This window comes from Cnephaeus nilssonii, assembly GCF_951640355.1.
Source record: "Cnephaeus nilssonii genome assembly, chromosome: 2".
NCBI lineage: Eukaryota > Metazoa > Chordata > Mammalia > Chiroptera > Vespertilionidae > Cnephaeus > Cnephaeus nilssonii.
The window spans coordinates 9244733-9381881 of NC_137073.1; the positions used below are offsets into that span (position 1 = coordinate 9244733).

Sequence of the window (137149 nt, forward strand, 5' to 3'; positions counted from 1 at the left end):
AGCACCGAGTGCCAGTACCCACCTCCCTGGCGGGAGCTTCACATCCTGCTCGGCCAGTTCCCACTCCCGTGGCCTTAGACACCCCTCACCGCCTCCCCGGACCTCAGTCTCCTCCTCTGCTGAGCAGGGAAGCGCGCGGAAGGTCGTGGTTCAAGGCTTGAGGTCCGAGCTGGACCGCCTGGACTTGAGTCAAGGTTCCTCAACTCCGCGTCTCTGTGACCAGGACAACTACTGAAGCCATCCCTCCAGTTTGCTCATCTATAACGCAAGAGAATGGTTGCCCTTTGCTGATGTAATTGTTGTGAAGATTAAATGGGTTAATACGTGCAAACCACTTGGAAGAGTGTCTCGCACATAGTATGCCCTCAATACGTGTGAGCTACCATTACTAATGAAGTACTTTATAAACTGCCTTAGGGGCCGTCAAATAAGAGAACAGCCCTAAGCAGGACCACCCGTGTTTTGTTTGTCCTGCACACATTTGTACACGTTTGAATTCATCAATATTTAAAGTTAAGGGATTTCACATAAAACTGTGATACCTGACAGCTCCTGAAAAATGGGGCAATGTGGCAACAATAGACCACACTTGAGAGCTTCGTAGAAACTCTACCCTTTTGAAATGAAACGTGTGCTTTCCTGGTGTGTAAAGAAATAAAAACTGAGGATTGTCAATAGAAAACACTTGGGACCCTGACATTTCAGGGTCAAAGAACAAAGAAGGAGGTAGAGAAGAAAGGGAGTCAAGATTGAGTGGTATCAGAGGCAAATAGGTAAGAGAAAGTTTTGAGAAGCAGGGTGTGGTCAGAATTGTCAGTGATCTGGAGAAATCAAGAAAGATAGGCCTGCCAGGCTGGTGTGCTCAGTGGTTGACCCCTGAACCAAGAGGTCACCTGTTCAATTCCTGGTCAGGGCACATGCCCGGGTTGCAGGCTCAATCCCCAGTAGGGGGAGTGCGGGAGGCAGCCTATCGATATTTCTCTCATTGATGTTTCTATTTCTTTATCTCTCTCTAAAATCAATAAAGACATTTTTTAAATAATAAATAAAAGGTAGGCTATGCTGATCTAGAAGTTAATGGTCAATAAGAGCCCATAGAGAGGTGAGGAAGCTAATGTCAGCCTCCAAGAGGAGTGCTGATTGCTGTTAGGAAGGATGGTGTTGGAAGAGGAGACTCGGGATCAGAGTGAGTAATCAATAGATAAACACAGGGGAGACAGGATGGGGTCAAGGGTATATGGAGACAAGGATTACTCTTACCCTAGAGAAGAGGGGAGACACTTCTGAAACAGGAGAAAGGGAAGTAGAAAAGGCTAAATGAAGGCTCACCCTAATGTTTTCTGTTTTCTCCATAAAGCAGCAAACGATCATTCGACTGAATAAAGGAGCTTAGGAGATTTGAAGGGGATCAAAAAGGTTGAAACAGATTCCGAAGGAAATACAAAAGTGAGGTTCCAGCGAAGGTTGAAGCCATAAACGTGTAGAGAGGACAGTTGCTCACCTGATTTCCCCCACAATCTCCCATCCCCATGCCAGGGGCCTCCGAGCAGAAGCTCAGTGTGGATTCCACCTGGGATGGATCTCTGTTGGGCTTATGCAGTTGTCTCTAGAAGGCAAAGCAACTGGACAGCATTGTGGAAGGGTCCTTGAAGTGATCCACCATGGAATGGGCAGGCAGAGATCGGAAGGCGGAAGTGCGGAGAAATTTTCGTGCAGGGTCACAGCTAGAGGTCTCAGAGAGGTAGGTTGGGTTCAGAAGGAAGAAGTAGTGAGTGAAGATTGGAACTGGCGATGAGGGAGTGACCCACCACAGGGCAACTATCCAACCTCAGCATGACTCCACCCTCAGAAGACACCTCATTCAGAGAGATTCTATTAGGATCTTTGCTATGCCAGACATTGGACTGTCCACTACAAGGCAACTCTGACAGTTCAAATGTTTCAGAAAGTTGGCCCTACAAGGTACAAAAGCTATGTGAACATCCATTTTTTGTACATAGAGAGGTGGCCGAGGCCTTGGCTAGAGAGGAAGCTTAGGGCCAAATCACAGGCTAAGGGGCTCCGTCTTTCGCCTGAAGACCATTGAGGCTGAGAGAGGAAGTGGTGACATCTGGTTTGTATTTCAGAAAAAGAACATTGGCATATCTGTCTTTTCAAACATATTTGGAACATTTACAGAAATTGACTGTGTACTGGCCACAAAGGAAGCCTCAGTGAATTCCGAAGAATCTATAGATCACATTCACGAACCACAATGAAATAAAATTTAAAATCAACAAGCCTTGGCTGGTGTGGCTCAGTTAGTTGAGAAACATCCTGTGCACCAAAAGGCTTTGGGTTTGATTCCCAGGCAGGGCAACATGCCCAGTCATCCATGTTTCTCTCTCTCCCTCTCCCTTCCTCTCTCTAAAATCAGTAAAACATATATATTTTTTTAAAAATTCAACAACAAAAAGATATCCAAAAAGAAACCCATACAATTCGTAAAATATAACGTTAATAATGGCAGTTACTTCAGAGGAAGGACCAGGAGGACAGGATGGTTTGTTTATCTTATACATCTATGACTTATCAATAATAAAATTTATAAGCATATGTTCTAGTTTTATTATATTTTATACTTTTTTATGTTGACAGGTTTTATAATACATTTTAAAAAGAAAAAGAACATACATTTGGAAACAAAATCACATATTTTTTAAAAAATCAATATGGAAATTACAAAATAGTAGTGAATGACAAAAGTCTTACATAATCAAACCTGTGGAATCCAACTAAAACAATAATTAGAGGGGGATTTATAACCTTCAGTGTACTTACTAAAAACAAGAAAACAAAATTTAATTTGTATCTATTTAAAAAGTAGAAAAATATATAAACACAGAGAAAATGGAAGGAAGGAAATAAAAGTAAAAAGAAATGAGTAAAACAAGAAGCAAAAGAAAATAAAGTTGCTTATGGAAACCGTATACTCACGTTTTTATTTATGTCTTACATTTTCAGTTGGATCTGGTGGAGGTGATGGGTATGTGCTGGTGAAGCAGAGAGGGACAATGATTCCCCTCAACTTATCTCTCACCAGAGAGGGATGGTGACAGGCCCCAAAGGTCATCTTTAAAACGGTCCCTGTGTAAAGCCCGGGGGAGACTTGGACACCGGCCGGGGAAACATGCACACGGTGGAAGCAGTGCGGACCATTCAGCCTTCAGCACAGAGCACTCGGTGCGGCGGCGCACTCTCTAAGAGCCTGGACGTGAATGTTGTCTGACCTGGTGATCCCACTTCTGGGAACTGCCCGCGGAAATAACCAGAGATGCTCACAAAGGTGAATGTGCAGAGAAGTGCCTCATAGCCTTGGTTCTTCCAGGGGGAATGGCAACAGCTCACATGTCTCCAAATACAAAGGAAAATGGTCGAAATAAGTGAAAATCTTACGCAGCCTGAAAATCATGTTTTCAAAGAATACTTGAGGTCAGAAGAAAAAAACAAACCATAATGCGGTATATTTTAAGAGAGAGAGAAAACTAGAAGACTATATACTAAAATACTATTGGTGAATATTCCTGATTGGATGGATTATAGGTAAACTTTTTCTTGTCACTTTTTTATGTGTTTCAACTGTCTCCAGGAGCATGTTTTATAATCACAAGAAATACTATTTTTCAAAATAAATGGACTCTATGTGATCACAAAGATTTTAGATATAATGAAATCGATACTATATAAAATTGGAATATACTTAAAGCCACATTTATCCAGCATCATCAGAGAATTGTTATACATTAGTGAATTTTCTATATAACTAGATTACCCTTTTAAGCACAAACATTTTTTAAAATTCTATTCCCTATATTAATAATCCTAAAATATATACTTATCTCTATCTATGACATGATGGGCACAGCAATGTCTTTGAGGACAATTTCTACATCTCAGGCTTTTTGCCTTCACCCCAAGACTATCCCTGTTCCTCTGACACCTCTGTGTTTTCTTTATTAATTTTGTGACTTTTTCATTTTTTATATTATAGAGTCAGCTTTTCATAGTATTTTCCTGTCCTTCCCTCGATGTCAAGTATCAGCAGTCCTAATCTCTTCTTATAATTATCTTCTTTCAACAACCCCTGGCCTGAGCAAATAAATAGCCAGTCTTATTGTAAAATGGGAAAAATAAATAAATAAAGCTAAATACCAGTAAAATGCACACGTTTTAGTGTGTGAAATTGGTTACACCTTTTTCACTTCTCAGGCTTCTGTTTTGCCTGCTTCTGTGTTCTCAACTCGTTTCTAAAGAGACAGTGAAGTTCCCGGAGAAGTGATTTCAAGATAAGAGACAAGGTTATGGTGATATCCTAACAGACTTAAAGAAAACTGATCAAAGGTTGAATTCAGGGCAACTTCATCAAAATCCCAAATTCAGTGTGGTCCCAGGTGGGCCTGTCAGGAGCTCTTGAATCGCAGAGGTGATTCTTATCACACACAGAGCATCCACAGCTTGCTCCTCCAAGGTGCGCCGTGGACCAGCAGCAGCAGAGTCTGAGGTCCCGCCCTGACCTCTTGCAGCAGAGTCTGCATTTTAACAAGATCCCCAGTGAATCACATGCACGTGGTCTAACACACCTAAATTTATTCACATATCCGATGTCCCATGCCCTTCAAGTTTATTCCAACTAAAACATTGTGCCAGGCTGGTGTGGCTCAGTGGTTGAGTGTCAACCCATAAACCAAGAGGTCGCTGGTTCAATCACCAGTAGGGTGCGTGCAGGAGGCAGCTGATTGATGTTTCTCATTGTTGTTTCTCTTTCTCCCCCTTCCTCTTGCTCTAAAAATCAATAAAAATGTATATTTAAAAAACCCTATATAATAAAAGGGTAATATGCAAATCAACCAAACTGTGGAACGACCGGTCGCTATGATGCGAACTGACCACCAGGGGGCAGACACTCAATGCTGGAGCTGCCCCCTGGTGGTCAATGCACTCCCACAGGGGGAGCACTGCTCAGCCAGAAGCCAGGCTCACGGCTGGCAAGCCGTCAGTCGGACATCCCTCGAGGGCTCCTGGACTTCAAGAGGGCACAGGCCGGGCTGAGGGAACTCCCCCCATCTCCCCCCCACCCGCCCCGAGTGCACGAATCTCATGCACCGGGCCTCTAGTGTGTGTATATATATATATATATATATCCTACATAATAAAATGGTAATATGTAAATTACCATCACTCCGCTACGCCCACGATTGGGCCAGCAGGAGGCACAGGGGGCGGGACTCAGGGTGGCCGGGGTAGCTGATTGGGCCAGCAGGACGCTGAGCTCGCGGCGCCAGTGGCGCCGGGAGCTCAGCGTCTGTGTCATGGCTGCGCCGGAGGCTTTCGGAAGGCCTGGTGCACCAGCGGACAGACAGACAGCCGGCTCCCCCGCGATCAAAAGCCAAAGCGGGGGAGCTGTCTGTCTGTCTGCGCCGGCTCAAGGCCTTTCGAAAGCCTCCGCCGCGCCGGAGGCTTTCGGAAGGCCTGGGGCACCAGCGGACAGACAGCCAGCTGGTGCACCAGGTGCATGATTAAATCATGCACCGGGCCTCTAGTATATATATATATATATATATATATATATATTTCCACTAAACTTTGGTTTCCCAATTCATTTTCAAGTGAGCACTAATTAAAAGAGATCCTAAGAGAAGCCAAGATGGCGGCGGAGGTGAACGGCTGATCTGCTGCCTCGCATGGCAGTTTTGGAAAAACAACTAAAAGATGGACTGGTGAGCGCGGCGACTCCTGCTCGCGTCTCCCCAGACCGGGCGGCGGCTCCTCTCAGCCAGCACCGCAGCCGGGGCCATGAGCTCGTGGGCGCCGCGGCAGCTGCTGTGGCGGCGGCCGCGGACTCGGCACAGCGGCTCTCGGTGAAGGAAGAGACCATCTTTCTGCGAGACGGGCCCACCCGCGTCACCGACCTGGCCCAGCTCCCCACTGAGATCCTCGGGGCCCCGGAGACCGCCAACACCGACTTAGAGGATTCTTAAGACTTCCTGTCTTACACTCAAGTCCTCTAGCCATTTTGAGAGAGGAGAACTAAGAAGGCAGCGAAGTCAAACAAAGGAACTTCGCGCACAGCAATTTCAAAGTTAAACAAAGGAACTTCGCCGCGCACAGAGCGTCTGCCACCCAGAACCACAGGAGAGCTGGCTGAATGGTGGATTTACAGCTAAGAGAGAAGAGGAAAGAGCGAACTCTGGAGAAGCTGAGGTGCGGAGGCGCGTGGGTCGGGGGAAGGGACTTGTGGCTTTTGTTCCAACCCTAGGGAAGATTAGCTCCCCAGACGCCTGCGGGAAGAGGCTGGACTCTCGGCCTTCCTGTCGGAGAGTGGGAGTGACTTCCTTGTGGAGGTGCGCCCAGCAATCAGTGTTTGCTGCGCTGGAGTGCGGAATGAGGGGGCTTGGAAACGTGGAAAACAGAAAAAGCAGACTTGCAGCCAGAGCGGTTCGCCTCGCCATGGCCTGGTGGCGCCCTGAGGCCCCGCCCCGCCCTGAGACCCGCCCCGCCCTGGGACCCGCCCCGCTCGTTTTGCAGACCCGCCCCGCACGTCTTGCAGGCACACCTGGGCTCCAAGCAACGGCTTTTGCATGTGGGTGGCCTGCCCTATGGCAGCTTGACCAGATAAACTGCGGTTCTAGTCGGACTGCTCTAGGGACGCTCAGACAGGAGGAGGAAACTGCAGTTTTTGCCGTAAGTCCTGCTGAGTGGTCTCAGGTAGTAGCTGACCTACACACCATTGGAGACCCAGAAACGAGGGCATCTAGTGGTCGGTGTGAGATGACACCAGATTTCAACCACTCGCATAAAGGACACATTCCAGAGGCAGAATCAATGAGCGCCAAAGCCTTGCTGCACCAAGACCCGGCCCATAAATCTGTCTCCTACACAGCAACTCTTCCTTTATAGACACAGAGGATCTGCACGGCCAATTGGCCTGGAGGACAATTCCTCCCAGCGACACCAACAACAATCAAGACTTAACTATACAAAGGAAGAACAAGATGGAGGCATAGGGCAGAAGCCTGATTGCTGCCCACCACAACAATTTTGAGTCTATGACGGGAGAGCGGAGCAGACACCATCCAGAACCACCGGAGGGCTGACTGAGCAGACGCTCTACAACTAGAATAAAAGAGAGGGGTACTCGGGATGATGCTGATGCCGGCGACCCAAAGATCACACTTTAAGAACTACGGCTCAGACGACACAGTGGCGGCCTGGAACGTGCTCGGCGCAGTTCCCCCAGCGGTCTCCGGCTGAGGGGAAGGCCCCACTCGCTGCCGAGCACGGACAGACGAGCCCCTGGGAGTCATGGGGTGGGAGACTCCGCGCTTGCTGACCTCCGAGTCCTTCAAGAATCTCAACGCCCCGGAAGCGGCCAGGTGCGCACGCTCGGTGACTGGCCACCGCTGCAGACCCAAGGGCCGACGCAGCCACCCCGGACCAGCCCGCTGCCGCGCACCGGGCACACCGGAGCTTCGCCGAGCCCGCCACCCAACGAGTTCTGCGGCGGCTGCCCTGGAGCTCTGAGAAAATGGCCGAAGGAATTACTGAGATGGAATTGACCAACAGGAAATGGGATCAAGAAGACGAAACCCCGCTGGGTCCTGGATCCGGGTGAAGCCGCGTGCCCCTGGGTCTGGGTGAGGCTGGGAACTGGGTCAGGGTGAGGCTGGGCCCCGGGTCCGGGTGAGGCCACGTGCCCCTGGGTCCGGGCGAGGCCATGCGCCCCTGGGTCCGGGTGAGGCTGAATCCTGGGTCTGGGCGAGGCCGTGCGCCTCTGGGTCCGGGTGAGGCTGAATCCTGGGTCTGGGCGAGGCCGTGCGCCCCTGGATCCGGGTGAGCCCTGGGCCCCGGGTCTGGGCGAGGCCGCGGGCCCCTGGAGCCGGGTGAGCCCGGACCGGGTGAGCCCTGGGCCCCGGGTCCGGGCGAGGCCGCGGGCCCCCGGAGCCGGGTGAGCCCTGGGCCCCGGGTCCGGGCGAGGCCGCGGGCCCCCGGAGCCGGGTGAGCCCTGGGCCCCGGGTCCGGGCGAGGCCGCGGGCCCCCGGAGCCGGGTGAGCCCTGGGCCCCGGGTCCGGGCGAGGCCGCGGGCCCCCGGATCCGGGTGAGCCTGGCCCCGGGTCCAGGTGAGGCCGTGGGCCCCTGGATCCGGGTGAAGCAGTGCCCCTGGGTCCAGCCGAGACCAAACCAGAGGGAGTCGGACCTGCATTACCACCATTTGTCCACCATCCAGAGCTGAGGGGTCAGTGCCGACATGTACTCATAGGGAACCGGTGGACATTGATATTGGGTCTCAAAAGAACTGTTGGTCCAGAAAGAAACTCACTACAGACTGATTCATTTGCCTGTCAGCATAACTATTATTGCTCGTCGCACATTCAATTCTTATAAGTATATCTATAGTGACACATGATTTCGCTCATCTAGGGGAAATGATGAACAACATAGACGGATGAACAAGAACAGAACCAGAAACAAGGAGGCATCGATCGGACTATCGGGCCTCAGAGGGAGGATAGGGGAGGGTGGGGGGAGGGGGGAGAGATCAACCAAAGGTCTTGTGTGCATGCATATGAGCCTAACCAATGCTTAAGTTCAACAGAGGGTTGGGGCATCCAAGGGGAGGGGTGTGGGATGGGAATGGGGGGATGAGGACAAATATGTGACACCTTAATCAATAAAGAAATTAAAAAAAAAAAAACAATACATCACATCACACAAAAAAAGAGATCCTAAAATATGATTACACCTCTGTTTTTATCATGACAGTGGCATATATATTTTTTCAATCACATTATGTCATAACTTCAAAAACTTTATTAAATGCCAAAGAGTAAAATACTTCTGAAACCTCTCTCTCTCTCTCTTTCATTGGGAGCAGGTTGTAAACCATTTTCATTTATAGGTGTTTCTTTTTTCTTTTTTTTTTAAATCTTCACCGAAGATATTTTGGGGTCAGGGATCGAACCTGCATCCCGGGTACATGCCCTGATCAGGACTCTAGCCCACAACCTTCTAGTGCACTGGAAGACGCTTCAACCCATTGGGCCACACTGGCCAGTAGTATAGGTGTTACTTTTATTTATGTATTTTTTACTTTGTATAGACATAATTTATTTAAGCAAAAAATTACCAACTTTTTAAGTAAAGAGGGACAAGCTTACTTTAATACCATTATGTCAAGATACGCTTATTTTTCTATATAGAATTATTATAGGTTTTTCTTTTAAAGTGGAGGATCTGGTCCAGCAGAGTCCTGAGGCACTTTTTTACTGATGTAAAAATTATTAATTTCTTCAGGAACAATAGACAAATACTTCCAAATTGCTGCTTCTCCTTTTGTCTACAATCCGATGTTAAACATCAGGATTGGGAGTGGGGTGGGACCGGAAGATGAAAAACTAAGCAGCCTGCATGTAGCGCCTGTCAGGAGTTAAGAGCTCACTGAATTTTGCTGTTGTTCTGATGTTTCCAAGGTATTTTACTCTTTGGCATTTAATAAAGTTTTTGAAGTTATGACATCATAATATGATTGAAAATATATGCCACTATCATCATAAAACCATATTTTATGATGGTTCAATCATATTTTAGGATCCCTTTTAATTAATGCTCTCTTGAAAATGGATTTAGAAACTAAGGTTGAACAGAAAGTATCTAGTTGATTCATCAAATTTTTCACTTTCGTTCCATTTTTGCATTCATTCAACAAATAATTATCAAGAGCATTATACGTGTATGCTAGTGTGATAGGATGCAAAGTTGCTCTCAGCTGAGAAGGAAAAATAAGACAGATGCACATTAGTAAGTGTATGAAGAAGAAATTGCTAAGGGCTAAGAGTTTATCAGTTAAGCAATTTTAGGTGCAAGAAACGTGACTCAGGTAACTTGAGCAAAAACAAAAAAAGCATATTGGAAGGGTATTGGGTATGTGTTATTCAGGATAGGCCAGGTTATGGTGCTGTAACAAACATCCTCCAAATGGTTATTTCTAGGTCATACTACATATCACATGTGGGTCTGCAGGGGCTCCACTCTGCACTCACTCAGGGACTCAGCCTACAGAGCATCCGCGCTCTTGCAGCTGCATCACCTACAACACTGAAACACAACGCCTCCTCGATGACCATGCAGGGGTCTCTAGGGATGGAGGTTTGCATGGGGGCTTTTTTACTGCCTCAGCCTGAAACTGGCATGTGTCATTTCTACTCTAATGTCATCCATCAGAGCTAGTTACAAGGTCTGCCCTCACTGCAGGTGGCTGAGAAATAAATGTTTGGGGACACATGGAATAATTGGTGAGCTTGCTGTCTCTGCTCCAGGGGGGCTCAGAGACTCAAAGGAAAAGCTGAAGAATCAACTCCTGCCCTGGACAGGGATCAGAGCAGCTGGGAGACCTGGCCTGCAGGAGCTCGGTCAGGCTGTCCTCCATGAGGATCTGCCCTGGAGGGAGAGAGCAGCTGATTGGCCTGGTCAGGGGTAAGTGGACAACTTGATTGACAGTTCCACCACAAAGGGGGAGGGATCATGTATCCAAACAAAGCTGGTGTGCTGCTACAGGTGGGCAAAAATACATACTTGCTCCAGAGCTGGTCAATATACCCAAGTGCTCAGAGCTGACGCAATCGAGAAGGTCTTATAGAAGAGGTGGCATTCAAGAAGAGTCTTGACAGATGGGATATGTGTGGTGAGAAGGAGAGCTAATCTAAGCTGAGGGGGCAATAGAAGCAAGGCGTGCATGCAGAAGAGCAGCCATCATGGACTTTAACTAGAAGTAATTTTTAGTTACTTTCTCACCCCAGCTTACCCTGCCTGCCTGTGCTCCACATGGCGTCAGCTCAGGGGAACAGTGGGGAGGGCTGGCTGGTGTAGCCCCAGCTCCCTCAGAGTCTGCGCCTTGCTCTTCTGTGCTGGCTGGGCCTCTCCTGTGGTCGGGCGGCACTTCCTCACCGCTCGGTGGTCTCGGCGCAGTTGGTGGCTCATCGGGTGGCTTGGGGCTGCTGAGGGGCAGAAGCAGAGTGTCCTGGGTCCCTGTGGCCCACGTGGCACAGCTTCGTGCCCTTTGCATCCGGGGAGTTAAACTGCTTCACAGGCCCAGGGCGGACGCGGGGGAGGGGCTGCACAGGATTGTGAACCGGGAGATGGTTCATGCGGGGCCATCCTTGGACCAGCTGCCATGGAGGACATACCTGCCCTTGGCCTTCCCACCCCCAGGCTCCTTGTGAGGAAGGTGGGGAGAAGTGGGTAAAGCTGGAGGAAAAGGGAATGGAGAGCTGGTGGTCCAGGCCTTACATGCCAGCCTGGAGAGTAAACGTCTAAAGCATAAGTGCTTCATGGGCGTTGATGACGGCACTGGTGGGAGGAGTGAGCGGAGGTCTTCCTCTCCGTGGGCCTCTCTCCGGGTTTCCCCTGCGTGTCTTATCGGCCAGACTGAGTCACCTCGCCACCCCGTGCTGCAAAGGAGCCGGGACAGTGGGGATCTGCTAGGGGGGTTAGGATCGCTGTCACTGGCTTCGCCAATCACGAGTCAGTCTCCGGGCAGGGCCCCTGCAGCTGGATGGAGTGGAGGGAAGAAGGGAGCAATGGGGCTGGGTAGGCTCTGCACAGCGGCTGCCACCGGCAACAGAAAGCGGGGAAGGAGGTCCCCGTAGTTTGGGCGAGAGGGAGTTAGGGCCTGGACCAGGGCAGAAGCAGTGGGAGAGGGAAATAGGCCAGATGCCAAGAGGAATGCAGAGGTGGAGCGGACAGACCACGGCGGCTCCTGGCTGTCTACGTGAGAGAGACAGAGACAGAGAGGGAAGTCAAAGATGATGGCATCGTTTCCAACTTGCCTAACTGGAGGCGACGCCTGCACTGCGGCTGAGCACGCAGAGGGGAGCAGGGCTGGAGAAGGGTGGTGACTTCGGTCGCAGGCCTTTGGGGTGTGAGGGGTCAGAGGGGTAGCGGGGGACATGCCTGCACGGTGTGGGCGCCAAACACTGGACATGGGAGCCCGGGCAGGGCCCGATGTAGGGGCGGGCATCAGCGCGGCGCTGCAGTCAAAGCCACGCCGTCGCCGAGGCCTCTGCTCACACGTGGTCCCTGGCACGCGCATCTCCAAGGGCTCCTACAGGTGCCTCCCGGGCGGGGGGACCGGGCGCAGTGGATCGGGGGAATGTCGCTGACTATGTACACACACACACGCTGAAGCTTTGCCTGTGGACGTGCACCCAGTGAGGCAAAGGGAGTTTCTGAAGGAGCTGAACAGGGCGGACGTGGGGAAGGATTCCACTTAGAGAACAGGATGAAAAGTCAGAGAACATGATGGGAGAGTCGGTCCCGAGTCCCGTGAGTCAGCGCAGGGGAACGTTCCGTGAAGAAGGAGCGGCTGCTGCGCCGGAGGAGAGGCGAGGACCGGAGCAGAGGCCTGTGCGCTCAGGGCCGCCGCCGTTGCTGACCCCGGACAGCGCGCGAGGTGGAGGTGAAATACGGTCAGAGTCACGGAAGCGTGGTGACACCAGCAGAGAGCACCGGCTCAGAAAGCATCGGGCACAGAGAGGACATTGTTGGCTACAGGTGGCCAATCATATTCCTAAAATTATCCCACCACTCACCACTTTTTAGCTGGTTTTTGACTTGCCGTAGGACCAGCACACCTAGAAGCATGAGTGTAAGTATTACACGAGCCTGTACGAGGTACACACCAGTCATCCCTGCACATCCTGCGTGGCCAGCGCACCGGTAGTTGTTGTGGTAAAACTGTGCTGTGCCTGTACCTTTCCCAGAACACTTTTCTAGCCACAAAATTAACCAGAAACAAGAGAAGCACAGCCTCCTCCCCCTTTTCTCAGCAACAGAAAGGCAGAGTCCCCAACAGAAGAGAATGAATAACGGACCAAAACTAAGTTAGAAACACCGGCGAAGCAAGGCCAGATGGCAGGCAGTGGTTTCTTTGCCAGCCAGCAGCGGACTGAACTCAAGGTTGCAGTTTAGATTGCGATGCCCATGTTCAGTGAACAAGGGATAAGACTGAGCAGAAACAAAGCTCCGGGTTTTGGACTCTTCCCTTCCTGTGCACTCACTTTTGCCACGTGTCCGCCCACTTTCCCACGGGCAGACTGCACCGCTGCCCGAGCCAGCACACGTGCAGGTGGACAAGAAGCATTACCCAGCTGTGACCGCAGCTGGCAGCCAGCTCTTTCCCTAATGTGAGTCTGGAGGGGGCGGGGGCTGGAGACCAGGGGCACTCATCGAAAGCCCGCTCACCTGGGCCGCCGTGTTCAGGGTCTCCATCCTGGCACTGCCACTTTCTCTCAAGAGTTGCCAAGTATCACTTTCTATGGTAACGTATTCAATGAACTCTATTTCAGCTGCTGATGCTCACCCAGCGACAAGTAGCCTTTACAATAAGGACATTTCAGATGTAACTGAACAGAGTGTTCTCAGGTAGAAGGTCCCAGGGTGGGGGCAGCAACTCAGCAATGCTGTAAAGGCCCCACGCCGTCCCTCTCTCTGCTCTGACAGCTTCCGCATGTCGGCTTCTAGCCTTAGCTCTGCCCTCATGGCCAAGCAGTGGCTGCCGTAGCTCCAGGCATCGCCGCTCTCCACGACTATGTCCAAAGTCTATTTCTACCTCTCTGTCTTTTGATTAGAGAGGTCATCTTTCCCAGAAGACTTTGCATGCCTCCATCCAAGTACTGTGGCCCAGACTGGGTCACATGCTCATGCTCCAAGCAAGGACGGGAAGGAGAGCACGTGGCACTGTCAGTCTCTATAGTGGAAAAAAGGAGTTGGGACGACTGTTGGGTAGGCAACCAACATCCACTGCAAGTAGCAATCCTATCTAATAAAGACGGAATATGCAAATTGACCGTCACATCATCACAAAGGCGCCAGCACCCATAGCCACAAGATGGCGGTGCCCAGTCCCCTCAGCCCCGCCGAAGTCCCCCAGTCCTTTTAGCCCGAACTGATTACTATGGCAAGTGGACCGAGAAGGTTTTCAGCAAGTGTGAGAAGCAAGCCTTGGCAGGATCAAGGGAGAGCTGGCGGGCTCAGGGCTGCTGCTGCCTGGAGAGGCCCTCGGAGTTCGGTTCTGAAACCGCAGGGACCCGCTCCAGCACGGGCTGGGGAGGAAGCAGCGCTGCCGCCCGCCCAGCGCCAGGTCCCTGGTTAAGGAAGCGGGTCCAAGTCGCAGCCACAGGGCCTGGCGGGGCTGGCTCACCCCGGACCATCGTGGCTGAGCTCTGGCGGGGACGGTGAGTGCCTCCTGGATCACTGCCTGCCCCCGGGCCTCCTGTGGACACAGATGGAGTGGGCGCAGGTTGAACATTTTAATGAAAATGGGACGCCTGCGCCCCATGCCGCTGCCCCCAGTCCCCAGCGAGGAGAGGGCAGCAGGATTGGGGGCGCAGCTTCGGGACCCCGTTAGGAGGCACTGGGGCTCGGGAGGGGCTGGGAGCAGAGGTCCCGAGGTGCCTCCAGTCACTGTCACCCACCCAGCGCTGGGCCGTGGACCCTCACTCCGGAGCTCAGCCATAGGAGGTGCCGCCCCGGGGTGTTTTTCCTGTTATCTGGCTGGAAGTACAGGAGGCAGTTGAATTAGAATCATTATTGTCATTTAATTTCTCCAAACTCAGAGCTATTTTCTTTCCAAATACATCAGGGGCCAGGAAACGTTCAAAGAACTGGGGAACCATTCCCCAATCAGGAAGGGAAGTCACAGGGTGTATGCTATTGCTACGAATACAGTATTTCCTACTACTTACAACATATACAATGTAATGTATTAGATGCCTTCCTATCGCATGATATACGTATTCTCATAGAGTAATACTGGCAGATACGTTATAGTTATGGTGGTATGTCATACCCTATCTATACTAATAAAAGGGTAATATGCTAATTAGACTGGGAGACCTTCTGGACGTCCTTCCGGACAAAGCCATGGTGGCGGGGCCGAGGCAGAGGCAGTTAGGGGCAATCAGGCCAGGAGGGGAGGGCAGTTGGGGGTGATCAGGCTGACGGGGGGGGGGGCAGTTGGGGGCGAGAAGGTCGGTGAGGGGGGCAGTTGGGGGTGAGCAGGCCAGCAGGCAGAATGGATAGGGGCAATCAAGCAGGCAGGCAGGTGAGTGGTTAGGAACCAGCGATCCTGGATTGCGAGAGGGATGTCCGACTGCTGGTTTAGGCCCAATCCCTGTGGACATTCCCTAAGTGGTCCCAGATGGGAGAGGGTGCAGGCCGGGCTGAGGGACACACACCTCCCCTGCACAAATTTCATGCACCAGGCCACTAGTAATGAGAATAAAAAGTAATATAGCCACTAATATTCATGGAGCTACCGGGACGTGTCAGGCAGTGTTCGAAGGGGTCAGCATGCCTTACCTTGGTTCATCCCAACCACACTGCTACGAGACTGGTCTTTTACAGGCGAGGAAACTGAGGCTCAGAGGGATTTTTAAAACTTCCCCCGATCGATCCACAGTTAGGAAGCTCACGCTCACCCTTTAGGAGACCGGGTCAGTGAGGCAGCCCTTGGCCTCAGAAGACCCGCAGTTCAGAGGAAGGCCCGGGCGGGAGCGAAATCAGCGCCAAGTGGTGAGGTAAGTGCCATCCATGTAACAGGGCGCGAGTTAGTAAGAAACCGCTGGCCTCAGCCCCCCGGCCCCTCCCCTAGGCAAGCGAGACCCACATTGTGCTTCCAGTAAAAGCTCCCAGGGGCTTCAGGAGCGGGCGAGCTCCCCAAACTGGGAGGAGAGGTGCAGGCATTCTGGGCTGTGTGGCAGAGCAGTGCTGCCTCTCGGTGCCCAAGGCGGTGAGAGGACCCAGGGGAGTGCCCGTGTGATGCTCTGAGGGGAGCCCCCCCCCCCCCCCCCCCCGCACTGCCTGGGCACTCATGCCCAAGCTGGGAAGGAGCCGCGAGGACCCCGCCCACCAGGGCAGGCACTTGGCCGGCACTGCTCGGATCGGAGTCCAGAGGGCTCTCCATGAGTGTCTGCCCTGCGCGTGCCGCTCCGCCCTCTCTTTCACTCTGGAGGCAGGGAGCGGCTCCCGCAGCCACAGAACGTAAATGATTATACTCTGGGGCAGGAGGGCTTGGCATCAGACCTAGTTTTATTTGGAATAACCAATTCCTATGGCGTTTCGTACACCCAGAGAGAAGCCAGCCTGGCGTTACAGCTGCATGCACAGGCCGGTGGACCAGCAGCACAAGGACTCGCTGCTTCTGCCATGAGGAGAATTCCAGGGAAGTCTGCACAGATGAGGTGCAGCCGAAGCAGGCGCTGAGGGGTGACTAGGAGGTCACCGGGGGCAGGAGGGGAAAGGCCATGCAAAGGCAGAGAGGTCTGCAGGCGTGGCTGGCCCTCCGCAGTGTGAGCGCCCTGCGCAGTGGTGGACAGGGGTCAGAGGGGAGGCTGCTGAAGAAGGACCTGCGGCCTTGTCTCGAGCTCCAGGACGGGGGTGGGTAAGACCACGTGCAGAAACACGTCTGAATTGCAGGCTTAAAACCGCAGAAATGAGTTGAAATAAAAGTTTCTAAACTTGCACTTTTAAGTAGAACGTTTTCTTATTCATGAACCGCTGTATACATTGACATAAACTGTAGCTCCAATGTATCACTCAGACACAGTAGGGATAAATCTTTCCTGACCACAATGGTCTTGGATGCCGGAAACATGATTTTGCTCGTGTTTAGCCTGACCTGCGTGCCCAGTGCCAAGGCCGGTGAAAAGCTAACCACTGTCACTCTGAAAGCCGCCCCCAGCCAGAGTCAAGTGAAAATCCAGGGAGCGATCCGGTCCGGATGGTGGGGAGGGCCCGCCGTTTCAGTCCACACGCGTGACTTCCAGAACGTGGACTCGCTCTGCTGTCACCCGAGCTGGCTCCCCGCTGCAGGGCACAGGACCTTGCCCTGGTCCAGCGTCCCTGGGGACACCAGGCAGCCATTGCCTCTGAGCTGGGCACAGCCCCGGCTGCTCCCCGGGACCTCCTACTGGCCGTGGCCCCAGAGCAGGGAATCAGCCCAGCTCAGCCCGCTTCTGGGGGCCCGGATCCCCCAGGCCCTCTCAGGTTAAAGTTCAAGTGTCGAAGCCTGCTCTAAAGCAGTGTTTTTCAAACTGAAGATCATGGCCCATCAATAGCTTATACAATCAATGTAATGGATCGTGGCCTATAATGCTGTAATTACTATATGTATTATTTCTTATTGTTTAAGATTTGATGGGTGAAATGACTCGTTAAATTTTATTTAATGATTCATTTGTTTTGGTCATGCATACATTTATTTTTTCAACCATCTAACACCTTTTTTATGTTTTTTGCCAAACATTTGATTATGAACATGTTCAAACACATCAAAAGTTGAAAGAATTGTACAGTGAACATGCATATTCCCATCATCTAGAATCTACTGTTAATATATATTTTTTAATTTTGTAGATTAAGGTATAATTTACATACAGTGCGATTCGCCCGTTTTAGGGTACAGTCCTATGAGTTTTGACAGACACAGTCGAGTAGCCACCACCTCAACCATGACACAGAAGAGTTTCTTCAACCTGAGAGATTCTCCCCGGCCCTTTGCAGCGTGCCCCCTCCCCGGGCCCCTGGCCACCACTGGTCTACGTTCTCTCCCTATAAACAGTCACACAGTGTGTGGCCTTTTGAGTCTGGCTTCTTTCATAATGCACGGGAGATTCTTCCAGAGTGTGTGTAAAGTAGAAGATGTTTAAAAATTGCTAAACAGTATTCCATCGTGTGGATGTACTGTTTACCCACGCACCAGCTGGGACATCTGGGTTGTTTTCATTAGTTGGCAATTACCAATAAAGTCGCCATAAACACTTGCAGATGGGTTTTTGTGTGAACCTGAGTTCTCCAGGGTAAATGCCTAGACAAGTGGGTCGTGTGGTAAAACATGTTTTATGTTTATAAGAAACGGCCACACTATTTTCCAGATGACGGTACCATTTTGCATTCCCAGCAGCAATGATGAGAATTCCAGTAGTTCCAACCCTCACCATCAGCTGGTATTGTCTACATACTTAAAACATATGAGCCATTGCAACCTGTGCGTTGAAGTGTCTCGCGGTGGTTTTCTTTTGCAATTCCCTGATGACCAATGTTGTTGGTCATTTTTCATGAGCTTCTTGCTATGCATCTTTATTTATTGGCGAAATGTAGGTTCGAGGCTTTTGCCCATTTTTAAAAATTGAGTTGTTTTCTTATAGAGTGCTGGGAGTTATTTATATATTATGGATATGACCTTTGTCAGATATATAATTTGCAAATATTTTTCACAGTCCGATGCGTATCTTTTTGTTTCCTTAGTGGTGACCTTTGAAGAGCAGAAGCGTTTGCTGAAGTGCAGCTCTCATTTTTCATTTGCATTCACATGGTTTTAAAACAGCTTCACTGAGATACAAACCCTACAACCTGTCCATTTAAGTGTACAATGCAGGTTTTCAGGATGTTCGCAGGGCTGGGCAACCTTCACCACAAGCAATTTTTAGAACATTTCGTTCCCCAAGAAGAGACCCTGCAGCCCTTCACCGTCAGTTATTCCTCCAGTCCCATCGCCAGCCCTGGACAATACTCATCCACTTCCTGTCTCCATTGACAATTCACAAAAATACCATCACACAACATGTGATCCTTTGTGACCAGCTTCTTTCATTTAACATGTTTTCAAGGTTCATCCATGTTGTAGCATGTATCTGTACTCCATTTTTTAAATTCCTAAATAATACTTTCTTGTATGAATATGCCACATTTTATTTGCCCACTATCAGTTGGCTACTATGAATAATGCTTGTGTGAACATTCATGTGCAAGTTTCTATTTGGACACATGTTTTAATTTCTCTTGGGTATGTACCTAGGAGCAGAATTGCTGGACCATATGGTAGCATGTTTAAACCATTTGAAGGACTGCCAAACTGTTCTCCAAAGGGCTGTCCGTGTTACAGCCCCATCAGCAGTGTGTGAAGGTGTGAAGTGATGTCTCACTCTGGTTTTAATTTGCATTTCCCTGATGATGCTGAGCATCTTTTCATGAGCTTCTTGGCCTCTTGTATATCTTTTTAGGAGAACTGGCTATTCTGATCCTTTGCCCATTTTCAAATTGGGACTTTTGTGTTGTTATTACTGAACTAGTGCCCCGGTGCATAAATTCGTGCACATTGAAAGGAAATTAATTAGAAGGTGGCCAGTGGGACACACCCTGGAGCCAACCTCCCACAGTCCCTCCCCAGCCGGCCGCACCTCTCTGGCAGGTGGGGTCCCTCAGCCTGGCCTGTGGGGATCAGGCCGAAACCAACTCTCCGACATCCCCTGAGGGGTCCTGGATTGCGAGAGGGCAGTTCTCAGGTGATGCACCCCAGAATCAGGCTCCCTCTTGTCTGGTTCTAGGGTGCATCACCCAATAACTGCTGCTGCCAAGTCACCGCAGCTTAGCAGCTCCTGTGTTGAGCATCTGCCCCCTGGTGGTCATTGCATGTCATAGCTACCAGTCAGACGGTCGGACGGTCGCTTAGCCTTTTTTATATATAGACTAGAGGCCCAATGCACGAAATTCGTGCAAGAGTAGACCATCCTTCCCCCGGCTGCTGGCACCAGCTTTCCTCTGGCACCCGGGACCCGGGCTTCCCTCTCAGCCCCAGCTTCATCTGGAAGGTCATCTGGAAGGATGTCCAGAAGGACATCTGGTCTAATTAGCATAGTATGCTTGTATTATTACAGATTGTAATTGTTGTTTACATATTCTAGATACAACTCTCTTATCTGCTGATTTGCAAAAGTTTTCTTCCATTCTATGGATTGTCTTTTCACTTTCTTGGTGGTGTCCTTTAAAGCACAAAGGCTTTTAAAATTGATGATGTCAAGTTCATCTATTTTTTCTTTTGTTGCTTGTACTTTTGTGTCATAACTAAGAAACCATTGCCTAATCCAAATTCAGGAAGATTTATACTTACGTTTTCTTCTATTAATTTTGTACGTTAGCTCTTACATGTAGGTCCTTGTTCTATTTTGAGTTAATTTTTGTATATGATGTGAGATAAGGATCCAACTTCATTCTTTTGCATGTGGATATGCAGTTATCCCAGCACCATTTATTGAAAAGGTTAGCCTTTCCTCATTGAATTGTCTCAGCATGCAGTAATATTTTATTATATTTGCTTTGACATATCTGTCCATCTTCCCATTCCTCTAGCCATCCATCAATATATCTTATTTTTATGTATTTCAAAAAGTGAGTTGCAAATACCAGAATACTTCAGCATGAATATCATCAACTACAGTTCAATATTTGTCCCCAATTTTAATGTAAAATTTACATACAATGGAATGCACAATCTAAGTGTCCCATTTGACTAGTTTTGACAGATGCATTCACTTGTGCAATGCAAATCCCTTATCAAGATATAGAACATTGACACCACCCCAGAAAGTTCCCTCACGTGCATTTATTTTTATATATTTATTTTTAACAAATGCATGTGCCCATGTAACCACCGCCCCAATCAAAATATAGAACATTTCTATCTCCGAAGGAAGTTCTCTTTCACTTCTTTGCAGTTAACCTTGCCCCACCCCTCCACCCTACCCCCGCACCCAAGCAGCCACTAATCTTGTTTCTACCACTATAGCTTAGTTTTGCTGTTACAGAATTTCCCATACATGAAATTCTATGATGTGTACTATTTTGTGATCGGCTTATTTTGCCCCTATAGGACTGAATAGAAAATATATGAATGAATGGCATCTTGCAAGGTGAAATATTGCTTTGTTGGTGTGTGTGTGTGTGTGTGTGTGTGTGTGTGTGTGTGTGTATGATTATACTGAACCAAAATAGAAAATGCATTTTTAATATATATTTTATTTTTAAAATATATATTTTTATTGATTTCAGAGAGGAAGGGAGAGAGGGAGAGAGGGAGAGAGAGAGAGAGAGAGAGAGAGAGAGAGAGAGAGAGAGAGGGAAACATCAGTGATGAGAGAATCACTGATTGGCTGCCTCCTGCATGCCCTTAATGGAGATCGAACCTGCAACCCGAGCATGTGCCATTGACTGGAATTGAACCCATATCTGCAAGCTGAAGCTCTATCCACTGAGCCAATCCAGCTAGGGCTTAATATATTTTTATTGATTCCAGAGAGGAAGGGAGAGGGAGAGGGAGATAGAGATAGAAACATCAATGATGAGAGAAAATCATTGATCGGGTGCCTCCTGTATGCCCCCCACTGGGAATCGAGCTTGCAGCCTGGGCATTGAGCCCGCAACCTGGGCATGTGCCCTGACTGGGAATTGAACTGTGACCTCCAGGTTCATAGGTCGATGCTCAACCACTGGGCCATGCCGGCCAGGTGAAAATGCATTTCTTACTGTGGGTTGTAATCAAAGAGATTTAAAAGTTACTGTTCTCCTGGAACAGAACCCTGTTTCTTTCCATCCTGCCCTGTCACTCTCCCTGCCTCCTCAGCGTCCCAATCGCATATCAGTGACCCTAGTGATTGGTCTCCCCTTCATACCTTTCAAGTTCTGTTCCTTCCCGTGGGTCGCTCCCCACCTGGTCTCACTCACTCTCACACTGGAGAACTCCTACTCATCCATCAGATGCCCTCCTAGCTGGCCTCTCCTCTAGAAAACTCTCTCTCGGTTCCTGCCTCCCTTTTAGAACTGGTACCAAGTCTTATTCACCTGTGCAGTCCTCAGCTCCTAGGATGTCATGATTCATAACAGGCATCAGTAAATATTCATTGAATGAATGAATGAACGAACTCCAGGGCTCTGGGCGACAGGGTTTTAGATAAACCAACCTGATTCTTTCCCAAGGCCCCATTCCTGCTTATTTTATGTCTCTGATTTGTTAACCATCATGCTTTACAATCTCCTTTAATTGCCCTGAAACCTTAGTCTTTCAGTTTCTTCTTCCTATGCCTTTCATCATTGTTACTCCCTCCCAGACCAGCTGAGGCAAACAACTCTCATTTATGAGGATGACATCATAGCCTTATCTTTGTGGCCTTTGCCCCAGGATCCTCCCCAGTCTTGCCACAGTGATATAAATTCTGTGACTGTGGATATGGGAGGAAGTGTGTAAGATGTGTGTGCACCTGCACCCAGAGAGAGGTTCACCAAAATGGCACAGTGGCTACATCTGAGATTTCAAATTATTTCACTTAATTTTTTAATTATATATTTTTATTGATTTCAGAGAGGAAGGGGGAGGGAGAAAGATATAGAAACATCAATGATGAGAGAGAATCAGTGATTGGCTGCCTCCTGTACTCCCCCTACTGGGATCGAGCCTGCAACCCGGGGCATGTGCCCTGACCAGGAAACAAACCGTGACCTCCTGGTTCATAGGTCGACGCTCAACCACTGAGCCACTCAGGCCGGACTCACTTAATTTTGTGTACTTTTCTGTATGACTTTAGCTTTCTAACTGAGAATTGCATCCATTACCTACTGCTATGGTAATGCTGCCACAAGCCCTCCGTGGCCTGCAACAGTAAGCATTTATTGCTCACACTCAGTTGTTGACTAGGAGGCTCTGCTGATCTTGGCTGGACTCTCATGTCTGGACATAGACTGGCTGATCTAGACTGGCCATGACTGGGACAGTGAAGGTGACTTTGTGTCACATTATTTCTAATCCTGTGGGAGAGCCCATCTTGGAGACATCCTCATGACAATGGCATGAATACAAATAAGTCCAATCATGGGAGCAAATTTCAAGTTTCTGCCCCACCACATCTGTTAACATCCCATTTTTCCAAAACAAGTCATATGGCTGAGCTCACAGTCCAAGTGAGAGACACTTATAAATTACATGGCAAGGAGTGTGGGTACAGGGAGGGAGGGGTAAAGAATTGGGACCATCATTGCAATCTCCTACAAATGTGTTCTAACTTTATATTCAGAAAAAGCAGTAAAGCTGGTGTTGTGCAAGATGGCTGCCAGAGCTCCAGCCCAAATCCTACAGCTGGTACAGGTGAGAGACACCTGTGGAAAGGGGAGGCAGCCATTTCAGCCCCAGAAAAATCTCAAAGTGTCTCTGATGGATCACATGCCCATCTCTGACCAAATCACTAAGGCTGAGGGCCCACAGTGTTCTGATTGGCCACTCCTGAGTCACCTGCCCACTCTTGGAGTTGGGCTGGACTTGTCTGGGCTGCGAGCTGGAGAGGGTGGCTCTTCAGAGGAATATCAGGATGCTGCAGGAGGGGCTGACGTAGATAAGATGGCCCCGAGGCTCCTGAGACAAGGGCTGGAGTGCACTTCATTGGCACGGGGATGATCCCAGAAGACACTGAGAGAGTGGGGAAGTGAAGGGGGAGGGAGAGAAGCCGGTGCAGGTGTGTTCATGAGCTGGGGGACCGGGACTCCGTCTCTCTGGGACCTCTGGGAGACTGCTGACCGTGTCTCAGAGCTGCCCTACGCTTTCCCTGAGAGTGAGAACACGGGTGTTCGTCCTCCAATTCCAGTCATCACTGCCGAGGCCTGCTCCTGTGGACATCAACTCTCCATACACCCTCTGTGCAGGTGAAGCTGGCTAAGTGGCCAGAGAATGCCCTCGGGCAGAGTCTCAGGTGCTGGCAGCGAGGAGCTGGGACTGGTAGGTGGGAGAGGACATGGGCGGGGCATCGACAGTGTCTACTGCAGTGGGAAAAACAGGTCATGATGCAAACCAGCTGTTAGGACACTGCCTCATTTTGGTCTGGATCCTTCTCTCAAGGAAAGGAGGCCGTAGGTGCCGCCTCTGGGTAGAGTCCCAGAGAAGAAGAAAGCAGAGGGGGTAAGGGCACAGGCTGTGGAGTGGGGCTGATATGGGGGCTCTTCCAGTGTTCTCTGGCTGGCTGTGAGACCTTGGGCAAGTTACTTAACCTCTCTGAGCCTCAATTTCCTCATCTATAAAATGGGAATATATAGGGTTGTTTTAAATGAGATAACTGATTATATAGCACTGGGCACATGGTAACCGAAGATCGAAATAAATGAAGAGATATTCTGTTTATGAATAAATCCAATATTGTTAAAATGCCAATGTTTCCTACCTTAATCTACAGATTCAACACATCCCAATAAAATCCCAGCAAGATATCTTGTGAATATTGACAAACTGATTCTGAAGTTTCTATGGAAAGACAAAAGATCCAAAACAGCCATCACAATACTGAAGAAGAAAAACAAAGTTGAAGGACTAGCATTACCCAACTTCAAGACTTATAAAACCACAGTAATCAAAACAGCATGGTATTAGAGAAAGAACAGACACACGGATCAACGGAGTAGAATAAAATCCCAGGAAAACCCCACATAAACATATTCAACTGATCTTCGACAAAGGAACAAAGACAATGTGATGGAGAAAAGACAGTCTTTTCAACAAACGGGGCTGGGACAACTGTACATCCATTTGAGAAAAGAGAAAGAAAGTAAAGAAGGAAAGAAAAAAAGAATCTGGACACAGACCTTCTACCTTTCACAGAAATAACTCTAAATAGACCATGGACCTAAATGTACCATGAAAAACCATAAAATTTCTAGAAGGTACCATAGGAGAAAATCTAGGATCTAAGTTTAGCAATGAGCTTTTAGATCAACACTTAAAGCATGATCCATGAAAGAAAAATTTTGTTAAGTTGGACTTTATTAAAATTTAAAACTTCTGCTTTAAAAAAAAATACTTAAGATCATTAAAAACTAAGCCAAAGACTTGGAGAAAAATCTTTGCAGAACACATATCCAGTAAAGGATTTATATCCAAACTATACAAAAACAATTTTAAAACTCAATAAGAAGATAACAACCCAATTTTAAAATGGGCAAAAGATTTCAACAGACTATATATATATATATTATACACACACACACACACACACACACACACACACACACACACACAGATGACCAATAAGCACAGATGGGCTAACATTTCAAAAACTGACAGTACCAAATGCTGGCGAGAATGCAAAGCAACGAGGACTCTTGCTCATTGGTGGTGGGAATGCAAATGGTGCAGCCGCTGTGCAATACAGTATAGTTTTTAAATATATATATTATTTATTTTAGAGAGAGAGAAAGGGAGAGGGATAGAGAAATAGAAACATTGATGAGAAAGAAACATTGATAGACTGCCTCCTGCATGCCCCCTACCAGGGATGGAGCCCGCAACCCAGGCATGTGCCCTGACTGGGAATCAAACCGATGACCTCTTGGTTCATGGGCCAATGTTCAACCACTGAGCAACCTGGCCAGGCCAGTTTGGGTTTCTTGCAAAACTAAACATATTTCTACCATCAGATCCCACAATCAAGCCACTAAAAGACATGGAGGAACCCGAAAAGCTACCACTAAGTGAAAGAAGCCAGTCTTAAGAAGCTATCCTGTCTGATTTCAACTGTCTGACATTCTGGAAAAGGCAGAACTCCAGAGACAATAAAAAGACCAGTGGTGTCCAGGATTCAGGGGGAGGAGGATGAGTAGGTGAAATCAGGCTGACACTCTGACCACTTAGCCACACGGGTCAGGGCTAAAATTAATTCCATTACTTCTTTAAAACCTGAAGGATAGGCTTAAAAACGAGTGAGTGTGCTGTGATGTAGTCTGAGCTGAGCTTGAACTGAGGCAACACTGGGAAGCCCCTGGATTGCGGGCCCGAGGTTTTATTATTTTGAGGCCCCCAGGCCCGTCTTGGAGCAGCCCCTGACGGACGCAGTGTGGACAGCTTGGGCAGGGACTGTGTGTGAGATGACAGACTTCACATCTGTTCTTTCTCGTGGGCCTCAGGACAATGCCCTGTTTCCTTTAACTCTTTGTTTTGACCTAATTTCAGACTCACAGGAAAATTGCAAGGAAAGTACAAAGAATTCGTGTATCCCCTTCCCCCAGCTTTCCCAAATGCCTTCACGCCCGACCGCACCCCACACCGGCTCGGTCCTTTCCTGTCTCTTCACAGCCCAGCCAACAGGCTGACGGGCAGGCTCTGCCCTGGCTTCCTTCTCACCGTCCATCTGATGAGAACAGCAGTGAACACTGGTGAGCGCCTCATTCGTGCCAGGCACTGTCCCGGCACTTTTCACATAGTCCCTCCCTCCACCCTCACACAGCCCTCTGGGGGCCCATCCCCACCCCACCCTGCAGATGTGAAAGCTGGGGCTCAGGGACTGATGTGCTTTGCCCAAAGTCTCATAGTCAGCAAGTAGCGGAGCCGGTGTGCAGATGCAGGCCTGGGCGAGCGAGGAAAGAGCAAAGAATGACTTAAAGATGCAGAAAATGGGGTGGGAGCCCAGTTTGGGGCAGCCAGCCCAGACCACACATTCCCAAAATGAGCCTTCTGCTGCCGTGTGCGGATGAGATTGGCGCCACTCCGAAACAGCAGGACCAGAGGAAAGAAGGTCTCTTCCTCGCAGAGGGAAGCCTTGGCGTTCATTCTGAACGGCCCGGGCTCAAACACTGACTACGTGGGCACGCGAGCGTGAGTGTGCGTGAGTGCGACTGCGGTGTGTGAGGGAGCATGAGTGTGTCAGGGACGGGGGTGTGGGTGAGTGTATGAGTTTGAGTCCGTGTGTGGGTGTGAACGTGGTGGATGTGTGAGTGTAAGTGTGAACATGTGGGATGTGTGGAAAAGTGTGAGTGGCTATGAGCATGTGTGGTGTGTAAGGACCTGAGTGTGATAAATGTGAACATAGGGGTGAATAAGTGGAATGTGTAAGAGTGTGAATGTGTGTGGATATATGAGAATATGAGTGAAGTGTGTGTGATGCTTGAGTATGTGAGTGAATGTGCAAGTGTGAAGGTGTTTGGGCAGGTGAGTCTGTGGGTGGGAGTGAGTGTATATGTGGGTGAGTGTGAGTGGGTGAGCATATGAGTGAATGTGTGAGTGTGAATGTGTGAGCATATGAGTGAATGTGTGAGTGTGAGTGTGTGTGAGCATATGAGTGAATGTGTGAGTGTGAGTGTGTGTGAGCATATGAGTGAATGTGTGAGTGTGAAGGTGTTTGGGCAGTGAGTCTGTGGGTGGGAGTGAGTGTATATGTGGGTGAGTGTGAGTGTGTGAGCATATGAGTGAATGTGTGAGTGTGAGTGTGTGTGAGCAGGAACAAACCCTTCTCAGGGAAGCAAACCGCCTGAGCTGCCCGGTGTGGCCTTGGTGACAGTCACGTCCAATGTGGAATTCCCACCTGACCTGCGCACTTCACACCTGGTCTGGCCAGTCCCTGCTCCCTCTGGAAGCCCCCGCTCCTGGTCCTTCCTGAGGCCCCTCCCGGCCCCTCTGCTGCCCATCACCGAGCTCATCACTCCACTGCTTGTGTCTGTCTGCTTGTCAGGGCCCCAGCCAGGCCCCCAGGGCTAGGAAAGCGGGGGCTGGGTCTATTTCCCACTCTCCCCGCCCCCAGCTCAGGCCCGGCACATGGAGGTGCCAACCAATAGATGGGAATAATCATCATCCCGTCACTCCCCTTCATGCCACAGCTGACCGCCAAGTGCTGGCTCCTGCAGTCGCCTCTACCTGAACGCCTGTCTCCTTTCCCTTCCCTTTTCTCCACCGACCCATGGAGACATCTATCAGAGGCCACCTTCTCCAGGGAGCCACCCCTGACTACTCCTCGAGACTGGGTCCCCTGTACTGTCACAGACTTGGGAGTTGGCAGCTGTCTTGTCCACGTGGTTGTAAGGTGTCAGAGGGCAGGAGCCGTGTCTGTTTCACATCTTTATATCGAGTCCTCAGCATTTGTCACAGGTTAGGCATACCGTAGGGCCAAGAGGGAATGAGTGTGAATAAGGAGGAAAGAGAACTGAGGTACTGCCCCCACCCCCCCCCCCCGCCCGCCCCCCGGCCCCCGCCCCCCGCCCCCGCAAGCCAGCCCTTCCTCACCAGGGCTGTGCTGCTTCCCTGGCTCACCCTCCACCACAGAACCCCTTGGGCTGCCCTTGGCTCCCAGGAGTTTGCCTCCACTCTCAGACCAGGAGCCACTTGAGGGCACGGTGGGGTCCGCATTCTCTCTGGGTCCCCAGGTTCTCAGCTCAAATGCCTCCCCTTAAGGATACGTTCAAGCCACCAGCCCCGCTGGCCTAAGAGGACCCTCTGTTTGCTTTCTTCTTGGGGCCGCTTGTTACCTGACATACTTTATCCATTTAGTGGTTTTCCTGCCTTCTGGCTGCACCAGGGCTCTCATGGGGCCCAGTGGTTAGTGCTCTATGGAGCCTGGGTTCGAATGCCACACCTGCTGCGACTCTGAGCAAGCTTCGCTCAGAGGTTCCGTGCCTCCGTGTCCCTGTCTATGAAATGGGCGGAGTCACCGAGTTCCTCCCAGGGCCGTGGTGAGCACTGAATGAGCACAGGGTGGCAGGGGTACCAGCTGTTCAGAGAACGGTGTTTCACCGTCTGAAGGTTCCCGGGGCCTGAGGGCTCCGTCACCCTGTGGGAGGGACGAACACACACCGGCACTGAGCAGTCCTTGGGCTGCTGGGGAGGCGGGAATTAAAGCTGCCCATCCCTCAGCCCCAAGCGCACTGCCCCGCAGGGTGAGGGGGGTGGGGGGCCGGGCAGGAAGGCAGCGGGAGGGGCGCAGGGACCGGCCGCAGCGCATGGGCCCCGTCGGAGCCGGGCTTTCATTCTGAGCGCACCGGGAACCACTGCGGGTTCCCCGAGGGCGCGACCTCGCTGCTGCGGGGGAGACCGCGCGCAGGGGCGCCCCCAGGAAAGGTCAGCGGCCCGGCTCGAGGCTCGCGGGGGCGGAGGGACAGCGACTCAGAAGCTGACTCGGCGCCCTGGGTGGGCGGGGAGGTGCATGCAAATCTGGGGGCGGCGCGGGGCGGGCGCGGGGAGGCGGGGCGGGCGGTCCCGCCCCAGGAAAGCCCCGCACCGCGCCGCCATCCCGGCCGCCGAGAGGCGGCACTTCCCGCTCGGGCGCCGGCTGGGGAATGGACCGGAGCGCGCAGGTAGGACTCGGGGCGCAGGCAGGGTTCGCCGGGGCGTCGGGGAAGTGCGGGGCCAGGCGCGGGGAGGAGCCGGCTCAGGGCACGACGCCCGGGAGCTGGGCAGGAAGCCCGGCCCGGGGCTCGGAAGCCCAGCGCCTCCGAACTTGTGCGGAGACCTCGGCGGGGACGGCCGCAGGGGGCTGGGAGTGTGGAGAGCGTGGGGGGGCCCCTTCCCGGGCAGTCACCCCCTGGCCCGCCCCGGGAGCTGGTGAGGACTGTGGGGGAGGGAAGGGGGCAGTTCTGGAAGCGTGTAGTTGGAGACGAGCTCGAAGACTCTGGGGGAACGCGGCCTTCCACCTTTGGCCTCCTCATTTGAATGCTGTTGGGTGGACCCAGCTCGGGGACACCTTTGTGCGGGCTGACCTGGGCGCTGCCGGTGCTCGGAGTTAGGTCAGAATACCTTCTCCTCGTGCCATGCATCACGGCCATTTTCCAGGTCGGGGCGCGTTGGCACCGGCGGCATAAATAACCCCCGGGAAGCGTGGGTCAGGGTGGGAGCCCGCTGCCTCCACCCGACCATGGTATATGTCAAACTGCCCCATGAACGAATTCTCCGGGGATCTGTTAACTGCAGGCTCTCAGGCCCCTTCCACGAGATAGACTCAGTAAACTCAGGAATCTGGATTTAAAAACAAAACCCCAAATCTATATTTTCTATCATCAGGAGGGACTGGGACCGGGGACCGGTGGCGGATGCTGGGGTTCACAGCTCGCCCCCAGGTCAGCTCTCACCTGCTTGGGCCCCAGTCCTCTGTGAGCTGTGACCCTGCAGCTCCTCCCCAATGGGTGGCCTCTTAGGAGCTGGAGCATCTGCTGGGACATCAGCGCCTTTATTAAAACCTTAAAGTCTGTTGGGGAAACTGAGGCTCGGGTGTCCACATGGCCAGGGTGTCCCCCACAGTCAGGGGGTTCCAGAGTCCTGCAGAGGGCCCTGAACTCGGCTAGTCCAACCTGTGATTAGAGGAGGATGCTGAGGGTGGACGGGAGGGGCCAGCCCAGCCGATCCCTCCCTCCCAGCACTCACAGGGCTCCTACTGGCCCTGCTGCAGTGCTGCCCTGGGCACTGGTGTTTGCCCTGAGGAGGCCTCCCTCTGGGCGGGGGAGCACGGGGGGGGGGGGGTGATCAGCTCTTCACGGGGCAGGACCCTGAGCAGCCGAGGGAGAGGAGGAGAGCCGGGCAGGGGAGCATGGGGGGAGGGTATGCTGGCAGTGCGAACAGCGAACAGCGTGGACAAAGGCTGGGAAGTGTGAAAGGCGTGGCGTGGGGTGCTGGGGAGCAGGGAGAAGCCAGAGGGGATGGAAAGGCGGGCGTGGCCACGTTGTAGAAGGTCTCGAGTGCCCTGCTGAGGCGTGGGCCCGTGGGCCCTGCCTTTGCCTGAGCCCTAAGAGCCGCCATGCAGACTCCTGGGCCCCACCCGGCCTTGGGAGTTGAATCTGGAGGGAGGCCCAGGGAAGGCAGCAGGGGGAACCCACTAGCGAGTCGCCCTGGTTACGACACACCATTTCCCAGCAGGTGTGGGGTGACCTCAGGATTTCCACATCAGAGCAGCGACTGAGTGCTGGTGTTTGTACAGCGGAGCCCGGGGCTGCAGAAAGCCCAGCAGGCAGGGAGGTTGTCCGCCCAGCGTCCCGTTTCCTGATGCTCAGACTCAGAAAGGAGCTGGAGTGAGGTGTCAGAGAAGTGGGAAGGGGACCTTTCCTGGACCCTCTCTCCTCCCCCTCCCCCCTGACCCGCCCCAGGATGGAGGCATTTGGATCAAACAGCTCACTGCCCTCGGCTGCTTCCCGTGCACTGGGAGGGGGCAGGGACCGGAGGCCCCTCGGTGCTCCATTCCTCACATTTGTAAAATCGAGATCATGTTTTATAAGATACTGATCACCATTTCCAACACACAGTCCATCCATGATAAGGGTTTTGTCTGTTGTGACTGTCAAGAATTACAGCCCAGAGGTTCAGAGCATGGGCTCCAGAGCCACACTGCCTGGGGCCGAGAGTGGCTTTGCTACTTACAACGTAGCTGACTTCTCAGGACCTCAGTTTCCCCATTTGTGAAAGTATAGTGACTACTTTATATGGTTGTAGTGATGCTGAAAATAAGTGTCAAGCATACAGAACAATGCCCGGTACAGAGTAAGCACCATGTATTTGTTAAATGTTAAGAGATTAACCCCATTGGATGGGGGTTAGTCCGCCCATTTTGCAGGTGAGGAAACAGAGTCAGCGATGTGTGTGGTGGCCTGGCCTAAGGTCCCATGTGTAGGACTGACAGGGAGGGATTCGAACCTGCTTCCCTCCCCAGCCTGTGTTCTTCGCCGTCCCAGTTTGCTGGGGTGACCAAGAGGGACATCTTTCCCAGCATTCCTCATGGCCGGCCCTGTGGAGGCCTACCTGGCCATGTGAGACCAGACTTCCCTTGGCTGGTCTGGAAGACAGGCCGATGGCTTGCGGGGATGTTGTATGAACTTGCCCTTGCCAGAGGGGATGGGAGAACCCAGCGGTGGCTGCAGGGTCCTGCAGGAGCCAGCGTCAGATGGGCCGTATTCCCGTTGCTTGTTGTGTGACTTCCAGCAAGTCGTTCTGCTCCTCTGAGCTGGAGGCACAGAGATGGGCTTGAAGGCAGGGCCCCAGGTTCAGATGTGAGCTTGCTGCTTCCCATCTCTGACTGGAGGCAGCTGCCTAACCTCTCTGAGCCTCGGTTTGCTTGTCTGTAAAATGGGTGTGGTGGTGGGGGGGTGTTCACAAGATAATTTTTATAGGCACCTTGCCCTTGGCTCAGTGATTGCAGTTTCTGCCCCATTTAGGACAGAGTCACCTCTCCATATCCAACACCTGGCTTCCTCATTCATTTCTTCTTCGAATGTGTATTGAGCACGGACCTGTGCAGGCAGGTGCCAGGTGCTGCCGACAGCATTGGAAGGTCCCTGCCCTCCTGAGCTTAAATTCCACCTGAGAAGACAGGCCATACCTACAAACATGCTCACGGACCCCACCCTTATCTGTAATTCCTAAAGCCACCGGCTCGGAAAACCGCAAGCTTGTGCACGACCTGACCCGAGCTCAGCTTGAGGCCACTGGGCCTTTATTTCTCCTCGCTGAGCGCTGTGATGGGTCCCGGGTGCTGCGTGGAGGGGAGGGGGTTTTCCGTCGGCGGGTATTTGTTCACGGTGACCTTTGTATAATCGGAGGGCTTCTGGCCCCAGGATTTCGCTGAGGGAACGTGGACCTGCGATGTCCTGTCGCAGTGACAGCGCCCGAAGGGGAAGGGGAGAGGGTGACGCGGGCCACGGCCTCCCTGAGGAGGACATTAAAGACGGGCAGAGCGGGGAGTAGAGAAGGTCTCGTCCATCGCCCACCCGCTTCCGCCGCCGCTCACCTGCTCCGTGGGCCGCTCGGCTCACACGTCTGAGCCTTTCCAGGAAGCGCTGGTGCCTCAGGTTCAGCCGGGGCTCCGCAGACTCATCCTCACTCTGGGCCCCGGGCCCCTCGCCTCCAGGTTGCTGAAGAAAGCCGGGGTCTGGGCTGAAGCGGCCTGGGTGCTGGGCCTGCCGGGCGGTCACCAGCGGGTGTGTGGAGCAGGTGTCCTGAGGGGAGGACGTGTGCAGGGACTAGCAGCCTCCAGCCCGCAGAGCAGCCCACACGCTCAGAGTGACGGTCCTGAGGCCAGCACCGGGCTCATGCACTCAGCGAACATGCCAGGGGCTGGGGACACAGCAGCCCAGCGAGGGCCCTGGTGGAGCTGAGGCTAGTCGGGGAGGGGACTCCGAGGGGGTGACTTTCGGCCTGAGACCTGAAGTAAAGACATGCAGCTATCCGGGCAGAGAACAGCAAGTGCAAAGGGTGTGTGGGACCCACAACAAGGAAGCTGATGCGGTTGGCTGGAACTGAGCCAGGCGGAGAGGGGGGGCCATAGGGAGCCCCCAGCAGCCTGGTGCCTGCACGATCTCACTGGACTTGCAGACTAGCCCTTCAAAGCAGGACCCGCTCGTCTCCAGACGTCACAGACGAGGAAACAGGCAGAGAACAGTCTAGTAACGCGTCCAGGGGCACAGCTGCAAGGTGGCGAGCAGGGCTGTGACCCACCGCTCCAGGGTCCGCAGGCTTCACCACTGAGTTTAAACTCCTAATGGAACCGGGGCTCAAATGCCGAGGGCCGCCTGCTGCTGCCATCACTGCTGGTGTGCCCGCCTGCTGTGGGCCAGCCCGCAGCCCCGTGGACGTGGTCAGGCCAGGAGTGGCATGACAGACGGTCACTTACCAGTGAGCACCTTCCCCAGGGCCAGACAGTGAGGACACACTCAAGCAGAGGGGACCCGGGGAGGGGGCACAGGACCAGCGGAGGCCCCACTTCATACCGGGAACTGTGCTGGGAGGAGGCGGGTAGACGTGTGGATGCCCCCCTCCATTTCTCTGAGGAGGAAGCTGAGGCTCAGGGTAGAGACTTACCTGATGACACAACTCGGAAGGGGCAGAGTCTGGATTCAAGCCCAGGCCGCTGACCGGGAAGTCGTTCACTTGCTCGTAGCCGCTGTGCTGAGCCATCCCCACGAGGCGTGGAGGCAGAGACGGGGTTTCTTGGTGGGAGATAAGGGAGCGCAGGCACTGAGAGGGGAGGAAGGCCGCGGCTCCCGAGCAGCCAGGACGTGTGGTGCCTTTTCAGAGGGGACAGGCCCTTCTCGGGAGGAGAGACACCAGTCTGCCGGCCAGCCCTCCGAGCCCACGGAGCTGCAGCTCCGGCCAGCCTGCCCGCAGGGATGGAGCAGCAGCCTCCGCGGCCCCGCCCCGCCACTGGGCAGCTCCCTCAGAAGATCTCTCCTGAGATGGAGCCAATTAACTTTCCAGGAGCTTTCACGTTCTGGCTCCGGTTCTGCCCCGTGGAGGCGGCAACCATCGCACTCCAACAACAACCCTATATTTCTCTCTCTCAGACGACACAGCCAGAGTTCTTAGTCATCCTTCTTGACTCAGGGGACGGTAAAGAGATCAGTCTGACCTTGGACATGATCCAGTTGGTCAGAGTCCCGTATAAAACTTCCCAGTCAGAGAGGAAAGAGGCTTTTTTTCATCCTGCAGAGCTTTATTTGAGGAATTCACACAGGGAACATCCACCTCTCTTCCATAGCTTCTTGTTTCACCTCCTTGGATCTGGAGCCCGTGCCTCTGTTGATGCAACCTGCACTTATACTTTGCAGCAGCCATGTCCCACTCGGGGCTCATATTGGGTTTGTCAGTTAAAACCTCCAGATTTCTCTTCTACATATGCTGCTATCAAAGTTTCTTTCATTCTGAGATTCCTTGTTTGAGGCTAACAATCATTATCAGTCTTTCTTAATTTCTAATAAATGTACTTCAGGCTAAATGGCTATATTTTTTTCTCTTAGTACTGTTTTGGCTTTATTCCACAGGTCTTGTAATACAATGTCATTGACTGCTAAAATAGTTTACAGTTTCTCTTTTGTCTAAAAGTTTATGTGCTTTTAAAATGTTTTAAGGTAGATGGGATTTTTGAAAGTTTACTTACTGCTGATTTCTAAATTTATTACATTACTAGGGGCCCAGTGCACGAATTCGTGCACCTTGAAAGGAACTGTGGGCCATGAGGCTGCGGTGGGCACAGGGGCGGGTTTCAGCCCATCCTCCACAGCCCCTCCTGCCATGGCCCTGGTCCCCTGTCCGCTGGCAGCCTCGCTCCCGCCGCTGCTGCCCCCACGCACTGACAGCACCGTCCCCGCTCGCACCCACTGATGGCACAGAGCAATTGGGGCCAGCGCCAGCAGCGGGTGCAAGCAGCGGCTGCTGCCCTGATCGCCCCTCAGGAGCAGGAGGAGGTGGAGAAGCCCTAAGGAGCGATCTGGGCCGGCAGCCGCCACTCACACCCACTGACAGTGCTGAGCGATTGGGGCTGGCACTGGGCAGGCAGCGGGTGCTAGTGGGGTCGGCTCCAACAGCAGGTGCGAGTGCTCGGCGGGACCGCGGCATGTGGGAGCAAAGAAGTTTCAGTAACCACCAGAGGCTCGCCCTGATGACGCCCTGGCGCCCCTGCTCACCTGCTCCACTATCCCATCACGGCCGATGCCCGCCATGTTGTGCATGGTCAGAGCACATCACAGCGACCAGTTGTTCGGTTGTTCTGCCGTTCGGTCTATTTGCATTTTAGGGTTTTATATATATATATAGATGGTTAATATTTGTTAATATTTTTATTATATAAAAATGAAGATTTTCTTTGTAAGATTTTCTGGTTAATTTTTCTGTATGGTCGATCCTCTTGCGTTTGAAAGGAGGTATATTTTCTATTGGATAGAAAGTTCTAGAAATATATCTGTTAGCTCAAGCTTGTTAACCATAGCATTTGTATTGTTTATGTTTTTGTCTACCTGGTTTATCTCCCCTTGTGATAGAGGATCTGCTCTCCTGGCCTTCTCTCGGTTTTTTATTTTGTTTTGTTTTTCGTTTTTGCTTTCTTTTCAAAGCTGTTATCAGGTGCAATGACTAGAAGAAGGGTTCGTGCGTTATACCTTCTTGGCCAATTGTTCCTTTATCGGTATAAAACAGCCACCTTTCTCTCATCTAATACTTTGATGTCTTGAATTCTGTTTTATTTGGTATTAATATTCCTATACCTCTTATCTTTATTTGCATTTTTCTTGGCTAATTTTCTGATTCTTTATTTTCTTTTCAACTCTAAAGCTGTAGGCTTTTTATTTGACCCCAGTCTGGTGGCCAGATGAATTTAAAAGAAAACAAAACTTGCATCTCGGTCTCAACTCCACAACCCACTGGCTTAGTAATCTCAGACAAGTCATTTCCCTGTTGGACCTCAATTTCCTCATCCATAGAATGGGGAAGGGCTGCTGTGCCCTCTGTCTGGGTTTTTGTGGAAATAACTGCGATAGTGAATGTGAAAGGCATGGCACACACCCCCGTGCACATACTGGTCATTGGGTGTAAGTATGGGCCGGCGTTCCAGGCAGCGAGAACGCAGGTGCGAAGGCCCGGAGGTGGGAAAGCCCCACATGAGGTGGCCGATGACCTCACTTTGGCCACCTTCGGGTGGCCGCTGCCTCTGATCACAGAGGCACGTGAGTAAGACCCAGTCCCGGGCTGGCCTGGAGGGACTTTGTCTGCAGACGGAGAGAAGGGTGGGCGCAGCTCACCGTTAGAGAATGGGAAGGATGTTGGGACAGGGACAGGCAGAGCACGGAGGTGGCTGAGGAGGCGCAGGGTTTGACCAGGAAGTCCTGAGGGGGCGGCACAGGAGGAGGCCATGAGAGGCGGAGGACGGGCCCCAGTGAAGGGCAAGTGGGGGAGCCTGGCACATTTGGGGAGGGTGGGAGAGTGCCGATGGGTAAGGACTGCTCTGGGGCCCCTTGCCCTCGCCCACTGAGGAGGAAGGCAGTGGGGCTTGCAGAATTTTTGGAATCCTCACTGACGCCAGTGCCCCCCTTCTTTCTCATTACCATAGCAACCAGCATCCCATAATGGGCAAGAGGTAATAGGGACAGAAGGCAGGGAACATTTGAAAAGCAGCCTTGCACCTTTGGGGGTGCTGGGGCTTAGGGAAGGTGTGGGGGTCTCAACTGTTGTTCCTTTCCACTTGTTGGGGTCTCCTGGCACCTCAGGACACCCCCACCCTCCAGGAGAACACCAGCTGGTGATAGTAAGACAACGAGGGACCACAAACATGGGTGTGGTTTTTAAAATGGAGCTCTTGCAACACTTAAACATCAGGACAACACTCCTAAAGGCTGGATTTCTGGCTGCTTTTGTGAAAAATAAAAAGCCTTCATTCTCACAGGGCAGAAAGTGCTGAGGCAGCGTGGCAGTGCCCTTTGGGACCGGGCGTGGGCTCCCCGCTTGCCCCCTCTCTGCTCCCTGAGGTCTGAGTTCTCTTAGGTGTTTGCGTTTCCTCTGGAGGAGTGACTCTCTGGCCAGCGGGTGGCTGAGGGCTGGGAGCCGCCCCGGAGGCAGTGAGTGCCCTGGACCCGAGGCAGGCCCAGAGGTAGATGGCGCCTTGTAAAAGGCCGCCCTGCAGGCACTTGACGTGGCATCGGGAGTGGACTCAGGGTCTTTGGGGATCCTTCCAGCCTGAGGAAGGATGCTTCTGAGACCTCTGTCGACACGCCCCAGGACTCTAGACTGCTCACTCCAGTCTCTTCCCTCCCGTCCACCTTTTCTCTTTTCCTTTTTATTGCAACACTAGAGGCCCCGTGCACAACATTCATGCACTGGGGCGAGGGAGGGGTCCCTCAGCCCAGCCTGTGCCCGTTAGCAGTCCGGGAGCCCTCGGGGAATGTCCAGCTGACATCCTTAGCTCTGCCCCAGAGGCGGGAGAGGCTCTCGCCACCACTGCTGGGCTCGCCAGCCGTCAGCCCGGCTTCTGGCTGAGCGGTACTCCCCGTGTGGGAGCGCACTGACCACCAGGGGGCAGCTCCTGCGTTGAGCGTCTGCCCCCTGGTGGTCAGTGCGCATCACAGCGACCGGTCGTTCCGCAGTTCGGTCGATTTGCATATTAGCCTTTTATTATATAGGATGCGTGCAGACAAGTGTGCAGCTTCATCCATTTTCTCAGTGACCATGTGCATGTGTAGCCCAGTCAGGAAACAAAGCATGACCAGCCCCCGGAAGGCTCCCTCCTGCCCCCACCTGCAAGGACACTATCCCGACTTCTAACCCCGAGATCGCTTTGTCTCCTTTTGAACTTTTCATCAGTAGAATCAGTGTTGCCCTTCCTTCGCTCAGCTTGTACCCGTGAGACCTGTCTGTGTTGCCACGCACCCGTCATTTCCTCAGGGTCTCAGAGGGTTTACTTGGTGCTTAGAGATGAGCTTTGGCCGCCGGCTCCAGCACCACGGTCCGAGGCCTCTGCCACCAGCCATGGTCTCTTTGCCTCCCTGCAACCACCCCATGAGCAAGTGGTTCTGCCCGCACTTCACAGATGAGGAGACTGAGGCTCTGAGAGGACCCCAGCTTGCCAAGCTCTCCCAGACAGTCAGGGCAGGGCCCCCACACTTAGGCCAGAATTATGCTCCGGGTCTTAGATGCCCTGGAGTCCTGCCACCATGAGTGACCCCACACGTCGGTGCGTCCCTGACTGCCCAGGATGATCTGGGGTGAGACAACAGGAAGAACTTGAGGGGGAACGCCTTCCCCTCCACCCCCACGGCCTGTCTGCAGACAGAAATGAACAGGGAGCTCTTATCTGTGCCCACGCATCGCCAGCTTTGGGTTTGCCCCGGGGGCAAAGTCCTGGTCACTGTGGAGACATGTTCACTGGTGAGGGCTGGGCAGACAGGATGGAGGCCAAGTTCCAGCCCGGTCACCTCCTACCTCATCACCTTGGGACTCTTTCTGAGCCCCTCTGAGCCTTGGTCTCCCCTTCTGTGCAGGGCGTGTGTGGCTGCATCTTTCACAGGGGGCTTGCCAGAGGAGCACACAGGGAAGTGTGGAACGGGACCAAGTTTATGGCTGCTCCCTCCGTGCCAGGCGCTGTGCTGTGGACTCCAGAGCCAGAAGGTCTAGGATCAAATCCCAGCCCCACCGCTTACAGCTGTGCATCCTTAGGCAGGTTTCTGAGCCTTCCTGGGCCCCAGGCTCCCCGTGTCTACCTTCAAAGGGGATGAGAATAACAGCCAGCACCTGCCATGTTCCTCGGGTTGGGGAGGTGGAACCCATAGTCTAACGGCTGGAGGGACAGGGGACAGGCCGGGCAGTTGTGGTGACGTCTGCGGACCTCAGGGAGGAGGCCCACCAGGGGCCGTGGCTGTTGTGAGTGACTGTTGTGACTGTCGCTAACACAGCCAAAATCTAATCAGCGCCCCGAGGCCTGACGTCATGCGTCTTGTCTCCAAGGAAATGAGTAATAACTGTGGTAATGCCCCAATTACCGGCTCCCCGGAGGTCAGCTCTCCGGGTGGCCCATCGTGCCTGCATTAGGGCGTTAAGGGGACTCCGGCCAGGAGTGGTCAGTGTTATCCAGCAGTGAGAGGTGGACCATGCCAGCTGCCCAGGCGCCCTGCGCACGGCCAGGGGGCGTTTGTTCAGTCATTCTCCCGTTCACAGGCTCTGTGGGCCCGCCCTGTGCTGGGCACTGGCCTGGGCTCTGGGGCCACAGCAGGAAGGTGGCGGGCACAGGCTCTGGCCCTGTGGGAGCTGGCATCCAGTGGGCATCTGGACAGTGCCGGGAAAGGTGCGTGTGTGATGGGCTGCAGGGTAAGTGCTGTGCAGAGAAAGGAAGCAGGAGGGGGGCTTGGAGGGCTGCTGGCTCAGCCTCCGCCCCGGGCCTCCGGGCCTCCTGCCGATGGCGTGGCCTCCAGAATCCTAGATGGAGTCGCCTGTGCCTCCCCAGGGCCCCACTGGCTGCTCGGACTCAGCCTGTCCACAGCCGGCACAAGGGCACACGCTGCCATAAAGTGGCCGTTGGCACAAGATGGGCCTCCCAGCCACCGGGACAGGGGCCTCCCAGCCACCACCACCACCACCACCCCTCCCCCCGCGTGAAGTCACGTGTCTGCAGTGTGCATCCTTAGGCGGAGTGTATGGTCTCCCCCAGCAAGCCGGCTCCCTTCCTAGCACCACTGCCCGCCAGGGCCACCTCCGCCCCAGCTGCCACCAGCAGCCACTGCCTCTGCCACGCCCACTCCCAGGCAGGGCGGAGCCTGCCCCTCCTCCAGCTCCAGCGCCCGTCCTCCCGCCCGTGGTCGTGGCCGCCCGTGGTCCTGGTCGGCACACACCGGTGGATGGGATTTCCGGACAGCACCTCTCCCGCTGAGCCTCCTCAGGGCCCCGCTGCCTGGGGGTGTCGGGACTGCTCGCCATGCCTGCAGACAGGCTGCCTCTGGCCCTGCCGACCCCTGCTCCATGCCGACCTCTCCTACCCAGCGCCGCAGCCCAGGGGCCGGCTTGTGTGGCGAGAACTGGCTGTGCGTCCTCCTGGCCCTTCGCTCCCTCTTCGCTTGTCCCTCCTCCCTCTCTCCCAGGAGCCTTCAGAATCTGTAAAATGGGATTAATAATCGTACTCACCTCGGGGGCCTTAGAGCGTCTGAACAGCGCGTGGCATGGAGGGAGGCTGTGCACGGCCTCAGTGAGGACACAGTGACGTGCACGTGGCCATGTGCCGAGTGCCGCTGTGTGCCAGCCCGGGGCTCGGGGTTCAGGTTCTGACGAGGACCGTCCCCTGCCCTCAGGGAGCCGCGGTGCCCTCTGGGACATTGTCCTCCCTCTCCACACTCCCGCCTCCCCTGGAGAATTCTGTTCGTCCTCCCCGGGTCACCCCCGGAGGAGCAGCGTGCCTCACCCACGGCGCCTCCTGCTGCCTCTCACATTTTCCTGGGTGCTGCCCTGCTCTCTGCAGCCTGCTTCTCACGCCGTTCCTCCAGGGTCCACGCCACCGGTAAACGGCCACTCCACCCGCTCAGGCTCCGGCCTCGCTCCTCCCCTTTTCCTCTCACCCACCCCAAGTTCCACCCTGTGGGCGCCACCTTCAGCCAGATCCAGGCCCAGCCCCTCTCCCCAGTCCTTCCCCACAACCCTGTGTGAGCCCCGCACCTGCTGCCCGGGCCAGTGCAGCGGCCTCCTCACCGGGCCCTGCGTCGGCCCCGGGCCGCAGGCCTTCCCACCTCACAGCCCGAGGGATGGTTTGAAAAGTCCCGGTGTCACGTCCCTGCTCAGACCTTCCAGTAACTTCTCTTCTCACCCAAATATTTGTCAAAAGGAAGAAGGAAGAAAGGAATGAATGAGTGAATGGCCTTGTTCGCATCTGTAGTACCTGGCACATAGTAGGTGCTCGGGAAACACCTGCACCCAGGACACACAAGGGCATGGGTGAATGGGTGAGGACCTGGAGCACACAGTAGGTACGCAGGAGCCTGGTGGGCTCCGTTGGCTGAGTTCCTGATTCTTGCTCCTGGTTCTTGCTCCAGCAGAGCCAGCATGCTGCCAGCCCTCCCGCCACTGGCTGGGCTGGAGGAGGGGCCGGCAGGCTGAGCCCACGCCATCTGGGGCCCTGGCCTGGCCTGTCTCACTGTCCTGGGTGCAGCTGTTGACGCGGCTGCTGGTTCTGGGAACCCGGGCCAGGCAGCAGTTCCGGGAAGGCTGCTGCCTCAGGGAGAAGTGTGTCCCTGGCCCCCTGCCTTACCGCCCCGCTGTCCCCGAGGCCGGAGGCAGCTCCCGGCGGCCTAGGACTGCGGAGTTTTAGGGACCAGTGGCTCCAAGGGAGGCCCCCGCGGCCCCCGAGTGCCGCTGGCTTCCTCCACAGGCCTCTCGTCATGGGCCTGGCTGCATCCTGTCTGCGGATCCAGCCCTTCTCGCGGGTTTGTGGTCAGCAGTGAGGCGAGGAGCAAGAGGCCCGCACACCCTCCGGGCTCAGGAAGCGCCTCCTCGGACACTTCCGGACGGTGCTGGCCGCGGACATTGCAAGGCTCGCCGCTCACCTGCCCCGATAAAGCGTGAGTGAGAGGGGTTTCTCTGCCGGGGCGCTCCCTCTGAGCTGCTGTCTTCCCGGCTCAGGCTGGCGCTCAGATCCTAGCGCTGTGACCACAAGCCGGTGCTCTCGCCTCTCTGTGCCTCAGTCTCCTCATCTGTAAAGTGGGGTTTTAATGGCACCAACTTCATAGAATTGTGAGAACCAAATTGAGTAATACACTGTAAGCACTGAGAACAATGCCGGGCACATGATAAGCATTATGAATGCATAGCAATTATTACAGGCAAAAGCTTGGTACATACCCATGTTTAAAGGTAGATGACTGATTTTTGTCATTGCTGAAGGTTAGCCCACAATTCATTTCATAGCTGCTTATTGAGCACACACTGGGCACGGATCAGGCCCTGTTTAGGCACCGGGGACAAGGCAGTGCCCACGGGCTCGGCCCTCCTGGGCTTGCACTCTCCTCTACACGTGAAGACAAATCACTAAACGTCACAGGCCATGTTTCACACCCCCACTTCAGGACCTCGCAGCAGAACGAGAGGGGCTGTTTCATATTGTGGCAACACAGGACACTTCTTTGGTGACCCATGTATGTCCTTTGCCTCTGTTTCTTAAAGGCTGTTTGTCTTGTTGATTTTGTAAGACCTTTTTATATATAATAGGCCATCAGCCCTCCATTATGTAGATTACTACTTTTCTCTCGTCTTTGGCTTGCTTTCTGTTTCTTCTTTGGCGTGTTTTGATCTGAGGAAGTTGAAAATTTTTTGCAGTCAGATCTTTCTATCTTTGCCATCTGCCTCCTGAAATAAAACCAGCACTCACACGTGTAACCTCAGTGATGTGATTAGAGACGGCGATAAGTACATGGAGCTGTAAGCAGGGGCTGCGATGAGTGCCAGGGGCAGCCCTGGTTAGGGGATGGGTTTCTGGGTGCAGAGGCTCCACGGGACAGAAGGGCCGGGAGTGTCAGAGGCCAGTGGGATGCAGACTTGTGGGGGAGGGGGAGGGACAGTGGATGGGTGCCAGGGGCTTGAGGTTTCTTATTTCCTGAAACCTTTCACTTTAAGACAGCTGTGGGCTCCCATGCAGGGGTAAGAAATGATACGGAGACGCCCTGTACGCTCAGCTTCGCGCAGGTGACACCTTCCAGAACGGAGGTGCGTGGCCACAGCCAGGACCTGGTGCAGCTCCCCCCGCTTTCCTGCACTCCCTCCCCCGCGCAGGCCTTCATTCTGTGCAGGTCTATCGCTCGCACAGCTGTGTCTCCCCCCACAGGCTAGACGCAGAGCGGTCTGTCCTCACAGGGATCCCTCCCTGTGATGCCTTTTATAGCCACACGGCCCTCCCCTCCTGCCTGCCTGCCCCCACTCACCCGCAGTAACGCGCTCTCCCTCTCCAATGCTGCCGCTCAGGAGCGTCACACATGGAAACGTTACATACATGGAATCAGGCAGAGCGTCCCTTTGGATGGGCCGCCTTCGCTCCGGGCGTGGACTGTGTTCCGTGTGGGGATGCTCCTCCTGGGGGGGCCGTGACCCCTGGGGAGCTGTGCCTCGGGGTGAAGACACCTTCAGAGCCGGAGGCCAGTGAAGGCCTGAGGGACAGTTCGTGGCCTGGGTGCCAGCAGCATGGAGAAGGCTGGGGTGACCCAGGTCTGCAGCAACTGCGGACGGCCCCGTGGCCCCGTCCCGTTCTCTCAGCCCCACTCTGGGCTGAGGAAAATCCTGCCACAACCCTGTTCCAAGACCCTCAAAATCTGCTCATTGCCCAGAGGAGGGGCTCAGGGGATCTGTGGGCCCCTAAAGTAGAATGCAAAGTTGAATGCCTGCACTTGTCTAGAAAGAGGGATTGGAGTTTGCACCCGTGTTCAGACGGGCCCGTGGTCCCCAGGACATTAAGGACTCTGCTGGCAGACAGAGGGAGAGGCTGGGCGCTGAGGCTCTGGGGCCTGAGCGCCCTGCTCACAGCCGGGCCTGCCCCACTACAGCCAGGGCCGCCGCTCACGCCGCTCTGTGCCTTGGTTCCTCCTCTGAAAATGGGGAATAATAGCACCTACTTCATGGGGCTGTTTTGAGTATTGAATGAATTAATATGACAAAAGTATAGAGGGATGTGGTAAATACCGTATGTTAAGTGAGTAATGAGGCTGCCCTCTGGCCTTGGGGCCTCTCTGTGCCTGTTGTCATCCTCTCAACAAGCTGCAAGTCAGCAGCATTTCTTCCAGAGGGAAGCCCAGGTGCGTTTGGGCACCGTCACCTCCCTTGTCCTGGATCTCATATCTCTGTTCACTTGGCGTTAGTTGGTGTGTGTGTTTGTTTAAGTTGCTGCTTCGCCTCTGGCCCATGGGGGTTTGTAGACAATACAAATCCTCGGCTTTTTCTGCTGCTCAGTCAGCCTTTCTGGTCCCATGCGCGGGCAACCGCTGTTTGAAATTGACAAGCAGGATGGCCAGCTCTTTCTGGCTCGTTTCATTCGTCTTGTTGGGTTCAGCCTGTGTTTCTGAAGGAGGAGAAGTTGAAGGCGTTGATACATTGGAAGGAGCCTTGGGCCCAGAAGCCAACAGACCTGGGTCCTGACTCTAGCTCTGCCCTCTCATTAGCTGTGGGACCTGATGGGCAAGTTATTTGACCTCTGGCCTCGGTTCCCTTGGGTGGAACGTGGGGCTACCAGCCCATCTAGCAGGGTCTTGGGCAGATTCCGTAGGGTAACGCTTCTGCTGCATTAGCGAAGTGCCAAGCACAGGGGATTTTATTTGCACAGGCCCTTGGCCCCACGTAAGGCAGCTGTTTCCAACCGTCAGGCTCTGCTCAACCGTGGCCTGGGGGTGAGTGCCCCATCCCTGGAGGAGTGCAAGCAGGCACTGGCCTGCAGCCCGTCGGAGATGAGATGTCTGCAGGGCTCCCTGTCCAGTTGGCAGTTGAGCCAGGCAGGCCACCCCTGAGACTCCGCCCGACTCCCACCGGTCAGGGATCCCTGACTGAGGGTGCGAACTGGAAATTGTTTCCTCTTGCCACGTGCTTGACTGGGATCAGTTGGCAATTACTGTTTTAATTCCTTATTTATCTGCATCTGTGCCATGGTTTCCCTGAAATGCAGCTCCCGCATCCGGTGAAGCCTGCTGTGAGTGCTGCGTGTGTGTGTGCATGTGTGTGCGCGCGCGCGTGTGTGTGTGTGTGTGTGTGCGCGCGCACACACGTCTAGAAGGGCCCTCCGAGTCGGACCGGAGATGACACCTGACTGCCGTCAGTGCTGTTTTAGTCCGCCCTTCGGAGGACTTTCCACGAGAGCCCTTCTGCTGTGTGAGCTTGGCCAGGCCTCTTAGCCTCCCTGTTTCTCTTTATTCAAAGGCGGGGCTAGAGTGACCCCCTTGCCATCTCTGCCACAGGATGCTGTGGGCATCTGTGAACTTGCGAGAGGGAAAGTTACGGGACTTGGCAGAGGAAGCCGCGTCACAGACCCACCACCGCACGCCCTCCCCTGCTTCCTGATCTCCGCTGTGACTCTGCAAGGAAGGGGTGCCCGGTCTCCCCCGAGGGAGAGCTTTCTAGCCCCATGCGGAGCCCGTTAGGGGCACCTGTCTCTCCGAAGTGACTTGATTCGACCGACCTTTACTGAACACGTGCTACGTGCCCGACACCGATGCCGGCCCTGGGACCCGGCAGGGAACGAGGCAACCGCGGCCCTCGGGGAGGACGGCACACGCTGGAGAGAACAGTCTCTCTCCCACTCGCTCCTTGCCCTTTGCCCCCGGGGGTGCAGGCCAGTTACTTCCCAGGCCGCGCTCAGCGCGGTCTGTCTGACCCTCTGCAGGATTGTGCTTTTGGGCAGGAACACGAGAGCACTGTCCACTCCTCTGGGCGGAGCTTCAGAAAGCTCGTGGCCTTGCTCGGTCCGTTCCTAGCGATGCTAACTCTGACCACCTGCTGAAGGTGGTGCCTTCCAGGCTTCTGTATGTAAAGTTATGCACAATTATAGATATAAATTACATAAAATTATAATGTTAGTTATTCTGACTCATTCATTAGTAAATCACTAACACGAGGTTGGTGGGAGCTAGAGGCTACCGTGGCGACGAGAGCTGTCCCTGCTCCCCCTTGTCACCTGTCCCTGCAGACTCCTGCATCCCTGCTCTGACTCCCGGGGTTACAGTGGTTTCTGTAATGTCTGTTGTGATGCTTCAGTTGTGCCCACGTGGGCCAGTGGGCACCGTTCCAGCTGACTCCTGTCCTTTACCGTGTCCCCAGCATTCCTGAGCACTTCCTTCCTTCCTGGCACAGCGACAATCCAGGCTGGCACCTCCCTGCTCCTGGAGCCAGAATTTCCCCAAGGGGTGCTGGCTCCTGTCAAAGCAGAAAAGGATTTAGAAGCCATGGCCTGGGCGCCGGGGCGCATGGTGACCCGATGCCCAGCTGGGTCCTGGGCGGACAAAGGGCGCTGTGGAGGCCGCTAGCAAAATGGAAGCAGGGTCAGCGGATTAGATTGCATCATGCGTCCGTGTAATTTCCTGATTTTGCTGGTTGCACTGGGGCTATGCAGAGAATGTCCTTGTTTCCCTGAAATCTACACTGGAGTATTGAGGGGTACTTTATTCCTGTGAGTAAATAAATAAGAGAGAGAGGCTGAGGGAGGGAAATGAATGGAAAGGACGGGAGAGGGAAGGGTGGGATGGGCATGAGTGTGTGTGTCGGAGGAGCAGCAGGAGTGGAGGCGAGCAGGTGGCAGGAGCCAGGTGCGCAGCTGCTGGGCTGGGGGAGGGAGGCGGCCGCTGGCAGAGCCTTCGCGTGGGACGAAGCCCCTGGAGAGCTTCCCGCAGGGGCTGGAGCTTCTGCTGTGGCTTCAGCCCCCACCGTGCTCCCGACACCGTGCTCCCGACACGCCTCCTCTGTGCAGGGCACCTGCGAGCTTCCTGCCTGTCACTCCCGGTGCAGGGAGAGCCCAGAGCCCAGAGACGGTGACTGTCTGAACAGCACATGGTACTAAGCAGCAGCAGGAGGCCTGGCAGCTGCCTTTCTGAATATGACCCCAAGGCAGAGACCCAAGCGGGAACGAGGGTGGGCGCTGTCAGCGTTGCCCGGAACACACCCCAGGACAGTGCTTTGTAGGGGGCATTTGGCATGAGGTGCCAGGAGTGTGGGGAGTGACGCTCCGTGGCCCGATGGGATCTGCTTCTGAGCATCTTCCTAATGAGAACCACTGGCAACCTCCCCCATCCCTTCCTGTGCCCGGGGGCTTGAGGCCTCAGTGTGTCGGCTCATTGGTCCTCACAGCGCCCGGTGCGATGGAGACTGAGGTCGGAGGGCGAGCTGCTTGCTCAGGGGCCACAGGAGCGCGTGGCAGAGCAGGTGTGGACGCAAGGAGATAACAGGAGAGATGTGTGGTGGGGTCCCCCAGGGACGGGCAGACACCACCCCGTGCGGAACAAGGTAACAGAGTAAACAAGGCTCAACCAGTGCCAGACCCACCACAGTGGGCACCACTGGCCCGCGGCTGTGGACTCAGTTTTGTTGTGTGGAGTGATGTTCATGATGCCGTGAGTTTAAAACGCAAGCTTTCATATGTAGAAGGTGCTGCTAGTTCGGAAAATAGGTTTCATATTTACCTCCCTATATTCATAGCAGCGAATCTGAAGGAATAGAGACTAACATGTGAGGGGCGTTGCTGGGCTTGTGATTTGGGGGATTTGAATTGTGTTCTCTCTCTGGGTGTCTGCACCTTCCAATCTTTATTCCCAGTTATGTCTTGTGGGATGTCGTTAACACAGCGAGGCTGGTACATGATTTCAGGGATATAAGCCACAGCACAGAAGGCCCTCCGTGGGGTCAGAAGTCGGGGCGGGGGTCATGTGCTCTGTCAGGAGCACGCACAACGCCGCAGGGCCGTGTAAGGGACTCTTAGCTGGAGCCTGTGGGTGCAGCCCTCGGCTTGCCTGACCACGTGGGCTCGCTCATGCACTGGGGTCAGCAAGGTCAGCTGCCAGCCCCGCGGAGGGGTGAGCTCACCATAGGACTGGGCAGCCGCTGGGACTTGCCTGTCACCGTCCTCCAACAGGCGAGGCCAGGCACGCTCTCCAGGCAGTGGCTGTGCCAGAGCAGGCCTGTGCATGCTTCACTCTGGCTAACATTCTGCTGGCCAAAGCTGGCCACATGGCGAGCCCAGAGTCCAAATGCCGGGGAACGCCCTGCCCATAGCGGTGGGGTTGGGGCTGGGAGCCAGTGCAAGGTTACATGGACACAGGAGTGAAGAATTGAGGCCATTCATGTAGTCAGACTAACACATTCGACAGCATCGTTTTTAGTGGCTGCCTAATACTTCATTGCATGGGTATGCCATCATTTATTTAACCAGCTCTGAAAGGTTGGACAGTCAGGTTAGAATTTCCAAACTACTTCAAGGAATTGTAAGTCCTTCAGAGTATTAATTGGGGTTTTGACACACACACACAAATGAAGGTTGGGTAAATAAATTTGGTAAGTGTTAAGTGAAAAAAAGTAAGTTTCCTTATTGCAGGACTTATGAGAACCTTTACATGCACATGTGCAAATGGACTTCCAAAAACCTGAGGATGCTCAAACTTAGGGATTTTTTCCAAGAAGCATCTCTGGGGACAGGTGTTCCTGGCTCTCACTCGGGGCTTCGTGCATCTGGGCCGGGTTTCATGATTGAACAGATCTCTGATGAACATGGAGGGCTCACCGTTGCCAGAGACACAAATGGCCGGGTGGGGGACGGCTGTGTCTGAAGGCTGCACTCGGGGTGACTGGGGTGGCGGGGACCACGAATCAGCACTAACCTGGCTCACTGTCCCTCCGCAGGTGCCTTAGGACCTCCCGATGGGGCGGCTTGGCGCTGGGCTCATGTTCCCTGTGAGCTGCCTGATCCTGGTGTGGGCGGCAGGCTCTGGTAAGTCACCACCTCTCATTCATTCATTCATTCAGCAAACATGTATTGACTGTCTACCTGCCAGGCCCAATCAGTGAACAAAACAAAGATCCCTGGCCTTAGAGATTACACTGTAGTGGGAGGAGACAGCCGATGACAGAGGGCCCTAATTATAAGTTAATTCTAGGGTTGTTAGAAGGTGGTGGAAAAAGACGATACAGAGCAGAGCAGGGAGGACTGGGAAAGCGGGGTCAAGGGGAGGATTGCAATTTAAAACACGTGCTCAGGGAAGTCCTCATGAGTGACAGGCACTCAAGCAAAGACTTGAAGGAGGGGGAGCACGCAGATATCTGGGGGAGGGCCTCAGTGGAGGCCGGAGCCGAGAGCCTGCCTGGAAAGCTGGAGGAACCAGAGGAGCTGGGGTGGGGCCGGGAGGCAGGCGACCAAGTCAGGAAGGACCTTGAGGGTTTGAGCAGAGGAGCGACATGACCTGTTACACTGAAAAGGATCCCTTTGCCTGTAAGCACAAGGGTGGAGGCCGGGAGGCCAGGGAGGAGGCGCCGCAGTAAGCCGGGACATCCTGCCGGTTCAAAGCCAGCTCTGCCACTGAGTGGCTGGACGAAGCACCCCACCTTCTCACCTGCCCTTTGATATTGGCCGAACCCAACAAGGAGCCAGAGGCCACGGGCACCTGGGTGACAAGAGGCTGGGGATCAGCCTCCTGAGCTCAGAGGGGGGAGGGGGGGCGGGAGCGGCACAGGGATAACCCCTCCCGCACGCCGCTGCAGGGCAGGTGCCTGTTGGCGGGTCGCCCTCCTCACACTGCCACGTATTTTCCCTTTAATTTGGCCAAAGGCAAGTAGGTGAGCTGCAGCGCATAAAGGTCATTGGGGTGTCCCCTCAGTGGGCCCTGCACCCCAGGGAACTTCTTCAGCTTCAGGAGCCGCCTCAGTGCAGCTGGAGGCTCTGTGAAGACGGGCACGTGAGCGGTCCCGGGATGGTGGTTTCCTTGCTTTGTAATGGGCCTGTGTCTCCCCAGGGAATGTTCCAGTCCGGCCTCGGCCCACCTGCTTCTCCGACTACCTCAGCACCTCCACCTGTGAGTGGAGGATGGGCGGCCCCACCAACTGCAGCTCCGAGCTCCGCCTGACCTACCAGCTGGTTTTTCTGAACGAGGAGTAAGCCTGTGCCGGGGGGCGAGGGGAGGCCGGGAGCTTGGCCTGAGTTCGCCTGGGCCCGGTGGTGCCCTGGAGCGCCGGGTGCTGAATGCGAATGCGGTTCCCTGCGGTTCTAGTACTGGTCCCGGGTGTCATGACGCTCCGAGCGCACGCACCCAGGCCTGTGGCATGTGGATGTGGGCGGAATATTGGACCAGGCAGTTCTCAGGCACTTAGTCTCAGGACTCTAGCATGCTCACAATTAGCGCGGACCCCAAAAGCGTTTGTGCAGGTAGCCTGTAGCGATCGCTCTGGACCCTGTGAGGAATGAAACCAGGACATTTAAATCACAACAGCACACAAGCCATCAGAGCAATGACCCCATAACAGGCCACATGATCTCTAGAAAACTCCTTGGTACGTATGAGAGAGAGTTAAGTGGCAGATAGTTTGACCCGGGCATGACCATTGTTAGGGCGCAGTGTCAGTGTGAAGTTCAGCATGGAACGTGGGGTGCATGTTCCCGTGATTTACTGGGACAGTCCATGTACATGACAGTCCGTGTACACGGGGTGCTGTCACAGGGGTGCCCAGGACACGATCAGGTACACAGGCACGCAGTCAGGCCCCATGGCGTAGCAGAATGTGGGTGCGTGACAGAGGTGGTGCTCCACGATGCACTCAGGTAGGTGCCCTGTGCTCCCGTGTGCGGCACACGGGCCTAGACCGGAGATGGAACCCTGGCCCCTGAGCCGCACTGGGCCACCACCTGTTTTGTAAATCAGGTGTTGGCACATGGCCATGCCCATTTGCTCATGTGTTGTCTATGGCTGCTTCTGTGCTTGGTCAGCTGGGTGTGTAGTGGGGACAGAAATGGTCCGGCTCTCAGAGTCTGGCCCTTGACGGAAAACGTTTGCCGCCCTCTGGATGAGACACGGGTTGGCTGTTTGGGGCGGCACATCAGGATGACGTGTGGAGGCAGGGCGTGTGCCGCAGTGCCCTGCCCGGGAGAGGCTGGGCCCCGAGGTATGCTAGCACACACACACGCTGTTACAGATTCTTCAATGCCGTGGTTCTTCCCTGTCACTGGCCTTCAGGGATGAGCTGAGTCCTGGGACCGAGGCCGCAGCCAGGGGTGTGGTGTGGTGAGGGGCTGTGGCAGCAGGGACGGCAGTCCTAGCCCACTGTCCCACCACACACGCTGGCTGCTCTGCTTCCCAGTCCCCTGACCTGGTCCTTGAGGCAGGGGACCAGGAACTAGAAGAGCATGTGGTTCCTTAAGGTGTGTACGGGGGACACCCATATGTGCATGACCAGCCTGACACAGCCCGTGTCCGCAGAAGCCACACGTGTGTCCCTGCGAACAGAGAAAGCACCGTGTGCCTGTGCGACATGCTGATGGACAACGTGGTCAGTGGGGACACCTTCCAGCTGGACCTGTGGGCTGGGAAGCAGCGGCTGTGGAGTGGCTCCTTCACGCCCAGCGAGCATGGTGAGCGGGACAGGGCGGGGCGGGGCGGGTGCTCTAAGCCCCGGCCCTGGGGTGGGCCAGGCAGGCTCCATCTGGGGGAGGGGCCCAAGCAGGCTTTCCTTAAACTCGATGGGGTTCTTGCCCTGTCTGGGCCTTAGTCCTCCCATCTTTGAAATGGGGTTGGGCTCAGCAGCACCAGGCCCCTTCAGCTCAGACATCTCAACCCCCTGAATGTGAGCGCCCTGACTGGGTGTTGAGCAGGCTGCTTGGTGGAAGGCGTGCTTGCTGCAGACCAGAAACTGAGCTGGGAACCGTCCTCCACCTCCCTCGACGACTGCTCAGCTGCTGCTGCTTCACACAGTCCGGACCAAGCATGTCAAACTCGCAGCCCACGGGCTGCATGCCTCGTTTACTTGGCCCGTGTTAGCCTTTGAGTTTGACATGCTTAGTCTAGACTCTAGACCATGGAAGGCTGACCTTATCCTGCTGCCCGGAGTCCCTGCAGGCATTCCCCAGGAGCTGGCTGGGGGGTAGTGACAGGAGTTTCAAACACCATTTATTGCTGTGTGACCTTAGGCAAGTCACATTACCTCTCTGAGCCTCAGTTTCCAAAAGAGAGTTCCTATCCCCATTTTGCAACGTTATAAACTGTAGTACAGAGAAGGCAAGTTACCTGCCTAAGGTCACACAGTATAGAGCAGGCAAGTAACCCACCTAAGGTCACACAGTACTGAGCAGGAGAGGCAGTCTCTCGCAGCCTCCACCACTCCATCAGCAGTTCCTGCTCACCCGCTGGTGGTAAATTGACACATGAACAAACCCGTGAGTTAACATAATTCTCACATGCGTATGGTTACATTAATGCATATTATATACTTGTGATCTCACTGATACGATTGCTTAAAAAGAGAATAAGTTTAAACACATGAATCAAAAAAAAGAAAAATACATAGTACATAATATAGCTCACAGATGTGGCTAAAAGTGTGAAGGACAAAGTGCAAACGCCGAAGTTTGGGTTATGTGGCGTACACGTGTTGGGTTCCCTGTGGCTCCAGGGAGAAGTGGAGCAATGCTAGAGTGCGTGCTAGGATTATAACTGTTATGACTGAATCTACGTGGTGCCTACAAATGTATGCGGAGGTGGTAGTGACTAAAAACCTCAATGGCCCGGGTTCCGAGGGCCCACAAGCCCTCACCAGGCCCTGCTTCTCCCCAGTGAAACCCAGGGCCCCCGGAAACCTCACGGTTAACACCACGGACTCCCACATGTGGCAGCTGACCTGGAGCAACCCGTACCCACCTGAGAGTCTCCTGGACTCTGAACTCGTCTACCTGGTCAACATTTCAAATGAAGACGACCCCACGGAGGTGAGTGGCCACGTGGGGGTTCTGCACCAGCTCCTGGGACTGAGGGAGTGGAGACCCCGCCCCAGGGTGGGAGACAGAGAGGAGCCCGGCTGACCGCAGCCAGGGACCTAGAGTCCCGGCTTCTGTCCCTCCACCCCTGGCCTGGCGCCAGGTGTGCAGAGAAGGGACGTGATTTGTGGGCCCTGCTCCTCCCTGTAAAGGAGGCTCTGGGCACAGCTGTGTGTCCCAGGGGCCGGAGGGGCACTGAGATTTCGGGAACCCTCTCAAATGACCAAGTCCCACCGTGACACCCTCACTCATCTCCCCCTGACGCTGACTGGTCAAGGCAGGCGTGGCCAGGGCTGCGGAGTCGCCTGAGGCTCACAGGGAAGGATGGCTCCCAGGCTCCGTGTGCCGTGGGCTGTTGGGCCGAGAGCCTCAGGTCCTTGCGGGCCCTTAGCTGGAGGCCACCCTCCGTTCTTCCCTCGTGGCCTTCTCCCAGCCAGCCAGGGGAGAGAGGGCGTCCTGGGGAGTCGGAATGACAGTCTCCCATGACGTCATCACACGCGTGCGGTCCCACACACCATTACCTTTGTATGTCCTGTCGGTGAGAAACAAGTCACAGCCCTGCCCACACTCAAGAGGAGGGACCGCACAAGGGCAAGATACAAGGGGGGATCCTGGGGCCCTCAGTTTGTCAGACACCATTTTTTTTTTAACACAACAGGCAGCAGACAACACATACTAATCGTACTAATCGTCATCTTACCTTGTCTACTCAGCTACAGTCCTGGAAGTCTTCCCAGTGGGGTCCGGGTGGGCGGGGCTGAGATTCGGGGCCCTGCGCCTGGGCTGGGTGGGCGGGGTCGGGGCCATGTGCCTGGGCCGGGTGGGCGGGGCTGAGATTGGGGCCCTGTGCCTGGGCTGGATGTGAGGCTCTAGTCTAGAGAGCCCATGACGGAGCGAGGGGCACGGTGCCTCTGTCTGCGCTTCGGAAAGATCATCACGCTCCCTGTGTGCCAGGCTCTGTCCTAAGCGCTTCCCTGCATCAGCCCATTTAATCCTCGCAGCAACCCTGGGAGGCAGGCACTTTTATTATCCTCATTGCAGAAGAGGAACTGAGGTCCAGAGAGGTTCTGTCACTAACCTAAGGTCACACAGCCCGAAAGTGACAGTAGGGACCCTTGCCCTCAACTTACAGATGAGGAAACTAAAGCTCAGAAAGGTTCCGACTCGCCCCAGTCATGTCATAGGGCCGGTCAGTGGGGGTAGGGTGGGCCGGGTTCCTGACCCATCTCACTCGAGTCCGGTCACAGCCATGGAGGTGCCAAACTGCCTGCGTTGGAGGAATGACCAAACACCAGGCTGGCGGCTCTTACACTCCGTGGGGCCAGCCAAGGACAGCAGCCCGAGTGGGGGTGGTACGGCCCGCCCCCAGCTGAGCGGTAATGTCTTCCTTTCCTCCCCCAGTTCCTAGTCCGGAATGTGACCTACAAGGAGCCCACCCTCCGCTTCCCAGCCAGCACCCTGAAGCCGGGGGCCCGCTACCGCGCGCGGGTGCGAGCCTGGGCTCCGAGCTACAACAGCCTGTGGAGCGAGTGGAGCCCCCCTGTCAAGTGGCTTCACGGTGAGTATCCGTGGAGAGTGCTGAGCAGTGAGAATCCTCCCCACTTCACGCTGTGCCCAGACACTGGCCCTGGCCGAGCATCCGGGTTTCCGTCCTAGGACGCCTCCACGGCAGGTAACAGAGGAACGGCTGACAGGGCGCACTGCCCCGGCGGGCAGGCGAGGCTGCAGGGACAGGTGCCCAGGAGGTCCGAGCTTTCCCCTGTGGAAATGTGCTTCCATTTGTGTAACAGCCCCGCTGAACTGTGCTGGTCTGAGGGTGGTCTTCCTCCCGTGGCTCCATCTCTCTCTAGGACAGAGATGATTACCCTTGTGTGTCATGGACCCTTGGGCAGTCAGGGAGGCCTGAGGACCCATTCAGAATAACGTTTTTAAAGGCATAAACAAAGTACTAGGGTTAATTTTAGACAATTTTAGACAATTATAAAAAATATCTTAAATATGTTTGTGATCTAGGAATATATGCTTCTCTGTTAACACAGAAACAGGAGCGAGGGCAGTTGTCATAAATACTGTCACTGGAAGGCGGGTGAGATAAGGGACGTTTTGTGATCTGGCAGCTGCAATGTGGTAGGAGAACAGCTGTGATGTCTGTTGGCAGCCGAGCGACTGCTGATGCTCTCGTCGTGGTTTGCTCCCTCCATTCCTAACGGGAGGAAATGCGAGGTGTCAGAAGTGAGTGAAAATAAAGATGTCATTTCTTTCCCATCCAGTTCCCAGACCTCTGAATTCTGTCTGCAACCTTGTCGGAGGTCTGTGGACCCCAAGTTAAGGATCTCTAAGGGCCCTGCCATTGTCTGCATCCAACCAAAAGGGGAAGGAGAGCAGGGAGACCACACCTGCTTCTTAAAAGCCTTAGCCTGGAAGTGACACATCACTCCCTCTCAAGTTCTATTGGTGAAACTGGCCACTTGGCCACACATAGCTGCAAGGGATTCTGGGAAATGTAGTCCTTCGCTTGTAGCTGCATCCCCAAAACAACTCTTTGCAACTTTATCACATGGCTTTTGTAATAGAAATGTTGAATTATCTCACATTTCCAGGTTCATGCAGCAGCTCAGTGATGTCACCCCAGAGTCTTGCCTTCTTTTCCTCTGACATCCTTAGCATGGCAGTATTTTATCTTTAGATTTGCCACCTCATGGCCCCAAGTTGGCTGCTGTACACAGCCTCAGACCCCAAGGACCAAAGGGAATGAAAGGTTCTGTCACTAACAGAAAGCAAAAAATCTTCCCAGAGCTTCCCTAGCAGACTTCCCCTTGCATCTCATTGGCCAGGACTGTCACATGGCCTCTCTCAACTGCAGTGAATGCTGGGAACTCAAATGTCTGGAAAGGAGACTAGGATCATCGTGATTGGCCTGAACCTCAGGGTGGGCACATTGCCTCTAGGCAAAGAGGGGAAGACAGGGGAGGGAGGCTGCCTTAGGCATTGTCTGCACTGTGGAGAGGAGGGGGGCGGTTAACATTCACTTAAAGAAGGATTCTTCAAAGTGCTGGGTACAGTGGGGCTTGGCAGGTACTCCAACCCCACCCACCACACATCCCTCTCACATCGCTCACCCGTTCTGTGGGTGTCTCCTCCCCACCTGTCTCCACCTGGGCTGTGAGCTCTGTGGGTTGAATTGATTTGATTCTAACATTGGCCTGGGGAGGGGAGGGGAGGGGAGGGAAGGGAAGGGAAGGGAAGAGAAGGGAAGGGAAGAGAAGGGTAACGGCTTGCATGGAACATGTACAGTGTGCTGGACACATTCATTATTTCCACATCTATTTATTGAGCTCCTACTATGCGTGGCCCCATGCTAGACACTGGGAAATCAATGGTGAACAAAACAGACAAAAATCCTTGCCTTCTGGAACCGGCACTCGGGGGAGGGGAACAGAAAATAAACATACAGAAAAGAGGAAATCAAATCAACCCAGACCCAGGCGGCAGTGGGTCTGGAAGACAGTAAAGCAGGAAAAGAGGACGGAGTGATGAGAGGGGCAATGGTAGAGAGGGTGTGGGGGGAGTTTTTGGAGCTGGCGAGGGTGAGGTGAAGGAGGAGAGGAGCCCGCTGTGCGAAGGTGATAGCAGCGATGGGCGAGCAGGCCCTGTTCTGAGTGCCGTGGGTAGTAAATCGCGTGACCCTCACAACTCCCCGTGAGATGAGTACTATTGTTAACCCCATTGTACCGGTGAGGAATCCGAGGACCGAGAGTGTGAGGGACGTGTCCTGGGTAACCAGTGAGGATACGACAGAGCCAGGCTTTGAACTCAGGTCGTCCAGGGCCAGAGTCATTGCCCTTGACCTCTGTGCTTCAGGAAAGAGCAGCAAGTTCAAGACCCTGAGCTGGCACTGAGCGTGGAGGAGCAGGGGGCAGCAAGGGGGCCGGTGTGGCAAGGGCTCAGGGTGCAAGGGGAGGGCAGCAGGGGCTGAGGCGGGAGGGCTTGGGGTGGCCCGATCATGCGGGATCCGGGAGCCACTGTCCTGAGGCCCCGGTCTCCAGCCCGGGAAATGGAGACCCGGCTGTACTTAGCACGACGCGGGCTCACGGTTCCCTCCCACTTCCAGACTACGAGCGGCCCTGGGAGCAGCACCTCCCGCTTGCCGTCGGCATCTCCTCCATCGTCATCATGGTCGTCTGCCTGTCCTGCTACTTCAGCATCCTCAAGTGAGCCTGGGCCAGCCCCCGGGGTGGGGAGTGGGCAGGAGTCCCTCCTCATCGGTCAGCTGGCAGTCCTCGTTCAACCATAAGTGTTTATTGAGCGGCTACTGTGTGCGAGGCACTGAGGCAACAGCTGAAACAAAACCCACAGGACTCTGTGCTCCTGTGGGAGACCGATGTCAGGTCTACAGACAGCCACGGCGTCTCCCACAGCAACCCAAGCGCTGAAGGAAATAAACCGGGCGCAGGGCACAGATGTCCGGGCGCTGTGGGTGTGTGGGGGTGGAGGGGGGGGGTAGGGGATATTTGAGCTGAGGCCTGCCTGGGGGAAGGAGCTGGCCAGGGTGGGGCTGGGAGGGGCCTATGCTTGGGAAAGGGCGGTGGATCATGCCCGGGGTGTGGTCCAGACAGTTGGGGGCAGGTGACAACAGACCAAGGAATTCTAGCCGATTGCCCTGACAGTCGGGAGACCTGGGCTCGGGTCTGGCCCTGGCGCTGGTAGCTGTGTGACTGGCTCCTCCTTTGGAGGCTGAGAGAGAGCAAGAACACATTTCCTCAGTCCTAAGAGTCTAAGAGAGTCTTGGATCACAGTGTGTTGTTAGGTAGAAGGAGAGGAGCCTGGTTTTCAGAAAACAGGGTGTCTCAGAGCCTCAGTCCTCCCATCTCTGAAATGGGACTAGTGAGTCCTCCCTCACTATGTGAGGATTAGTGATGGCCGAGGATGGACTGAGCGAGTGTCCCGCACTCCGCTGGGCACACAGTAAGTGTGCAGGGGTTGCAAGCTTTCCTCTCCGTGTCTTGTCACTGACACCTCCTAGCCACTGTGGGCTGGTCTTTTCCCCTTCTCTGAGCCTCAGTTTCCCCATCGCCTGTCCTCCCAGCCCCACTCACTGTCCAGCACTCCAGCCTTCTTGCTGTTCTTTGAACGCACCAAGCAAGTTCCCGCCAAAGCTTTGCACTCGCTGTGCCCCTACCTGGAAAGCCCTTTCCCCTGGCATCGCCATGACTCGCTCCTCTTCCACTTTCAGTTGCCACTCAGAGGCCACCTCCTCAGGGAGGCCTTCCTGGATCACACCCTCCATGCCTCTCTATTCCTTTATCTTCTTCGTTTTCACTCATGGCACTGGATGCCATAATTAATGTCCTGTAGTTATTTCTGTCTGTCTCCTCTTCTAGAAGGTCAGCTACGTGAGGGCGGGGCTTTTGTCTGTCTTGTTCATTGTTGTGTCCCCGAGGCCTGGCACAGTGAGTGGTACATAGTAGGTGCTCAGTACGGCACGGTGACTGACTGAGTGGAGTCAGCGGAGGCTGATCCAGGGCAATCTGAGGACCTTCCTCAGAGCTGACACTCCATGGCTCCAGGCCGACCAGGGGAGGGAAGGAAGCTATTTCTCCCAGGGTCTCCTCGGCTTCTCAGGCCTCCCCTGGCCTGGCTCTCAGTGCTCCGTGGGGGACTGCTGATGGGCACACCCCGGATTCTCTGCAGCTGGAGTCCCTCCTGCTTCCCTGGGCTTGTTCCCACTGAGGACAGAGGCGGCGAGTCGGGAGCTCCGTTCTGGGTAGCAAAATGCTGGGGCACGAACCGGCTCCTCTGAGGCCAGCTGTCCCTTCAGCCCTGTGAGCCTCAGTCTGCTCATCTGTGAATGGGGTTGGCAGTAGGACCTGTCCCCTGGGCTTAGGGTGAGACCTCCAAAACCAATCAACATGGCCTGACCCCTAGGAAGAACTGGCGATGTGATCATTTTTATGGGAGGAGAGACCAACGCGTTTCCCTTTTCTTTTTCAGGATTAAGAAAGAATGGTGGGACCAAATCCCCAATCCGGCCCGAAGCCCCCTCGTGGCGGTTGTCATCCGGGAGGCTCAGGTAGGAGAGTGGCTGGGCCGATGCTGTGGACTGCTCCCAGCGGGAACTAGGATTCAGGCGTCTGGGATGTTAGATACTCACTGGCTTTGGATTTGCACCTGAGCCGTCAGGAAGGTCCCAGCGCAGGTTGCTTCTGCAGCCCAGTGTGGTCATCGGGGGCCCACAGGCTGCCCCACCCCCGCCTCGGCCTTCAGAGCCACTTTTCAGCCTTGGGTGGGTTCCCTCCCTTGGGAGGAGATGGCCCCTGCGGTCACCTGCCTGTCGTCCCCTGGGGAGGAGCCTGCACCCGGGCAGGAGGCCAAGAGGCCAGGGAGAGGGGACTCCGCTCCTGTGTGTTCCTCTTACGGGCAGGAAGCTGCCGCCAAAGTGACAGCCAATCCCCTCATTTCTCATTGGCCTGAGTTGCATCACATGCTCGTTCCTAACCATTCACCTGCAAGGAGCGGGAATACCGTGAGGCCAGCCAGGCGGCCAGCCCTGAGCGGCGGCCACGTGTGGTTTGCCTGAGCTCATCGGGGCTCTCTCGGAGGGAGGGGCGGGTGCCGGTCCTGCAGGTCTCCAGCGACCCTCTGGCAGGCTCTGGAGTCGGTGGTGCTGACTGTGAACCCTGGCTCTGCCACTCACCGGCAGAGTGGGCTGGGTTTGAGCGAGTGGCTTAACTTCTCGGAGCCTCGGTTTCCTCGTGTGGGGTGTGCAGTGTTCATATAACGGTTGGAATTCACCGAGACGGTGCATGTGAAGTGTGTGTCACCGGGCCCTGCACAGAGTCAGCGTCGTCCACGTGTCAGTCAGCGTTTGCTGTGCAGCACATTATCCCGAAACTTGGTTGAAATGAGCCCAATCCGTAGCCCTTGCTTCTGCAGGTCGCTCAGCAGTGGGGTCGGGAGGGGGGCCTGGGCCGGGCAGGGCAGCTCCCTGGGCGGGCTCGTCCCCAGCGGCCTCACGCTCCGGTCCGGCGGTTGTCTGGCTCTTGCCTGGGCCGCGGAGTGACTGAGCCGTGTGTCACCCTCCCGCAGGCTGGCCCGTGGGCACAGGGTCACATGCCACCTTCTGTTGCCCAAAGCAAGTCACAGGGCCAGGCCAGGCAGCAGGGGAGCTGCCGACCACAGTGGCCATTTTTGCCTTCAGCCACAGCAACTTAACATTAGGGCGGCCTCACTCCCTCCCAGGGACTGAGGCTCCGGGAGCTGCTGTGGCCTGGTCTGACCTCCGGCCCAGGCGACGGCAGGGCCTGCAGTCCTCCCACGGCGAACGCGGAGGCCAGGCTGGCGGGAGGCCTCTCCGCTCTGCTCATTGGCTGTCTCGGTGTTTCAGGTGCCACCGTGGGGGAAGACCACTGGGGGCCAGGAACCAGCCAAGTGCCCGTACGTATAGGAACTTCGGTCAGAGCCCGTGTGGATTGGGAAGGGGGTGGAATTGGCGCAGTGGGCCCCATCTTGAGAGCGGGGTCCCTCATCCCTCCATGTCTGCCTTCTCTTCCTTGGCATTCAGCACTGTTCCTTTGAAGGGTGCAGGGGGAGGAGTGGTCTGGGAAGGTGGCTGCTGGCGGGGCCCCTGAATTTCCCTGGGTGGGTCAGGCAGGTGCTGAGCCCCCTTGGGGGTGCACTCTGGCCTGAGCCAGGCTGTAGAGTCAAGTGCCCGGGCAGTGGTGCCCGTTGTAAAGTGCTGACATAACTGCATACTGGTTGGCAAACACCACTATCCTACACCCTGAGGATGCCACCAGCACATTACCCTCCTTAGCGCTGCCCCCAGGGCCTCTGGGCCTCCCACGGAGCAGTAGCTAAAGTTTAGACCTGGCACCGCAGGGGACTCAGGACGCGGGGAGCCCTGGACCCGGCAGCCGTCCTAAGTGGGCATCCCCTATGCTGCGTGTTGATGTGTGTTTTAAGTCCCGTCATCCCTGACAAAGACTGATTTATTCAGTAGTCGGAGCTTGTAGTGGGTCCAGGTTATGTGCTGAGCTCCAGGCATCCCGAAGGCAGCAGGGCCCTGCCTTCCAGGAGCTCCCGGGGCAGGATGGGGTAGACGGAGAGGCAGTGGTTGTAAAGCCAGGAGGCCCGTCTGGGTTTTGAGGGATGAATAGGAGTTTTTCAAGTGGAGACATTGACCTGACCAAACTGCTTTTGCAGATACTGGAAGACTTGTCTGACTAAGCTCCTGCCCTGTTTACTGGAGCCTGGCGTGGAAAGGGGTGACAGTTCCTCCAAGGCGGCCAGGAGCGGGCCTGCCCAGGGCCCTGGACAACCAGCACGGCGCCCCGTGGAGGTCAGCAGCGTGGTCCTCTGGCCGGAGAGCATCAGCGTGGTGACGTGCGTGGAGCTGCTAGAGGCCCCGGTGGAGAGTGAGGAGGAGGAGCAGGAGGAGGAAGATGGAGGGAGCTCCTGCCCCTCGCCGGAGAGCAGCGGGGCCGGCTTCCAGGAGAGCAGGGCGGGCATCGCGGCCCGGCTGACGGAGAGCCTGCTCCTGGACCTCCTCGGGGGCGCGGACGGGGGCTTCTGCCCGCCGGGCTCGGGGCAGTCCTGCCTTCTTCCTCCCTCAGCAGGTGCGAGTGCTCAGAAGCCTTGGGCTGAGTTGCCAGGGGAGGCGCCTCAGGAGGCCTCACTTCAGGGCAGGGAGCAGCCTTCTGACCCAGAGCGCCCCCCGGCCACTCGGACGCAGAGCCCCGCCGGCCTGGCTGTCGCAGAGCTGCCCGCCACCGTTATCACCGACAACCCCTCATACCGCAGCTTCAGCAGCTTGCTGCGCCCGCCCTCGGGTCCTGGAGAGCTCGACTCAGACCCGCAGCTGGCCGAATACCAGGGAGACAGGGACCCCAACGTCCTCTCTGCTCCCCGGCCCTCTGGGCCACCCGCTGCGCTCCAGCCTGAGCCAGAAACCTGGGAGCAGGGCCTCCGGCAGTGCGTCCTCCAGCACCGGGCGGCCGCCCCCCCCTCGGCCCCCGGGGGCTACCGGCAGTTCGCGCAGGCGGTGAGGCAGGGCTGCGCCCAGGGCGGCGAGGCGGGCGGCCCGTCCGGAGAAGCCGGCTACAAGGCCTTCTCCAGCCTGCTGGCCAGCGGAGCCGTGTGCCCAGGGCCACCTGGGGCTGAGGCCGGCAGTGGGGAGGGGTGCTACAGGCCCCTCCAGGGCCTCACTTCCGGCAGCCCTGGGGTTCCTGCCCCGGCCCCCCTGTTCACCTTCGGGCTGGACATGGGGCCACCTCCCAGCCCTCAGAACTCGCTCCTCATTGGCTCCCCGGAGTGCCCCGGTCTGGAGCCAGTGGCACAGGGCAAGGACAGCCAGAAGCGCCCGCTCGCCCTGGAGCAGGCCCCGGCCCCCCGCGGGGACGACCTGGGCAGCGGCTTCGTCTACTCAGCCCTCACCTGCCACCTGTGCGGCCACCTGAAGCAGTGTCACGGCCAGGAGGAGCGGGGCGAGGCCCACGGCGTGGCCCCCCGCTGCTGTGGCTGCCGCTGTGGAGACAGCTCCGAGCCCCTGGGGAGCCCCCTGCCAGGCGGGGTTCTGCTGGAGGCCAGCCTCCCTCCGGCCTCCCTGGCACCCCTGGGTGTCTCTGAGGAGGGCAAGGCCCCCCTGTTCTTCCAGCCTGGCCCCAGCAACGCTCAGAGCTCAAGCCAGACCCCCCAAATGGTGGCCATGCTTTCCACGGGGCCCACAGGCATGAGTGCGTCCTAGATGTGCGCCCTCGTTGCTGTGCACGCCTCAGCCCTGCCTGCGAACCCCCCCCACCCCGCCCCCCGGAGGGCAGCCAGGCTGGCGTGGCTGAGAGACTCGGAGAAGCCCGTGTGAAGTGAGGCTGTCTGACCCCGGGCTACGGAGGCCGGACCCTGTTCTCAACACGGACAGCTCAGCGCATGCCGCGGGCCGGGAGGCATAGGAGTGGGGCCCACAGAGCCACCTGCAGGGACCCGGGGGCTCCGGGCACCTTGGCTTGTGAACGAGCTCTTGGCCACCTGATCGGCCCACGCTTCTCCAGCCACTGCCCGTCACGCCGCCCAAGGCCTGTTTGTCCACCTGGTCACTCGGTTGCCCACGTCTTGCCCGGTCCCGGGCCTCGCTGCTGCCATGTCACTGGACTGGACGCTGAGCCTAGAAACTAACCAAGCAACGGGGAACGCATCGGGAGGCTTTGGGGGGCTGATGGGAAACCCGGTCCTGGAAGCGTGGTGATTAGCCCAGAGGTGCCATTCATTCAACAGCTTCATCAGGCCGACCCGGAGCAGGATCTGGGCAGTGGAGGGGGCTTAGTCAAGCGGGGGAAACAGAAGCACATGAAAAACGGTGATTACCACGCAGTGACAGTTTGCTGGGGACCCCTGGTAAGCGTGGGATCCCCGGAATAAACACACCCAGCTACCTTGGGGCCAGTCTGTGCCCTGCAGACACCGTGGCTGCAGCCACAGAGACCAGAGGGAGAGCTTCGCCCTGAGATCCGGCTGAGCTGGGCGTTCCAGACGCCGACACCAGGCACATTTCGCCTGCACACCGGCCCGGGCCTCACGCTGAGTAATGTGTGTTTGTGTGCGTCTCAAAGATTGTTTAAACCTAATATTTGTATTTGCTGAGGAGGCTGGAACAGGAGGGGGTGGAGTTTTATACAAGTAAAGGTTCTTTATCTTTTTTTATGAAACAAGCATGCTGCCATTGTGAGTACTTTATCTTTATTAACTCATTGACTCCACACAGGGACTCAAGTGCAATGAGTTGGTTTAGGAGGGGATCCCAGGAAGCCCCCCGTGGGGAGCGGGGCAGTGAGGCAGGGAAGGGCAGGAGGCAGTAGAGGGTGTGTTATCAAACAGCGCCAGCCGGGCGGCTGCTGCCTGATCCTGCCGGGAGCTTTGGAAAGCCATACACCGTGTATGCCTAGAGGTGTCCCTGCAAAGTGGGGGTGGGGGCTGGGGTGTTCATCCACCCACTCCCCTCTGTCTCTGGTGGAGGCCACTGGCAGGGGCACTGGCAGCAGCTCCACGCTTTGCCAAGGCACACAGCTCGTTGGTAGCAGGCCCATGGCTGACCCCAGGCATGTCTGTCACCCAGGCTCTCTGTAGGTGATGGTTCTGCACATCCAGGTAGGTGGCGTGATGGACTGGGCCTCCGACGGGCAGGCAGGGGATCGTAAGCTCCTAGGTCTGTTACTCTGTGTCTCTGTCACACTTTCAAATGAGAGGCTTGGCCGTTTGAGGTTCCTTCCTGCTCTGGCGTTCTACACAGTGCGCTAGAGGGGACGGGGCGCTCACTGCCTGACATGCAGCCTGATGTTGGTCCAAGTGTCTCCTTTGTTCTTTGTTTTTTTAAAGTGTCTCCTTTGTACTGAGCCCAAAACTATCGCTTTAGCTGCCAGAGCCACCCTACCCCCCACCCCCAGACACTCAGTTTACAAGTGGGGACACAGCTTCAGGGAGGAAAAGGGATTTGCTAAGGTCAACAGTGAATGGCAGAGCCTGAACTAGCCCTCTGGACTTTGCCTTCAGGAGCCTTCCTAACAAAACCTAAGAATTAAAAATAAAAATAGCTCTTTAGTGCCAAGCAGTATGCTAAGTGCTGTGTACCCACGGTGTCAGCTCTAGCAGGCAGGTCCGTTCATCCCAGTGTTACAGCTGAGGGAGCAGGCCCAGAGAGGCTGCGGTTTGGCCTAGGGTCACACAGCGAGGAGGCCTGGAGCCAGGTCTGACTGCAGAGCTCCAGCCCCATGGGATGCCGTCTCCTGTGCAGCACGGCGCCTATTCAGATGTCAGCTCTAACCCACTTTGTCTGAGCAGCGTCTCAGAAAACCCAATTTAAAAATTAAGCAGCAAACAGAGAAAATTCATTTGTGTGAGTGGTGGAGGGGCAGTTGGGTTGAAGCGCAACAGAATGGAGGCAGGATGTTCTCTCGGGGTTTTCTAAGAAGGAGACCCAGCTTGTCGGCTGAGGCTGATGTGACAGGAATAACTGGGGTTGGGGAGGCTGGGGGCTGCTGGTAAATGTGGGGTCCCCCGAATAAACACACCCAGCTACCTTGAGGCCAGTCTGTGCTCGCGGACACCGTGGCTGGCAGCCACAGAGACCAGAGGGAGAGCTTCACCCTGGGCTGGGGAATTAGATAGAGAGCCTCCCGTCTCTTCCCTGCCTTTACACCCGCCCTCCCAGGCTCACGGAAGCTGGAGAAAGGCCACTGTCCCTGCTTCCCAACCCCCTTCTCCAGCTTAACCCGGGGAGGAGGGAGCAGAGCAGAAAAGCAGGTCGCAGGAAAGCCCACGCCCCACCCATGTTTACTGAGCACCGACTACGCCAGGTACTGCGCTGGGTGCTGAGGAAACAGTGAGATGAGCTTGCTTCCCTCCTGGACCTTATAGTTCAGTCGGGGAGACGGACATGAAACAGACAAAAGGAAAAATTGCAAACACTGAGGGGTGCTGTGCACCCTGAGAAAGACACCTCCTAAGAAGGGCTCCTGGTGGCTAACTGGACTCAAATTTTAAAAATAACAGAACCTAGCAGCAATTTCCACACAGGGATCTCTCATGTAAACTCCAAGGAGAACCTGCATTGGACTGCCTGCCTGCACTGTGCTGCTGCCATCTGAGCCCTGGAATCCCATTTCAACCAACAGGACTGAGGTTTTCCCCACCCAGTTGGAGCTGGGCAGCTCCACACAGCTCTATCCTGGCCAATCAGGACAGTGCCTTTGGGGGCCGATCAAACTTTGAGTCCTCATTTGCATGAGGACAGACCAATCAGGCACTAGGGGCAGGGACTTCTGTCCTTACAAGCCAGCTCTGAGAAGGCACTTTCCCTTTCCACTGAGGACTGAGTCTCCCTGGCTGAGCTGAGACACTGAAGATGCCTCACTGGAGTGGAGAGGAGCAGACCAGTACAGGCCAGAGCAGACTGGAATCAAGTGGAGCCGACCAGCACAGCAGGGAGCAGAGCACAGCTGTCCAGCCAGAGAGGGGCCTGGCTCCGGGGCTGCCTCACAGTTACGCTGTTTCCACAGCCGTGCTGTGCCACAACTGAGCTGTTTGCACTGAATAAAGTCTCCTTCACCACACCCGAAACTGGGGGTTCCTGCTGCTGTTGAAGGGGTGCCAACAACCGTCAGTTGACAGTGCTCTGCAGAAAACAGGGTCTGAGACACGGGGAGCTAAAGGGAGGTCTTTAAGGAGGTGAGCTGAGTTGAGCCCTCAGTGACTAGAAGTCAGGATGGACTAGGTGAGGAGCAACCTGAGCAGAGCGTAGAGCAGGCACAAAGGCCCTGAGGCACCGGAGTTTGGCGTGTTCACGGAAAGACCAGCCACAGCAGTGAACCAGGGACAGTGCGGGGAGGAAGGTGGGTACAACGGGGGATGGAGTGAGGAATTTATGTTTGGCTTAAATGAACATTAGCCCCACCCCCTGAGAAACATGGCCCAATAGACGCACGTCTCTCTTTAATCTCCCCAGTCCCCAGTGTAACCCGCCCACAACCAGGAGCCAATGAGAGGACACGGAGCCCCTGGAAGTCCTCCAATAGGGCTCCCTCTCACCTTGCCGAAGTGGAGGACTAAGGTTCCCCCCACAGCAGCGCTGGCTACCGTCCTGTCCTCGTTGCTGGTATTCTCACGCAGGAATAAAGGCTCTCCCACCGGGAATGAGTGGATTTGCACAGAGGAGTGGCTGGCTGCCAGGGCCTTCCTTGGAATTTCTTTGACAAAAGACTTTTTTAAAACCCTTTAAAATTTGGTCCTTGGCCTCCCAAGCCCTGGTCTCCAAATGGCAGGACACCCCAAGGCTCTTTGGGGCGTAAAACCCTAGACCCCTTCGCTGCTTCCTAGGTCCCCTTTAATGGGATTCCCACTATATACACTTGTTCTCTACTCTATTACCCGAGTTATTTATTGAGTTGTATAAGAAATCCAGGTGAACTCCAGAACTACCTCGCAGGAGAAAAACGTATCTATCACGCTGGCATTAAGTTATATTTCACTTACTCGGTGTATGCCAAAATATAGAAAATTGGTAGAAGAGACAGTTTAAATGGGTTACCAAAAAGTCACTCAGAAATCAATCTCCCACTCATAGATTTATACTCAGAGGGAAAAATAGGCATTCAATTCTTGATGTACACCAGCCATTCATAAAAGTCTTCCATAGACAAGGGCCATCAATTTGCCCTCCGTCCAAGTGTAAGTCACTGCCGCACGGGGTAACACAGGCCTGCCTCCCATGGCCACGCGGCGGCGTGAGGGGGTTAATCCTGCCTGCGCCTTCGTCTTCTCACTTGTAAACAGAAAGGACAATAAAATCTGTGTCAGAGGGCTTTCCTGAAGATAATCTCCATATCATGGTCTTCACCATGTCTCGGATTTGCTCCAGCCTGGCTGGGGCCCAGGTGACAAGAATTAAAGGTACAAACAGCTGAGAAAGCTAGACTTCTCAGCCCTGGCCACTGCTCCAGGTTTCTCTGAACTTCCTGTGTGTCTCTGTGGGCTCCCACTTCCGCTGCCACTGCCATTGGTTAAGCCTGACAGGGGAGCCCCAGCTTCTGCCCACCCCCCACCCCCCGGTCCCCCACGCTCTCTGGCTTATGCCTACCCTTCCTGGGTCGGGACTGCCCCACACCAGGCCTGGGATTCACTCCTTCATTCGAATAGTACTCCCTGACAGGCAATTGTTAAACCAAAAATACATTTCTCAAGTTATGAGCATGGATCAAAGTTCTATTTTAAATTTACAGGAAGGAAGTCAGAAAAAAAAAGAGAACTCAGGTTCCATGAACGACCTTAGGAAGCGGTCTTATAGCCACAGTGCTGTCCCACAGAACTTCTTACGGTGGGGACGCTCACGGTCCGATTCGGAGGCCACCCGCCACGCGGGGCTAGTGGGCATTTGGAATGAGGCTGTGCGGCTGAGGACATGATTTTTAAATGTTATTAGACTAGCCGGTAAATGTAAACAGCCACCTGTGGCTGGTGAGTCCCGTATTGGACAGAGCAGGGCTAGCAGGTCATTTTAGTCCACGTACAACTCAGTTTTCTCAGCCTGGAGGGGGCGTACAGACCCAGAGAGACGGAGGGAGAGAGAAGAGGGACAGCCGACTGCACCAAAAGCGACTCGGGAGTCACGAGGGGGGCGGGGTCAGAGGATCGGGTGCGCCCAGCTCATGCCCGGCCCCCCCCCCCCCCCCCCCGCCTGCGCACCCCCCTCCGGCGGCAGAGCTGGAAGTAGGCGGAGGGTGTGGGCCGAGCGATGCTGGCTGCGGAGTTTCCCAGCGCCCCCTGGAGGCTGGACCGGAGGTGGAGCGGCCCAGGGGGGCTGGGCGTGGCGGGGGTAGGAGGGGCGGGGCCCTGAGGCTTAAGCTGACCTCGGGAGGCCTCCAGAGCCCTTGATTTCGGGGTCCCCAAGGCCCGACTCCGCACACCCTCAGCCTCGATTTTACAAAGATTTTTCCTGGGAGGTGGCGTACTTTGGTTTTGTTTCTTTTTTTAAATATAAAACCTACTTATTGCTTTTTTCTAATTACTAAATTGGCACGTGCCAACCTCCGATTCAGAGAAAACCTGAAGGTATAAATAGGAGAGAAAAAAACCACCGGAAATCCCATCCCCCGCCCCAGCACCCGGAACCATGTGGGCGTCACAAATGAATGTTTCTGAAGATGTATCTCTGTGTACATCCTGTAGAATAGCCTCTGATACATGATTTTCTTATTAAAAAAAAACAGCAAGGGAGGTATGACCTCACCGGCTCCTCACAGCAGCGGAGACCGCGTGTGGGACATGCCCATGAAGCACCCTGACTCCTAACCACCCCTCCCCCCATAGTCTTACACCCCTTTTTCAGATGAGAACAAACACTGAGACTCAGAGAAGCAAGGCTCTACCTCAAACTGCCTCTGTTTGAACCTGCCTTTGCCAGTGGAGCTGTGTGACCATGGGCAAAGTACTAGACCTCTCTGGGCCTCCGTTTCATCCCCATCAAACACAGATAAGAGAAGCACCTGCAGCCGCCGTGGTGGGGTGAGGACAGATGTCACGACGGGTGAAGGCCAGGCGGAGCCAGTGCTCTCGTGATTAACTTGCCTGAGGCCCCTGACAGCAGCAGGACGGGCGCCAGGCTTCCTCAAAGCCCCACCTTTCCCACCACATCACAGGCAGCTGGCCAGTGGAGAGAGGCCGGCTTGGCTGGCTTGGCTGGAGGCCAGCCCCTTGGTCCCTGCTGCCCCCTGGTGGCCCACTCTGGCCCCAGCGCCTGCCTCTGTTCCAGTAGGTCCCGTCCCAGGACCAGGGGGAGGAAAACTAGGCTGGGAATCCCCACCCATGCGACCCACCCTGTCTTTGGTGTCTGCGTTCTCCCCACCCTCTCCAGCACCTGGTGAAAGGGCTTGGCTGACATGCATTAGGAGCTCCCGGTGCTGTGTGACCAGGGCCCCGTCATGTAGCCTCTCTGAGCTTGCTTCCTCATGGCGGTAGATTAACAAAGCAGGGAAATCTCAGGGATTGGCTAAAAAGCAAATTTAAGAGACATGCTTATTTTACATTGGTAGGTGCAGGATGGCTACATTTGACATTTACAGTAAACAGAGCTGGTATATGCACAACAAGATAAAATGAATTTTGGCTCATGAGGGTGGTTGCATCTCTGAGACAAAGATTACTACTCTGCTATATCCCAGGTGTGTTAACCTAGTCCTAGACACACAAGAACAATGGACAAGGCTTACTTAAGGCAAAGATTAACCTTTTACTAAGGATGCCATAGGCCTGGGGTGTTACTACCCACCATGACCTTCCCAGTTACAAATGTATAATCAGATCATCCTGTGTTTAATTTCAGTCACTGAGCTTGTCAGGCCTGCCACGGAGCCCCCTAAGCTTGCCAGGCTTGCTCCATTGCCCCCTTCTCACTCACAGCAGAGACCCTGGGAGGTGCCCAATGCCCCGATGAAAAGCTAAACCCAAGAAGGTAGTTGGACAGCCTTGCTTTCGTGTCTGTATAATGAACACAGAAACGCTACAGCGGTAAGGTAGGGAGGAAAGCAGTGACTGCCTCGCCCAGGTCCCAGAGGGGGCTCACCACCTCCCCCGTCTCCCAGAGAAGACAAGGTTCTTGATTTCATCAGATTCAAAACACTCCACACCTGACTGCTCTCACATTTCCTTTATTACTCTCACTATAAGACATTAACATGAGTTACCATCTTCATATAACCTTGAAAGTTTTCTTTAAAATGCATGGAATTTGGTCACAAACACTGCTGGTACCAGTTAGCGCTTCGTGGCAGGCAGGGGGTGCAGCATCCTGTTGGCTGAACTCCTGCTCTTGAACACAGAGCACAGAGCAGGCTCCGTCTTGCCGACTGTGGACGTCTCTAACTATAATTGCACCCTTAGCATGACGGCCTTAGCGGGCTCCGGAGAAGACAAGGCAGACTGCACTTGCCACCTCATTGTAGAGTTTGAATCTGCAGATGGCAGAGCAGAGCCCAACCCATCGTCAGATGATGAGACAGGCTCTGTGCTACTTTCAGAGGCAGCCTGGCCCTCTCCATTGAAGAATGTGCTGGACCAGCCTCTGTAACAAGCTGTTTTGATTAAGTGGTGGTTTGAGATAGAGATGGAGGTGGAGGTGGAGGTGGAGATAAAGATGGAGGTGGAGGTGGAGAAAAAGGTGGAGGTGGAGATGGAGGTGGGAGGTGGAGATAAAGGTGGAGGTGGAGGTGGAGTAGGAGATGGAGGTGGAGGTGGAGATAAAGATGGAGGTGGAGGTGGAGGTGGAGATGGAGATGGAGGTGGAGGTGGAGATGGAGGTGGAGGTGGAGATAAAGATGGAGGTGGAGGTGGAGATAAAGATGGAGGTGGAGGTGGAGATAAAGATGGAGGTGGAGGTGGAGATGGAGATGGAGGTGGAGGTGCAGGTGGAGGTGGAGGTGGAGATAAAGATGGAGGTGGAGGTGGAGGTGGAGATAAAGATGGAGGTGGAGGTGGAGGTGGAGATAAAGATGGAGGTGGAGGTGGAAGTGGAGATAAAGATGGAGGTGGAGGTGGAGGTGGAGGTGGAGATAAAGATGGAGGTGGAGGTGGAGAAAAAGGTGGAGGTGGAGATGGAGGTGGAGATAAAGGTGGAGGTAGAGTAGGAGATGGAGGTGGAGGTGGAGATAAAGATGGAGGTGGAGATGGAGGTGGAGGTGGAGGTGGAGATGGAGATGGAGGTGGAGGTGGAGATAAAGATGGAGGTGGAGATGGAGGTGGAGATAAAGATGGAGGTGGAGGTGGAGATGGAGATGGAGGTGGAGGTGCAGGTGGAGGTGGAGGTGGAGATAAAGATGGAGGTGGAGGTGGAGATAAAGATGGAGGTGGAGGTGGAGGTGGAGGTGGAGATAAAGATGGAGGTGGAGGTGGAGAAAAAGGTGGAGGTGGAGATGGAGATGGAGGTGGAGGTGCAGGTGGAGGTGGAGATAAAGATGGAGGTGGAAGTGGAGGTGGAGGTGGAGGTGGAGATAAAGGTGGAGGTGGAGGTGGAGATAAAGGTGGAGGTGGAGGTGGAGATGGAGGTAGAGGTGGAGGTGGAGATGGAGATGGAGGTGGAGGTGGAGGTGGAGATAAAGCTGGAGGTGGAGGTGGAGATGGAGATGGAGGTGGAGATGGAGATGGAGAGGTGGGGGGGAGATGTGAGAAGCATCTATCTGCTGCCTCCTGCACACCCCCTACCGGGGATGGAACCTGCAGCAACCTGGGCATGTGCCCTGACTGGGAACCCAACAGGTAACTTTTGATGCAGGGGATGACACTCCAATCTACTGAGCCACCCGGCCAGGGCGATCTAGTACTTTTTACATATAGTTCCTTGGTCTCTCTGCTCCACCCATGCACAGTAGTCCAGGCCTTTTTGCAAAGATGTTATGACTACTGACCCACCTAAACAGGCCCTGGATCCCCCATTAGTGGGCGAGATTACCGGGGGGGGGGGGGGGCGGGGGGCGCTGAGGGGGGACCTGGCCTCCTCCCAAGCCACAGACCACGCCTCAGAGGAGCTCGCTTCCTGCTTCCCTCCAAGGCCGCTGTTCTCTGCTGGGTCTGGGGGTCTCCTCACACCCCAAGATTGGAAGGATGGTTTGGGGCACTGAGCTAATTCCCTTTGGACCTTGAACCAGGCTACAGAGACACAAAAGCCAAAAGTCAGAGGTGGGAGGGCACAGATCCGAAATGAAGGCTGGTGTTAGTCGGGATGCGAACAAACCCCTCTCCGCGCCAGACCTCTCCCGCTTTGGAGACAACACGCACAGCATCTGATTGGTGCGTCCCGCCGCCTGGTCCCGCCCCTCCCGCCAGCCTCCTGGACCCTCCCCTCCCGCCAGCCTCGCTCCACCCCCATCCCCATCCCCATCCCGCCCGGCGCCTCCCCTGCGCCGCACGGCTTTCCTTAGACCTTGCACAGCCAGCCCGTCCCTCCTCGTAAATCTAGCAGCTTTGTTACGTTTTTTAAAACCCGTGAGCCTGGGCTGGCCCCGGTTCCACCCCAGAGCCCTAAATAAGGAAGCTTAGGGTCTGGGGGTCACAGAGAAAGGGTGTCTAGTCCGGGGAATGACCGGAGAAGGTTGGGGCTGCAGGGAAGGGGGCCGGAATATCTGCCTCCAATCCCGGGCTCTGGGCTGAGGAAGGATGGAGCCAAAGGTTCTCCCCCTGAAAAACAAGGGGCGTATTAAACACTTCCCAAGATCACTTCCAACTCTTAAGTGACATCAAGACTCCAGGGAAGGGTTGTGTGGCCTTTAGGGCCAGAGGATCCCAGGACTTTGCTGGAGCTGGGACTGAGGGCAGGAGAACGGACAGGTGAGGCGGGAGGACTCGCTCGGTTCCACCCAGCACCGAATGAACGAGACTGGGAGACCTCCAGCGGCTGTCTTCCGGGCAAGCACGTCACCGGGCCACCTTTCCCCGAGAATTTCCATCTCCCTCTTTTTCCAACCACCCCTCCCCCAGCACTCTCTCTTTCGTGTCGGTCTCCCTGGCCCCTCTTTCGGGCGACTTTAGTGCTTGCCAGCGGTGACTGTTAAATCTCCAAGATCATATCTAGGAAGCAGGACTGAAGGAAAGGAGACCACGGACGGAGAGCCGGGGGGACCAGCAAAGCCAGTGTCGTCTTTATTGAGGTGCCCGGGCAGAGGGACGCCCAGAGGAGCAGACCTGAGGGCCGCAGGGCGCAGGCAGCAACAAGGGTTTCCCGGCGCCGCAGGCCGGGGTCTCCGGGCTAGGAGAGGCAGCGGGTGACGTGGGTGCTCACAAGGACTTCAGGAAGTCCCTGTATTTGGCCAGGAACGGGACGGACAGAGCGTTCAGCTCTTGCCGCAGTTCCTCCAGGGCCCGGGCCTGCTCTTGCTGCTCTCCGGTCATCTGCTGCCGGTAGTAGTTGACATAGAAGTTCACCCAGTCTTTCACTATCGTCGCCATGGCTTCCTCAGAGACGGGAGGGTCGGTGAAGACCTGGGGGTGGGGTGGGGTGGGGAGAGGGGTCAGCAATGTGAGTCAGGAACAACCCACAAACTCTGACGTCCTCTTTTCTCAGATTTGCATTCCCTGTCTCTGGTTGTTTCCATCAACCCCGCCGCTACCTTCCCAGCTCCAGATTATTCTCCCTGCCCTGCCCTCCCCGACCCCTCGACACACCAGGCCTGCCCTTTGAAACGATACTTGGGCTTCCTTACCTGCTGATTCAGTAGAGCATTAAATTCCTTCATTCCTGTGGAAATGAGATCTTTATTGGCCTGAAGAAGCGCCATCCGCCTGTTTAGAGAAAGAAATTGTAAGCATCCTTTTCCCTCATCCATGGGTACGTCTCTCAGAGATTCCTGGTGCCCTGCAGGGTCGCCTCCCCTCCGGGGCCTTGCAAATCCTGCCCTGCCCGGAAGCCACGTTTCTCCCAGGTTGGCTCACTTGAGGTCCAGGAGTGCTGTTCTGTGTCACCCACACTTTCACGCTACGTGCGTCCCTCTGCGCCACGCTGGGTGCAGGCAAGGAGTCAGTGTCAGCCTAAGACGGGAACGCCCAGCATCTAGACCCTGAGGGAGGGTGATAGGTCGGCCTGGGGAGGGGAAGGAGGGCGAGGCTTCCCTGAGGTTAGAAAGATAGCAAGGCCACAGACACAGATAAGGGAGACCCAGAACACCCAGCCGGGGCCAGGGCCTTGCCTTCCGCCCACATCCCAGTGTCCAGGCTCCAGATGCTAACAGCACTAACATCAACTGCCCGGCACCCTGGGACCGGGCAGGCCTTTCAAGTCATCGCAACAACGTGACGGCCGTTTTCTCCTGATCCATGGATGACACATGAACCGCAGCTTACGTTACATTTCTCCCTGATGCCAGGCACTGTTTCAAGCATCTGTTAAAGGTTTGTCCTTAAGATGTGGGGACTGGACTCCACCGGGCTGTGCTCTGTAAGAGTGGAGACACAGTTGTCCTGTTCTCTGACATGTCACTAGGTACTCAAAGTAGAAATACTCGTTTCGTCTTTTAAAATATTTTCCATTTTTACTAGCCGTTTTCAAATTTCAAACCACCACGTACGGCCTGAGATTAAGTGAAACCTTACCAGAATGTACCCTGCAAAGGGGGATTATTTTGGCTCCCTCCCTCTACAAAGTAGCCAGCATTAAAGACGCGTGCGTTTCCCGTGACATCTTTCTGCATTCCAAACCCAGCATGCATACTTCCTAGGTACCTATTCTCTCATAGACATTTGTCGATTTTCTTTTCCGTTTATAGCATTTTCTTAACATTCAGCAAAATGGACCTCTTTTTGGTGTGCAATTTATGAATTTGAAGACATAGATTTATGTAACTACTACCACAATCAGAACACAGAACATTTCCTTCACCCCAAAAACTCCTTCATGCTATCCCTCTGTAGTCATCTCCAGCCCCATCCCTACAGCCTGCCAAGCACGGATCTGTTCTCCACCTGGCAGCTCTGTGTTTTTGAGGATACCCTATAAGGGAATTGCATAGTAACCTTTAAGACTGGCTTCCTTCTCTCAGAATAATGCCTTTAAGAGTCATCCAAGTTGTTGGAAGTAGCAGGAAGTTGTTCCTTTCCACTGCGGAGTGTCAGAGTGTCACCTGAACACACCGCAGTTCCTGTTCACCCACTGACAGCTGGAGAGTGTGCAGCTTGGGGCAAGCATGAGTGCGGCTGCTATAAATATTGGCGCACAGGTTTTTGTGCCAATATGTTTTCATTTATCTAGGGTACAAACTATTGTTACCACTAGGAGAAATAGATGCAATACAGCCTGACCAAGCTTTTTAGAGGAGTAATTTGACAACACTTGTTCAAATTAAAATAATGCCTACCTTTCAACCCAATGATTCTGCTTTGGCCTCTATTTTAAAGAAATGTTCATTTTCAGTGCACAAAAAGGCCTGTACAAGGAATTTATCAGACAAGGAATTTGCCATTTGTGATCATCAAGGGACAGAATCAAACTGAAGGTCCTTTACTATGGGGAATCTAAAGAAATTATGGCACATTCATACTAAGGCATGACATACAGCTATTAAATGAGGTAGATAAGCATGTGCTGATATGAAAAGCTCTCTAAGGCAATGTTAAGTGAACTATAAATAGAGCAGGCTGTCCCAGGCTGCAAGTATGGGAGTGGGAGTGGGAGTGGGATTAAATGTAAAACTCTCTCCCTCTCCCTCTCTCCCTCCTTCTTTCTCTCTCCTCTCTCTCCCCTTCTCTCTAATCCTCTCTCTGCCCCTCCCCCGCCCCGTGTGTGTGTGTGTGTGTGTGTGTGTGTGTGTGTGTGTGTGTGTGTGTAGAATGGTAAACAATATTTACTTCTGGGGATTTTTTTTTTATTGAGGTATTATATGTGTACATATCTTACCATTGCCTCCCCCACCCCACACCCATACATGCCCTCACCCCCCAGAGTTTTGCGTCCATTGTTTATGTTATATGCATGCATACAAGTCCTTCGTTTGATTTCTTATCTCCCCCACCTCTCCCTAACTTTCCCCCTGTAATTTGAAAGTCTGTTTGTTGCTTTACTGTCTCTGTATCTATCTTTTTGTTCATCAGTTTATAATGTTCTTTATTATCCATAAATGAGTGAGATCATGTGGTATTTTTCTTTCATTGACTGGCTTATTTCACTTAGCATAATGTTCTCCAATTCCATCCAGGTTGCTGCAAATGATGAGAATTCCTTCTTTTTTATGGCAGCATAGTATTCCATTGTGTAGATGTACCATAGTTTTCTGATCCAGTCATCTGCTGACGGGCACCTAGGCTGTTTCCAAATCTTAGCTATTGTAAATTGTGCTGCTATGAACATAGGGGTGCATATATCCTTTCTGATTGGTGTTTCTAGTTTCTTCGGATATATTCCCAGGAGTGGGATTACTGGGTCAAATGGGAGTTCCATTTTCAGTTTTTTGAGGAAACTCCATACTGTTCTCCACAGTGGCTGCACCAGTCTGCATTCCCACCAGCAGTGCACGAGGGTTCCTTTTTCTCCGCATCCTCGCCAACATTTGTCGTTTGTTGATTTGTTGATGATAGCCATTCTGACAGGTGTGAGATGGTACCTCATTATTGTTTTGATTTGCATCTCTCAGATATACTTCTGGGGATTGATGGGTATTTGTTGGGAAATGTAAAGAGGGATAAATGTCAGGGCGAACTTGACCTTATCCCTCCAATTGTTGTTTGAATTATTTTACAGCATGAATGTATCCTATAATTATTTGTAATTTTTAAAAAGAAAAAGTAGTGTAGTTCTAAAATCATTAGCCTCAGATTTAAATCATGCCTCAGTGCCTATAAGAGTAGCAGCTGCTCACGAAACCTTGGTTGAATGAATAAATGAATGAATGCTTTTGCCATTTTCAGGTCTGTAACTTTGAAGTCACTTCATATATGTAAGCCTCAGTTTTGCCTGTAAAGGAGGAATAAAATAATAACTGCCTTCCAAAGGCTATTGGGAAATAAAGGTATTCATTCCACAAACAGGATTGGGCGCCTGCCTTTGTGCCAGGCACTGGTACAAGGCACTGGGAATATACCACTGCCAAGGACAGTGCCCTTCCCCTGGTCAGCTCCAAGCACACACGCCTGTCCCTGGAGCTTCTGTCCCGGTGGGGGAGTGAGAGCGTGAGAGGCAGAGTCTGAGAGGTGGGCAGGGCCCACCCACAGAGCTTCGTCTGTGTTTTCTCTCCAAGTGTGAAGAAAAGCCATTGAAAATAGTGGCTCCGGCGGGAAGGGGAAGCAGCGGGGTAGGACGAGATTATGGGCAGAAGTCCCTTAAATTAATCTATCATCCTCATGGCTAATGAGGGCTGTCCCAAGGCTGGGGGTAGTCTTTTTTCATCAGCTAGACATGCCCAGGTCATCGTGGCCCAGATCAGTGAAATGAGGAACGGACAGCAGTCCTGTGGTGTGCAGCTACAAGCTGGGAAGGAAACTTTTCAAGTTCATCAGCTGGTTCTGGCTGCCAGATGTCCCTTCTTTGCGGCTTTGCTCACTGGAGGAATGACAGAGTCCTCAAAAGATGATGTACAGACTCTAGGACTTGAAGCTGGAATAGTTCGAATACTTCTAGATTTCATTTATAAGACCACAACGTTGGCGTTTACCTCTAGATGATGGCACATGGAAGATTCTTATTTTTCCCCTTTTTTCTGTTTTTTTTTTTTTCCCCTCAAAATCTCATACTCAACATGTATTGTTTTAACCAAAACTTTTACTTCTAAAATTTTTTAAAAGAGTTTTAATGATATTAGAAAATCCACATAAAAACTATATATAAGGTTTTAATCTTATGTTATATAATAAATATACCTGGGAAAGTTTTGAAAGAAATATAATAAAGTGTTAATAGTGTATGTATATGGACAATGGGTGATTTTCATATTCATTTTTATCCTTTTCTACCTAAAGTGTTTTCTGTAGTGAATACCTATTACTCTTATAATCAGGAAAAAAAGTTTGAAAACAGTGACTGTTTGGTCTCGTTTTGAGAATACACCATGCTCTCCTTAAAGGAGATAATTATGTGGCCTGATAAAGTATTGCTATTTAATGTATAATATTTACAACTGCAAAATAACAAAGGTATTTTTTTTGTGTAGTTTCATATTCCTTTTTGGGAAATTTCAGAAAACAACTCTTAATTGGAGGATTGTAAAATGATGTTTTTATCTACTGAAAGTGATGCAGCTCTGCCTATTGGCTAATGTACCAGTTCACACTGAGAGGTTCTTGGCCTCACTTTTCTAAATGACTGTGTGAGTTGAAAACTGCTTCATAAATACCCCTGCTTCTCATATTTGCAAAATAGAAATGAACAGAATAATCCAATGGAATTAGTTGAACTACATAAAAACAGAAGAAATGCCAAAAAAAAAAAAAAAGCCATTGAGCTATTATCAATAAGACAAGAAATAGCAAGTGTTGGAGAGGATTAGAGAAAAAGGAACCCTCATACACTGCTGGTGGGAATGTCAACTGGCACAGCCACTGTGGAGAGCAGTGGGGAGGGTCCCCAGAGAGTTAAGAATAGAACCACCGTGTGACAGCAATCCCTCTTCTGGGTGTCTACCCCGGATGTTGGAAAACACCTATTTGTAAAGATATATGCAGCCCTGTGTTCATTCCAGCATTATTCATGGTAGCCCAGACATGGAAACAACCACGGTCTGCCTTTTCAATGTGTGTCTTTTTACAGCCCTGCTTTTCTTCTTGCAACTCACCCTCCCGTTCCCCAGGGTCTGTAAGAAAACCTCTCACCTGTAGTTAGTGAGGTGAGGACTTATTAAAGGCCTGTGGCTCTATGCTTACTACATGCCCTTCCGCCTATCAACTCCGGGCATACCACAGGTTTACCTTCGCCCTAAAGCATCGCTGTCCATTCTCTCTGTGCATCTAGCACACCTTCGGGAAAGACTCTTTCACCCCGTAATACAATTCCCACCGTGCTCTCTCCCACCTGCACGTAATATTCCTTATGTTCCCTCCTTTTTCCTTTGAGACTATGTTTACTTTTATTTTCTTTTTTTGTTAATCCTCACCTGAGGATATGTTTTCCATTTCTTTTCAGAGGAGAGAGGGAAGGAGAGAGAGAAACGTTGGTGTGACAGAGACACATTGACTGGTTGCCTCCCGCACACACCCGGAAGGGAAAACGGGGGAGGGGGCGGGAGAAACCTGAAACCCAGGCACATGCCCTTGACCGGGAATTGAACCTGAGACCCTTCAATGCGAGGGCCAATGCTTTAACCACTGAGAAACCGACCAGGGCGAGTGTATGCTATTAAAGCTGGGAAGACAGTGAAACAAGGACGTACTTCGGCCAGAAGAAGCAACAGGAAAGAGACCAGCTGGGCTGCTGTCAGCTCGTTGGGGAGTCAGAGAAAAGGGGGCCTTGGACACAGGTTGAGGGGTCAGCGCGGGAGGAGCTGCTGCTGCCCTTTTCTCCCCTGGTTGCAAGTCTCGTGGGTCCCTTAGAGTTTAGGAGGAAGAAAACTCACTTGAAAAAGAGGTTTGAGAGGGTGTGCTTAAGGAGGGCGCTCGCCCTGTGTTCCCCCCTTAATTCCAAACGTATAAAAGAAGCTGCAAACTGCCTTCTGGGGAGCGTTTTTCTCAGTCTGTTGAGATCTTGCTTCTAGGAGTGTCCTCTGTTTGGTTCAAATATACATATATTTTAGTATATGTGCTGCTGAAGTGAGCACTGATATAAATGCTTATAAAAATTCTGTACAGGTTTGGATGTTCCTACGTTTGCACTCATTCAATGTTCATTCCAACCCTATGTGGTAGGTACTAATATTATTCCCATTTTACAGATGAAGAAACTGAAGGGCAGAAAGAAATTCGCCGAGATCTCACAGATATTAAGTGACCCCTGGATTCAAACCGAGGCCCTCTGATGGGATTCATTCACAGAGGTGGGCCTCAGCGTTCCGTACACTCACAGAAGCTAAGTTTTAAAACATTACGGGTTTGTAACCCTTCAATTTTTCACTCCAAGGACCAACCCGAATTTTAAAAAAGGAAACACGAAGTCCCCTGGTCTACCCGGGCCTCAGAGAGACTCTGTCTAGTTCTGAGGTAAGACGAGGGGGTGGCAGGGCTTGCCAGGACGAGGTCCCAGGGGAAGGTGATAGTTTGGGAGAATCAGAAGTTTAAAGCAGGGAGTCCAACTGGGAGGGGGGGTGTGTCCAAGAAGGCCAGCATGAGGGCGGGACAAACTCTCCTCTACCCTCGAGGTTCTCCTGGCTGGTCTAGTCATCCAATAGACATGAAACAGGTTAGCAAGGGGAAATAACCAAATTTAATACATATATAGGAATGGAAACCCCACATACATGAGAGGTTCAGAGACTCCCCCCTCCCCCCACACACACATGCAGAAGAGGTTCAAACATAGAAAGGGGGATCTAGGCATGTAAGACATTTTGAGCTAGGGATGAGGGAAGGTGTCTGGGGCTTCAAAGGGTCATTGCAGGATGACAAGAAGAGCAGATGTTTATTAAGTAAAACTTTTCCCTGCCATATAGTTAGGTCAAAAAGGTTATTGCTAATACTCTCTTATTATGGACAAGGCCCCCAATTCAAGATCTAGGTAGTTAAGGGAGGAGCAGAAGGCTCTCTTGAGCCTAAAGCTAAAATTGCCTTTAGCTCAAAACAATCCATATTCCACAGAAGCACATCTTTGGGTGACTCCTGTTGAACCCCCACACCAGGCTAAGGAACCAGGGTACTTTTCTGATAACAAGAGGGTGCTTTGGGCACATTTCTATGTGGGAGTCAGTACATTGCACTGAATGGGAAGGAGGAAGGAGAAAGAATGAAGGGAGAAGGGGAAAGAGGGGAAAAAGGTGAGTTGGGAGAGAAACACTGTCTTTAGACTCTCCCCCAATAAACACAAGAATTTTTGCCTATTTCTCTTGTTTTCTGACACTGATTTTTCTGACACTATTCTGCAATCCTTTGATTTTCTCATTTCTCAGATGTCCCGAGGGTCCTTCCAGAAGCAATACTCTTCCCGCCTTGGGGAAGCTGAAGGGCCGAGAACTTCTAGTGGAGTGAAGAAAAACAACAAACAAAACGGGAAGTTTGACAGGGCCTCCTCGGGGATCATCTGGTCCAGCTTCTCACCATGCATTCATTCATTTATAAGTATCTTTTAAGCACCTACTATGTGTTAGTTCCTGGGGATCAAATAGGCGTAAAATGTAGCCCCCTGGCCTCACAACAAAGACGGCACCTGAGGCCCAGAGGCACTGAGATGCCCAAAGTCACACAGTGGGAAACTCTGTGGCCGCCCTGGCTGGTGCGGCTCAGTTGGCTGGGCATCGTCCCTTGCACCAAAAGGTTGTGTAGGTTCTATTACCAGTCAGGGCACATGCCCTGGTTGTGGGCTCGATCAGTAGGGGGCGTGCAGGAGGCATGTTCCGCTCCCACATGGATGTTTCTCTTTCTCCCTCGCCCTCCTCTCTCTCAATAGAAAGATATTTTTAAATAATAAAAACTAAAAATTCTACCCGTCAGGTGTGACTCAGTGATTGAGCATGGACCCATGAACCAGGAGGTCACGGGTGGTTCAGGTCGGGGCACATGCCTGGGTTGCAGACTCGATCCCCAGTAGGGGGCGTGCAGGAGGCAGCCGATGGATGATTCCCATCCTTGATGTTTCTCTCTCTTTCTCCCTCTCCCTTCATCTCTCTGAAAATCAGTAAAGACATTTTTATTTAAAGAAACATTCTGTGGCCACAGCAGGTCTGGAATGCAACGGTTCCGGGCGCTTTCTCTCCTCCTGGTAACTGGAAGTAGCGGGGATGCGGGTCGCTCCTGGACTCCTCGCCCGCGGCCCGGCTACAAAGAGCAGGGCGGGCACCGCGCCTGGCGGGTCGGTGGGAGGCGGGGCCGCAGGTCCGGCAGGAATTGTCACGTGGCCGGCTCCACCCAGGACCCCGCGGAGGCCCACGGCCCCTCGCGAAGGAAGATTGCCCCTCCGCCGCCGCCGTAGCCGAGCCGGGCGCAGGCTCCGCCCACGTGTCCGTCCCGCGGGGCGGAGGGGCGGGACCGGGATGGCGGGCCCGGCCGGTGTTGGGGCTGCGCTGTGCTCCGAGCGGTTCGGCTCCCAGGCGGCCCGGGGCTGCAGCGCCGCCGCCGACGGGAGCCTGCGGTGGGAGTCGTGGGGGCGGCGCTGGTGGGGGGGCGCCGGGGCAGCTCCCGGGCCCGCCGCACCCCCTCTCCCGCGCCTGCTGACCGTGTTCCTGCCTCAGGGCTTCCCCGACAGCGTCAGCCCCGACTACCTGCCCTACCAGCTGTGGGACTCCGTGCAGGTCAGCGTGGCGGGCCGGGAGGCAGCGCGCCGCCTCTCCCTCCCCTTCGCGGGCTGGAGACAGGCTCCGCGGAGCTGGGACGAGTCCCAGGTCGCCCTCCCAGGAGAGCTGCCAGACCTCCCTGCTCCCGAGCCCACTCCTCCCCCGTTTCCTCTCTTCCCCAGGCCTTTGCTTCCAGCCTCTCGGGCTCCCTGGCGACCCACGCAGTCCTGCTGGGCATAGGGGTGGGCAATGCAGACGCCTCCGTGTCCGCCGCCACGGCCACTTGGCTGCTGAAAGGTAAGCTGGCCCCTGGAGCCTGACCCGTCGCTGCTCTCAGCCCTGCCGTCTGGGGCCTTTTTCCTGGACCCAGAAGCCCAGCTCCCCCTCCCCCCTCTCCCACGTTCTGACCTCCAGCTCCGGGCTGTGATGTGTGTATTTCTAGACCCATGCCTGATTAGGTCCGGGAGCCAAGTCTCCCTGGTGCCTAGAACAGTGCCTTGCATCCTGCTAAAGAAAGAACAAAATCCAGCTGAGTAAGTGTTCAAGTTCTTCATTGGCTTTATTCAGTGATGAACTGGGCGGCCGCCCACTGCTGGAATTCCCTCATCCCCATCAGCCTCAGACACTACCCTGTCCAGAGCCCAGATCCCCAACTTAACAGCGCCGCCCCCCCTTTATTCCCAGGCTCCTGTGGAGGACTGCTGAGGTGACTGAAAGTGCCAGCTGCCTGCCGCCTGGGGAATTGGGTGGTACTGGGGGGAAAAATGTGTAGTTGGTCCTGAGTAGGAGACAGGAGATAGGAGATTCTGGGAAGAATGAAAGGCATTTTAGATTTTCTGGGGTACTAGATGGTGCTATAAATAGTAAATGTAGTAATCATCTGTTGAGTGTGCACAGCCTTTTGGAAAACCACTAAGAAATGAGAGGTACAGTTTGGTACCCTGCCACCCAGAGAGAGGAGAAGAAAGGGGACAATGCCGCGTGCTCCACATCCGGACCCCTGGCCTCTGCACTGTCCTTGGGATTGCACTGCCGTTCCCAGGGAGGATTTATTTTTATTTCTTAATATGTTTTTATTGATTTCAGAGAGGAAGGGAAAGGGAGAGAGAGAATCATTGATCGGCTGCCTCCTGCACACCCCACACTGGGGATCGAGCCTGCAACCCCGGGCATGTGCCCTGACCAGGGATCAGACCATCCTGGTTCATAGGTCGATGCTCAGCCACTGAGCCACGTTGGCCAGGATTTAAATTAGAGCCGAAGTGAGGCTCGTTCTGCTCCAGTGTCAGCCTGGCCGCATCTCTGAGGCGCCTCCCTGGACCTTTGGGAAAGCCAGGAGGCTCCTGCTCACACCCTTACCTTTAAGACCGAGCCAGCTGGCCGGATGGAGTTTTCTCTGGAAAGAAGCCCTCTGAGAGTGCGTGTCCGTGGAGAGGTGCTGACCTGTGGCTTGTCACACAAACAGTGCTTATTGTATACCAGTCTTTAAATATACTGACTCAGCGCTAGCTGGTTTGGCTCAGTGGATAGAGCGTCGGCCTGCGAACTGAAGGGTCCCAGGTTCGATTCCGGCGAGTTGGCCTTAATTTAAAAATCTTACCTTATAATAGAGAAACATGCAAATTGACCGCACCTCCGCTATGCCCACGATTGGGCCGGCAGGAGGCTGGGGGCGGGACTCCGGGTGGCATATCCGCTGTTGAGAAGATCAAGATGGCGGTGCCCAGTGGCCGGGCCCATGCCGCCGCTCCCGGGGGTGCCTGGGGCCATCGGCACCCCGGGGGGCGTAGCCGGGCCCATTCTGCCGCTCCCGGGGGTGCCTGGGGCGATCAGCACCCCGGGGGGGCGTGGCCCTGCCCATGCCGCCCCTCCCGTGGGTCCCGGGGCGATCGGCCACCCGGGGGGGCGTGGCCCGGCCGCTCCCGGGGGTCCCAGGGGCCGAGGCTTTCCGGGCCTTGGGCACCAGCGGGGAGCCTGCACCGATCGCAGGAAACCACTGGGGGTCGGCTCCTGCGATCCTTAGCAAGGATGTTGGGTGCCGCGGAGCCCAAGGCCACCGCCCGGGTCCAAGCCCCGACCCTGAAAAAGGCAGAAGGCGGTGGCCACAGCCAAGGCCTGGGTCCCTGGTGCCGGCAGAAAACTGGTGCAGGCAGCCAGGTGAATGAAGGTCTGTTGCACGAATCTTCGTGCAAACGGGCTACTAGTAAATAAATAAATAAATAAATAAATAAATAAATAAACTGACTCAACCTCCACAGTGGCTGAGACAGGTATTGTCCTTACCTTCATGTTATAGATGAGGAAACTGAGGCACAGGAAAGTAACTTGCCCATGGTCATAGCCAGTAAGTACGAGGGCGTGGATTTGAACCCAGGAGGTGTAGTTCAGAGTCCATTTTCATATCACCAAACTGCTTAATTTGGGTCTTTTCCTTTGCTCTCCTGTTGGCTAACTCTGGCGCGCAGTAGGCGCCTGTGTCAGCAGTTGATGTTTTCAAGTCATTTCTGAGCTCCCTAGAATTATCGCCAGCATGCTGCCTACATGTGTCTTTAGATTGATCTTAAAAATAAGCCCACTTTAAGATGTGAAAGAACCATTTTCTTTAGAGTCTGTTGTTGGTATTTTTTAAAAACCCTCTTAATTAGAAAGGATTTTACAGACTCATCTCCGTCAAACATGGGAAATTTTTATGTAGAGCTTTATATAAGAAAGTCTTTTGGAATTTTTTTATGTGGTCATTTTCAGTTACATATCTCTTAATGGAACATGATATTAATTGTCATACCTAACAATGGTAATGTTATTAGCAGTTAATATTTTGATAGCCTACTGTATGCCAGGCATTGTGCACACTTCCATAGTACATCACTTAATCTCTGCAGCAGCCGTATGAGGTGGATGCCGTTGTTAATACATTTTCCGGAGGGGAAAGCTGAGACACAGCAAGGTTTAGTGACTTGCCTGAGATAAGGCAGGGCCAGGATTTGGACCCAGACGGACTGACTCCTGTGCCCCACACTCCTTTGCTAGGAATTTAGAGTGGAGCTAAGTGTAGTTTGTGCACAGCTGATCCCTTACTGGGCCTCAAATGTTTCTAGATCTTATAGCTCAACTAATTGTAAATGAGGCAGAGACGGGCACATAGAAATTGTTTCCTAGTCTCGTAAACAGTGCTGGCTTTTGGATAATAGGGAGGATATGGGTCATTATTGCATCCTAGTGCCAACCTCCAGTTCTGACAGGGCCTTGCAGACTGCCTCTGACGAAAGACAGAGTAGGCCCCCTTCCTGCCACGTTACCCTTGTATGCAGGACATACACCTGAGTGGTTATGAGTGTGCAGTCAAGGGAGGAAAAATAAGAGTCTGGCCAGTGAGCTCTCTCTCCACCAGTGAAAGTAATCTTGCTATCTCAGAACCACTCAGTTGATCCAGTACAAGAATCTTAAATGGAATAGTGAAAATTTTGTGTTGAATCAAGTGTGCTTGAAGGGAAGAAGGTAAGGTAGTGACAAAGGGAGGATGCGGCTACAGCCAGCCTGCTGGGGGCCACTTGCAGGGACACACAGGAGACGGAAATGGAGAAGCAGAGCAGGCTGGGTGGGAATTGTGTTGGACACGTGCCTGAGACAGCGCTGCTCAGCCCAGCCGGTGGTGGCGGTAAGGGAAGGCAGGTCCAGGGCAGCCAGGAATTTAGGTTCCTTCAGAAAAACTGGGAATTCAGGTTTTCTGTAAAATACCCCATTTTTGTTCACCTGTCTTCTTCAAGCTTCAGTTGCTTCGTCTGTGAAAGGAAATGATTCCTCTCAAACTCAGGACTGTTGTGAAGAATGAAAGGCATTTATATCTCAGGAGTCTGCCAGGGTGCTTCGTCTCCCTCAAGTCCAGCCGTGGGTAAAAGATGTCCGGTTAGAAGGCCTCAGGCCTAAAGAGCGAGGCTGTGGAAGGAGGAGGACATCTGGGTCCAGTGGAGAAGGGGGAAGGCTGACATATATCACCACCTTATACGTTGTGAGAAGCTCCCAACCCTCCTTTCCACACCAGCTTCCTCCTTGCCTCTCCCACTTGAGGATCCATGTCCTTCAGCTCAGACAAGTGGGGAATCCTCTGCCTGCTGTCTCTGTCCCTTCCGGCGCCCGCTGTATGAGGCCTTTCCAGTTGTGGATTCTCAGATGGCCCTTTGAACGTAATGAGCGCTAATGTCAGTGTAAGGTGTAGTGTAAACGGATAGGCACACTGTCTGTGAAGGACCAGGTGGCAGATACTGTACACTTTGTATGCTGTATAGTTTCAGTGACACCAACCTGATTCTGCCATTGTGTCACCAAAACATCCCTAGATGATCTGTTGCTAACCTAAAAATAAAGGGCCTTTCAAAGATAGAGGCAACCAGCATTTATTGAGATCAATAAGAATAGCTATTGGGATTCCTGCCTCCCTCCCTGACCTTGGCGGCTCGAGTCCGCTAGATGGGAGCAGCTCATGGCTCCCGCTCGGCCTTGGGCTGACTGCAATCTTAGTCTGAGTGTGGTTGAAGTGCTGGCTCCATTAAGATGAGACTTTTGCTACTGCTCCAGGTGGTGGCTTGGCGTTGGTCCAGAGCGATGCCTCAGCCAACCTGGGCGGCATGCCTAGCAAGAGATTAAAGGTGCAGTAGGCCATGGGGCCGCTGCTCAAGTTCCAGATTTGTATTCCCTGAGGTCATAGGCAGGTGTTGGAGCAGTATCTGCTGGTTATTAGCCAGCGGTACCCAGACATCCACACTGAAGTCGAGAATTACCTCCCTCCACCAATATACAGACACATAGCATCTTTCCTGTCATCTTCAAACTAGTATCAATAGGCTGAATAGTTGTTGGCAAGGATCCTTTGCTTTCTTTGGCATGCAAGCTCCTAGTGTCTGGCAGTGAGACTAAAAATAAGGTCTATGCATGTATGATCATTTTCTTCTTGAGCAACATGATTGAGAAACAGTGCATGTCAACTGTGCATTTGAGACAACTTTGAATGATGTGCCTGTGTGGTCTAAGCTGGAATCTGGTCACCTTCCATCCATGCAACAGCGTGTTCAAATTCTTGACAATGAAATGAAGCCCAGTGAGCATATGGATTCAATCCCACATCATTGATCATAGCCCACCTATCAGCACTGAAAACTCTTACATTAAGGGATTTTTGAAGAGCAGTGTGACTGACATTATGAAGACCTGTACTGAAGACAGTAAGCTGTTATACAGTCCAGATGCTTTCATAGAGAGAGAAATGTTGATTGGCTGCCTCCTGCACTACCAGGGATCGAGCCCACAACCTGGGCATATGCCCTGATGGGGACTCAAACTAGCAGCCTTTCAGTGCACAGAATGGTGCCCAACCAGCTGAGCCACACCAGGGCAGACCAGATGGTAGGCTCAGTGTACTTCTTGGAAAACCTCAGTGCAAGACAGGTTTTCAGTGCTGGCACACTTTGGAATTCTACACATTTGTGGAGTGCAATAATACTGTATAGTTATTTCCCCCCGCCCCCCATCCACTCAGTTAATGTTTTTTTTTTTAAATGCAAGCATTTCTTAGTCATATTTGAAATAGCAAAATGAGTTAGAATTTGATTTTTTTTCAAAGGTATCTGTTGTGATTTTTATATGAATTTTCCTTTTTTTATAGCTTAGAATTTATCTTTTTGGGAATACAGCTGAAGTTCTCAAATACTTGATGAGTTTATCAGGCATCTCTAATTTGGTCATGTCCAACTTATATAGGTTTCAAAATACTGCAGAGCATTATACAAGTTTATGGGGAGAGATCCTTTTAATTGATTTTGGAGGGAGAGAGAAAAATCAATCAGCTGCCTCTGGCATGCACCCCGATAGGATTGAACCCACAACTTGGGCAAGTGCCCCGACTGGGTATCAAACTGATGACGACCTGGTGCACACAATGCTCAACCAACTGAGCCACACTGGCCAGGGCAAAAGACCAACTGTTTTCTTTCTTTTTTAAATATGTTTTTGTGATTTTAGAGAGAGAAAAAGAGAGAGAGAGAAACATCGATCGGATTGAACCCGCAGCCTGAGTATGTGCCCTAATTGGGAATTGAACCTGCAACCTTTTGGTGCACAGTGTGATGCTCAACCAACTGAGCCACACTGGCCAGGGCCCAGCTGCTTTTTGAGTCCTGTTCTAGTTGGAGTGTGTTGCCTTGATCAATCTGCTGAGTTGATTACCTGGGCCTTTGTACTTAAATCAATAAAAAACTAAGCAGATATAAGTTAAATAAAACTTAGAATTTATTGTCCAGCATACCTGTTAACAATATATTTAACAGTCATCTGCTTACATTTTTGTTTTTGACTTACAGATTTCATAAGGCATACACTTTAGATTCACACACAAATAATAGATCATTTACCATTTTTAGGATAATTGAAACTGGCCTCACCAGAAAATTTAGGTGAATTTCTTTACAACTTTAATATTAGATGATCGGAGATCACTTGTCTAATAACTTGCCTAACATATATCAGAATTTTATTATTTTTGAGGAACAAAATTGAAAATTTTTTATTCAATGAATTTAATATCTTTTCAGCATTCTAAAAAGACTCTAAGAATAATTTAGCAGAAATATGACCATAATGTAGAAAATAGTCACCTAGCAACAGTCATAACATGCTTTGGCCTCCATATAGGAGTAGATCCAGATTTGTTAGTGGAAGTAACGAGATTTATGGAAGTTAGGAGATCATTCAACATCGGGTCCACCAAACACTTAGCACAGCCGTATATGTACTTGGTGTTGAATGTGTCTGGGAACGATCACCATTGTGACAGCCTCGAGGTGGAACATGCTGTAATCTCTGGCTGATAGGAAGTTAATTGGCAGAAAATGGATTAAAATGCCTTATCCTTATTAAGTCTGCAGAGCTGTTAACCTACGTTCATATAGTGCAAGAGTCAATACAGTTTAAGCTGGGAACTTACTTCCAGGTTATTAGTATTCAGGTGTAATAACGTTTTGCTCTCTCGGACTAGGGCTAAAACCTTGTCAACTTGATTTGTACCAGCTCAGACTTGCTATCTTCTGCAAGTTGAACACACTGCCGAGTGTGCCCAGGGTCTTTCTTCCTCTAGTGACAGTTAACCTTTTGGCGTTTAGACCTTGAATGTTCCCATGTATCTGACAGGTCAACCATGAAGAACCTAAGATTTGATTCTAACTTTCCATGTTTGCCTTAGGTCAGTGGTCGGCAAACTGCAGCTCGCAAGCCACATGCGGCGCGCACATACAGTGCGATTGAAACTTCGTGGCCCATGCGCAGAAGTCAGTTTTCGGCTCTCAAAATAAATTTCAATTGTACTGTTGATATTTGGCTCTGTTGACTAATGAGTTTGCTGACCACTACCTTAGGTGAATGAATTGTCTTTTAGAGAATAGCTTTCAGTAGCTTAGACTGTGATAAAACTCAGCTATTTTGTTGATACTCACCTCAATATTGTTGTTTTATCTTTAGCCATATTTAAATCTAGGATTTAATGAGTTTAGTGAAAAATTAGTAGGAAGCATGAATATGAAAAATATTAAGGGAAAGGGGAAAGTTATAGCTTTATTCTTAACATTTCAGAATTTATTAGTTGCTTACAAATTTGTGTGGCTCTGTAGTTTATAAATGTCTTTGTACTATATATTTTTTTAAAATATATTTTTATTGATTTCAGAGAGGAAGGGAGAGAGATAGAAGCATCAATGATGAGAGAGAATCATTGATCGGCTGCCTCCTGCATGCCCCACATGAGGGATCAAGCCCACAACCCGGGCATGTGCCCTGACCGGGAATCGAACCGTGACTTCCTAGTTCATAGGTCAAGGCTCAACCACTGAGCCATGCTGGCCGGGCTCTTTGTAGTATATTAATGAGAAGAACATAGAACATGACACCAGGTTGACTAATGTTATTGGGGTTTTTACCATAGTTGGTATTGTGGAAGAAATTATTTGTTAGATTAATTTTTTTAATGTTAAAAAAAAGAATAACTTTGTGGGAAGCATTGATCCAGGCAGAAGCCCAAATCCAGTTAGGAGGCAAATGCAATGGATGTGAGAAAGGGAAGGGAACAATTACATCCATAGAAGGAAGGCATTTCTATTAGTGCAGATAGCAGTGTAGTGGTGCTGATCCTCAGCAATGTTTAATTTTCAGTCACAGTCATCATATCTGCTGTTTTCTTGGCAAACAGTTCCTTAGGCACGAGGTTGCTTTAGTTCCCGTCTAAAGATTATTTTCCTTTGTTTTAACTTTCTAAAGGTTTGAGGCTTAAGACATGCAAGGCAGTTCCTCTGGGATGGCAGCTCCAGGTCCTTTTTTTTTTTTTTTTCTGTTTTTTGTTTGTTTGTTTGTTTGTTTATTTTGTTTTTTGGGTGTTTTTTAAACGCTGTAAATGAATGGGCACAGCTGGGTTCCAGTAAGATTTTATTTACAAAGACAAGGATTGGAAGCCCACACACCACAGTTAATGATCCTTGGGCTAAATTTGTGTTTTTCATACTGACTACTATTTTTTGCTTTATACTGGATTTGGAGCCATCATTTTCTGGGTCACTGTGGTATCCCCCAGGTCTCTGTGTCTGGCACAGAGTAGGTAGCCAGTAAGCATCTGTTGTGCAAATGAAGGTTTGGCTAATTCCAGAGACTTCTCTGACTCTCTCTAGCCTGAGGAGGCCTCTCCCTCTGCCCTCACCCCCAGTTCTCTGTCACCAACCTGCAGCTCAAACCCTTTTTATTTATTTGCATTCTAATGACCACCTGTGAACCTGCTGCCCAGCCTGAGAGCCAGAGCATCACATCACCTCTGACCTTTCCACACAGCATTTCCTGCTCTTTGTGGTGGTTTTACCATATAGATAGAACCCTAAACACTACATTGTTTAGTTTTCTTTGTTTTAGAGCTTTATGAAAAGTACACTGTGCTGTGTACAGTCTTCATGGCTGACTTCCATGTCAGGTTTTTCCAGGAGTCAGCCATGTTGATGTGGCTGTATACAGTCTTCATGGCTGACTTCCATGTCAGGTTTTTCCAGGAGTCAGCCATGTTGATGTGGCTGTATACAGTCTTCATGGCTGACTTCCATGTCAGGTTTTTCCAGGAGTCAGCCATGTAGCTGCAGTCCATTGGGTTTTCACGAAAAGCTGTCTGATGTGCCTCTGAGGAATGTGCAGAATTCACCTGTGCCTCCCATCGATGAGCATTTGTGTCTCTCAGCTGTTGTTGTTGTGAACAATGCCGCAGAGACTCTTTCTGGCCCGTGATGTACATGGTACAGGTTCTCTGGGTGTGACTGAGGAACTGCTAAGTCTAGGCTTCTGGCCCGTCCCACAGCTATGTCTGTCTAGAACTTACCGTGCCAGACTGCACTTCCAAGGACAGTGACACAAGGTGCCAGGGTCTGTCAGACCCCACGGGCCCAAGGCTGTTTCTCATTCCTTACCAATGCCTCTCTCCCCCAGATTCAACTGGCATGCTGGGTCGCATCATCTTTGCCTGGTGGAAGGGGTGAGTTTGTCTTCCAGGTCAGAGACTTCTGGCCACTCTCCCCACAGTGGTCATATCTGTCTCAGCCCTGGCTGTATTTTCAGCTCCTCCTCTCTCCTACCAGTTCCCAGGGTAGAGGAGGGTTAGCAATTATTTCCTTAGAGCTACGGAGTCTTTGTAGAGTACCCAGTGCAGGTGGCTTGCCCAGGGCCCCCTAGCAATGAAGGCACAAAGCCACTGCCGTGATCAGATCTGCCTTCAAGAGAACTATCTGCCACTTGCTGCCCATCACGAACAGCACAGAGTCGCAGGCTCTGAGTCCTTTGTCCGCTTGCTGGAAGAGGAGCCTGAACGGGACAGTGCTGAGCCCAGAAGGAGTGACTCTACTCCAGACGCTCATGGTGGTTCACACGCTTAGTGGGACCTTGCTGAGCTGAGTGAGCAAGTCCTCAGGATCCCTGTCTGACGTGGGGTCCATGACACCATTTATCTAGAAGGGAGGGTTTTGTGCTGCCTGCTTCCTCCTCAGGTCAGTGCTGGGCAACCTCAGGAGTGATTGAGTGTCTTCTGTTCATTGTGATTGTGGGGTACAGTGCTAAGCACTTAGCACTTTATGCTAAGTGCTTAGCACATTGCGTGGCACATAGTATGTGTCAGTGAACACTGGCTGCTATTACTCTAACTGTGCCTCACAAGCTCCTATATGTCATCGCTAACCCTCATAACTCTTTAGAGTAGGGTTGAATGTGTACATTTCACAGGTGTGAAGCAAACCTAGAGAGGGAAGTTACCCATGTCACACAGCGTGTAACCGTGAGGTGGGACGTGAACCTAAAGCCTGTACTCTCTGTGGCAGCAGCAAGCTGCTTCTCTGGGCTGATTAGCTGTGAAATGCAGGGGCTACACTAAGTACAGTGTTTACCAGTCCAAAGTATGTGCCCTTCTTGCTGGGTATCCTCAAAGCAGGAGGAAGGGGGAGGAGACAGCAAGGGACCCAGGGGTAGCCTCTCAGCAGAGGCCCAGAGGGTGGGGTGCAGCCGTAAGACGTTTTTTTAAAATATATATATTTTATTAATTTTTTTACAGAGAGGGATAGAGAGAGGGATAGAGAGTTAGAAACATCGATGAGAGAGAAACATCACCCAGCTGCCTCCTGCACACCCCCTACCGGGGATGTGCCCACAACCAATGTACATGCCCTTGACCGGAATCGAACCTGGGACCTTTCAGTCCGCAGACCGACGCTCTATCCACTGAGCCAAACAGGTTTTGGCCCGTTAGACGGTTTTACACCTTCGCGTGTCCTGGGTTAGTAAGGGGGAACACTTAAGTGACCACCGGAGATCCTCGCAGCTAATGGTGGCATTTCAGGCAGCCGTGACAGGGTGTTGGGACAGGTGTCTGCTGGGGTGTGGGCTTTCCTGAGCCCGTCAGACCTACCATGGCCTGAGGAGGGCCTGCACTGCTCACAGGACGTGTCTTCTTCTTGAATCCAAATCGCAAACCAGCCTCTCCTCCCCAACAGGAGCAAACTGGACTGTAATGCCAAGCAGTGGAGGTGAGGAGCTGGGACTAAGGGAAGGGGAGTCTTCTATTGTGAAGGTCTCTCACCTCTGACCTCTAACCTCTGACCCTTTCCCCAGGCTTTTTGCTGACATCCTCAACGATATCGCCATGTTCCTTGAGATTATGGCTCCCATATTACCGATCTGTTTCACCGTGACCATCTGCATCAGCAATCTGGCCAAGGTACTCACCTGGGCATCCTGTGCCGTGTGGGCTCATTTGGGACCCACAGGTGAGCCCAGCCTGGACCCTTTGATCCGGGCACTTCTAGAAAAGGGAAAAGGTTCAGATGCTCCTACCCAGACCCAGCCGTACTCCGATCCTTCTTCAGCCACAGCCTCTGGTGGCTGCCAGTCTGCAGGGTGCCTGGAGCCGCAGTGCCGGGGCGGGAGCTCTGAGCTGAGGGAGGAAGGGCGCTCCTGTGCAGCATCTTGGACCAGCTCCCTGGCTCCCTTTCACTCCCAGGAACATAGTTACTGAATGCCTGCTGCAGGTTTGGCACCGAGTGTGGGCCCTCCTGTCTTTGGGAGAAAGCCACGAAATTAAACAAATTTATAGAATTACAGCTCCAGATAGTCCAGATGAGAAGTGCGGGGGCAAGAGGGCTCAGCAGTGAATGGGGCCCAGGGAGGGATGGAGGAGGTCCCCAGGGACTGGGGCCTGAAGAGGAGTTGAAGGTGCAGGGTGGCAGCTCTGAGCAGAAGGAAGTGTGGGTCAAGGTCCAGCCGGAGGTCAGACAGCACAGGCTGGTGAGGTGAGGGCCATGGGTGAAGGCACGCTCTTGGTCCCGGCCGGCCGCGCCCCTCACAGGTCCTTTAGGCCGCTTCACCCAGGTGAGGGAGCGGAAGCCAGCCAGGTTCCGAAAGAGTTGGCCAGTCTTCACTCAGGATGAAGCTCCAGGCCCAGGCCAAGGATTCCTAAGGAGACCGAGACCCACCTCAAAGCCGCTCCCTCGTTCAGTCACTCCGGAGCCCTGCCGCTTCCGCACTGCTGCCAGTTTCCGGCACGCACTTCATGGTGGGGACTCCGCCTCCCTGGCCCATGCACTAGATGCCTCGAGCACCCCTCAGCCCCAGGGGAGACCCCAGAGACATCTCTGTGGTGGCTGTGGAGCATGCTTCAGATTCCTCCCTGAACTCCCCCTCTTCCGCTCCCTCCCTCCACCCCTCTCAGTGACCAGCACCTCTGTCCCCCCGGACACTAAGGAGAAGCCTGGCTGTCATCCATGCCCTCTCCCCCTCCCCGGTCCCCCTCAGCTCAATCTCCATTCCGTTCTGTTCTTTTCCCTCCTGATCCTCTCCGTCCATTCACGCCATCTCCCTGCCACCCGGTGGCTCCTCGCTGCTGAGGAAGCACAGTTGCTTCCTAGGTGGGTCTCCCCGTTTCCGTTCTCACCCTCTTCGTCCTCAGAGCAGCCCAGTCATCCTTCTAAGAGTGGAAATCAAATCGGCTCACTTCCCGCCCATAGCTCTCAGGATAAAGACTTGTACAAGGTTGCGAGGTTCCGCGTAATTGGGGCCCCGCCAGTCACTCCAGCGCGTTTTGCTCCACGTTCCTCTTACCTCTGAGCAAGTGATTTCCTCTGCCCACATAGTAGCGTGTTTGCTTACCCTCCGCTGGTGCATAAGCTTCCTGAGGGCAGGGGTTGAGCCTGAATCATACCATCCCATTCAGTCTTGCCTGACAGCTAAGAGAGATTTGATCAGTAGCAGAGGAATGAAGGTGGTCACTGGCCCTCATCAGTTAATCAGCTTTAGATCTCAGAGAGCTCCAGGTCCCCTTTGGAGGTCAGGGCCACCTGTGTGGGCTCTGAACTGGCCTGGAAAGCTGGCTAGGCCTTCACTGGGGCAGGGAGAGAGTGGAGTTAGTTCCTGGCAGGCAGGACGCAGGCATGCAGTTGGACGGCAGATGGCCCGGGTGCTCGGGCAGGGTGCAGGCAGAGCAGAAGCTGGAGGGCAGAGGCTCGGGGCTAAGGATGGTTCGGGGCCTCTGCCTTGGAGAGAGAAGTTGAGTTCCCCTGGGCGGGGACAAAGGGTGGTGTGGCAGGAGAACGGGCGTTTTCTCCTGGGACAGACGGGAGGTGGCCTGGGGGAAGTGCAGGGCGAGAACCAGTACACGGCAGCATTCAGGGTTTGCTCTAGGGTCACCTGAGCCTGGTTTTCTCCAGCGGGTTTGAGCCATTTACTTGGCTCACCCACAGAGGTGTCTGTTCTCACAGCTCAGGGCCATCTGACCTTCACTCCGCCCTGTCCCCACCAGTGCCTTGTGGGCGTGGCTGGCGGGGCCACTCGGGCTGCACTGACCATGCACCAGGCCCGGAGGAACAACATGGCCGACGTGTCAGCCAAGGACGGCAGCCAGGTGAGCGGCTGGGCCGGAGGGACGGCGTGAGGGAGAGGGGTGTGTGTGTGGGGGCAGGTCACAATTTGGGAGTGTGGAGAGAACCACCTGAGTGCTCCTGGCAGGAAGAAATGTGGGTGCTCCCTGCTCTGACTTTCAGGACGGGTGGTCCGGTGTGAGGGCACAGGCTCTGGGGGCAGTAGGTCCAAGCTGATCACCCCAGCCTCTGCCCATCGCCCATGTGGCAAGAATGAGCCCTGGCCCTGGCCCTCTTTAGGCCATGGCCCCCACTCTGGGAGGAGGACCTTCTGATCATGTGAGGCCCACAGGTTAAAGCTCATGGCAAGTCAAAAAGTGCTCAGCATGCAAGGTGGCTGGGGTCACTGACTGGCCAGAGGCACCCACTCAGCAGTTTAGCAGGCCGCTGGCCCAGCCCCTCACCTGACCAAGGGAGCCTGGAGTAGGGGTGTTGCCACCCCCACAGGCTGAACACTCCCGTCCCCCTTGGTCCTCATGGAAAGTGCTTAAGTGCATTGCATCATTGAACTCTCACTCCGACCCTGTGAGGTCAATGTTGTTACTATCCCTGAACACGTCCCCGGTTGCCCTGTGTTGTGTTACTGCCTCTGTGGATGGAGGAAGCCGGGAGCCTTGGAAAATACAGCTGCGGGGTGGGGGAGGCTGAGGGGTTAGGAAGAGAGTAGATGAGAGAAAAGTGAGGTCTGGGGAGGTCAGAAGTGTGACATATTTTCTTTGAAACTGAAGCAATCTAGAAGCCTCTCCTCTCCAGTTCTACTTTCTGGCCTTCTCTTAAATTGTTTTGTTCCGTTTCTAAATAGAACTTTTTTTTTCTTTTAATACATTTTTATTGATTTCAGAGAGGAAAGGAGAGGGAGAGAGAAACATCAATGATAAGAGATAATCATTGATCAGCTGCGTCCTGCACGCCCCCTACTGGGGATCGAGCCCACAACCCACGCATGTGCCCTGACTGTGAGGGTCGATACTCAACCACTGAGCCACACCGGCTGGGCAAATGTGCCCTTTTTAACCACCAAGAAAACACTTCCCCCACACTGTGGGCATTTACTTGCCTAAGCATAGAGCTACTCAGCTGACTCCTGCAAAACAAAGAAAATGTTTCAAGGGCATTGTATCTGCCAGAGAAGCAGCTGGCATCTTTTTTTGATTGTTTGTTAATCTTCACCTGAGGATATTTTTTTCACTGGTTTTTAAAGAGTGTGGAAGGGGGAGGGGGATTGATGAGAGAGAGACATATCCATGGGTTGCCTCCCATACACCGACCAGGGCTGGGGATTGAACCTGGAACCCAGGTACGTGATTGACCAAGAATCGAACCAGTGACCCGATGGTCTAACCACTGGGCAACACTGCCAGGGTGCAGCTGGTATCTTTTAAGATGTTAAAAATTTACCAGGCACCCTCTGTGTGTGGAGCCCTGGGTGGTTCTGGGACGGGGAGGGATGTTGTGAAAGGCACTCAGGGTTACTCAGTCTGGCCTGGAGGGGAGCCCTCCAACTCCCAACCCATCTGCCATTTTCCAGGAGACACTGGTAAACCTGGCAGGGCTCCTGGTCAGCCTCTTGATGCTTCCCCTGGTGTCAGATTGCCCTAGGTAAGCGCGGGCAAGCGAGGGACGGAGGTGCCGGCTGGGCCTCTGTCCCTGCCGACCGCCTCATGCTCTCGTTCCAGCTTCAGCCTTGGCTGTTTCTTCCTCCTCACTGCCCTCCACGTCTACGCCAACTACCGGGCCGTCCGAGCCCTCGTCATAGAGACCTTGAACGAAGGCCGGCTCTGGCTGGTCCTGAAGCACTTCCTTCAGAGGGGAGAGGTGCTTGACCCCACCTCAGCCAATCAGATGGAGCCACTGTGGACAGGTGACCCAGCCTCTTGGTCTCAAGTTTTATGTCTCTCCGTCTGTCCTCCTGCCTGGGACTCCTGACTCCAACTTCCCACAGGTTTCTGGCCGTCTCTGTCTCTGTCCTTGGGGGTCCCCCTACATCGCTTGGTTTCCAGGTAAGTAGCCCAGTGTCCCAGTCACCACTACTGGCCTCCCCTCCCCACACATGCTCCTCATTCCAGTTACACACTGGCCTTCCTTGGCCAGACCCACCTCTGCTCTGTGGTCCTTATTTCCACTGAGCAGACTTGGGGTCAGCATGGGTGCTTGAGTGCCGTGGGTGTGTAACAGAGGAGACATAAAGGGTCTATTTGTGCGCTAGCAGGTTGCTCAGTGGTCAAGTGGTCAGAGCATTGACCCTTGGATTGAGGGTCACTGGTTCGATTCCAGTCAAGGGCTCGTACCTCTGTTGCAGGCTAGATCCCTGGCCCCAGTTGGGCATGTGCGGGAGGCAACCAATCGATATATCTCTCACACATCAATGTTTTTCTCTCTGTCTCTCCCCTCCCTTCCACTCCCTAAAAAGTCAATGAAAAAAAAAATACCCTGGGGTAAGGATTAACAAACCAAAAAAAAAGGTTATATTTGTTGGATAAAGGAATAATGGGTGGATGGGGCAAATGGATAGCTAGACGCAGAGGGAGGGTGGCTGTGGGGTGCGTGAGGAATGGCTAGGGGATGGTGGGAAGTGGGTGAAGGACATGAAGTATAGGCAGTTATGGCTCAGGTGGCTGTTCATTTGACTGGGTGGCTACCCTGCCTTTGCTTTCTCCTCCCGCTGCACTCCCTTTCCTTCAGTGTCGTTGAGCTGCAGCAACTGGCTGAGGGACACCAAGAACCTTACCTTCTTCGCTGGGACCAGTCTCAGAGTAAGTGTTCTCCCGCCTCAGACTCACCGCCTGGGGTTGGCTGCCGCTCCTCCAGCTCCAGCCCCGCAGCCCTGCACAGTTTGGAGTCCGCCTGGAGCCCTGCAGCGAGCTCTTGACTAAGACTCGATGTGTTCAAATTATGGCTGCGTGCCCCATGCGTTCCCTTTCCCATTCTGTAAAACGGAGCCAACGTGCCGGCCTTACTTCCTGCCGTGTGTTCTGAGGCTCAGATAAGGTGACATGTAAAAGCACTTTGTACATTGCCGCACACTTACTCAGATAAGGTTGTGCCCTTTGGATACCTCAGGGGAACCACTTTTCTCTCTCATCTGGAGTCACCTCTTGAGGAAAAAAGTACTAGCGTTTACTGGTCTGCTGGTCGTATGTTAAAAGGTGCTTATTCTCACAAGCCATTAAAAACATGCAAAATAAACCCACCTCATGAGCCGCAGTGAGGTTGAATTTGGAAAGTGGGCATTTCAGTTTGGCCAGAGCGGTGGGGCAGCAGGAGGTGCCGTTGGGGAGGAAAGGGGAGACGGCCTCGGGCAGACAGGGAAGAAGCGAGGTGATGGGATCAAGAGTGTTTGGGGAGGTGGCCTTCCCTGGTACCAGTCTGTCCCGGGTCTCCAGATCACGTACAGGTCGTTCTGAGCGAGGAGGCAGGCCCTGAGACCGTCCTGAGGGCCGCCACACACGGGCTGGTGCTCGGAGCGCTGCGGGAAGACGGGCCCCTCCCAAGAGAGCTGGGCGAGCTGGGGAACCAGGTGCGGGCAGGTAAGAGCCTCACAACCTAGGCTGGTGATGACTCGAGGTTGGGTGGAGAGAGGCTGTTCGGCCTGGGGACCCAAGAACTCCTCTTCTGCACCCCCATCCAGACCCTAACAAAGAGAGCTGGGTCATCGTCAAGGAGACACACCGGGTGCTGGACAAGCTTTTCCCAGCGTTCTTGAAAGGTAACATCCTGCAGGCTCCTCGGCCTCTGAGACCTTCTCCCCAGGGCCCTGCCTGCCCCCGGCCCCTCCACCTGGGACGTGGTAGATCTGGTTCTCTGTGGGTGTAAGTGTGGGCCTCGGTTTCTGCAGGATGGAGATGAGGGTGGTCCCTGAGGCTGTCAGTGTTGTCTCTGTATGTAATCCCAGTTGGCATTGAAGAACTGGGAGTGAAGGGAGGCTCACAAATGACTGGTGCTGATCTTTTATTTAGCCCCTATTCCATCCCACCCCTTCTCCATGGGCTAGCTCAGTGAGTTCCTGCTGCACCAGATGAGGTGTTAGCCTCATTTTTTGCCAGAAGTCACCCAGCAGAGGCCAGGGAAGCCAGAGCAGGGCATAGGCCTGTACCCAACCTGTGCCACTCCTTACCGCTCTCCCCAGTGGTCCCCTAATACCAGTACCCCCATGACCTCTCCCCAGGGCTGCAGGATGCGGGCTGGGAGACTGAGAATCACCAGCTGGAGGTGGATGAGTGGAGGGCCACATGGCTCCTGTCTCCAGAAAAGAAGGTCTTGTGAGCAGCCCAGATGGAGGCCAGACCCCAGGCAGGCTCGGAGCCTGAAGAAACAACACTGGCTGCAGCAGGATGTGGGAAAGCAGCTTTATTTTGCCCGGGGACTGCTGTGGCGGGTTGGCCAGGGCCTCCGGAGGTAACTGCCTGTCAGATGGCTTGGGCCCCAGGCAGAGACAAGGCAGAGGGAAGGCGGGTCACGGCCTTCCTCGACCCTGCCTGTGGCTCAGGGTGCCCAACACAGTCGGCCTCAGGCATAAAAGCCCCAGAGGAAGGTGGCCACGGCCATCATGACCAGGGCATTGACGTTGACCACACGGGCCCAGCGCGGGTCCTCACTGATGTCCTCCAGCCGCCTGGCTGCTGCATCCACCTCCTCCTGGGTGGGGGGTGGGGAACTGCCCGCCCCGCCCCTGCTCATTCCACAGAACCAGAGCAGGCACCTGCGGAGCAGGCCCGGTGCCGGGGGTTGGGGTTCTGGGAGAAATGGAAGCCCTACAGTTAGTTTGAGGGAACTTGGCCCCCCTCAGCTCCGCAGCCCCACCTCCTGGGCTGTGCCTCACCCTCCATCTCCACCGCGTGCTCCGGACGCCCGTTCTGCACAGGGGCCGAGGCCGGACCTTCCAGCTCCTCAGCATCCAGGTCCTCCCGCTCCTCCTTGCTGTGCCGGAGACTGAAAACCAGGCGGTGGAGCTGGGAAAGGTGGGAGCAGGGACCAAGTGGGAGTTCCGTTCCCCCCTCAGGCCCTGATGTCTCTTGTCCACACTGGCACGTCCTGTCCTCCCTCTGTCCTGCGTGTACACGGCCCAGGCTCAGCTCACTCAAACATGACCTTTGGCTGATGCAGGCCCCTCAGCCGGGTGTTGGAAGCTCTTGGCCCTGCTTCCTCACCCAGAGGCTCCTGTCTGCTCAGAGTTGTAGTACTTAGACTCCGGGCTCAGTCCTGCTAACTGTCCCTTCCTGCGGGTATTTGCTTGGATTTCCTCCTGTGGCCTTCCCCCGACTTCTCCGCCGGTGGAATGCTGTCCATCCTTCTGGCCCTGCCCTTTTGTCTGGCCCCCAATCAGCCCTGTCCTGGGGCCCTTGCCCTGCAGCGGAACAAGACCAAACCCTTTTGTGGGCTTTCAGGAAAGTGCCCTGTCCCTCTCAGCCATCCGCCTGTTTTCAGTCCCAAAGGCCAGGCCAAGGACTTTGGGAACTTGAATCACTTCCCCCACAATCTTCAAGCCATCTCCCCCAAACCACCTCAAATAAATGTCACTAAATAAAAACATTGTGATTGCTTTGCAAATGCGACTTCAAACTGGACTCCCAGCCTGCCCTCACCAGCCCTCAATATAGGGAATCCGGTCCTCTCCACTGGGGGTTCCAGGGGGCTACTGGCCAGCAGCGGAGAGGGCCACACTGCCCCCGTGGCACACGTTGGGTGGCCGTCCAGAGGCTGACACCTACGTGCTTGCGCGGGATGGGTGCTGTGCACAGAGAGATTACAATGGTGAGGAGGCCCGAGCAGACGAAGAGCACGATGGCAAAGTAGAGGTAGTGCACCCCGCAGAGGAGTGCGGGGCACGCGGAGGGCCGAACGCAGCTGCCGGAGCCGAAGGAAAACTCGGGAATAAGGCGCGCCAGGCCCATCAGCAGGCCCCCGATCAGTCCCCAGAAGGCACCCTGCGGAGGAGACAGCGTCAGCCCCCAGGGGCCGGCCCTGCGCCCAGCCCCCAGCGGACGCGCGTGCTCACCTTCTCGTTGACGCGGGGCACGAAGAGCGCCAGCACGAAGACCGCGGACACCGGGGGCGCCAGGTAGCTGGAGACGGCCTGGATGTAGTCAAAGAGCTGCCCGCCCTGGGCCGCCTGCACCACCGGGAGCCAGGCCACCGACACCGCCACGATGAACACCACCCAGAGCCTGCGGGGGCGGCCGTCAGACCACCGGGACCCCCTCTCCCCAGCCCTGCCGGCGCTCCGCCCCTTCCCGGGCAGATTCGTGGGGCCGGGGATGGAGGGGTGACGGGCCGCACCGTCCTACGAGCAGCAGCTCGCGGTCACCCGCGCGAGGCCGCAGGCGCGTGTAGATGTCCATGGTGAAAAGCGTGCTGCTGCTGTTAAAGATGGAGGCCAGCGAGGACATCAGCGCGGCCAGCATGACCGCCAGCATGAGTCCTCGCAGACCTGTGGGCCGACGGGAGCAGTGAGTCCCGGACGCCCTGGTGGGGGCTGGGCAGCCGGTGATTCCTCCCCGTCAGTCCCCGGAGCGCCCACACCGGGGCAGGGCCACCTGTGTGCTCGCCCTCACCGTTGGGCATGAGCTTGACGACGAGCCGCGGGTAGGCGATGTTGGAGCAGCCCACCTCCGTGCCGCACACGCGCTTACACACCTCCGGCACCACGCACGCCACCTCGTCTGGGGAAAGGGCACGACACACCTAGGACAGGCCCTGGCCTGGGAACTCGGGTCCCTGAAGCGGGGGCTGGGGATTCTAATGGAGATGCGGTGGGAGGCCTGGTGGGATGACCAGGTTCCCAAATCTTAGGGCTGAGATGGACATTGGAGGCGGACACCCGGTCCTTCCACAGGGAAGCGTCTGGAAGGGGCACAGGCCTCTTGCGGCGGGCGGGGGCGCACACATTACCCGGATAAAGAATGCGGCTGATCATGCCCGGCATGACCATGAGGAACATGGGCATCAGCTTCAAGTAGCCGCACAGGATGCAGCCCGCCTTGATGTGGGTCAGGTTCTTCCCCGCCAGGCAGCGCTGCACGATGACCTGTGACGAGGGGCGTTCGCCCACCTGTGGCCAGTCCCGGACACCCCGCCTCCTCCGGCCCCGCCTCCACGCGGCTCCAACTCAGGCCCTGCCCGGCTCAGCGCTGCAGCCATTCCGCTCCCTACACAGCCCCTGGGGTTGGACCCGGCTTCCTCGGGTTTAGCTCCACCCCCGCAGGGTTCCCACCCCCTCAGGCCACGCCCTCAGCCCAGCTCCACCCGACGGTTTCAGGCTCCACCCACCTCAGCCCCGCCCACATTAGTCCTGGTTCTGCCCCAGCCGGGCTCCCCCCACACCCCCACCCCCACCTCGCACCTGGTCGCTGCACCAGTACCAGCCGGAGACGATGGTCAGCCCCAGGAGCAGCGCAGGCCACGGCAGGTCCCCCGTGACGGGGTCCCGCAGCAGATGGTAGGAGTCGGGCCGGGGTTGATAGCAGGAGCTGGAGATGTTGCCCACGGCCGGATCCTCCGACACCGTCAGCGACGTCATTGCCCCCAAGTATTTGTCGAAAAGCCCAGAATACCCGCCCACCTCATGGAAGGCTGTGTGGGCAAAACCGTCAGGGGACCGGGCACCCGCGCCAAGGCCCTCCCTAGAACCCACGCCTGGGACTCGCGAGGTCCCGGCTTCCGGAGGGAGCCCTGCCCTCAGCCTCCGCGCCCCTCCCCACGGGCATACCGTAACCCATGAGGATGAAGGCGCCCCCGAGAATGACGAAGGTCTGCACGGTGTCCGTGTACATCAGCGCCGCCAGCCCTCCTGCAAGGGCCCGGGGTCAGGGGTCAGCCCGGACAGGCCGCTCCCAGGACAGACCGCGTCGTTCACAGCGACGGCCCGCTCCCCGGCTCGTGCCCGCGAAGCAGGAGGCGGGACTGTGCGCAGAGTCGGGGGGGCGCGGCTCCCACCACACTCCGGGCCCTCCCTCCCCTCCGCCCCGCCACGGCCACCTGTCACCGTGTAGACCATGGTGATGCCCAGGAGCGCGATGACGGAGGCGTAGATGTTCCAGCCGAGAGCCTGTTGAATGAACACCGCCCCCGAGAACATGTCCACCTGCGGGAGGAGGAGCGGGCAGGTCAGGACCAGGGGCAGGGCAGGGGCGCCGTTCCCCTCCTGCCCAGACCACAGCCCTGCGTGGCCACGCCTCGAAGGCTCCCTCATATTCCACGCCCCGACCTTCCCAGGTCTCCCCCACGGTGGCCGTGGCCCCCGAAATCCATGACTCCCTCCCTCCATCAGGACCTCCCGTCTCCTTGGTCCCGCCCCCTCCAGGACTTTCCAAAGCCCTTCGGTCCGTGGCCCGCCCCCCCAGGGCCCCTGCCGCCCGCCCCGCGTGCGCACCGAAATCTTGGTGAAGATGTACAGAAAGAGCGAGAGCACGGACAGGTAGAGGCGGATGCGGTGGCCGCCGAAGCGCTTGCGCAGGTACTGCGGCATGGTAATGACGCCCGCGGTCAGGTACACGGGCACGAAGAGCCAGCCGAGGAGCAGCACCACAAACAGCGCCTGCGGGCACAGGGACAGCTGGGCGACCGCCCGTCCCAGACCCCGCCTGCAGCGCCTCCTACCGGAAGGGCATGAGACCGCTCACCTTCTCGGGCTTTTACCTAGAGCCCTCCCGGCCTCCCAGGCCGCCACCCCTGGCCGGTCCTTCCCACGGCGGTCCCTGCCCCTGACCCCCAAGCACCTGAGTCCAAGCACGGAGCCCTCAGCCTGACCCCCGCCTCTGCCAGAAGGGCTGCTTCCCCTCTCCTCCCAACCCCGGAAACCATCCAGGCTCAGCTCAGAGGCCTCCTTCTCCAGGAAGCCCTGAGCGCCAAGCCCTGAGCGCCCAGCTTTCCAAGGCGAGCCTGCCCCAGAGCCTTGGCTCCCTCCCACTTCTGCAAGGGCCTTTAACTCGGCCCCGGGAGCCTCAGAGGCCACAACTTCAGAGAGCATCGGAACACGCTCTTCACTGTCTTTGAGGCTGTTCACCCCACTTCCGAGAGGAGTGAATCAAGGCCACAGAAGGCAGGGGCTGGTCCAGGGTCACACAGCAGGTCAGCAGCAGGACCCCTGCCCTGAAAGTGGTCATTTCCTACATCCCTCTGCTTCCATGCTGGACCTGTGACCCTCAGCTGAAGCCAACCGCACCCCACAACCAGTCTCACACCCCCTCTGCCGGACCCTCCCTAGGTGTGCCCCTTCCAGGGGTTCCCCCAGGGGGTGGGGGTTATTGGCATAAAGGGGGCTCACATTCCACTCAAATCCAGCCACAGCCAAGCCGCTTGCAGCACCAGTCCCCGCCAGGCCCACAAAGTGGCCACTGCCGATGTTGCTGGCAAAGAGAGAGGCCCCAACCTGGTGGCCAGGGGCATGGGTGAGCAGGACGCTTCTCCAGCCCCCTCCCACCCCACAGCCCGCCTCTCTCACCGGCCACCACACCATGCTTCGTCCCGCCAGGAAGTAGCCGCCCACAGTGCCTCTGTTGGTTCTGCACATGGACTGGGGGACAGGAGTTGGGGGAGACCTGGGTTCAGGGCATGTCTTTGAACCTCATTAGCCTTCTCAACACATTCCTCAGCCTTGTTTCAGGCTGAAGATTAACCCGCGCTCTGCTCCCCGATGGTTCACACCCCACCCCCACAACCTCTTCCCGGGCCCCCAGAGCCACCCCTGCCCTAAGCTGTTGTCCAACTCCCCAAGCCTGAGTGTGGCTAGATTTGGCCTGACTTTCCCGGGGCCCTGGTTCGGGCCGTGGGCTTCTGTCAGCCATAACATAGATGGCGAACAGAGGCCTCGTTCAGAATGCTGTCCCTGACTGAGGACAGCCCAACCCAAGGATGGGAGACAAGGAATGGGTGTTGATTAGGCCTCCCTATGGCTATCAAAAGACTTATTTGGGGGGATAAGTCTCCCCCCCTCCTCCCCCCAACACCTGGTTTCTCCCTCAAGGATCTAGGCATCCTGCCCCTACTGCCACCTGCAGTCTCCCTGCGCCAGGCCCCAGAAACCTGGCCCCAGCAGCACCCCCTCAACTCCTCACCCACAAGCCGACACCAATGACCAGCAGGAAATAAGCAGCAATGACCAGGATGTCAGCAGGGTTGTCAATTAAGACCCTCTGCTCCGCCAGCTCTGGCGCCAAGCTTGCCTCTGTGTGTGCCTCCATTCTGTCCAGGATCTGCGCCTCCAGGGACCAGCCCCTGGGTTCTCCCAGGGGAGGGGTTAATGGTTACCTCAGGTGCAATGAGCTGACAAATCGCCCAGGCCTTGTCCCCCCTCCCCGCCTTTGTTTAGCTGAATCAGGTCACGTCAAGGCGGAAGGCTGGTCCTGGGGAGGTGGACCCTTTCAAGTTCCGGAACACTCCTTCCTGGGCCTCAGCCCCTACCCCTTCCCTAGTGCCTCAGGCTCAAAATCACTTCGCCCCCTAAAAAACGCCAACTTTTCAGCCTTGACCTAGGGAGTCTGGCTGAGTCAGCCCCCTGGTTCTGACCAATCCAGAGGGATCGTCTTCCAACCCTAACCTGACGTTGTCAGTCGCCTCTCAGAAACACTCCATAGCTCTCCATCACCGTCAGGAGGGTCGGGACGCTTCTCACCTGATGGTCAGGGCCTGCCAGGCCCCAACTCCGCCCACCCTTGCCCTGGCACCCAACCAAACCTAGTTTCCTTCCTACTCCTTGGCCCTGCCCCTACTTGTGTATGTTCATACCCCCAAACTTGTGTAAGTTGTGCCTTCTGCTTAGAATGCCTCCCTGCCTCCCAAACAGCCAACTCCTACTCGGCCTTCAGTACCCGGCCATTACTGCTTTAGCAAAGACCACTCGGACTTTTCTGACACAGTTCCCAGCACACTGAGCGGCCCTTCTCTGGGCCCAGCTCTGTCTCCCCAACAGGCTAGAGCCTCCCCAAGAGCTGGACGTGATCTGGTTCGTCCCCGGAGCTGGCGAAGAGCTGTGTCTGCCTTTCTTCTAGAATTGACCAGCCTTGGACGTCTGACCGTGGCCGTTGGGTTCATGCCCGAGATGGGGCATTTTAGGGGAATTTAATGAATTATGTTTAGGGGAATGCCTTAAAAGCAGCCCCCCAAAATGAGAACTGCAGTGCAAGGACTTTACCGGGGAGGTGATCCCAACAGGGACCGTGAAGGAGTGGGAAAGAAGGCAAAGAAAGGCGGAACGCCGATGAAGGGTGTGTCCACAGACAGGTCACCGCCGTGCACAACTGGAATCCAACCCCAACGGGGGTCCTCTGAGACTGTGGAGAACAACCTCAGAACTGGCCCTCAAGCAGCCCGGAAGCTCGGGTGTCTCTTCGCCAATTCCTGTCTCTAACTAGTTAGAGGTTACAGGAACCCCCCCCCCCCACTTCAGCCCTGTGGGGTGCAAGAGCACACTCCTCCCCCAGAGAGCACCCTCACACAGATACCCGGGAAGCAGCTGGGAGACTGAGCATCGGGCACTGTCTGCAAAGACTTCCCAGGTGGGCCGAGCCCTGTGGGCAGGGCAGCCACAGTGTCTGCTCCGGGGGTGAGGAATCGGAAGTGCCAGAGAGAATGCAGGCCAGTGCCTGAGGGTGACGGGGGCTACTGGCCTCGCTGTGGCCTTCACAGCACTGCAGGATGTGGCACCTGTTTCCTCTTGGACCTCATCGCCTGCTGCTCTCCCCTCTGCTCGCTCTAATCCAGCCCCGCTGGCCTTGCCTTTCTCCCAACGTGCCGAGCTCTCGCTACCTCCTGGCCTTTGCACCTGCTGCTTCCTGCGCCCGGAATGCCCCCCTCAGGCTCTTCGCCTGGCTGGCTCTTTCTCAGCCAAGTTGCAGCTCAGACACGACATTTCCACAGAGGTCTTCTCTGACGAGCTGGTTAAAGCAATCCCTCCGCACCTTCGCCGAGTTCTCTACTTTTTCCTTCTCATTTTCCCACCTTCCCTTCATTCACAAACATTTACTGAGCACTTACCACATACCGGATACCATTCCAGACGCTGGAGAGACCGTCATCTGACAGATAAATATGTCATCTGACAGGCTCTCCGGAGCTTGCATTCCAGTTGCAGAAACAGACATAAACGAGCAACAAATAAACATGTATTTGTGACAGCGACATGCAGGACTAGGGAGGTGCTGTGGGTAGGAACAAGGGGGGTGAACCAACGTTAGCTCATCACACTTGTCATTTGTCATCTCTCCCCCCACACACACACTAGATTTCAGCTCCATGAGGGCAAGGAGCATGTTCCCTGTGGTCTCCTCAGCACCTGGTGTGGACCTGACACGGCAAGTATTCAGTAGACGCTTGGCAAAGGAATGAGTGGAGACTGGAGAAGGCCGATTTGAGCATACCCAGTTCAGGAGGTGGTTACCCGCCAGGGGATGGACGCACTGTCCAGGGAGAATATGTGGAAGGGGAAGAGCAGGAGGCCCGGGAAGAGCAGGGAGAGGAGCCCCAGAGAGGAGTCTGGCATCTGCCTGAGGCCAGCGCAGATAACACCCCCCTGCCTCTTCCCACACACGCTCTCTCTGGCTGCTAGCTCCTCCTTGAGCTGGAAGGGGCTCTGAGGGCCCATCTTTTCCATCCTCCCAAGTTCCCTATAATTCAGACCCCGGAGTCCATGCCCCCTCCCTAGGGAACTGCAGGGTCCAAGGTAAAGGTTCTGGGGCTCAGAAAGGCCCGTGGGGCTTGGGGATTCGGATGGAGCCTGACCCTCTCCTCACCTAAAACCTGGCCCACCTTCCTCTGCCGGGCTTAGCTCGGGTGTCACCTCCTCCAGGAAGCCTTCTTTGACTCCCAGTTAGAAGCCTCCCTCTGGCTCCTCCAGCCCCAGTGCTCCCCTCAGCCCTGCCCTGACCACACCAAGTGTCACCCTCTGCCCAGGGATGGGTCAACACCAGTAAGAGGGAAGCTGTGCCTTAGTGCCCAGGCCCAAAGGGTGGGCATGCACTGACACTCTGGAGGAGGGGCAACATCTGGAAGCCAGACAAGATGGCGGGGGTCGGGAGAGTTGGGAAGGGAACAGCCTAAGTGCTCATTTAAAAAATAGAGAGGGCTGAGCGGGTGGGTGGGTGGCGGCGGAAGGTTCTCCGGGGCCCGGCTTGAGCTGAGCCGGCTCTGCCCGGTCTGCAATCCGCAGGCCCGCTCCAGCCCGGCGGCGCCGGGAACCCGCGGCGGGAGGAACCGGCACGAAGAGCGGGGCGTGGGGACGCGGCTCCGCTGCAGACACAGCACCAGGGCGACGTGGACCGTGTGTTTATGTAGAAAAAGTGCACAGAGCAGTGAGGGAGCGGGGAGGGAGCGCCGGCCTGGGACCTCCTGCAGTCGGGGCTCCCTCGGGGTGGGGATCAAGTGAAGGGCTCAGGAGGGGCGCTAGTCGGTGCACGGCCCCCTCTGGGGGCGCGTGGCCTGCGGGTTGGCCGGGCCTTTCCTGAGCTTGCCCACGGAGAACGCAGAGTAAGGTACCTTGGGGCGTCTCTCCAGCGGGCGGTGCTCACAGGGTGGGGTCGGGGAAGCCCCCAGCTCCCAGAGCGCGGCCTTGGGGGGGGGGGGGGCGCAGCACCGTGAGGGGGGCGGCGTTGGGGCGGGGTCAGCCGAAGAGCTTGAGGAAGCAGGGCTGGCAGTAGGGCTTGCCGGCGCGCTCCTGGAAGGAGCCCTTGGTGAGCGCGCGCAGGCAGAAGGTGCAGGTGAAGTGGTCCGGGTGGAAGCGCCGGCCCAGGGCCGACACGCAGCGGCCGGTCACCGGGAGGCCGCACGTGGCGCACAGCGAGCCGCGCCGCGCGTGGAAATGGTTCTCGCACAGCGGGCGGCCCTCGTGCTCGAAGAAGCTGCCCGCAGAGAAGGGCGCGAAGCACTCCTGGGGAGGGTCAGGCCGGACCTCGCACCGGGTAACTCGCTCTAGGAACCCAGCAACCCGCCCCGCCCCCGCCCCGCCCCGCCCCGCCCTCACCCCGCCCAGGCCCCGCCCCCAGGTCCACCAAGGGGAAGCCCCGCCTCCAAGCCGCCCGCCCAGGCCCCGCCCCGCCCCGCCGCCCAGGCCCCGCCCCCGCCCCGCCCCGCCGCCCAGGCCCCGCCCCCAGCGCACCCTGCAGACGAAGCAGTCGGGGTGCCAGAGCGCGCTGAGCGCCGAGATGTAGTTGTCCAGGATGGGGCCCTGGCAGCCCTGGCAGCGCGGGGCGAACAGCTGCAGGAAGTCCCGGCGGCAGTAGGGGCGGCCCTCGCGCTCGTGAAAACCTAGGGGCGGGGCGGAGCGGAAGGGGATGGATGGGAACCCCCGGGTTCAGGGGTGGGGACCCGACCAGAGCAGGGAAAAACTCATGGCCCCAAGGACTAAGGAGGTCTCAGCGGGCTGGGCCAAAGGCTGCGAGGCGGGATGTCAAGCAGACCCATGGCTTCCAGGTGGGAGGCAAGCTCACCCTCGTCTCCGAAGGGCTCCCCGCAACTGACGCAGCAGAAATGCTCCGGGTGCCAGTGGGTGCCCAAGGCAGTGACCATCTTCTGTAGGAAATGAGGGTGGACACTCTATGACCCTCCATCCCTTCTTCCCGCCCCCTCCCACCCGGACCTCGGTGAGTGGGTTGAAGGATGAGTTACGGCAAGGGAGACCTAAGGAGGAACTTGGGAGCCAAAGGAGAGGGGAAGAGGCCAAGGGCCGGGCTAGGGGGTGGGGGTGTGGGGGCTGGGGGAGGGGGGCTGGGGGGAGAGGACAGGAGTGGATGAAGCCCATCTCCCGGCTCCTTGGGTGAGAAGTGCCTAGCTGTGGGCCAGGCAGGGCTCACGTGTCGGATGGGTTGGTTGCAGAGGCCGCATCGTGGGGAGAAGCGCTCGAAGTAGCACTCAGGGCAGAAGGGGTCTCCGTCCTTTTCGAAAAAGCTGCTGCCTCCCAGGGCGGTGGAACAGCCACTGCAAACGAAGTGCTCCGGGTGCCAAGCTCGCCCCAGCGCAGTCACCACCTGCGAGGTGGGGTTGAGGCCAGGGTCAGGGCGGCCCTTAGGCCACCACGTCCCCAATGAGCCAAGGTTCACGTTGCACTTTTCAAGCCACGCAGTCTAAGCGATGGAGTCAGCCCGGGTCTTCCAGCACAGAGCCTGGGGCCCTCAATACTTTTTAGGAACCCACGAAAATGTTGTAATTTCTTTTAAAATCAGAAGGGAAAAAATGAGCTACAAGAACATTATTTCATAGAAAATATTAATATATTCATCTTTATACTAACACAGTCATAAAATACAAATTTTAATATTTTTTAATGTAGGAAGGGACCCATGAAGGCAAAAGTGCTTAAGGCCCACGGAAGTCATAATGCCGCCTGCTTTGCTGGGATCGGGAATTCTGGGATGGAAGCAGGGCACCTTAGCAGAAGGATCTACGTCAACAACTTGGCACAGTTACGAACCAGAGCTCCCGAACCAGACTGTGGTGGAGGAAAACAGTCTGTGGGGGTGGAGCCCCCCAGGCTTTCATGGCGATGAGGTGAGATAGGAGGACCACAGTGAGTGGTAACTGGGTTGGGATCCTCGCCCTGCCACTTACTTGCTGTGTGATTCAGAGCTTCAGTTTCTTCCTTCATAAAATATGAATAACAGTAACACCCACTTTCCGGAGTTATTTATTAGAAGGGGACAGACAGCACGCGGCTGGGGCGCAGTGAAGGTGGGTCTGTGGGTCTCCCCCTCACCACTCGCAGAGCTCCACTTACTTGCCCAGCAATGGCTTTATTGCAGGAGCCACAGAGGCCCTTGGCCTGGGTGGGAATGCCCCGGCGGCTGAGGTCGGACTGCAGCAGCCCCAGCATGGTGTCCAGGCTGCCCTTGCTCGGCGGCCCTGGTGGGGATGGGGAGCCCTCATTCGCGGAGCTTGGCGCCGGGGTCTGGGTGGGCCCGGAGGCTGGAAGCTACCACAGGGAGGATGTGAGTTGAGTCAGCAAGGCAACAGCTGTGGGAAGGTCTCAGATGGTCAGGGAGCCACAAAACCACATCGGCCCACCCTCCTGCTGACTCACATGGTTCTGGACTCGGAAGTCAGAGAGCGAGGCCATCAGTCTGTCCAGCTCCAGGGTGGCCGAGGTGGCCGAAGGTTTTGGGAGAACAGGGGATGGGCTGGGCGGGCTATGAAGAACAACCTGTGTCAGCTCAGAGCCTCCCCGAGTAACGCTCCCTCCAGTAACTCGGGCATCCGAGACCAATCACCTCTCTGCTAGACCTGGCAACTGTGCAAACTCACAGGCTGGGCCTTTTCTTGTCCTCGGACTGGTCCTCCTTCTGCTCCCCGGCCGTCTCCTTGCTAGATGGGAACTGAGACATTATTTCATCTGCAGAGAGGAGAGAAGGGCGCTGGACACAGGGCCTGCTCTACACAGCCTCCCACTTAAGGCTTTGTGTCCTTGTAGCTGCTACTCCGGGAAATCCATACCCCTTAATCTCTGCCCTGCCCTGCCCTGCCCTGCCCCAGCCCATCAAGGCCTGTTTCAGTAACCATGGTACCTGTGATGTTGAACTGAGTAGCATTGAGTTCCTGAAGCAACCGGTCTAGCTCACAGAGTCCCGTGCCCAGGACGCCGCTGGAAGAGGAGAATGGAGGAGCCGCAGGGGCCGCAGGCTTTGGGGACTGAGGCTTGCATACCGTACTGGGAAACAGGGTGGGAGCTTGGGTTCAGGGCGGGGAATCTAAGACTCCTCACCCGAGTCTCTATTGGCTTCCCCATCCCCCAGTTCCCAGGCCTCTTACCTGTAGAGATGGTCCTTGTCCCCAGAGGCTCCAGAAGACTCCCCAGCCCCCATCTACAGAGAGACGGACACATGTGTGGGGTGATAGACCAGTACTTTGCCTCACTCAGGCCCAGATTCCCCTAGCCTTGGCCAGACTGGCCCTAGTGGTTGCCCCAGTCCACAGCATCTGATCTCACCTGTGGCTGGTGGCCATAGGGCAGGGGAGACGTGAGGGGCTCTGGGGGCCGCTCTTTTGGAGCCCCTGACCTTGGCATGTGTGACGTGGTGGTCTCCAGGTCAGAGAGCAGGGCATCTGCAGGGAGGCCGTCAAGGTGAGAAGTTGAGAGGTCAAGGTTAGGGCAGAGACAGGGCCTTAAGATATCAAAGGATAAGGCGTCCCAGTGGGCAGTATGTGAGGACAGAAGCCGGTATCCAGAAGGGAACACAAGGCCAGGCCCGGACAGAGAAGTGGAAGGGCAGTAAGGAATACATTTGACCAGAATATCCCCATTGGCTCATCCTGGGAGTCGTGCACAAACCCAGCCGTCTGATTTTTTTTTTTATTCTTGAAATCTTCCCTAATGCAGTCAAAATTGGCTCTTAACTGAAGCCAAAGTTGACTCCACCCCAAATTGCTCAATTGGCTACATGCCTGGCACCCAGCCTTCTGATTGGGCGCTCTTTGCCACGCCCACTAATTCCTCCGGACCTGGCCAGGCCCCCTCAGCTCTGGCTCTCCTCCAGGCCCCACTGGGTCCCACCCTATGCACCTCATTGGTGAGTCTGCAGGGACCTGCTTTCTGATTGGCTTATTCTCCGCAGTACCAGTGCCCGCTACCCCTACTGAGCAGCACCCCCTATTGCAGGGTGCTGGAACCCCTCTGTCTCACAGTTGGAGGGCACAGCCTTCCAGCCCCGGTTCCAACAGATAGGGAGTACAAAATGCCTCCTCCTTCTTACACGGACACCACTACCCCCCCACCCCCATCCCCTTTCCCTTCCAGAACCTAGAAGTCCCTGCCCCCTCACTCTTCGTCTGAGCACCACGGTGGGACCCTTAACCTCTCCCCGGCACCTACCAAACTGAGGGACCCTTAACTCGTTCCTCCCCCAACCCCCGGGGCAGGCCCCTTTCTTTTCCAGAACTTGATGTCAAAGCCTCCCTTTCCTGTCTACTTTCCCAGTCCCGGACCCAAGACCCCTCCGACCCTCCCATCCCAGAGCCCCTGAGCCCCGGCGGGCGCCCGCGGGCAGGCACGCGTCTCCCGGCGCGTCCGCAGCTGGGGGCGAAGGGGCCGGAGAGGAAAGGAGGGAGGGAGCGGCTGGCCCGGGAAAGGCAGGAAGGGAGAGGCAGGAAGGGGGACGTGGAGTCGGAAAGGAGGCGCGGGCTGAGAGCAGAAGCGAGAGGACAGGAGGCAGGATGGGGCGATGCCGGGGAGGGCCAGGGGGCTCCAGGATGGGGAAGCGCGTCCAGAGGTTGATGAAGGGCTGGGCACAAGGGGACCCGGGCCCTACTCACCCAGGTCCTCCATGGTGGGGCACAGGCGGACCACGCTGGGCTTGCAGGGCGGGGGCCGTGTCCGGTGGGGGCGGAGGGCGGTGGGGGGGTGGGGAGGACGTCCGGGAGCTGGAGGCCCAGCCGTGACCATGTAAGGAAGCCGGGATCCGTTGGGATGGGGCTGGAGGGAAAGGTGGGGGGCAATGAAGGGGAGAATCCTGGGTGGGGGCGTGTAAGGGAGGGAGGGCTGCGGTCCACGCAGGCCCAGCCCGCCAGCCAGCTTGCGGGGAGGCAGCCACACCCCAGCCTTGGCCTCAGCTGCAGGGAGCCCCAGGCGGCCACAGCCGGACTCAGAGAAGTGGCTCTCCCAGACCGAGCCCGGGATCGTCCGCCCAGTGCCTCTCAGACGCCAACCGAGGCCCCCAAGCAGACACCTCTCAAAGTTAGCACCCTGAGGCTCAGACAGGGCCCCCTCCCACCCAGCCTTCCCTGAGAGACTTACTCCTGGCAGAATTTCGGGGCTGGAGCAGAAATGATGTTCTGAAACTCAGGCAGATCCCAGGTTCAGAGACTTTCACTTAGAGACCCAGACAAACAATGGCATAAACAGAGATCCCAAAAGGCACAATACTAACCACAAAGAAATCTCTCAGAGACAGACAGGCACAATGGACCCTCCTCAGGCGGTAAGGCAGGACCTTCCCTCCAAGACTTGAAAACAGACAGAGAGTTCAACTGAAACCCAGGCCCATGCAGGCTGAGAAAACACTTCCAGGCAGCCAGACCCCAGCCCGCCTTCAAGACAAAGCCTTCCCCAACAGGGCGGCCCAGACCTGTTCCAGAGATACCGATGAACACAGCAAAGAAAGCAAGACGCAAACTCCGGCCAGCCACCAAGGAACAAGAAGCCCTCCTCGGACCGAGACCCTGAGAAATCAGGATTGAAACGAGCCCGGCCAGCGTGGCTCAGTGGTTGAGCATTGACCTATGAACCATGAGATCACAGTTCAATTTTGGTCAGAGCATATGCCTGGGTTGTGGGCTCGATCTCCAGTAAGGGGCGTGCAGAAGGCAGCCGATCAATGATTCTCTCTCATCATTGATGTTTCTCTCCCTCCTTCTCTCTCTCTCCTCTCTCTCTCCCTTCCTCTCTAAAATCAATAAAAAAAAATTTTTTTAAAAGATTGAAATGAGACACTCTATAGTTGGCATGGACAGACACAATGGTGCTGCAGCCACTGGACTGTGGGTCTCAATCCAGACCTGAGCACTGTAGTCTTCAAAATTCAGCAGGCCACATGAGCTGTTGTGCCCACCACCATGTCACGAAAGAATGGGTTTCCTCTCATTGCATTTACAAGATATAATAATAGCATCATTGCAAATTATTCCATACAAAATGGTGGTTTTGTTAAGTGGAGAGAGTATTTAATATTTCACATAGGCTTTGATTTATATGTGTAATTTTAATTATTATTTATTTTTTTAAATTTTGTTTTTATTGATTTCAGAGAAGAAGGGAGAGGGAGAGAGAAACATCAATGATGATAGAGAATCACTGATCGGCTGCCCCCTGCACACCCCCTACTGGGGATCGAGCCCACAACCTGGGCATATGGCCTGACCGGGAATCGAACCGTGACCTCCTGGCCCATAGGTCACCGCTCAACCACTGAGCCATGCCGGCCAGCCTATTATTTATTTATTGAGTGAGTTAGTTAATCCTCACCTGAAGATATTTTTTCCATTGATTTTTTTTTTAGAGAGTGGAAGGGAGAGAGGGAGGGAAGGGAAGAGAGAAACATTGGTGTGAGAGAGACACATTGATTTGTTGCCTCCCTGCACGTGTCCCAACCAGGGCCAGGTATCAAACCTGCAACCCTTCAATGTGTGGGCCAATGCTCTCACCACTGATCACACCAGACAGGACTGTCATTTTTACTTAAAATGTAACTTCTTACAGTGCACACCTTTTTGGATGTGGAATTGAGGTATACAATGCTGTTGTAGATGGAGTAAATGCTTAAAACAAGACTTACAAGGGTAGAATAGGATACAATCCTTATTTTAAACTGTAATTCAGAAAAAATCTAATAAGAATCATAGTGTCATAGATAGTTCTCAATGGTGTAGTTATATTTGGTAATACTATCTCTTACAATATAACCCTGATATCGAGCTGAGATCTGTACAAGAACTGACCTCCAATTCATGTTTTTTCTGCAAGGCAATAGGCCATGTCAATTAAACTGAAGGAGAAAAAACAGAACAAAACAAAAACAGCAGCAAATCAGAACAATCTGATGCCCAGGGCACCCTCCCCTCAGTCCAATTCAATCAGAAAGGGCTCAGGCGTCAATAGGTGTCAATGTGTTTAATAAGCTCCCTGGCGGTCCTAATGCACAGCCTGATCGGACACCTGGACAGACACTCCTGGAGACAGCACTGCCCGCCTTAGCTCCGAGGCCACTGGCAGACTCAGTCCAGGCATTCTCCTCGGTTAGCGGCCACCCGTGTGCCCAGTGACCTGGGAGCCAGGTAACGGAGGCTCTGCATTGGAGACCAAAATAACACAAGCTCCTCCCTCACCTCAATGCCAGCCCAGGGCTTCGGCTCTCTCTGGGCATGACTAAGACAGGAACACAGCAGGAGGACACTTGGCCCGAGAGACGAAAACAGACCCAGGGATGGAAGGCCCAAGGTGGGTGATGGCCGCTCAGAAAACAGCAATGCCAAGGCCTTGGCCATGCCTCGCCAAACTCACAGCATTCCCTCAGCACAGCCCGCTCAGCCTGAGCAAGGTCTGTGTCAGCCGAGTGGCTGCCTGAGCAATGACGTCACGTGAGCAGGAAGCAGGCTTCCGTCGGGCCCATAACCACATCCTAGGGAGAAGCCTGGGACTCTACCCTATCCCAGGGCTCCGGGAACCACGGCCTATTACTACCCAACTCCTACACGCCAGGGCGGCCTATATTGAGACACAGAGACCTAGACAAGACCCTCTTGATGGGTGAAGGGTAAGGAGATGCCCACAGGAGAGTAAGCAGAGACACACACAACAGGAATATCCAACTCCAAGTTTTAATCCCACTCCCGAAGGCTGGGCTCGTCTCCATCTCGCGGGCCCCAGGCCCAGACCGTGGCCTCGGCTGCTCACTCCTGAGTCTTCGGCCCATCGTCCTGGGGCCCAGGTCCATCCTCTCGTCGGCCCTCAGTGGTGACTCCTGCTCAGCCTCCTCCCTGTGCCGCGCTGGGAGGCCTTCTTCTCGCCAGTTCATTCTCGGGTCCCCTCCGAGGGGATATCAAGAGTCTAGGCTGGGACCCTTGCTCCCCTCTTCACCTCCCATCACCACAGCCAGTAAAGCCTCAGTCAGGGGACCTGCTTCTTCTCCTGCCGCCTCCACAAGCCCCACTAAGGCCAGAGCCCGCTTCCGTGGGCACTGCCCTGGCCCCAGGGTCCAGCGTGCACAGTGGGCAGCCAGCCGGGGCCGGCCCAGGCGGAATACCTCACCCACGGACTCTGGGCCGCCGTGGGATCCCAGGTGGATACGGCCCACAGCCTCTTCCAGTTCCTCCTCCAGCCCAGGCAGCAGGAAACGGCCCGCGGCCTCCAGTGCCTCCTCAGCCTCTGAGCCCAGCAGGGGCTGGCCGGGCGGGGGAATGGGCCTCAGGGCTGCCCCACAGCCCCGGCAGCCATGCAGGTGGTGCAGGATAGGCCAGGCTGCGCTGGGTGATAGGCCTCGAAGAGGTACCAGGTCCATCTGGGCTTCAGCAAAGCTGCCAGCTAGCAGGGCCCGGAAGAAAGGGGAGGCAGTGGATGAGGCGGCTCGCTGGGCAGGGAGCCGTAGGCCTGAGTCCAGCAGGAAGTGTAGATCTGGGGCTGGGATGGGAGCTGGGCCCAGCAGAGGTTCATAGTGGCAATGGGAGGGCGGGTCTGGGTCCAAGGGGGTTGCAGGTGGGAGGGCCGGGCTCACAGTGGGAGACACCAGGCCTTGGAGGCAGGAGAGGGAGTCTGCAGCAAAGAAGAGGAAGAGTGGATGCGGAGCTGGCCGCGTCAGGGCTGAGAGGAGGAGTTGGAGGCCGCCCTGGTCCAGAAGCAGCCGGCGCCACAGAGCGGGCTTCCTATGGGGAGAAAGAGAATCTTTCAGAAGGTGGAAAAGGTGCGACTGGGCAACAGCAACCTCGCTCCCCTGACCCCTGCAAGGCACCCCCATCCCCCTCACCGACAAATGAAGGGCAAGGTCAGTGCACAGGCCACGCGGTCCTCAGGACTCCCAGAGAGCAGCAGGTGAGTGAGGGCACCCACTCCAAAGGGCGACTCGGCCTGCACCGTCAGGTTCTGCAGCAGCATCTCACCTGCAGGGGTGGGCAGACTGGGTCAGGTTGGGAGCTGGTATCCGAGACTGGGGAGGGATGGGTAACACAGGCTTCCGGCCCCGAAAGGAAGGTGGGAAAATCCTCAGGGCAAGAACCCAGAGCGCGGGGAAGGAGGCTGGCGCAGGCCCTGAGGGATGGGGCCCAGAGACCGGGAATTGGAAGTGGAGGGCAGGAACAGGAAGTGGGATGTCAGGGAGTGAGACAGGGGCCCAGGAGACAGGGCAGACCCTGGAAGTGTTGGATATGGGGGTTGGGCCTGAAAGGACACGGCGCCTGAGCCTGGTTTCACAAGCCAGTGACACCGCAGAACCCAGAGAAGATTAGGGAAGGAAATGCCAACAGGTCCAATTCTAAATTGTTGGGGCCCCAAAGCTTGGGCCCTGGATGGAGCCGAACTCTGCAGGCTGGGATGGTGGAGCAGGAGGGGGCGGGATGGCACCCTCCACCCCTGGTGGCTGGGTTTGGATGGAGGGCTGAGGGCAGTGAGACGGAGGAGTGGTGGGTAAGGCGAGGTTCTGGGCTCACTGAGGGGTAAGTGGAGGACTGAGCGGGAAGGGGCAGGGACACACCCAGCTCCCGGTGCTGGCTGCGCAGACTGGGGGGCCGGGCACGCAGCGTGGGCCAGTCGTCCGGGGCGACACCCAGCACCAGCCAGGCTCGCAGCAGCGCGGCTCCGTAGCTGCGCACGAAGGCCTCGAGGCAGGCCGGGTTGCAGGTGAGGCGCGCCAGGATGCGCAGCGCGCGCGGGCTGGGTGGGCCCGGCGCCCCCGTCACGTAGGCCAGCAGGCCGCACAGGGCCGGGCCGGTCACCAGCGCCCCGCTCGGGTCTGGAGCCTGGGAGAAGCGCGAAAGCAGCAGCAGCGCCGGCCCCTCGCGGCCCCACGGCTCCTCGGTGGCAGGGCTGCGGCCTCGAGGCGTCCGCACCAAGGCCGGGCCCCGGGCGGGACTGGCTGCCTGGGCCTGCTCGGGGGGCGCAGGCGGCGGAGGAGGCAGCGGACAGCGCTCTGGAGACCGGTCCGGAGAGATGTCGGCCGGGCCTGCGGCGTAGCCCTCAGATATCAGCCACGACCTGCGGAGGAGAGAAGGGGAGGCTGAACTCAGAGCCAAGGTGAGGGGGCAGGTCCAAAAGGAGGTGGCCAGAGAAGATAGGGGAGAAAGGGAGGGGGGAACCCCCATCATTCAGCAATGACTGATGCCTGTCTGTGCCAAGCCCCGTTTTAGGTGTGGAGTTGGAGAAGCGATGCGTACAGAGAAGAGTGAAAAGGAATAGAAAAGAGCCGGGGGAGGGAAAGTTGACATTAAAAACCAGTGGGGATGGTGGCCCCTGAGAGGTGAGGCCTGATCCAGGAGTCCCGGAGGAAGAGGGCTCTCCGGGACAGAACCGCAGCCAGAGGCCCCAGAGGTCTGCCTGGCGTGGAGGACTAGCCAGGAGGCCAGTGTGCAAGAGTGGAGCGGACACCAGGGGGAGCCTTAGGCGATGAAGTCAGAGAGTCCACAGACAGCTGACAGGTGCAAAGCACCCTCATTTATGCTTCACAACTGTATGGGGAAGGCATGCGTTATTATCCTCCATTTTTCATGCAAGGAATTAGAAGCTCAAAGAAGTTAACTTTCCCGTGATAACTGGTGGCACCAAAATAAGAACTTGGGCTCCAGAGCACACCATCACAGCCAGAGCACATTCTACCTTCCAGGGAACCTCTCTGGACCCCAACGTTCAGAGGTCCTGGGGTGGAGCCAAGGTCAAGGGTGGATGCAGGGGAGAGAAGAAGGTGCACTTAATGGGGACTAGAAAGTGGTCAGGTGTGGGGAAAACAAGGCATCAGGAGTCAGAGGGGGTGAGACAGAGGGGGTGAGGGTAGTGGAGAGAGCCAGAGCAGACACAAACCCCATCCCAGAGCTCAGGGAGGGACCCACCTGAGGCTTCGGAAGCTTCCGGCTTCTACCCGCTCAGGGGTCCGCTCCTCAGGAAAGTCCCAGGAAGCAGCTTCTTTTCCCTCTTCGTCCTCATCACCAAGCTCACCACACAGCTGCCCGGCCAAGAGAGGTACAAGTCCCAGAGCCTGCAGCCGGCCCAGGGCCCCTGTATCATAGAGGAAGCCCACAAGGGCAGCCACAACACGAGGGTGCCAGGCGCTGGCATGAGGATCCCGCAACAGGCCCATCAGCAGCTCCAAACCACCGGCATCCCGCAGCCGGGCTCGGTTGATGGCCTCCCGGCAGAGTAGGCACACAGCCCGCACCAGAGGCTGCTGGGAGGCTGGGCCGGCTCCATTGGGACCTCGGCGTTGCTGGAGCTCACCCAGTAGCACCTCCACACCACCAGCATTGCCCAGTGCAGGCCGTACCAGGCCCTGGGCACACAGATTGGCAAGGATCAGGATAGCTGACTCGCGGACCGTCCTTTTGGGATGGGAGGCTAGACTGACCAGTGGGCCCAGCCCTCCACCCAGACTGAGCTGCTCAGCACAGGCACGCGAGCAGCCTCGGCTCAGCTCCAGGAGGGCACGGACTAGGGCCAAGGTCAGCGCAGGGTCTGGGGCAGCAGCCAGAAGCTCAGCCAGTGGGCGCACTGCTCCCTGCTGTGCCAGGGCCAGGCGGTGCTGGGGGGAGTCCGCCAGGTTGCGGAGGGCACGAACCACACTCTGCAGGCATTGTGAGTCCTGGCAGGTCGTCAGGCTCTCAATGAGGAGGGGAACCGCACCTGGAGAGGGAAGGGGAGGACGGAGGGTGAGCAGAGACAGAAACCCAGGCCCCTGTCCCACCCCAAGCTGACTCCACCCTCACAGCCTCTCACCAGCAGAATGGATGTCCCCACAGCTCTCAGGTTCCATGGCTAAGTTGCCCAGAGCCCGGGCTGCTCGGTTCTGGATGCTGTCTGTCTTCACACACTGAAGAATAGTCACTGCAAGAGAGTTTGGCCGCTTGAGGGTTCTATCCCTTCTTGTCTCTCTCATTAACCACCCCAAGAACGTGGCCTCAGAGGATCAGGAAAGGCCTCCAGAAGAAACTAACATTGGGTCTAGGAGGTTAAGTAGGCAGGGATTTAGTAGAAGGATGATGGATGGGGCTGTAACAGGGTATTTCAGGTTTGGCATCAGCCTTTGCAAGGGTCCAGAGGTGAGACCCAGTGTCTGCTCTGACCTCATGAAGGGCTTGAATGCCAGGCCAAAGAATCAGGGCTTGAATGTGAGGGCACCGGGAGCCACATCAGGCTTTAAGAATGGGAATGGTGTGATAGAATCTGGCAGCCAGGAGAGAGAATGGATCATGGAGGGGGAGAATAAGGCAGGGGAAGCATGAAGGAAGTTGGTGCAATAGTCCAGGTGAGAAAGGACAGCGGCTTGAACCAAGTCAGTTACCAGCACAGCCCAGGACATGGGAACAGGGCTCTGGGCACACGATGGAAGAGGGGGAGAAGTGGATGGATTCCGGAGATATTCAGAAGGCAGAACAGTGACTGAATGATGGGGTTGTACACTAATAATAAAATATTTAATTTATTGAAGACTAATTAATGTGCCAGACCTCCTGTCAAACACATTTTGGTCCAGATGCATTTTATGCACGTTTAAAATATATTGATGTTTCATTACCCCAAAATTTTAAGATTTTGTCAAAATTGGTATAATATCACCTGGCCGGTGTTAATTAGTGGTTGTTTAATTTCCTGTCACGGTACATGCCTGGGTTGCGGGCTCAAACCCCAGTAGGGGGCATTTAGGAGGCAACTGATCGATGTTTCTCTCTCATCACTGATGTTTCTATCTCTCTGAAATCAATAAAACACTTTTTTAACCCGTATAATTTCATACAGGCTGTAAGTAAACTGTATTCACAATGTTGCCACTAGGGGGCGCCAACTTAGCTGGGAAACAGAAAAGCTTGCTGTCTTGTTAGGATTCGTTAACTGCTTGTTTTTAGCTCGAAGTACCCAGTTCATGTTTAGAGCATCTGTGTTCTATATCTGTATTTCATTTTCTCCCGTCTCCAGTTATGCGAGGTAGCTATTATTATCCCGTGTGCAACAAGGAATCCTAGCCTCTAGGGGTCTAGCTGACTGCAGAGCCCACTTTTCTGACCACTACATCTTCCGAGCTCTAGCTCATCAGATGACAGCCCTGCACAGGGCCGGACGTTCAGGAGACACTGTCTGCCATGAACCCCATAAATGAAGGGTAAAAATCACCGAAAAGTCACCAAATAATCCCTTTAGCCTCACCAGCCCAGAGGCGAGGGAGAAATGGCTGTAATTATTGATCTGAGAGAGCTCGAGTATAATGTGTAACAGAGCTGTAACCTAACGAGTCGTGAAAGCTCGAGAAGTGTGGGCACCGCGCGGCCATAACGCATGTTCTTCCAGGATCCAACACAAAGAACTCCAGACGCCGCCAAAGCCCAGGCCAGGAGGGGGAGTGCGTGGACTCCTTCTAGGACACGGGGGCGGAGCACTTACCCAAAGACAGAATGCCTCCGAGTCTGCGCACTTCAGTCCGGCACGCCCCTTCCGTACAGCAGTTGGCTAGGATGCTAAGCGCCAAGTCCAGGGTCTTGCGCAGGCGCGCAGGCGGCGAGGGCGTCGACACGGACGCAGAGGAGGGGGCGGGGCCAGCCGAAGGGGCGGGGCCAGCCGAAGCCGCAGACTCGACCGACGAAGGGGAGGAGCCGGGGCCAGCCAGGCACGGGGCGGGGTCCGCTGCAGACGCTCGCCGTAGCAGCGCCAGAAGGGGGAGGAGCCCGCCGCGTGCCCGGAAGCGCTCGATTCCCCCCGTTGCCTTGACGTGGCGCGTGCGGAGAGCTAAGAGCGCACGGCTCAAGGGTGTCTCGTTGGTAGCTGTATCCTTTGTCCCACCTAGACCCTCCCCGGCCGCCGCCGTGAGCTGCGCGAGGCAGAAAGAGAGCGAGTCCGTAGGGGTTGGTTTCGCAGCCGCCATCTTGGCTCAGGCCTAAGGCTCCGCCCCCCTCTAGCCTCTGATCTGAGGGAGCGGAACTGGAAGAGAGGGACGTAGCCAGGCACCTCCTCTCTGACGCTTTTTAAATAGCGCCACCGCAGTTATTAAGCAAGTCGGAAGTTGTAGTTCTCGATCCCGGTACTCTGACTCTTGCACAGTCGCAGAAAGCACTTCGAGGGCGGTAGTTATCTAATCGTTGCGCGATCCCCGGCGGCGCGTGCGGTGCATGCTGGGATATGTAGTTCCCTCCAAGCTTACACGCCGGGTCTAGTAGGGATGAGAAACTCTCCCAGGGGACCCGGTGTGCTGGTGCATCTGGAGATCCCAGACTTGCGACCATGGAGTCTCAGTATCGTGCTGCACCAGGTGACATGGCTAGTCCGCCCCCAGAGTGTCCTCGGCAGCGACCACCTTTTCCTTCAGGCTCGTTTCGCCGCCCCCCAGCGAAGCGGGTACCGAGGTCCGCTCAGAGGTATTGAGAATCCCGAGCCAGGACGAAAGTGTCAAATACTTGACAGGGCCGCAGATGGGGAGCTCCTGATCGGTCAGTTGAATGAGAGGGTTAAACTTATAGAAACCACTCGCTGCCACTTCCCAGAGCATCTCGGGCTAGTAGATACTTGCATTTTCGTCCACACTAGCCTCTGGATTCGGGGAGAAAGAAGCCCCTGCCAAAACCAACTGTCCCGCAATCTCCAAAGCCTTTGAGTGCCAGGATGTGGACTGACCGAAGCGTAGGTCCCTGACCTCATTCACCAAAGCAGCTACTTGGGTGGCAAACCTACTGCTGTCTGGGGTGTGGCAAGAGCTTCCGAGGAGGCTTCAGATCTGATTAAGCATCACTGAGGGCGGAGCTAATAAATATAAGCGGAACAAGAGGCTTCAGATCTGATTAAGCATCACTGAGGGCGGAGCTAATAAATACAAGAGGAACAACTACGTCATCCCGGCGAAATGGGGGGAGGAAAGCGGGGTGAGTCATAACCTCCAGAAAGGGTGCCATAAAGAAGGCTGTGTTTTGCAGTCCTAACCTCCAGAAGGTTCCATAGAGAAGGCCGTGTTCTGGAGTCCTAACTTCCAGAAGGTTCCATAGAGAAGGCCGTGTTCTGGAGTCCTAACCTCCAGAAGATTCCATAGAGAAGGCCGTGTTCTGGAGTCCTAACCTCCAGAAGGTTCCATAGAGAAGGCTGTGTTCTGGAGTCCTAACTTTTGTGGAGTGAACGCGAGTAAAGACCACTGAGTCCAGACCAAATAAAAATTTAGGGAGCCTTTACTTGCCGGCCGGCGACTGTTCTCTCTCCACGCAGGGAGGTCAGAGAGCAGCCCTGACCCTTTGTGCAAAACCACTTTTAAGCACATTAACCACATCCTGTTTTTGCAGAGTAAGCAACCCAAGACAAAACAGTTTTTCCCAAATAATGTCAGGGCCATGCTATTGACGACCATGTTATTTACAGGGTTATCCTGTTCTTTAGAAAGCTGACAGTGTTCTATCTTGCAAGGCTATTTTGTGAGGTGCAAGGGGAAGGGGCCATAAGACCATATCTCAAGGCCTGGCCTGGTGTCAGCACTGACAACTCTATCTGGGGCATAGTCCACGGCCTCTCCGGAGTGCCCAAAAATTCCCACTCTCTAACATTCCCCACTGGTTTTATGGGAGAATCAAATCATTGTTTCTTCATCATCAGTGCAGACATGATGACAGTGAGTACGCAGGACCATCAGCTTTACTGCCCATATTCGCCTTTGTACATAGTTGGTGAGACTATTTATAAGACAGGGTCCAAATGTTGCTGCTATTAGCAATAAGATCAAAGGTCCTGCTAGAGATGTCAGGAGTGTTGTCAGCCATGGGGACCAAGAGAATAGATTTTCATACCAGTTTCCCTCAGTTCTTTGCCTTTCCTCTCTATCTTGGAGTCTTTTTCTGAGTTGACTTAGGCTTTCTCTGATGACCCCGGAATGTTTGGTATAAAAACAGCAGGTTTCTCCTAAGGCCATACAGAGTCCTCCTAGCTTCACGAATAATAAGTCTAAACCCCTTCTATTTTGTAAGAGTTTTCTGCTAACGAACTGAGAGAATCCTCTAGGCGGTTTACATTCTCCTCTAGGGTGCTTAAGTCTAGATCTACTTGGCTGCTAAGTTCCTTAAAGTTTTTGTCTCCCGTGACCAGTGCTGCAGTGCCTATTGCAGCTGATCCGGCTCTTCCCAGACCGACAAGCAGGGGGATAATTACTGGGGCTCTAAGAACTCACCCAGGGGCTAGGCCCAGGTGCTCGTGCCCTCCCTCCCCGGAATAGTAATACACCTGGGGTAGGATATGAGCCAAGATGCATAAGGAAGGCTTGCGTGGGTGCATCAGTGTCAGAGGAGAGACACAAGGGGTGATGCCTGTGGTGCACACGAACCAGGTGCCTTCAGGGGCCACTAGGTACCGGTCTGTCTCCTCTTCATTGTCCTGACCAAACCTCAGTACTGAGGAACAGGATTCACCGTAGGGGGATTTTGATAAATCAAACTCTGAGGACATAACACAAGTACCTCGTCCCTGGAAATCCCCAAGGGTTAATTTTGGGGTTTGCCCCCATCTGCACACCCCCTGTGGGGGGTTTGTAATTGAAACATTTCTAACGTCTGATGAATCTGAACCAACAGTAGCATTTGCCCCTATTCCAATGTAGTAGGGGGGTTCTGGGTTTAAACACAACCAACAGTCTCTGGTGGCATTTGGGGAGGTCTGGTTTAGAAAGTTAAAAACGGCATCCAGAGTGTCCAGGATAGGTCTCCGGCCAGGTTTGGTAGTATGAGTCTTAGGAACAAGGGTCACCGACACCTTGGTCAGAGGAGTTAATTCAGTATTGTTCTGGGCAGGAGGTGGTGGTGTGGGACGGGGCCTGAGTGGCTGTACTGGAGGCAGCCCCTTGTCTAAGGGTCTTAAAGGCCCGATGGGGTTTTTCCTTTGGATCCGCTGGGTTCTCTGGAGGGTGAAGAGGACCCCGGGATCTCTTCCAGCTACATACAGTCTCAGTCCCCAAATTTTTCCCGCATCCCAGTATTTCTCCCACCAGTTTTGGGGCGTGATAACAACGGGATTGCAGTCTCCTACCATACAGTTATTGGAAGGGGCCCCGGGCGGACTATTCTCTTGAACCGGATGGCGGGATCTCTGTTAGTCCACAGTGCCATAGTCTCACAACCCCACCGGGCACAATAATAGTCCCCGTCAGTTCCACATTCAGGGCTACCTTCGGCTGGGCAGACATAATGTTGAGTTCGCCCAAGTCCTTGTTCCAAGAGGAGGGCGCCACACCCATAACCTGTCCCTACGTGATATGCCCCATGGGCTGCTGGGGAAATGTAGTGGGTATTGCTTTCTGGCGGCTTTCTCCAAGTTACCCCAAATAATCGGCATAAGTCAGTCTCTATGGAGGGGGGCCCTGGGGTTGTGATGTGACCTATAACAGCCCCATCCACAGTCCGGGTCAGTTCCCATGTGTAATTAGCCCTCAGGTGGGGATTACTCGCCTTGACGGGCCACAGGCACATCAGGATCAGGAGGACTGCCTTTGGAGTCGGATTTTCAGGGGGTCCTTGGTGCGCTGGATGGTCCATCTCTCTGGCTAGTTCCCTGATTCTGCCTTCTTGATTTGAGTTCGATGTATCCAGAGCTTTTTTCCCGCAACCTTCACCGCTGATGGGGTGCTGAGGACAACAGTGAAGGGTCCAGTCCACCTGGCCTCCAAGGATGATGGCTCGTGCTTCCGCACCCACACTAGGTCTCCTGGTTGAAATGCAGGTGGTGCAGGTGTAGTCCCAGGGGATGGGTCTCGGTGAGCCTCTCGGACCAGCCGGTGGTTAAGTCTGGAACTCAACTGTAAGGCCTGTAGGGACTGTGGGAGGTTGTGATTAGAAAGGGAAGCAGCGGGGGTCGGCCAAACAGAATCTCAAAGAGGGTAAGGCCCTTTACGTAAGGGGTACAACGGGCCCGGAGAAGGGCAAAAGGAAAGAGGCTTATCCAGTTTTCGCCAGTCTTCAGTTTTAATTTTGTTAAGGTTTCCTTTAGGGTCCGATTCATCCTCTCTACCTGCCCTGAACTCTGAGGTCTATAGATACAGTGTAATTTCCAACTTACGCCTAACATTTTTGCCAATAGTTGAGTGATGTGGGCAATGAATGCCTGGCCATTGTCGGACCTCTTTGCAACAGGTAGGCCAAACCTGGGGATAATTTCTGAGACTAATTTCTTAACTACTATCTGTGCTGCTTCAGACTTGGTAGGGTAAGCTTCTGGCCAGCCGGAGAACGTGTCAATAAAAACCAGAAGGTATCAATATCCTCCCTGCCCTGGAGGCAATTCTGTAAAGTCTACTTCCCAATGTTCTCCAGGACTTCTTCCTCTGAGTCTGGTTCCTTGGGCCCAGGGGAGTGTCTCCCAGGGTTTACCTGTGCACAGACGTGGCATCTCCTTGCAATGTCCTTTGAGACCTGGAAGAGCTTAGGAATATAATAGTCTCGTTTAAGCAATTCCACCAGCTTGGTTCCCCCTAGATGGGTGCTCTGATGGACCTGAGAAATGAGTTCCCTTCCCAGGGCCTCCGGAATGAACAGTCTGGTGTCGGGCAATTCTCTCCCTCCTCCAGATGCCTCCTTAACCTCGAGTCTCTTCCCCAGTTCGTTATCAGTCTCTGAACAGACGGGGGTCTCTTCGAAGACCTTTGCCGGGAGAGCTGGCAGGATATGTAGAGGCCCCACTGGTTTGGGGGCTGCCTCTTTCACTGTTTTATCTGCAAATGCGGATAAAAGGTTCCATAGAGAAGGCTGTGTTCCGGTGTCCTAGCCTCCAGAAGGTTCCATAGAGAAGGCTGTGTTCTGGAGTCCTAACCTCCAGAAGGTTCCATAGAGAAGGCTGTGTTCTGCAGTCCTAACCTCCAGAAGGTTCCATAGAGAAGGCTGTGTTCTGGAGTCCTAACCTCTAGAAGGTGCCATAGAGAAGGCTGTGTTCCGGTGTCCTAACCTCCAGAAGGTTCCATAGAGAAGGCTGTGTTCCGGAGTCCTAACCTCCAGAAGGTTCCATAGAGAAGGCTGTGTTCCGGAGTCCTAACCTCCAGAAGGTTCCATAGAGAAGGCTGTGTTCTGGAGTCCTAACCTCCAGAAGGTTCCATAGAGAAGGCTGTGTTCTGGAGTCCTAACCTCCAGAAGGTTCCATAGAGAAGGCTGTGTTCCGGAGTCCTAACCTCCAGAAGGTTCCATAGAGAAGGCTGTGTTCTGGAGTCCTAACCTCCAGAAGGTTCCATAGAGAAGGCTGTGTTCCGGAGTCCTAACCTCCAGAAGGTTCCATAGAGAAGGCTGTGTTCTGGAGTCCTAACCTCCAGAAGGTTCCATAGAGAAGGCTGTGTTCTGGAGTCCTAACCTCCAGAAGGTTCCATAGAGAAGGCTGTGTTCTGGAGTCCTAACCTTCAGAAGGTTCCATAAAGAAGGCTGTGTTCTGGAGTCCTAGCCTCCAGAAGGTTCCATAAAGAAGGTTGTGTTCTGGAGTCCTAACCTCCAGAAGGTGCCATAAAGAAGGCTGTGTTCTGGCAGAATTTGAACTTGGGACCACTATGTGAGTTCTGGGGTGTATGCCCCCTTTGAAGGAGAACTGTCTTTATATGGTAAACTAGAACTGATGGGGCCCGAGGTGGCCAAAGTGACGGACCAGGAGCCTTGTCTGTTGAGTTCAGGGGGTGCTTTGTGGCGTTTCTAGGCAGGGTCAAAAGGCCCAGCGTTTGTCTTCTGCCCCATTTCCTTTAGTTCCTTCCCTCGCAGGTCCCCCAGGCTCTTTCTCTGCTCCCTCAATAAAGGAAAACATGGTGAAGATTCACTTGTGCCCAGACACTGGGGCCTGAACATGGCCCTTTGCCTGGCATTGGGGAGCGCTGCCCAAACATTTCTGTTGGTAAAAGTTAGAGTATATGGGAGCTCGATGGAGGTCTTCCCAACGCACTCCATGATCTGCGCTCAGAGCAGCGTCTGCGCTGAGAGGCCCTTATCTTTCTTCCTTACAGCTGCCTGTGTTCCTGAGGTTGACCAGACCCAATGTCCAACTCTGCTGGACTGTCCTTCCACTGTTAGCCCCATGCATCTGGTGCTCTGTCTCCAGATTGTGCTGGTTTTTTTGTTTTTTTAAATCCTCACTCCAGGTTATTTTTCCATGCACCCAAGCTCATGCTCTCCGTGCCCCGGAAAGGCCTCACTCAGAACCAGGACCTCTCAGTGTACTCAGTAATAAAACAATAAAAACAATGGCAGCAACAAACTTTATATCATGAAGGAGTAAAGGAGTGAAGAAGTGAATCTAGTTTCTAAGCCAATGGCTTGCTAAAAAGAGCTAATTAGAAGAAGGAAAGAATGTTGTTAGAATTATGCAAACTAAAGGGACAAGCAAGGAGGAAAAGAAGAAAGAAAAAAAAAATACTTCAGAAGAGATCTGCTCTTCCCTGTCCCTCACCCCTTCCCTTCCTGAATTATCAAGTCTTCAAGCCTTTGGGGGCAGACAAAGCAAAATAGACATCTGCAGGCAGTGAGGAGAGACGCAGCGGCAGAGCGGTGTGTCAGAGCTCCGCAGGGTGAGGAGGGCTTAATGGAAGGGAAGAAGATAGCAGGGAGATAGGAGACTCGTGACACCAGGTATTGATCAAATTGTTACATGTATTAAGGATAATGAGAGTTAGGCTTCTTATTGTCAGAGAGGCACAAATAGGGAAAGGGAGAAGACTCCGGTGACTAATGGTGCTGAGATGGAATTGGAGGTATATCGAAGTGGATGTATGATTTTCAGTAAGTGTATAGATAGATATAGAAATATGTATGCGCACACATGTGTGTATAGTTCCTTCCCTTGGAGGAACTATAAGAAAAAGTTTAAGATAGTGCTGAGAAAAGGCTGAGGTACTGTTCTAGTATAAGGGAGACTAAAGAGACCTAAGAGCTGAATGAAATGTGTGGCTCTGAAATGGATCCATGTGCTGTAAAGGACATTTTGTGTTAACCAGCAAAACTTGAGCAGTGTTTGAGGTTTCCATGGCAATTCCCTGCTTTTGATGGCTGTGCTGTAGTTCTATAGGAGAACGGTCTTAATAGATAGGAAGTACGGTTTAGGAGGGAACACTTGGGAATGGGAGGCCCAGAGACAGTGCAATAGTTACCACGGTGCAAGCTGAGAGCTGGCCTTGGGAAACTTGAGACCCACTCTTGCATACATAGTTATTGCTGCTGATTGGGTCTTCAGGGCCCCTTTCAGAGTGACCCCTCAATGAAGGGCCAGAGTCAAGGGTCTTAGTCACCTCAGAAAGATGAAGGTGGAGGACCAGGGACTGGGGCAGGTATTATGAGAAAGACCAGGAGGTGCATGGGAAAGGCTAGCCTCACATGAATGGTTTACAAGGCTTTGAAAATCTCAGTCTAGCCCAAATCCAGAGAGCCAGCCTTCTTTCCAACTTCTGCTGCTGAGGCCTCAACATGGAAAGAAAAATATGGTTCAATTGAATATAATAAATTAATAGATTCTGTCCTACCTTTATTAGTTACTGATCACTGCCACATTGCCACAGGAAATCCCATGTCTTTTTATCTTACTGGCCATCAGAAAGAGCCAGCAGTAAGGAACTGGCCCTGTCTCACTTCCTCAAGAGATTTAAAACAACAAACGGTTTCTGTGGGCCAGGAATTTTGGCTCAGCTTAACTAGGTTCCTCTGGTTGTGGTCAGGTGTCACCAGGGCTGTAGTCATATCAAGGCTCGAGTGGGGAAGGATCCACTCCTAAGGTCACTGTCATACCTGTTGGCAGGCTTCAGGTCCTCCCTGGCTGTTGACCAGAGACATCAATTCTTTGACATTTGGGTCAAACCTTAGGGCATCTTACAACTTGGCATTTGGCATCAACAGGCCAAGCAACCAAGAGAGTGACAGAGGACACCATGTGGAAGCTGCAGTCTTTTTGTAATGTTATTTTGGAAGTAGCATTTCTGTCACATTCTATTGCTAAAGGGAGTCACGAATCTAGTGCACACTAAGGGGCAGGGATTGCACAAAGTCATGACTCCCGGGAGGTAGGAATCATTGGGGCCATCTTGGAGGTTGCTTCTCACACTCCCAGAAAACTGTCATTGACCATGCACATGCCTTGTGAACTGTCTCTGTCTGTCACATGTAACCTTCCCTAATTTCCACCCTATTTTCAGGGTGTGGCTACCTAAGGTGGTGGTAGCATTTTTCTGGGCTAATAACCCCAAAGAGTTGTGAGGAAAGGCTTGGCAAGGGTGAGGAGGTGGGGACATGAAAAAAGTCAGAGGCAGACAAGAGCAGAGCACGGAGAACAGCTTCCAGAGGCTTCATCCTCACACTTATTGGTCACTCTGTACCAGTAGCTGCTCACATTTTCCAAGAAGTTGGGTACAAGTAACTAGATTCTCAGAAATAAGCAGATGTGAAAGTGTTTGCAGCCTAGAAACTGTGAGCTTTTTCAGCACCCTGGACAGTATATATTTTAAAAGTAAGAATATCACTGTATTTATTTTCCTACAGGTAATTTTTCTATTTTTTCAGCATTTCCTCCTCAAAATTAAAAGAACAAAAAGCCCTGAAGCTTAGAATGAGATCACTGGCTCTTTCTCTTTTATCCTCTCCCAGTTCGAAAGGCTTGCATCTCTTCATGGCCAGAGTCCTCTTGGATCTGAGTTAGGCACAACACATTCAAGCCTCAGCACAAATCTTTGTAAAGTCAGAAACCCTTCGGATACCAAGAAGTTCCCTGCAGATTTTTCTTCCAGCCCACCCATGCCAACCTCTTTATGCCACTTTTTACCCCTCCCCCCAATCACTTCTTCTCTCTGGGCGTCAGTTTCTTCATCTGTAAAATGAGCAGATAGGATAAAATGGTCTTCAAGGCCCCTTCCAGAGGAACCCCTCAGTGAGTATATGATTCTCCTATGTCTTTTTGTAACACTTATGAGCGTGGGTTCACGCCTGCATTAAAACTTTCCTTCCCTGCAGTTTGGATGTCATTTGACTCTATTGTCTCCTTCACCTAATGAGCCTCTCTAGGCTGTAGATGTTGGAAAAGTAAACACCACGTTTCCTGCTTTCCCTTGCATATTAGGTTCTTCCATTTAGCCTTGAGAGCGGAGACCACCTCTGTCTTGTTCACTGCTGTATTAGCACAAAATCTAGCACTTGGAAAGTGTTCAGTGAGTGATTTTGAATGAATGAAGTCACTCAGTATATCACAAGGAAGCTGAGGAATGTCACAGCCAACAGAACCTGGAAGAGGCGAGGAAGGATTCTCATCTAGGGCCTCCAGAGGGAGTGCAGCCCTGCCCACACCTTGATGTCAGATTCTGGGCCCCAGAACTGTGACCAATAAAGTTCTGTTGTTCTAAGTCACCCAATATAGGGGAATTTATTACGACAGCCCCAGGAAACCAATGTAACTCCCAAAGCCCTAAACTTCCTGCTAAGCTGGGAATTCCTTGGTTCTCCTGCCATCCCTGACACACTCCACAGCTATATGCTGGAGGGTGACGAGGTAGAAAAGGGGCAGGATACAAGCACCCTTTCTTTCAGGGAGGGGAGGTTGTGGAGGGAGTTATTGTCAACATTTCAAAAAGCCAAACGGAAGTCGTACTTTTTCTTACACACACCCAATAAGTAGTTACCTTGGCCTGGGGTAACTACTGTCACCCCATTAACTTGATGTAACCCCTGACCAAAGCAAAGAAACTAAGCAGGCCACCCTGTCAACTGGCCAAGGGTTCTCCTCCCCGTGGAAGCAGATGTCACAGAATCACAGGATTTTAGAGCTGGAAGGAACCTCAGAGTTTTGGGAAGTTTCACACGTTGATGACTATTGCTATGACCGATACTGCATTGGTTATCTATTGCTGTATAACAAATTATCCCCAAATTTAGCAACTTACAACAACAAGTATTTATTATGTCACAGTTTCTGAGAGTCAGAAATCCAGGAGCAACTTAGCTGGTGATGCTGGCTCGGCGTCTCTCCTGGGAGTGTAGTCAAGTTATCCTCTGGGGCTGTGGATGTCTGGAGGCCTGACTGAAACTAGAGGACCCACTGCCAACATGACTGTTGTCAGAAAGCGTCAGCTCCTCTTCGGCTGTTGGTTGAAGGCCTCCGTTCCTCCCCATGTGGGCTTCTCCACAGGGCTGACCACGACCAGCTGCTGGCTTTCCCCAGAGTGAGTGATGGGGGTCGGGGAGCAGAGAAGGAGAGAAGCTGTAGTGTCTTTTTTTTTTTACTTTCCTAGACTGTTTATTGGGTAAGCATTTTACATATATTGCTTTTACTAGAAGCCCAGTGCACGAAATTCGTGCATGGCGGGGGGTTGTCCCTCAGCCCAGCCTGTACCCTCTCCAATCTGGGACTCCTGGAGGGATGTCCGACTGCCCGTTTAGGCCCGATCTTGGTGGGATCGGGCCTAAACGGGCAATCGGACATCCCTCTCACAATCCAGGACTGCTGGCTCCCAACTGCTTGCCTGCCTGCCTTCCTGATTGCCCCTAACCGCTTCTGCCTGCCAGCCTGATCACCCCCTAACCACTCCGCTGCCAGCCTGGTTGATGCTTAACTGCCCCCCTGCCAGCCTGTTTACCCCCAACTTCCCTCCTCTGCCAGCCTGGTCACCCCTAACTGTCCTCTCCTGCAGGGTTGATCACCTCCAACTGCCCTCCCTTGCAAGCCTGGTCCCTCCAACTGCCCTCCCTTGCAGGCCTGGTCCCTCATAACTGCCCTCCCTTGCAGGCCGGGTGCCTCCCAACTGCCCTCTCCTGCTGGCCATCTTGTGGTGGCCATCTTGTGTCCACATGGGGACAGGATCTTTGACCACATGGGGGCAGCTATATTGTGTGTTGCAGTGATGATCAATCTGCATAGTACTCTTTTATTAGATAGGATAGAGGCCTGGTACAGGGGTGGGGACCAGCTGGTTTGCCCTGAAGGGTGTCCCGGATCAGGTGGGGGTTCCCTTGGGGTATGGGGCAGCCTGAGCGAGGGGCCTGTGGTGGTTTGCAGGCCGGCCACGCCCCCTGGCAACCCAAGGGGAGGCCCTGGTATCTGGAATTTATTTTCCTTCTATAATTGAAACTTTGTAGCCTGGGGCGGCAGCCATTTCTGGGGCGGCAGCCATTTCTGTGGCAGTTAATTCACCTTCTACAATTGAAACTTTGTAGCCTTAAGTGGGTGGGCCTGGCCAGGGTGTGCGGAAAGCTTTGCTTCCCCTGTTGCCGCCGGCAACCCTGGCCTGCTCTCTCAAGCTCCATTCTGCCGCCATTTGTTTGAATTTGTTTACCTTCTATAATTGAAACTTTGTAGCTTGAGTGGAGGCTTAGGCCTGCAACGGCTATGGAAAGCTTGGCTTGCTCTGTTACCTGGGAAACCTTGCTCTCTGTGGCTGTAGCCATCTTGGATTGGGGTTAATTTGCATACTCGTCCTGATTGGCTGGTGGGCGTGGCTTGGCTGGTGGGCGTGGCTTATGTAGCAGAGTGATGGTTAATTTGCATATTACCATTTTATTAGAGAGGATGGGGAATGGTGGAGCTGGAGAGTATTGTGCCTTCTCCAAGCTGCAGGTGAGAACCACAATAGTGTGGCTCTTTCCAAGGCTGTGGCTCTTGCAGCCTGCAGACGTCAGCCCTCGTATCTTCCTGTGCTTGTGGACCGGTTTGGTGATCCACTGGGGTCAGGATTCCATCTGATGGCTTCAGGGATTGGATCAATGAGGATAACATCGAAGAACCTGTATATGAAATCTTCACCAACCTAGTAAGAATTCAGGACTCTCAGAGCCCCACAGTGGCGCCCAGCTCACTCCTTGGCAACAGACTGAAGACTTGGAGCAAACTTTAGCTGATTACCACCATAATGAACAGGCTTAAGGTCTCACCCTTAGAAGCTGGGTGTTTGCAACCATGGTACACATGAATCTGATATCCTATATAATAAAAGGCTAATATGCAAATTGACCAAACAGTGGAATGACGGGTCGCTATGACACACACTGACCACTAGGGGGCAGACACTCAACGCAGGAGCTGCCCCCTGGTGGTCAGTGCGCTCCCACAGGGGGAGCACCGCTCAGCCAGAAGCTGGGCTCACAGGCTGCCAAGCCCAGCGATGGTGGTGGGAGCCTCTCCCGCCTCCGCAGCAGCGCTAAGAATGTCCAACTGAAGGCTTAGTCCCGCTCCCCATGGGCCTAAGCCTTCAGTCGGACATCCCACAAGGGCTCCTGGACTGCAAGAGGGTGCAGGCTGGGCTGAGGCCTCCCCCTCCCCCCAGTGCACACATTTCATGCACCAGGCCTCTAGTATGGCATAACCTTGCTTGGCCTCATATCCCAGCCTGTGTGCTTTATCAGGCCCTGTGGAGGCTGTGTAGAACAGAAAGCTGGCGGTACTGCTAGGAGTGCACCCTGAGAAGAAAACGCATCACAGGGTACTGCTTCCTCCACAGCTCCTGGACGTCCTTGTAAGCTTCATCTTGCTTATGATGGCTGGGGCCAGATGGAAGCTGCAGTGTCTTTTTGAAAAACAGCTTTATGGAGACATACTTCACATACCATACCCTCCACCATTTCAAGGGCACAATTCAATGGCTTTTGGTATATTCACAGAATTGTAGAGCCACTACCACATCCTTCAGCTGTAACTCCACAGTCATCCTGGACACCAACCCTCACACATCTCTGGTGTGCTTATTACCAGGAAGGAGTGGGTAAAGGGGGATAAATGGTGATGGAAAGAGCCATGAGTTGGGGTGGTGAACACACAATACAATATCCAGATGAGGTATTATAGATTGTACGCCCTAATCCTATATAATTTTATTAACCAGTGTAACCCAAATAAATTCAATTGAAAAAAAAGGAATGAAATACTGACACATACGACAACATGCACAAACCTTGAAAACATCATGCTGAATGAAAGAAGCCAGACACAGAGGACCACAGGCTATATGATTCTATTTATACGAAATGTCCAGAATAGGTCATGTAGAGAAATGGGAAGTATATTAGTGGTTGCCTAGGGCTAGGAGGATAGAGAGTTTACTGGGTAAACTTACAAAGGGATTTGCATTTTGAAAAAGTTTAGTGAAGTTTAACTTCTTCAAGGAGGAGCCTGAGGTGTTTTTTAAATACTTATTTTTTATTGATTTCAGAGAGGAAGGAAGAGGAGAGATAGATAGAAACTCAATGATGAGAAAGAATCATTGATCAGCTGCTTCCTGTATGCCCCCCCAATGGGGATTGAGCCCACAACCCGGGTATGTGCCCTTGACCAGAATCGAACCTGGGACCTTTCAATCCATAGGCTGATACTCTATCCGCTGAGCCAAGCCAGCTAGGGTAGGAGGGGCCTGATTCTTGAGCTTCCCCAGGACAAGGTTCAACTGAGAGGCAGTCAGGAGACACTCTGAACAGGAGGGCTGTGGAACCTAGTGGGCCCATCCAGTTCAGTCCTTCCCTGGCCTTCAATGAATTGTCCATGCCCACGAATAGGTCACCAACCCGAGAGGACTAGGTAGGGACAGGTGAAGAAGGCATTGATGGTGGACTAAGGAATTGCACCAATTCCTCAGATGTTAGATGTAGGTGAAGTGGCTGTTGCTGTAACCCTGTTATAAAAGTAGTTGGGCTGGCCCTGGCCAGTGTGGCTCAATTGGTTGAACATTGTCCCATGCACCGAAAGGTCTCCAGTTCGATTTCCAGTCAGGGCACATGTCCAGGTTATGGATTCATTCCCCGGTCAGGAAATATGTGGGAGGCAACCAATTGATGTTTCTCTATCACATCGGTGTTTCTCTCTCTCCCTCTCTCTTTCTCTCTCTCTGAAATCAATAAAAACATATTTTTTAAAAAGTTGGGCTGGAACTTCAAGATCATGTGTTTGGGTGATAAGAGATTTAATCACTCCCCTCTCCCCCACTTTGAGGATTCCGGAGACCTGGCAGGAACTCACCAGGACACCAACCCTCACACATCTCCGGTAAGGACTTGAGAACACTTGCTCTTTGCACTTAGCACAGTAGCCTTACCACTGAGACTTCATCTTCACCAAGCTCTGGCCTTGGTTTCTGAGCAACAACTTTGGGGGCATCCTGATTCTGCCACTTACTGCCTGACAAAGGGTGTGCTACAGCGCTAGATCATTTCATTCATTGTGCAAATTATTACTGAGTACCTACCATGTGCCAGGCACTGTTCTAGATACTCTCCTATCTTTTCCAGTATTCAAAAAAAAGTCAAGTGTACAGAAAAGTACATAAAACCTATGTGTGCATCCTCAAGAACAAAAGGCAATATTCCTGTAACCACCACCCAGGGCAAGAAATGTACCCCAGAGCAGGTGTGTCTTCGCAGTTCACAGCTGCTGCTTCTTTTC

The 137149-nt window shown here is 54.3% G+C and overlaps 7 protein-coding genes and 1 pseudogene across 12 annotated transcripts; 3 read left to right on the forward strand and 5 right to left on the reverse strand.

Moving 5' to 3' along the window:
- The first annotated feature begins 28847 nt into the window (after window positions 1-28847).
- LOC307107591 (interleukin-4 receptor subunit alpha-like) lies at window positions 28848-63047 on the forward strand. 3 transcript variants are annotated; one of them, XM_079784929.1, is made up of 10 exons: window positions 28848-28959; window positions 48239-48326; window positions 49345-49483; window positions 50803-50954; window positions 52153-52304; window positions 53754-53910; window positions 56464-56563; window positions 58344-58422; window positions 59737-59786; window positions 60555-63047. In XM_079784929.1, the coding sequence occupies exons 2-10, from the start codon at window positions 48257-48259 to the stop codon at window positions 62092-62094; spliced, it is 2439 nt and encodes an 812-aa protein (XP_079641055.1). In that variant the 5' UTR covers window positions 28848-28959; window positions 48239-48256; the 3' UTR covers window positions 62095-63047. The 3 variants fall into 3 exon arrangements, with proteins under 3 accessions (XP_079641055.1, XP_079641056.1, XP_079641057.1); XM_079784930.1 differs by lacking the exon at window positions 28848-28959 and adding an exon at window positions 40807-41442; XM_079784931.1 differs by lacking the exon at window positions 28848-28959 and adding an exon at window positions 45997-46019.
- LOC307106876 (uncharacterized protein) lies at window positions 30569-35959 on the reverse strand. Of its 2 annotated transcripts, none has more exons than XM_079783619.1 (3): window positions 33443-35959; window positions 32373-32541; window positions 30569-31589 (listed from the first exon to the last, which is right to left on the reverse strand). In XM_079783619.1, the coding sequence occupies exons 1-3, from the start codon at window positions 33536-33538 to the stop codon at window positions 31384-31386; spliced, it is 471 nt and encodes a 156-aa protein (XP_079639745.1). In that variant the 5' UTR covers window positions 33539-35959; the 3' UTR covers window positions 30569-31383. The 2 variants fall into 2 exon arrangements, with proteins under 2 accessions (XP_079639745.1, XP_079639744.1); XM_079783618.1 differs by having other exon boundaries at window positions 32373-32580.
- A 9450-nt stretch (window positions 63048-72497) lies between the features above and the next one.
- Window positions 72498-73412, reverse strand: AHSP (alpha hemoglobin stabilizing protein). Its single transcript, XM_079797245.1, has 3 exons — window positions 73311-73412; window positions 73082-73160; window positions 72498-72860 (listed from the first exon to the last, which is right to left on the reverse strand). Exons 2-3 carry the CDS (start codon window positions 73154-73156, stop codon window positions 72657-72659), a joined length of 279 nt encoding a protein of 92 aa, XP_079653371.1. The 5' UTR covers window positions 73157-73160; window positions 73311-73412; the 3' UTR covers window positions 72498-72656.
- Window positions 73413-81470: 8058 nt separating this feature from the next.
- Window positions 81471-99674, forward strand: RUSF1 (RUS family member 1). Its single transcript, XM_079787872.1, has 13 exons — window positions 81471-81730; window positions 81895-82009; window positions 91211-91256; window positions 92761-92793; window positions 92879-92984; window positions 95061-95162; window positions 96707-96777; window positions 96855-97039; window positions 97121-97178; window positions 97861-97931; window positions 98562-98705; window positions 98807-98884; window positions 99344-99674. The coding sequence occupies exons 1-13, from the start codon at window positions 81473-81475 to the stop codon at window positions 99439-99441; spliced, it is 1365 nt and encodes a 454-aa protein (XP_079643998.1). The 5' UTR covers window positions 81471-81472; the 3' UTR covers window positions 99442-99674.
- Window positions 83928-87239, forward strand: LOC307116371 (thioredoxin reductase-like selenoprotein T; annotated as a pseudogene). The gene has a single exon. The product of its transcript is annotated as a thioredoxin reductase-like selenoprotein T (transcript).
- A 1-nt stretch (window position 99675) lies between the features above and the next one.
- SLC5A2 (solute carrier family 5 member 2) lies at window positions 99676-107139 on the reverse strand. Its single transcript, XM_079787879.1, has 14 exons — window positions 105231-107139; window positions 104618-104689; window positions 104441-104545; window positions 103547-103711; window positions 103153-103258; window positions 102884-102964; window positions 102518-102747; window positions 102067-102202; window positions 101730-101837; window positions 101455-101605; window positions 101174-101342; window positions 100887-101102; window positions 99998-100127; window positions 99676-99911 (listed from the first exon to the last, which is right to left on the reverse strand). Exons 1-14 carry the CDS (start codon window positions 105354-105356, stop codon window positions 99685-99687), a joined length of 2022 nt encoding a protein of 673 aa, XP_079644005.1. The 5' UTR covers window positions 105357-107139; the 3' UTR covers window positions 99676-99684.
- Window positions 107140-107256: 117 nt separating this feature from the next.
- TGFB1I1 (transforming growth factor beta 1 induced transcript 1) lies at window positions 107257-113563 on the reverse strand. 2 transcript variants are annotated; one of them, XM_079787847.1, is made up of 11 exons: window positions 113407-113563; window positions 112085-112200; window positions 111907-111959; window positions 111663-111805; window positions 111403-111490; window positions 111182-111287; window positions 110879-111073; window positions 109959-110132; window positions 109596-109677; window positions 109265-109413; window positions 107257-109036 (listed from the first exon to the last, which is right to left on the reverse strand). In XM_079787847.1, exons 1-11 carry the CDS (start codon window positions 113534-113536, stop codon window positions 108770-108772), a joined length of 1503 nt encoding a protein of 500 aa, XP_079643973.1. In that variant the 5' UTR covers window positions 113537-113563; the 3' UTR covers window positions 107257-108769. The 2 variants fall into 2 exon arrangements, with proteins under 2 accessions (XP_079643973.1, XP_079643974.1); XM_079787848.1 differs by having other exon boundaries at window positions 111663-111824; window positions 113407-113539.
- A 2929-nt stretch (window positions 113564-116492) lies between these two features.
- Window positions 116493-122717, reverse strand: ARMC5 (armadillo repeat containing 5). Its single transcript, XM_079798423.1, has 6 exons — window positions 122219-122717; window positions 120560-120667; window positions 119680-120466; window positions 118332-118831; window positions 117609-117741; window positions 116493-117507 (listed from the first exon to the last, which is right to left on the reverse strand). The coding sequence occupies exons 1-6, from the start codon at window positions 122694-122696 to the stop codon at window positions 116688-116690; spliced, it is 2826 nt and encodes a 941-aa protein (XP_079654549.1). The 5' UTR covers window positions 122697-122717; the 3' UTR covers window positions 116493-116687.
- Between the last annotated feature and the right edge of the window lie 14432 nt (window positions 122718-137149).

Excerpts from the sequence above, each read along its gene's own strand:
- LOC307106876 (XM_079783618.1), bottom strand. The coding sequence starts at position 33,538 with ATGGCTCAGCACAGCGGCTACGAGCAAGTGAACGACTTCCCGGTCAGC. Across the intron at positions 32,581-33,442 it reads CTTCCGAGTTGTGTCATCAG|GACACCTGCTCCACACACCC; the intron begins GTAAGTCTCTAC and ends TCCTCCCCTCAG. Across the intron at positions 31,590-32,372 it reads CCGAGCGGCCCACGGAGCAG|CTCAGAGGAGCAGAACGACT; the intron begins GTGAGCGGCGGC and ends CTGTGCCTCCAG.
- LOC307107591 (XM_079784929.1), top strand. The coding sequence starts at position 48,257 with ATGGGGCGGCTTGGCGCTGGGCTCATGTTCCCTGTGAGCTGCCTGATC. Across the intron at positions 48,327-49,344 it reads GGTGTGGGCGGCAGGCTCTG|GGAATGTTCCAGTCCGGCCT; the intron begins GTAAGTCACCAC and ends GTGTCTCCCCAG. Across the intron at positions 50,955-52,152 it reads CTTCACGCCCAGCGAGCATG|TGAAACCCAGGGCCCCCGGA; the intron begins GTGAGCGGGACA and ends GCTTCTCCCCAG.
- AHSP (XM_079797245.1), bottom strand. The coding sequence starts at position 73,156 with ATGGCGCTTCTTCAGGCCAATAAAGATCTCATTTCCACAGGAATGAAG. Across the intron at positions 72,861-73,081 it reads ATGCTCTACTGAATCAGCAG|GTCTTCACCGACCCTCCCGT; the intron begins GTAAGGAAGCCC and ends CCCCACCCCCAG.
- RUSF1 (XM_079787872.1), top strand. The coding sequence starts at position 81,473 with ATGGCGGGCCCGGCCGGTGTTGGGGCTGCGCTGTGCTCCGAGCGGTTC. Across the intron at positions 81,731-81,894 it reads AGCTGTGGGACTCCGTGCAG|GCCTTTGCTTCCAGCCTCTC; the intron begins GTCAGCGTGGCG and ends TCTCTTCCCCAG. Across the intron at positions 98,706-98,806 it reads GGGGAACCAGGTGCGGGCAG|ACCCTAACAAAGAGAGCTGG; the intron begins GTAAGAGCCTCA and ends ACCCCCATCCAG.
- SLC5A2 (XM_079787879.1), bottom strand. The coding sequence starts at position 105,356 with ATGGAGGCACACACAGAGGCAAGCTTGGCGCCAGAGCTGGCGGAGCAG. Across the intron at positions 102,203-102,517 it reads GGTACTGGTGCAGCGACCAG|GTCATCGTGCAGCGCTGCCT; the intron begins GTGCGAGGTGGG and ends CCCTCGTCACAG. Across the intron at positions 100,128-100,886 it reads CACCCATCCCGCGCAAGCAC|CTCCACCGCCTGGTTTTCAG; the intron begins GTAGGTGTCAGC and ends CACCTTTCCCAG.
- TGFB1I1 (XM_079787847.1), bottom strand. The coding sequence starts at position 113,536 with ATGGTCACGGCTGGGCCTCCAGCTCCCGGACGTCCTCCCCACCCCCCC. Across the intron at positions 111,491-111,662 it reads TACTCAGTTCAACATCACAG|ATGAAATAATGTCTCAGTTC; the intron begins GTACCATGGTTA and ends TCCTCTCTGCAG. Across the intron at positions 111,288-111,402 it reads GACAAGAAAAGGCCCAGCCT|CCCGCCCAGCCCATCCCCTG; the intron begins GTGAGTTTGCAC and ends TGTTCTTCATAG.
- ARMC5 (XM_079798423.1), bottom strand. The coding sequence starts at position 122,696 with ATGGCGGCTGCGAAACCAACCCCTACGGACTCGCTCTCTTTCTGCCTC. Across the intron at positions 120,668-122,218 it reads CGGAGGCATTCTGTCTTTGG|TGACTATTCTTCAGTGTGTG; the intron begins GTAAGTGCTCCG and ends ACTCTCTTGCAG. Across the intron at positions 118,832-119,679 it reads GGAAGCTTCCGAAGCCTCAG|GTCGTGGCTGATATCTGAGG; the intron begins GTGGGTCCCTCC and ends TCTCCTCCGCAG.